Source organism: Macrosteles quadrilineatus, unplaced genomic scaffold (assembly GCF_028750875.1).
Source record: "Macrosteles quadrilineatus isolate MER2022 unplaced genomic scaffold, UCM_ALF_1.0 Scaffold_6__1_contigs__length_79288215, whole genome shotgun sequence".
NCBI classification, from domain to species: Eukaryota; Metazoa; Arthropoda; class Insecta; order Hemiptera; family Cicadellidae; genus Macrosteles; species Macrosteles quadrilineatus.
Genome location: NW_026542599.1, coordinates 77,175,503 through 77,319,681, shown reverse-complemented (window position 1 = coordinate 77,319,681; position 144,179 = coordinate 77,175,503). Strand labels below are relative to the sequence as shown.

Here is a 144,179-nt window from a genome sequence, read left to right as displayed (position 1 = left end):
GCTAGACGAGGTAGGGTTTTAGATCCTTTACGTGTGCTCGGCGAATTAATCCACCGTCAGTCGATAAAATGAAGATGTTGGCCCCTTCTGGGCGTAAAACAGTAAATGGTCCTTCAAACTTTGGAGCTAGTTTAGCCGCAAAACCTTTTGAAGCATCGGACAGTTCATGTTTGCGACACAACACTTGTTGTCCTACCTTAAATGAGTTAGGTCTATGCCTCAGATTATAATAGTGAGATTGTTTGTCGTAAGCTTTCTTTAAATTGCTCCTTACACGTAAATGAATAGATTTAATTACCTCAAATCGGTCGCTACCTGCAGGCGTGGGGTCCTCGTCTGACACTACTTCGGGATTGAATGAACCAGGCAGCCTTAACTCGCGGCCAAAGTTTAGGACGGCCGGGGAATACCCAGTAGACTCGTGAACTGCTGTGTTCATTGCCAACCTAAACTCGTTTAAATACTTGTCCCAGTGCCGATGATTATCTCTGATATACTGTCTTATCATCGTTTTCAATACTCGGTTACTCCTCTCGGTAGGATTTGACTGTGGAGAGTAAGGAGCAGTTAAAATATGCGAAATATTCCATTCTTTGGCCAGTTCGGAAAATAGTTTGGAAGTAAATTGCGTTCCATTATCAGTTAGTATGGAAGATGGTGAGCCATATCTCATAATAACGAGTTCCCGAATTTTATCTTTTACGTCTTTAGCTGTTGCCGCCCGCATTGGAGCGAGTTCGATCCATTTTGTAAACATGTCCTGTAACACTATTACGTATCGAAAACCTTTTGTGGATTTTGGAAAAGGTCCCATAATGTCAGCTACGACCGTGTACCACGGTCCCTTCGGTACTCTGAATTTCATTTGGCCCATCTGGCATTTTTGTTCGGGTTTTTGTATTTGGCAGTTAGAGCAGGATCGTACATATTTTATTACTTCATTTTTCCAACCTGGCCAGTAATATCGGATTCCTACTCTGTGTATGGTCTTTCGGATCCCCAGATGTCCCGCAGTTGGCTCATCGTGGTTCTCGTAGAGTACCTTCTTCCTATCCTCTTCTGGCACGCAAAGTGTCCATGTAGAGACTGGCAGTTCTTTGGTTCGGTTATTTAGTGGTCTTCTGTACAAATGTTCTTGGTATATGGCGTAATTTGGATATTTGTTGGGAGTCTTCTTAACGGCTTTGAACATCCGTTCATACCAAGTATCGGATGGGGGCGGCGTCTTAGAAGTTTCTTTCGTTAGAGAACTGTCGACCAATATGCAATCAAGTCTGTCGGCCGATTGACTAGGGATGCGTGAGAGTGCATCTGCCAAGCTGTTATCAATTCCTTTTCTATAACATACATCGAAGTCATATTGCTGGATTTCAAGGACCCATCTTCCCAGTCGTCCTGATGGTTCTTTTATCTTAAGAAGCCATTGGAGAGCTTGGTGGTCAGTGACAGCTTTAAAATGATACCCTTCGAGGTATGGTCGAAAGGTTTTGATTCCCCATACTAAAGCTAGACATTCTTTTTCTGTCGTGCTATACTTTTGTTCTTGTTTACTCAACAGCCGGCTAGCAAATGCGATAGCGACTTCTTTCCCATCTTGTCTTTGAGTAAGGGCTGCTCCAACCCCACACTGTGATGCGTCAACCTGTAAGATAAACTCCTGGGTAAAGTCAGGGCACGCCAGGACGGGTGCGGAACTTAGTTTGGATTTCAGTGTCTCGAACGCAGCTTGATGTTGTTCGGTCCATTCCCATCTTGCTTGTTTCTTTAATAGAGCAGTAAGAGGCACACAGATTTTAGCAAAGTTGGCAATAAATCTTCTGTACCAGGAGGCGAGGCCAAGAAAACTCCTAAGATGTCTGACATTTTGGGGAACAGGGAAGTTTTCCATTGTTTTCACCTTTTCTGGATCGGTGTGGATTCCTTCTTTATTGACGATGTGTCCTAAATATCGCAATTCTCTTCTTACGAATTGACACTTGTCGGGATTGAGCCTAAGACCAGCGGATCTCAAACGTTTAAAAACTTCCCTCAACAGTTCCAGATGCTCATCTAATGTTTTTCCCAGTACAATAATATCATCAAGATATGCGAAAGCTTTGGGTTCTAAGTCGGGTCCTATAATTGTGTCTAGAAGGCGCTGGAAAGTGGCAGGTGCCGAGTGTAGCCCGAAGGGCATGACTTTGAACTGGTAGAGCCCAAGGCCGGGGACGGTAAAAGCGGTTATCGGTCGACTGTCTGGGTCCAAAGGGATTTGCCAATAGCCATTCTTCAAGTCTAAAGTTGTAATGAAATGGGCTTCTCTTAGTTTGTCAAGAACTCCATTTATGTAGGGAAGTGGATAGGCGTCCTTGATGCTGACATCGTTCACACGGCGAAAGTCAATGCAGAAACGGTATTTTCCTGACGGCTTCTTAATTAAGACGACAGGAGAACTCCATGGGCTCGATGAGGGCTCGATAACGTCATCTTGGATCATTGCTGCTACTTCTGATCTCATGATTTCTTGCATCGCAGGGTTACGGGGATAGTATCGTTGTTTCAAGGGCTCAGTAGACTTAAGCCGAATTTTATGGCTTACCATGGTGGTTCTGGCAGCTACGTGGTCAAACAGAGGAAGCTCCTCAGCCAGGAACTGTTCTAATTTATTGTTCTGATATGAGTCTAGATCCTCAATGGCTGTCAATGTGGTTATCTCCTTTAGGTCCACTGCTCCTGCTTGAAGAACTAGGGGATTAACGTGTAGGAGTCCTAGCTTTTTGATAAAGTCAATTCCCAGAATGATTTGAGACGATAATCCTGGTAAGTGTATGGCCTCAATTTCAGCGAGCCGGTTTGCTATCCCACATTCAAATACAAACTTGCCGTTTGCCTTAATTCTTCTATTGTCAGCCAAATGTACGAATACTTGTGAAGCATATGGTTGGATTCCAATTTCTTTCAGATATGTAGCGACAGTATCGGAAATAAAGGTTAGCATGGCGCCGGTGTCAAGTAGCGCAGAAAACTGTTGGCCATAGATATTTACATCAACATAAATTCTTTGATCAGGGGTTTTCTTGGTCTGTACGAAGTTCAAGTGGAAGTTGGCGATAATGTCCAACCATTCTAACCAACCTTGAGAAGATTCTTTCTTCACTGGCTCTGACGACTTCTCTCCCCCAGAGCCATGGTGGCGTTTCCCGAACGGCAAGGGCAGGTGGTGGTTAACTGTCCCTCTCGTTTGCAATGGAAGCATCTGATTTTACGAGGCTTAGGGCATTCTCGAAACATGTGTCCACTACTGTCACAGTTCCAACACACGAATGCATTTTGTGGTCTATTAATAGCTCCAATCTGGTGTTGGTTCGGTGGTCTAACGTAGCTGCGTTCATTGGGAGCAAGCTGATTATCTTGGTGGACAGGTGTAGCTCTGTTGGTGAAGTTTCTTACTGGGTCTCTTGGATTCGGACGGATTTCTTTTCGATGAAAAGATGGCAGGTTCTCAGGCTTAGACCACTTAGGAGACAATTCTTCAAGATATACACGATCATTCCAATCAACTTTACGTCTTTCTCTGGATTGGTAAGCTGTTTCTGGATTCAGAGCCTGGGCTGGGGACGGGGGTGGGCGATAGGTCGTTTTGTCTCTTAGAACTGACTCGTATTCTTCTGCTTTTCTCAATAGGTCTGAGAGACCAGCAATTTCGTGTCTTCGAATGTATAGTTTGTAGTTGGGCTTCAGGTTGTTATAAATTCGGTCCAGTCGAGTTGCGTTGTTGAATCCTCCTCTTCGTCGGATTAGCGTAGAGATAGCAACTACAAATTCTCGACAGGTCTCTCGTTCGCCTTGGGTTCTTTCTTGGATTTCCTTGTCAAGGTTGCGGTAGTACCCAAGTGGTAGAAACTGCTGTTCAAAATCCTGGCAAAAATCTTCAAAAGTTCTCCACAAATCCCTATTGTTCCTCCACCATAACAAAGCTTGGCCTTTAAAAATTTCGGGCAATGAGCGTAGAATACGATTGGGGGGGATATCATAGGACTCGATGAGTTCATTCAATCTTTCCAAGAATGACACAGAATCATTTCTTCCATCGAACTTTAAATTCCATTTGCGGACTAGATTGCAGATTCCTGGTGTACTTAAATCAACTTCGTTGCTTTGACCCTGTTGACGTAGGTGATAATCGGGTGGAGAATTCCGTTCAGCGGGGACTTCTCTTCGTTGGTACAGGTCATGGTGACGTTCGAGATGTCGGCCTCCTGTAGGTTCGTGGTCTCGAAGTTTTGGTTGGGAGGAAATAATAGATTGGTAACTTTGGCCATAATCTTGCATCGGATGTTTGTCGATTCCCTTCGAGGGAGGAGGGATCAATTCAGTTTTACCCATATCGGCTCTCATGAGTTCAATTAGTTTGTGTCTGAGGGTATTATTACTACCCTGGGGAGATAATCCAACAATCTCTTTCAGGTTGTCTACTAGTATCCTATAGTCATCATCTCTGTTTGAGGATATGCGAGATTGGGATGAAACTTTAGGAATAGTTCCAAGGAGGTTCGTGCTATGGGAAGGCCCTGAAGCGGTTTCTTCGATGTCTTTATAGTTTTCCCAGTCTTCCTCAGGAGTATCAACGGGGTTTCTTAAGTTGTCAACAAGCCTTTTTCTCAGTTCTTTTACGTTTCCAGAGTTGTCTATACCTCTAAGCAGGCACTCATCTTGTAGTTGTATTTTGTTAAGTGTGTAGATCCAACCAACACGTTCATCCTGATGTGGTGCCTTCTGCTGGAAGGTCGTGGTGCTAGATGACATGATGGGTAGATTAAGAAGTGCCGAAGTGGTTGTGGTGGTTGTAGTAGTAGTCGTAACTGTCGTAACATGTGGTGCAGGCAATGGCGGAAAATCCTTTTGAGGCAGAAATTCACCTGTGGTCGCTTGGTTTTCTTCGATCATCTTCGTTCGATGTTACGAGGAAGTCGATGCTGATGCTGTATCAGTCCCTGTTCGGGCGCCAAAATTTGTGACGTTCTCTCTCTCAAGTGAGGTCCGGGATAGCTCAGTGCTTGCTGGGTATCTGTTCCAGGGGTCGAAACAACGGGAAGCAAAGGAATGGCTCAGATTCGTGGCACACCAATTTTCCAACAGCCGATGTCATCACAGCCACAAAGGAAAGGTTGTGGATAAGGAACTGGTAGGATGTCTGAATTAGTGCTAAACTTCCAACTAACAGGATCTATGATTATGCTAAGATTACTCTAGCAGGAGCGGGTTAAGTGCTAAGATTTCTCTAGCAGGAAAGGGTCGTGTGCTAAGATTGCTCTAGCAGGAATGGGTCGTGTGCTAAGATTGCTCTAGCAGGAACGGGTCGTGTGCTAAGATTGCTCTAGCAGGATCGGGTCGTGTGCTAAGATTGCTCTAGCAGGAAAGGGTCGTGTGCTAAGATTGCTCTAGCAGGAACGGGTCGTGTGCTAAGATTGCTCTAGCAAGAGTGGGGTCGTGTGCTAAGATTGCTCTAGCAGGATCGGGTCGTGTGCTAAGATTGCTCTAGCAGGAACGGGTCGTGTGCTAAGATTGCTCTAGCAGGATCGGGTCGTGTGCTAAGATTGCTCTAGCAGGAACGGGTCGTGTGCTAAGATTGCTCTAGCAGGACTGGGTCGTGTGCTAAGATTGCTCTAGCAGGAACGGGTCGTGTGCTAAGATTGCTCTAGCAGGAACGGGTCGTATGCTAAGATTGCTCTAGCAGGAATGGGTCGTGTGCTAAGATTGCTCTAGCAGGAATGGGTCGTGTGCTAAGATTGCTCTAGCAGGATCGGGTCGTGTGCTAAGATTGCTCTAGCAGGAACGGGGTCGTGTGCTAAGATTGCTCTAGCAGGATCGGGTCGTGTGCTAGGATTGCTCTAGCAGGAACGGGTCGTGTGCTAAGATTGCTCTAGCAGGAACGGGTCGTGTGCTGAGATTGCTCTAGCAGGATCGGGTCGTGTGCTAAGATTGCTCTAGCAGGAACGGGTCGTGTGCTAAGATTGCTCTAGCAGGAACGGGTCGTGTGCTAAGATTGCTCTAGCAGGACTGGGTCGTGTGCTAAGATTGCTCTAGCAGGAACGGGTCGTATGCTAAGATTGCTCTAGCAGGAATGGGTCGTGTGCTAAGATTGCTCTAGCAGGAATGGGTCGTGTGCTAAGATTGCTCTAGCAGGATCGGGTCGTGTGCTAAGATTGCTCTAGCAGGAACGGGGTCGTGTGCTAAGATTGCTCTAGCAGGATCGGGTCGTGTGCTAAGATTTCTCTAGCAGGAACGGGTCGTGTGCTAAGATTGCTCTAGCAGGAACGGGTCGTGTGCTAAGATTGCTCTAGCAGGATCGGGTCGTGTGCTAAGATTGCTCTAGCAGGAACGGGGTCGTGTGCTAAGATTGCTCTAGCAGGATCGGGTCGTGTGCTAAGATTTCTCTAGCAGGAACGGGTCGTGTGCTAAGATTGCTCTAGCAGGAACGGGTCGTGTGCTAAGATTGCTCTAGCAGGATCGGGTCGTGTGCTAAGATTGCTCTAGCAGGATCGGGTCGTGTGCTAAGATTTCTCTAGCAGGAACGGGTCGTGTGCTAAGATTGCTCTAGCAGGAACGGGTCGTGTGCTAAGATTGCTCTAGCAGGAATGGGTCGTGTGCTAAGATTGCTCTAGCAGGATCGGGTCGTGTGCTAAGATTTCTCTAGTAGGATCGGGTCGTGTGCTAAGATTGCTCTAGCAGGAACGGGGTCGTGTGCTAAGATTGCTCTAGCAGGATCGGGTCGTGTGCTAAGATTTCTCTAGCAGGAACGGGTCGTGTGCTAAGATTGCTCTAGCAGGAACGGGTCGTGTGCTAAGATTGCTCTAGCAGGATTGGGTCGTGTGCTAGGATTGCTCTAGCAGGAAAGGGTCGTATGCTTACCTTACTATCGAAGTGTACTGGTCAGCTGCCCGGGAGCGAATGAGAATGATGTACCGAGCAGCCCTCCTTTTATGCGAAAACTTGGTCAGCCTGGTGGGGGTAGTCCGCGCATGCGCAGTAGTCCTGAAATGGTTAGTCACGTCTTGGGCTTTTAGGGGTGAGGATCGGACAATCTATTTGCATTGGAAATTGATTTTTGGGAACATTTTGAGGTTATGTTTGGCTGAACAGGTTTGGACAGGAATGGAAACTGCTGAATAGTATCGGTGGTATCAGGGGGCGACGCAGGGCGATAGAAGGTGACGTAGGATTGGAGAAGGAGACGTGTGGGTCGGGGGAGGTCGAGGGATGTAGCGGAAGGAGACGCTGGGTCGGGGAAGGCGACGTGAGGATGCGGAAGGAGACGTGGCGTGTTGGAAGGAGACGTGTGGTAAGGGGAAGGTCGGAGTATGTAGCGGAAGGAGACGTTGGGTCGGGGAAGGCGACGTGAGGCTGCGGAAGGAGACGTGGCGTGTTGGAAGGAGACGTGGGGTAAGGGGAAGGTCGGAGGATGTAGCGGAAGGAGACGCTGGGTCGGGGAAGGCGACGTGAGGCTGCGGAAGGAGACGTGGCGTGTTGGAAGGAGACGTGTGGTAAGGGGAAGGTCGGAGGATGTAGCGGAAGGAGACGCTGGGTCGGGGAAGGCGACGTGAGGCTGCGGAAGGAGACGTGGCGTGTTGGAAGGAGACGTGTGGTAAGGGGAAGGTCGGAGGATGTAGCGGAAGGAGACGCTGGGTCGGGGAAGGCGACGTGAGGCTGCGGAAGGAGACGTGGCGTGTTGGAAGGAGACGTGGGGTAAGGGGAAGGTCGGAGGATGTAGCGGAAGGAGACGCTGGGTCGGGGAAGGCGACGTGAGGCTGCGGAAGGAGACGTGGCGTGTTGGAAGGAGACGTGTGGTAAGGGGAAGGTCGGAGGATGTAGCGGAAGGAGACGCTGGGTCGGGGAAGGCGACGTGAGGCTGCGGAAGGAGACGTAGCGTGTTGGAAGGAGACGTATGGTAAGGGGAAGGTCGGAGGATGTAGCGGAAGGAGACGCTGGGTCGGGGAAGGCGACGTGAGGCTGCGGAAGGAGACGTGGCGTGTTGGAAGGAGACGTGTGGTCAGGGGAAGGTCGGAGGAGGTAGCGGAAGGAGACGCTGGGTCGGGGAAGGCGACGTGAGGCTGCGGAAGGAGACGTGGCGTGTTGGAAGGAGACGTGTGGTAAGGGGAAGGTCGGAGGATGTAGCGGAAGGAGACGCTGGGTCTGGGAAGGTGACGTGAGGCTGCGGAAGGAGACGTAAGGTAAGGGGAAGGTCGGGTAAGGGTCTGGAAGACGACGTGGGTTAGCGGAAGGTGACGTAAGGAAGCGGAAGGCGACAAGGGGACTAAGGGAGTCAAGGGGACTGAGGGACAATTTAATATAACAAAATGGGGAAAACAGACATGTGTAATTCGGGCACGTTACAGAACATGGACCATAGAACATGGAACATGGAACATGGAACATGGAACATGGAACATAGAGCATGAAACATAGAACATGGAACATAGAACATAGAGCATTGACCATAGGACATGGAACATGGAACATGGAACATGGAACGTGGAACATGGAACATGGAACAAGAAACACAGAACTTGGAACAAGGAACATAGAGCATTGACCATGGAACATGGAACAAGAAACATGGAACATGGAACATGGAACATGGAACATGGATCAAGGAACATGGAACATAAAACATGAAACATGGAACAAAGAACATGGAACATGGAACATGGAACATGGAACATTGAACATGGAAAATGGAACATGGAACATAGAGCATGGAACATAGAACATAGAGCATTGACCATAGGACATGAAACATGGAACATGGAACATGGAACATGGAACATGGAACATAAAACATGAAACTTGGAACAAAGAACAGGGAACATAGAACATAGAGCATGGAACATAGGACATGGAACATGGAACATGGAACATGGAACATGGAACATTGACCATGGAACATGGAACATGGACCATGGAACATGGAACATGGACCATGGAACATAGAACATGGACCATGGAACATGGAACATGGAACATGGACCATGGAACATGAAACATGGCCCATGGAACATGGAACATGGAACATGGAACATGGAACTTGGAACATGGAACATGCAACATGGAACATGGAACATGGACCATAGATCATGGAACATGGAACATGGAACATGGAACATGGAACATGGAACATGGAACATGAAACATTGAACATAGAACATGGAACATAGAGCATGGAACATAGAACATGGAACATAGAACATAGAGCATTGACCATAGGACATGGAACATGGAACATGGAACATGGAACATGGAACATGGAACATGGAACATGGAACATGGAACATGGAACATCGAACAAGAAACACGGAACATAGAACAAGGACAAAGAGCATTGACCATGGAACATGGAACAAGGAACATGGAACATGGAACAAGGAACATGGAACAAAGAACAGGGAACATAGAGCATGGAACATAGAACATGGAACATGGAACATGGAACATGGAACATGGAACATGGAACATTGACCATGGAGCATGGAACATGGACCATGGAACATGGAACATGGAACATGGAACATAGAACATAGAACATGGAACATGGAACATGAAACATGGAACATAAAACATGGAACATAGAACATAGAGCATTGACCATAGGATATGGAACATGGAACATGGAACATGGAACATGGAACATGGAACAAGAAACACGGAACATAGAACAAGGAGAAAGAGCATTGACCAATATGGAACATGGAACAAGGAACATGGAACATGGAACAAGGAACATGGAACATGGAACAAGGAACATGGAACATGGAGCATGGAACATGGAACATAGAACATGGAACATGGAACATGGAACATGGAACATGGAACATGGAACATGGAACATGGAACATGGAAAATGGAACATGGAACATGGAACAAGGAACAGGGAACATAGGACATGGAACATGGAACGTAGAGCATGGAACATGGAACATGGAACAAGGAACACAGAACATGGAACAAGGAACATGGAACATGGAACAAGGAACATGGAACAAGGAACATGGAACTTGGAAAATAACATGGAACATGGAACATGGAACATGGAACATGGAACATTCAACATGTAACATGGAACATGGACCATTGAACATGGAACATGGAACATGGAACATGGAACATGGAACATGGAACAAGAAACACGGAACATAGAACAAGGAGAAAGAGCATTGACCGTGGAACATTGAACAAGGAACATGGAATATGGAACAAGGAACATGGAACATAGAGCATGGAACATGGAACATAGAACATGGAACATGGAACATGAAACATGGAACATGGAACATGGAACATGGAACAAGGAACATGGAACATAGAACATGGAACATAGAGCATGGAACATGGAACACGGAACAAGGTACACAGAAAATGGAACAAGGAACATGGAACATGGAACAAGGAACATGGAACATAGAACATGGAACATGGAACATAGAGATTGGAACATGGAACGCGGAACAAGGAACACAGAACATGGAACAAGGAACATGGAACAAGGAACAAGGTACACAGAAAATGGAACAAGGAACATAGAACATGGAGCATGGAACATGGAACATAGAACATGGAACATGGAACATGGAACATAGAGATTGGAACATGGAACGTGGAACAAGGAACACAGAACATGGAACAAGGAACATGGAACATGGAACAAGGAACATGGAACTTGGAACATAGAACATGGAGCATGGAACATGGAACATAGAACATGGAACATGGAACATAGAGAATGGAACATAGAACATGGAACCTGGAACATGGAACATGGAACATAGAGCATGGAACATAGAACATGGAACAAGGAACATGGAACTTGGAACATAGAACATGGAACATGGAACATGGAACATGGAACATCGAACATGGAACATGGAACATGGAACAAGGAACAAGGAACATGGAACATGGAACATGGAACATGGAACATGGAACATGGAACATGGGACATGGAACATGGAACATGGAACATGGACCATGGAACATGGAACATGGGACATGGAACTTGGAACATGGAACATGGAACATGGAACATGGGACATGGACCATTGAACATGGAACATGGAACATGGAACATTGACCATGGAACATGGAACATGGAACATGGAACATTGACCATGAAACATGGAACATGGAACATGGACCATGGAACATGGAACATGGACCATGGAACATGGAGCATGGACCATGGAACATGGAACATGGAACATGGAACATTAAACATGGACCATGGAACATGGAACATGGAACATGGAACATGGAACATGGAACATGGAACATGGAACATGGAACATGGAACATGGAACATGGAACATGGAACATGGAACATGGAACATGGAACATGGAACATGCAACATGGAACATGCAACATGGAACATGGACCATTGAAAATGGAACATGGAACATGGAACATGGAACATGGAACATGGAACATGGAACATGGAACATGGAACATGGAACATGGAACATGGAACAAGGAACATGGAACATAGAGCATGGAACATGGAACATAGAACATGGAACATGGAACATTAAACATGGAACATGGACCATGGAACATGGAACAAGGAACATAGAACATGGAACATGGAACATAGAGCATGGAACATGGAACATGGAACAAGGAACACAGAACATGGAACAAGGAACATGGAACATGGAACAAGGAACATGGAACTTGGAACATAGAACATGGAGCATGGAACATGGAACATAGAACATGGAACATGGAACATGGAACATAGAACATGGAACATGGAACATGAAACATGGAACATGGAACATGGAACATGGAACAAGGAACATGGAACATAGAACATGGAACATGGAACATAGAGCATGAAACATGGAACATCGAACATTGAACATAGAACGTGCAACAAGGAACATAGAACATGGAACAAGGAACATGGAACATGGAACATGGAACATGGAACATGGACCATGGAACATGGAACATGGATTATAAAACATGGAACATGGAACATGGAACATTTAACATGGAACATGGAACATGGAACATGCAACATGGAACATGGAACAAGGACCATTGAACATGGAACATGGAACATGGAACATTGACCATGGAACATGGAACTTGGAACATGGAACATGGAACATGGAACATGGAACATGGAACATGGAACATGGGACATGGAACATGGAACATGGAGCATGGAACATGCAACATGGAATATGGAACATGGACCATTGAACATGAAACATGGAACATTGAACATGGAACATGGAACATGGAACATGGAACATAGAGCATGGAACATAGAACATGGAACATAGAACATAGAGCATTGACCATAGGACATGGAACATGGAACATGGAACATGGAACATGGAACATGGAACATGGAACATGGAACATGGAACATGGAACATGGAACAAGAAAGACGGAACATAGAACAAGGAGAAAGAGGATTGACCAATATGGAACATGGAACAAGGAACATGGAACATGGAACAAGGAACATGGAACATAGAACATGGAACATAGAACATAGAACATGGAACATGGAACATGGAACATGGAACATGGAACATGAAACAAGGAACATGGAACATAGAAATTGGAACATGGAACATAGAGCATGGAACATGTAACATGGAACAAGGAACACAGAACATGGAACAAGGAACATGGAACATGGAACAAGGAACATGAAACTTGGAACATAGAACATGGAGCATGGAACATGGAACATAGAACATGGAACATGGAACATAGATATTGGAACATAGAACATGGAACCTGGAACATGAAACATAGAACATAAGAACATGGAACATAGAGCATGGAACATGGAACATGGAACAAGGAACACAGAACATGGAACAATGAACATGGAACATGGAACAAGGAACATGGAACTTGGAACATGGAACAAAGAACAGGGAACATAGAGCATGGAACATAGGACATGGAACATGGAAAATGGAACATGGAACATGGAACATTGACCATGGAGCATGGAACATAAACCATGGAACATGGAACATAGAGCATGGAACATGGAACAAGGAACATGGAACATGGAACATGGAACATTAACCATGGAACATGGAACATGGATTATAAAACATGGAACATGGAACATGGAACATGGAACATTTAACATGGAACATGGAACATGGAACATGCAACATGGAACATGGAACAAGGACCATTGAACATGGAACATGGAACATGGAACATTGACCATGGAACATGGAACATGGAACATGGAACATGGAACATGGAACATGGAACATGGAACATGGAACTTGGAACATGGAACATGGAACATGGAACATGGAACATGGAACATGGAACATGGGACATGGAACATGGAACATGGAACATGGAACATGGAACATGCAACATGGAATATGGAACATGGACCATTGAACATGAAACATGGAACATTGAACATGGAACATGGAACATGGAACATGGAACATTGAACATAAAACATGGAACATGGAACATAGAGCATGGAACATAGAACATGGAACATAGAACATAGAGCATTGACCATAGGACATGGAACATGGAACATGGAACATGGAACATGGAACAAGAAACACGGAACATAGAACAAGGAGAAAGAGGATTGACCAATATGGAACATGGAACAAGGAACATGGAACATGGAACAAGGAACATGGAACATAGAACATGGAACATAGAACATTGAACATGGAACATGGAACATGGAACATGGAACATGGAACATGGAACATGGAACATGAAACAAGGAACATGGAACATAGAAATTGGAACATGGAACATAGAGCATGGAACATGGAACATGGAACAAGGAACATGAAACTTGGAACATAGAACATGGAGCATGGAACATGGAACATAGAACATGGAACATGGAACATAGATATTGGAACATAGAACATGGAACCTGGAACATGGAACATAGAACATAAGAACATGGAACATAGAGCATGGAACATGGAACATGGAACAAGGAACACAGAACATGGAACATAGAGCATGGAACATGGAACATAGAACATGGAACATGGAGCATTAAACATGGAACATGGACCATGGAACATGGAACAAGGAACATAGAACATGGAACATGGAACATAGAGCATGGAACATGGAACATGGAACAAGGAACACAGAACATGGAACAAGGAACATGGTACATGGAACAAGGAACATGGAACTTGGAACATAGAACATGGAGCATGGAACATGGAACATAGAACATGGAATATGGAACATGGAACATAGAACATGGAACATGGAACATGAAACATGGAACATGGAACATGGAACAAGGAACATGGAACATAGAACATGGAACATGGAACATAGAGCATGGAACATGGAACATCGAACATTGAACATAGAACGTGCAACAAGGAACATAGAACATGGAACAAGGAACATGGAACATGGAACATGGAACATGGACCATGGAACATGGAACATGGATTATAAAACATGGAACATGGAACATGGAACATGGAACATGGAACATTTAACATGGAACATGGAACATGGAACATGCAACATGGAACATGGAACAAGGACCATTGAACATGGAACATGGAACATGGACCATGGAACATGGAACATGGAACATGGAACATGGAACATAGAACATGGAACATGGAACATGGAACATGGAACATGGAACATGGAACATGGAACATGGAACATGGAACATGGGACATGGAACATGGAACATGGAACATGGAACATGCAACATGGAATATGGAACATGGACCATTGAACATGAAACATGGAACATTGAACATGGAACATGGAACATGGAACATTGAACATAAAACATGGAACATGGAACATAGAGCATGGAACATAGAACATGGAACATAGAACATAGAGCATTGACCATAGGACATGGAACATGGAACATGGAACATGGAACATGGAACATGGAACAAGAAACACGGAACAAGAAACACGGAACATAGAACAAGGAGAAAGAGGATTGACCAATATGGAACATGGAACAAGGAACATGGAACATGGAACAAGGAACATGGAACATAGAACATGGAACATAGAACATAGAACATGGAACATGGAACATGGAACATGGAACATGGAACATGGAACATGGAACATGAAACAAGGAACATGGAACATAGAAATTGGAACATGGAACATAGAGCATGGGACATGGAACATGGAACAAGGAACACAGAACATGGAACAAGGAACATGGAACATGGAACAAGGAACATGAAACTTGGAACATAGAACATGGAGCATGGAACATGGAACATAGAACATGGAACATGGAACATAGATATTGGAACATAGAACATGGAACCTGGAACATGGAACATAGAACATAAGAACATGGAACATAGAGCATGGAACATGGAACATGGAACAAGGAACACAGAACATGGAACAATGAACATGGAACATGGAACAAGGAACATGGAACTTGGAACATGGAACAAAGAACAGGGAACATAGAGCATGGAACATAGGACATGGAACATGGAAAATGGAACATGGAACATGGAACATTGACCATGGAGCATGGAACATAAACCATGGAACATGGAACATGGAACATAGAACATGGAACATAGAACATAGAACATGGAACATGGAACATGGAACATGGAACATGGAACATGGAACATGGAACATGAAACAAGGAACATGGAACATAGAAATTGGAACATGGAACATAGAGCATGGAACATGGAACATGGAACAAGGAACACAGAACATGGAACAAGGAAAATGGAACATGTTACAAGGAACATGGAACTTGGAACATAGAACATGGAGCATGGAACATGGAACATAGAACATGGAACATGGAACATAGATATTGGAACATAGAACATGGAACCTGGAACATGGAACATAGAACATAAGAACATGGAAAATAGAGCATGGAACATGGAACATGGAACAAGGAACACAGAACATGGAACAAGGAACATGGAACATGGAACAAGGAACATGGAACTTGGAACATGGAACAAAGAACAGGGAACATAGAGCATGGAACATAGGACATGGAACATGGAACATGGAACATGGAACATGGAACATTGACCATGGAGCATGGAACATGGACCATGGAACATGGAACATTGAACATGGAACATGGAACATGGAAAATGGAACATGGAACATGGAAAATGGACCATAGAACATGGAACATGTAACATGGAACATGGAACATAGAACATGGAACATGGAACATAAAACATGAAACTTGGAACAAAGAACAGGGAACATAGAACATAGAGCATGGAACATAGGACATGGAACATGGAACATGGAACATGGAACATGGAACATTGACCATGGAACATGGAACATGGAACATGGACCATAGAACATGGAACATGGACCATGGAACATGAAACATGGACCATGGAACATGGAACATGGAACATGGAACATGGAACATGGAACTTGGAACATGGAACATGCAACATGGAACATGGAACATGGACCATAGATCATGGAACATGGAACATGGGACATGGAACATGAAACATTGAACATGGAACATGGAACATAGAGCATGGAACATAGAACATGGAACATAGAACATGGAACATGGAACATGGAACATGGAACATGGAACATGGAACATGGAACATGGAACATGGAACATGGAACATGGAACATGGAACATGGAACATCGAACAAGAAACACGGAACATGGAACAAGGACAAAGAGCATTGACCATGGAACATGGAACAAGGAACATGGAACATGGAACAAGGAACATGGAACAAAGAACAGGGAACATAGAGCATGGAACATAGGACATGGAACATGGAACATGGAACATGGAACATGGAACATATAACATGGAACATTAACCATGGAGCATGGAACATTGACCATGGAACATGGAACATGGAACATGGAACATGGAACATGGAACATTGAACATGGAACATGGAACATGGAACATGGAACATGGAACATGGAACATGGAACATGGAACATGGAACATGGAACATGGAACATGGAACATGGAACATGGAACATGGAACATGGAACATGGAACATGGAACATGGAACATGGAACATGGAACATGGAACATGGAACATGGAACATGGGACATGGAACATGGAACATGGAACATGGAACATGCAACATGGAATATGGAACATGGACCATTGAACATGAAACATGGAACATTGAACATGGAACATGGAACATGGAACATTGACCATGGAGCATGGAACATAAACCATGGAACATGGAACATGGAACATGGAACAAGGAACATGGAACATGGAACATGGAACATGGACCATGGACATCCCTCTAAATAACAAGACATCCCTTAAATAACAAGACAACCCTCTAAAAAACAAAAAATCCCTCTAAATAACAAGACATCTCTCTAAAAAACAAGACATCCCTCTTAATATCAAGACATCCCTCTAAATAACAAGACATCCCTCCAAATACCAAGACATCCCTCTAAATAACAAGACATCTCTCCAAGTAACAAAATAACCCTCTAAAAAACAAGACATCCCTCTAAATAACAAGACATCCATCTAAATAACAAGACATTCCTCTAAATATTAAGACATCCCTCTAAATAACAAGACATACCTGTAAATAACAGTACATCCCTCTAAAAAACAAGACATCCCATCTAAATTACAAGACAACCCTCTAAAAAACAAGACATCCTTCCAAATAACAAGACAACCCTCTAATAAACTAGACATTCCGCTAAATATTAGGACATCCCTCAAAATAACAAGACATCCCTCCAAATACCAAGACATCCCTCTAAATATTAAGACATCCCTCCAAATAACAAGACAACCCTTTAAAAACAAGACATCCCTCTAAATAACAAGACATCCCTCTAAATAACAAGACATCCCTCTAAATATTAAGACATCCCTCCAAATAACAAGAAATCCCTTTAAATAACAAGACATCCCTCTAAATAACAAGACATCCCTCTAAATAACAAGACAATTCTCTAAAAAACTAGTCATTCCTCCAAATATTAAGACATCCCTCTAAATACCAAGACATCCCTCTAAATAACAATACAATTCTCTAAATAACAAGACATCCCTCTAAATAACAAGACATTCCTCTAAATAAAAAGACATCCCTCTAAATAACTAGACATCCCTCCAAATACCAAGATATCCCTCTAAATAAAAAAACATCCCTCTCAATAACAAGACATTCCTCCAAATAACAAGACATCCCTCTAAATAACAAGACATCCCTCTTAATAACAAGACATCCCTCTAAATATTAAGACATCCCTCTAAATATTAAGACATCCCTCTAAATAACAAGACATCCCTCCAAATAACAAGACAACCCTCTAAAAAACAAAAAATCCCTCTAAATAACAAGACATCCCTCCAAATAACAAGACAACCATCTAAAAAACAAAAAATCCCTCTAAATAACAAGACATCTCTCTAAAAAACAAGACATCCCTTTAAATATCAAGACATCCCTCTAAATAACAAGACATCCCTCCAAATACCAAGACATCCCTCTAAATAACAAGACATCCCTCCAAGTAACAAAATAACCCTCTAAAAAACAAGACATCCCTCTAAATAACAAGACATCCATCTAAATAACAAGACATTCCTCTAAATATTAAAACATCCCTCTAAATAACAAGACAACCCTTTAAAAACAAGATATCCCTCTAAATAACAAGACATCCCTCTAAATAACAAGACATCCCTCTAAATATTAAAACATCCCTCTTAATAACAAGACATCCCTCCAAATAACAAGACATCCCTCTAAATAACAAGACATCCCTCCAAATATGAAGACATATCTCTAAATAACAAGACATCCCTCTAAATAACAAGACATCCCTCTAAATAAAAAGACATCTCTCCAAATAACAAGACATCCCTCTAAATAACAAGACATCCCTCTAAAAAACAAGACATCCCTCTAAATATTAAGACATCCCTCTAAATAACAAGACATCCCTCCAAATAACAAGACAACCCTCTAAAAAACAAAAAATCCCTCTAAATAACAAGACATCCCTCCAAATAACAAGACAACCCTCTAAAAAACAAAAAATCCCTCTAAATAACAAGACATCTCTCTAAAAAACAAGACATCCCTTTAAATATCAAGACATCCCTCTAAATAACAAGACATCCCTCCAAATACCAAGACATCCCTCTAAATAACAAGACATCCCTCCAAGTAACAAAATAACCCTCTAAAAAACAAGACATCCCTCTAAATAACAAGACATCCATCTAAAAAACAAGACATTCCTCTAAATATTAAGACATCCCTCCAAATAACAAGACAACCCTTTAAAAACAAGACATCCCTCTAAATAACAAGACATCCCTCTAAATAACAAGACATCCCTCTAAATATTAAGACATCCCTCCAAATAACAAGACATCCCTCTAAATAACAAAACGTCCCTCTAAATAACAAGACATCCCTCTAAATATTAAGACATCCCTTTAAATAACAAGACAACCCTCTAAATAACAAGACATCTCTCCAAATAACAAGACATCTCTCTAAATAACAAGACATCCCTCTAAAAAACAAGACATCCCTCTAAATATTAAGACATCCCTCTAAATAACAAGACATCCCTTTAAATAACAAGACATCCCCCGAAATAACAAGACATCCCTCTTAATAACAATACATCCCTCTAAATAACAAGACATCCCTCTAAATAACAAGACAATTCTCTAAAAAACTAGTCATTCCTCCAAATATTAAGACATCCCTCTAAATAACAAGACATCCCTCCCAATACCAAGACATCCCTCTAAATAACAAGACATCCCTCCAAATAACAAGACAACCCTCTAAAAAACAAGAAATCCCTCTAAATGACAAGACATCCCTCTAAATAACAAGACATCCCTCTAAATAAAAAGACATCCCTCTAAATAACAAGACATCCCTCTAAATAAAAAGACATCCCTCTAAATAACTAGACATCCCTCCAAATACCTAGACATCCCTCTAAATAACAAGACATCCCTCTAAATAACAAGACATACCTCCAAATAAAAAGACATCCCTCTAAATTATAAGACATCCCTCTTAATAACAAGACATCCCTCCAAATAACAAGACATCCCTCTAAATAACAAGACATCCCTCCAAATATGAAGACATCCCTCTTAATAACAAGACATCCCTCTAAATAACAAGACATCCCTCTAAATAACAAGACATCCCTCCAAATAACAAGACATCCCTCTAAATAACAAGACATCCCTCTAAAAAACAAGACATCCCTCTAAATATTAAGACATCCCTCTAAATATTAAGACATCCCTCTAAATAACAAGACATCCCTCCAAATAACAAGACAACCCTCTAAAAAACAAAAAATCCCTCTAAATAACAAGACATCCCTCCAAATAACAAGACAACACTCTAAAAAACAAAAAATCCCTCTAAATAACAAGACATCTCTCTAAAAAACAAGACATCCCTTTAAATATCAAGACATCCCTCTAAATAACAAGACATCCCTCCAAATACCAAGACATCCCTCTAAATAACAAGACATCCCTCCAAGTAACAAAATAACCCTCTAAAAAACAAGACATCCCTCTAAATAACAAGACATCCATCTAAATAACAAGACATTCCTCTAAATATTAAGACATCCCTCTAAATAACAAGACAACCCTTTAAAAACAAGATATCCCTCTAAATAACAAGACATCCCTCTAAATAACAAGACATCCCTCTAAATATTAAAACATCCCTCTTAATAACAAGACATCCCTCCAAATAACAAGACATCCCTCTAAATAACAAGACATCCCTCCAAATATGAAGACATATCTCTAAATAACAAGACATCCCTCTAAATAACAAGACATCCCTCTAAATAAAAAGACATCTCTCCAAATAACAAGACATCCCTCTAAATAACAAGACATCCCTCTAAAAAACAAGACATCCCTCTAAATATTAAGACATCCCTCTAAATAACAAGACATCCCTCCAAATAACAAGACAACCCTCTAAAAAACAAAAAATCCCTCTAAATAACAAGACATCCCTCCAAATAACAAGACAACCCTCTAAAAAACAAAAAATCCCTCTAAATAACAAGACATCTCTCTAAAAAACAAGACATCCCTTTAAATATCAAGACATCCCTCTAAATAACAAGACATCCCTCCAAATACCAAGACATCCCTCTAAATAACAAGACATCCATCTAAAAAACAAGACATTCCTCTAAATATTAAGACATCCCTCCAAATAACAAGACAACCCTTTAAAAACAAGACATCCCTCTAAATAACAAGACATCCCTCTAAATAACAAGACATCCCTCTAAATATTAAGACATCCCTCCAAATAACAAGACATCCCTCTAAATAACAAAACGTCCCTCTAAATAACAAGACATCCCTCTAAATATTAAGACATCCCTTTAAATAACAAGACAACCCTCTAAATAACAAGACATCTCTCCAAATAACAAGACATCTCTCTAAATAACAAGACATCCCTCTAAAAAACAAGACATCCCTCTAAATATTAAGACATCCCTCTAAATAACAAGACATCCCTTTAAATAACAAGACATCCCCCGAAATAACAAGACATCCCTCTTAATAACAATACATCCCTCTAAATAACAAGACATCCCTCTAAATAACAAGACAATTCTCTAAAAAACTAGTCATTCCTCCAAATATTAAGACATCCCTCTAAATAACAAGACATCCCTCCCAATACCAAGACATCCCTCTAAATAACAAGACATCCCTCCAAATAACAAGACAACCCTCTAAAAAACAAGAAATCCCTCTAAATGACAAGACATCCCTCTAAATAACAAGACATCCCTCTAAATAAAAAGACATCCCTCTAAATAACAAGACATCCCTCTAAATAAAAAGACATCCCTCTAAATAACTAGACATCCCTCCAAATACCTAGACATCCCTCTAAATAACAAGACATCCCTCTAAATAACAAGACATACCTCCAAATAAAAAGACATCCCTCTAAATTATAAGACATCCCTCTTAATAACAAGACATCCCTCCAAATAACAAGACATCCCTCTAAATAACAAGACATCCCTCCAAATATGAAGACATCCCTCTAAATAACAAGACATCCCTCTAAATAACAAGACATCCCTCTAAATAACAAGACATCCCTCCAAATAACAAGACATCCCTCTAAATAAAAAGACATCCCTCTAAAAAACAAGACATCCCTCTAAATATTAAGACATCCCTCTAAATATTAAGACATCCCTCTAAATAACAAGACATCCCTCCAAATAACAAGACAACCCTCTAAAAAACAAAAAATCCCTCTAAATAACAAGACATCCCTCCAAATAACAAGACAACACTCTAAAAAACAAAAAATCCCTCTAAATAACAAGACATCTCTCTAAAAAACAAGACATCCCTTTAAATATCAAGACATCCCTCTAAATAACAAGACATCCCTCCAAATACCAAGACATCCCTCTAAATAACAAGACATCCCTCCAAGTAACAAAATAACCCTCTAAAAAACAAGACATCCCTCTAAATAACAAGACATCCATCTAAATAACAAGACATTCCTCTAAATATTAAGACATCCCTCCAAATAACAAGACATCCCTCTAAATAAAAAGACATCCCTCTAAAAAACAAGACATCCCTCTAAATATTAAGACATCCCTCTAAATATTAAGACATCCCTCTAAATAACAAGACATCCCTCCAAATAACAAGACAACCCTCTAAAAAACAAAAAATCCCTCTAAATAACAAGACATCCCTCCAAATAACAAGACAACCCTTTAAAAACAAGATATCCCTCTAAATAACAAGACATCCCTCTAAATAACAAGACATCCCTCTAAATATTAAAACATCCCTCTTAATAACAAGACATCCCTCCAAATAACAAGACATCCCTCTAAATAACAAGACATCCCTCCAAATATGAAGACATCCCTCTAAATAACAAGACATCCCTCCCAATACCAAGACATCCCTCTAAATAACAAGACATCCCTCCAAATAACAAGACAACCCTCTAAAAAACAAGAAATCCCTCTAAATGACAAGACATCCCTCTAAATAACAAGACATCCCTTTAAATAAAAAGACATCCCTCTAAATAACAAGACATCCCTCTAAATAAAAAGACATCCCTCTAAATAACTAGACATCCCTCCAAATACCAAGACATCCCTCTAAATAACAAGACATCCCTCTAAATAACAAGACATCCCTCCAAATATGAAGACATCCCTCTAAATAACAAGACATCCCTCTAAATAACAAGACATCCCTCTAAATAACAAGACATCTCTCCAAATAACAAGACATCCCTCTAAATAACAAGACATCCCTCTAAAAAACAAGACATCCCTCTAAATATTAAGACATCCCTCTAAATATTAAGACATCCCTCTAAATAACAAGACATCCCTCCAAATAACAAGACAACCCTCTAAAAAACAAAAAATCCCTCTAAATAACAAGACATCCCTCCAAATACCAAGACATCCCTCTAAATAACAAGACATCCCTCCAAGTAACAAAATAACCCTCTAAAAAACAAGACATCCCTCTAAATAACAAGACATCCATCTAAATAACAAGACAACCCTTTAAAAACAAGATATCCCTCTAAATAACAAGACATCCCTCTAAATATTAAAACATCCCTCTTAATAACAAGACATCCCTCCAAATAACAAGACATCCCTCTAAATAACAAGACATCCTCCAAATATGAAGACATCCCTCTAAATAACAAGACATCCCTCTAAATAACAAGACATCCCTCTAAATAAAAAGACATCTCTCCAAATAACAAGACATCCCTCTAAATAACAAGACATCCCTCTAAAAAACAAGACAGTCCTCTAAATATTAAGACATCCCTCTAAATAACAAGACATCCCTCCAAATAACAAGACAACCCTCTAAAAAACAAAAAATCCCTCTAAATAACAAGACATCCCTCCAAATAACAAGACAACCATCTAAAAAACAAAAAATCCCTCTAAATAACAAGACATCTCTCTAAAAAACAAGACATCCCTTTAAATATCAAGACATCCCTCTAAATAACAAGACATCCCTCCAAATACCAAGACATCCCTCTAAATAAAAAGACATCCCTATAAATATTAAGACATCCCTCCAAATAACAAGACATCCCTCAAAATAGCCAGACATCCCTCTAAATATTGACATCACTATGTATCTAATGATATCAATACAATATGTAGTGATATCATTTAAATGTCTAATGATTTTCTATTGTTTTTTTCACTAGGGTGGGGTTGCGCCATTGACTTTCTCATCTCCAAAATAGGGTAAAAACATATATCACAACCCCTCATACCCCCAACAACACCTATTTTGTACCCACTCCCCAAATCCATATGCCCCCACCCTAAATCGAAAACTAAGACAGACAGAGGGACAGGGTTTGCACCATTGAGTTTCTCGACCCCAAAATAAGGTAAATACATATATCACAACCACTCATACCCCCAACAACACCTATTTTGTACCCACTCCCCAGATCCATATACCCCCACCCTAACACGAAAACTAACAAAGTTAGAGGGATGGTGTTTGCGCCATTTAACTTCTCACCCCGAAAATAGGGGGTATCCATGGTTTTGTACTGCTTTATAGACAAAATCTCGAAAGCTATATACATTTAGCAAATGGGGGGGTGTCGCCCCCTTACAGGTCAAGGAGGGCAATATAACTGTTATAAAGGGTGTATTTGTATTTAGGAAAACATAACAAATCAATCTAATGGGGAAAAAAATATTTTGGCTGGGGGGGGGAATTCCCCCCCTTGTAAGTAGGAAGGGGGGTGTTAGGTCGTCGGCGATGGTTCCATTGGATTCCTCACCCAAAAAATAGGGGATATTCATTATTTTTGTACTGCTTTACCGACATATTCTCCAAAATTATATATATTTTGTCAAAGGGAGGGGGAGGGTCTTCCCCTTACAGAACAAGGGGGCAGTATAAGTGTAAAAATGAGTTTATTTGTATGGAGGATAATATAATAAATAAATACACATGGAAAAAAATATATTTTATTCAAAGAATATCCATCTACCCCTTGTAATTTGAAAGGGGGGGGCTCGTAGGGGGACGGCGATGGTCCCATCGAGTTCCTCGCCCCAAAAATAGAAGGGCTACATGGTTTATACTGCTGTAGATACAAACTGGAGAAAATCCCTTAAAGGGATCAAAAGTTTGAAAAGATTTCCCCGAATAGGGATAAATCTCGCTTAAAAAATCCCACTCCCCAGAGCCATACACCTTGTCCTTAACACCTACACCATAGATAAAACATACTCCCTTAGCCTACACCGACACCTACCAATATGGAATCTGAAAACACAGATAGGGAGGTTAGTATCCTTTTCGGTTTACGTTTTTATTGATCATTTTTAAATAGCTAAGCTAACATTTATTAATTAATGCCCTTATAAAATTATTATTATGGGTACAGTTCCTTAACTAGGCTACACTACTGTAATATCGATCATTAATCAATATTTTTTAACTAATAAAATGAAAGGTATACAACCTAACCTAACTACTGTAACCAAACTTGCTGATATGAGATAACCGTAATCGAATGAAGGTTTTGATATTTTCAATCGAGGGTAGGACTACAGTTTCTTAAAAAAAGTTAGTTTTCAAAAGTGCTAAGAGCTTTATAACACTGTTAGGCTACTTGTATATAGCAGATCCTGCTAGTGAAACTTATAACTTACCATAGCAAAATTTGTGCTATCCATAAGGAGTCAGTAAAGATCAAAAGGATTAACTTACGTGCTATATCTAACATTGCTACCCTATATGTAGCAATGTTATACAAATATTTTTTGTCTAGCATAGGCTACATGCTATGTAGCATTTAGTGTCATCAGTTCATAGTTGTAGCCTCCTAGGTGCGGATGTTTTTGCTCAGCGATCTTTGTTTACAGTGGAAGGACTGGAAAATGACAGTGTGTGGGATCTGGATGCTATTATAAACTTAAATGAACTGTTCCGTGGACAACCGGCTTTTTGGTCAGCTAACATCGCCTTATTTCACGTTCCAATTATGGATCGACAGCGTGATTGTCATCATTAAGGTCCTGTGATAAATGTGCTACACTGTAGCCTACTTATTTCTCGAAGCAAGAATCGGTCAAACATAAAACCTTCGCTTCCGCCTCTGTCTTCCTAAGATGACCGTGATAACTTAGCTGCCGCGAACAATAACTTAGGTCTCTTCGGCTGACATTTCATTTTCGATTCGGAATGCAAATGAGGTTGTGCTACATATATAGCACGAGCACCGGAATCACTAAAATTGTCTGTAGGCCTACAGTATCTTTTTTGTACCGTAACGTGGTATAGCAAAAGTTATATAAGTAGCAATGTTATATACCGGTAGCCAAAGTTATATAAGTTTTAAGTCTTTGGCTCTCAGATTGTTTACCGTTAGTCAAAGATTTGCCTTCGTCTTATTGTGTCTTGTGTTGGTGAGGTGTTGCTGCAAAGGGCTGTTTTAAAACACTCTTATTGAAAGTTGTTTGAGAAGGGGAAACTGTGGGTTTGGGAAATGAAAGGTTTTGACACATAACTTACAGTGTGACAAAGACATTCGATTCAGAAATTATGGAGTCTTGATGTCCAACAGTGAGGAATTTGGCGACTCGAGATTACTCAAAAGTTAACAACTTTCAATTACCAAACAATTCCAAACTAAAAAGGGTAAAATTATAGGTCTATAAAAAGTAAACTAAAAAACGGGTTTACACTATAGGCCTAATGTAGCAAAACCTGCTAGCCTATACTGTAAAGCAGATTTGTGTAACATCTAGCAATGATATCACATTTGCTAGAAGTAGAAAAAGTAACTTTTCAAAAGTGCTACTTATACCTAGGTAGGCCTACTTATAACACTGCTAGGCCTAGATATACAGGGTGTTCAAAAAAGTTGAGGACATAATTTACGGAGGGATTCCTTGAGTCAAAATAAAGAAAAAATTAAGAATAGGTAGGCTTACCGTACCGGTAACATTTTTTCCAAAATCGCTTCTTTAACCAGATATCCGCCATTTTGTATTTCTTACATTGTAACATTTTTTTATTTTAGCACCGAAATCACTAAAATTGTCTGTACGGTATCTTTTTTGTACTGTACCGTGTCATAGCACTATTTAAAATTTAACTTAAATGTCTTTTCAAATGTGTCTATTTTATCTTGAATTTTTTTACTCAGTGAAGGCTTGGACATTGTTATTTTGTCTTCATTATGTTGTAGAGAATTTTTGGTCATATTAGATGTAGGCAAAATACTTTTATTTTATTTTTGTTACTTGTGTTGATGACTATTCTGTCAACTATCTCTTTCCTTCCATTCTCTGGATGAGATTTGCTACTTAAATTAAGAACAGTTACTTAAATCCAAGAACAAATAACATGTTTAGAAAAAAGTATTTATTTGTTTTAGGAACAAGTTAGTGAAATTGCAGTTGATCTGAATACCCTAACAATAAGCGAGGAAGAAAAGGAACCGGTTCTCACAGAGGACAGTTTAGTGGAGGAGCCACAAGAAGATGACTACACCAACAGTTCAGAGTGGAAAGAAAAGAAGAAGCACATTTTTATACTGAGTAGTGCCGGAAAGCCAGTATATTCAAGGTATAAATTGATAAAATTCTTAAAATTGGTTATTGTTGTAACAGGCCAATATAATATAATTATTAGGACCGGAGGAAGTGATTCATACATAGTACATAGTAAGAATCTCCACAGAGTACATACTAAGAAAAGGTTTAAATTACCTGTATCCGTCAAGTGATCCTTGTTTGTAGTTGGTTGACTACAGCTGTTTCATGTTAATATTAACACATCTTCAGGTCAAATTATTGTTGCATTGATTTATTCCATAGAATGGTTGTCTATGGAATAAATCAATCCAATGTAACAATTTGACCTGAAGATGTGTTAATATTAACATGAAACAGCTGTAGTCAACCAACTACAAACCAGGATCACTTGACGGATACAGGTAATTTAAACCTTTTATTGTAAAAATCAGTGATCCAGAGGTTATACCATAAAAATGAAAGAGTACTAAGGTACAGAGGAAGGATTCAATGGTACACTTAGTGGTATCTGGAATTAGTGCTGATGTCTAGGGGAAAGTCCAACACTGCCCTCTCACCATCATGTACTACAATGCTCTCGGTGGAGGAAGACCATGTGCCCTGTGTGATAGGAATTTCCATAAATGTGTTTCCTTACTTGTCTTTTATGTGGAATCTCTAAACCGATCGACGCAGAACAATGTTCATTATTTCTTTAAAAATATGTTTTTAGGTTATTTTGTTTTATGATTTTATAGAATATATAATGCAACATAATATGCTATAGCCTATTTAACCAAAATAACAGCAAAATAGACTTAAGAAAATGTCATTATGCTCAGGATCACCTATTGAATTAAATGGTTTATATTACCTGTCCGTCAGTGACGACAATAGGATCACTGATGAACAGGTAATGTAAACCATTTAATTTAAGACAATTATAACGATGGGCTAAAATCATGAGGTTTATTGATCAATAATATTTTATTTACTCATGTTTTTATGTTGTAATATGTATAATATTTTTTATAAAAAATTGTATTTGTAAATAAGGTTATTTGATTATATCAATGCTCACTCCGCTCAATTGGCAGACATAAGGCTGCATACCTAGTAGTTTTTGACCTATTGGTACAAGTATAAATTATTTGACCAAACGAACATTTGACTTTCAGCAATTAACAATCCCTTATTGAGGGTCAATTGTAGCGTTACTGGGGTCATGAGGATTGTTGAGGGCCAATTGTAGCGTTACTGGGCTCATGAGGATTGTTGAGGCTCAATTGTAGCGTCACTGGGCTCATGAGGATTGTTGAGGCTCAATTGTAGCGTTACTGGGCTCATGAGGATTGTTGAGGGTCAATTGTAGCGTTACTGGGCTCATGAGGATTGTTGAGGCTCAATTGTAGTGTTACTGGGCTCATGAGGATTTTTGAGGGTCAATTGTAGCGTTACTGAGCTCATGAGGATTTTTGAGGGTCAATTGTAGCGTTACTAGGCTCATGAGGATTGTTGAGGCTCAATTTTGTAGCGTTACTGGGCTCATGAGGATTTTTGAGGGTCAATTGTAGCGTCACTGGGCTCATGAGGATTGTTGAGGGTCAATTAGCGTTACTGGGCTCATTAGGATTGTTGAGGATCAATTGTAGCGTTACTCGGCTCATGAGGATTGTTGAGGGTCAATTGTAGCGTTACTGGGCTCATGAGGATTGTTGAGGGTCAATTATATTATAAATTCACTGGAGCATGCTACCAGTCTGATGTTGAATATTTGTAAACTTAAATTAAATACTGAGCCAAACCATATCCGTGTCACAGCCATATATTACTCATGACCTAATTATTATAACACATTTAAATAACTTGTATAACCATACAATCAAAGAATTATCAATTAATAATAATTAAGAATTACTAATCATAGGAACATATGTGATTCTTCGTCAGATACGGCAACGAGGATCGGCTGGTGACATTGTTCGGAGTGATGCAGGCGTTGGTGTCATTTATACAAGACAGCAATGATAGCATCCAATCCATACACGCAGGAAACTGTGTCATAGTTTTTCTGATCAAAGGACCGATCATGCTTGTGTCGGTCTCGCAACTCTTCGAGTCCGTCGATCACTTGTCCTTACAGCTTAGGTGAGTTGCACTGGATTAATCTTTTTGTTGTGGTTGCAGTAAAAATATTTAAACTTGGTCACTCTGGAACATAACAACTTAAAAACCCTTTTGTTTTTTATTTATCACTATTTGGTGAAATAAATCAAGCACTCTGATTTTCTAAAGCTCCTCATTTTTAATTTATGAGCATGCTTTAAAAATCCTTAGAATTTCTCATCCTATGGTGCTGTAGAAATTCAGTTTGATTAAGTCCATTTTAGCAAATTTCCCTATTACCGTAGGTGGCACGGTAAGACCTAGGCCCAACACTGATTTACTTTTTCATTTTGATGTCCCCAGAGGCCAAAAACACCGTTCGTTCAGATTTATATATATACACATATATGTATAAATAGTTGTTATATAAGTGTCCGTGAACATGATAAAACTCGAGTAATATTTGTCCGATTTTGATGAAATTTGGTTTAACGTTGGGCTGGGGCAAACGTTCACCTCCCCCCCCTGCTGCTGCTATTATTTGCGTTATCTGAATTCTGAAATGTCTTGTGTCGCTACACTAACACTAGTCGCTTGTTTAATGTCTACCCAGGCTCTGGTCATGGACTAGGGGGGGGGGGGGTCTGCAATTCATCTTCAACTTAATTAATTGTAACATAAAATAATGATTCAAAGAATGGCCAATTACCACCTTACTGGTAGTATGAACATCCAAATATATACACACCCCAGTGACATGCACACTGATTTTTTAAACCTGTTAAAATATCAGTATGATGTATTTTATGTAATGTAGGCTAATTTAACATTTCATTTATAGAGTCAAAATATTTACTATGTACGATTTTATAATTTGGTATAACTGTAGCATAGACTAACCAACACAAGTAGACTTCTCATCCCATTGTAAATTTTGAAGCACGTTTTTCGTGTCTAGTTCATGTACGTGGCACAAAGGCGCCAGTGTCGATGAAACTTTGTTTCCATTATTTTAGGGTTAGTTTCTTGATTTGTGCTTTACTGTTTGGTTATATAACTAGGGGACAAGTTATTGTTTATGATTAGACCGTATTATTTGTTTAAACGAGGTTTTAAATGGCTGTAATAACGGGAAACAAATTGTGAACAAAACACGACCTCTACATAAACCGTACATGAACTAACAATAATATTGTCTTCAGCTGTTCCATAAGGATGAGAAATCTACTAAGGGAGTATGTTTTATCTATGACTGTAGTTATAATAAAAATCAACCTCATACCTCAATAGCAGGTACAGTAGAACTCCAATTATCCAAACTCCAATTAACCGAATCTCCAATTATCCGAATCGCTTATTTCAACAATTTTAAAAACGTAAAGCTACAGTAATAAGTTTTGCAAAATATCAAAGAATTGTTATTAAACACATTTAGCCAATTTTGGACTTTGGTGGAACACTATTGACTTAATAACATGTATAGAACACTTGTACTATGAGCATTGTAAACTGTAAAAATGTTCTGATTGAAATTATTATTAATTAAAAGTTCACTTAGTACTGAAAATGAGGATTTTTCTTTAAAATTCCCGGAATTCCGGTAAAACTCCGATTATCCGAATTTTTGATTATCCGAATGGTGCCTGGTCCCTATTGATTCGGATAATCGGAGTTCTACTGTACCTTGCAAATTATTTTTCCATACTACATTAAACTGTTAGATCTCCTTTGCAACTAATAATACCCCACTTTTTTTCTTATTTATATTAATGATCTTCCAAAAGCTATAAAGAACTAATTCTTTTTGCCAACGACACTACTGCTTTGATAAAAAATAATAATACAACTGATATGTTTTCTTCTCTGCAAGGTGTGTTAAAGGATATGGAGCAATTTTTTTTAGAAAATGGGTTAAAACCTAATGTTGAAAAAACAAATATTATTAAATTTTCTACTAGACACAAAAATATGGAAAACTGTTCTTTTAATTTAGGCTAGTTGAAGCTCATAAATTCTTAGGGGTTTATGTAGATGACGCAGTTAAATGGGATTCACATTTAAATTATCTACTTACCAAAATTAGGTCGATATAATCTTTATTCATACATTTAAGGGACTGTGTTTCTATTACTTACTTTACTTACTTACTGCCGTGGCTCCACAAATCTCAGTTGATTCTTCGCCTCTATTGTGTTTCTATTGAGACACTTAAAGTCGTTTATCATGCCTATCATGAGTCGTTATTAAGATATGGCATAATTTTATGGGGTCAAGCTACTGGTATTAAAACTATATTCAGGTTACAAAAACGTATTATTCGCATTATCACCAACTCTCATCCACGCAGTTCTTGTAAGAAACATTTTCAAAATTAAAAAATTCAGACATTAACGGGGTTGTATATTCTAGAATTATTAAATTACATACATTCAGTTAAAAATGAGCTACCAGAAACAATACATTTTAATCACAGGTATGAAACCCGAAATGAAAATATATTTAGACTCCCCAAACACCGTTTGACCCTATATGAAAAATCTCCATTGTATGCAGGGCTGAGATTGCGTACAATGTGCTTCCGCCGTGCTATAAGTCACTAAGCAAAACCAAATTTAAAGAGACAATAGATAATTTACTTATTGACAAGGCTTTTTACTTAATTGAAGATTTTACAGAACTTCAATTTAGAGCATTTTTTTTTCATTTTAAGTGTTTAATTTTAAGTTTAAATGTTAAATATTTTATGTATGGATATAACTTTGACAATGCACCTATTCTAAATGTAATGACATGTATGGAATGTTTTGTGCAAATAAAGTATGTCTATGTCTATGTCTATGTCTACCCCTGTCGCAGCAAACCTGCAGACAAAGCAAATTTCCATTTACCTGGCTGGAATTCTACTAAAATATTCCCTGAAAATTGTCAGATTTATTTCCTATTTAAATAACATTATCTTTAATGAGTACCTAGGTTTGTTGCTACAGGGAAGGTATTGAGGTGTGTTTTTGATTGAAATGTTGATAGCTTATTATGAAATAAACAAAATTACCAAATTTGATTTAAATATGTCCATAAACAAGCAAACTACAACAGTTTATTAATTCTCCATAAGAATAACATGGGAATTTTAAATTCAAAGTATTTTTAACTATCTCTGTAACCGTTAGGCAAACAACAACGCTTTAATATACAAAATTATTTATTTTTTAAGCTCTAAAAATTAGTCTGGAAAGAAATTTTAGGTAAAATTATACGATTTTAGAGTCAAAAATGGGTAAAACCAATTTTTACCCCATAACCCCCCCCCCCCCCCCCCATAAACCCCCGTTCCCATAGTCCGATCATGCTGGTTCGCGAATAAATGTATAAATGTATGTTTACACTTTTTAACTAAATTTCATCAAAATCTAAACATTTTTGAACGGATGGTGTTTGTGGCCTCTGGGGACCTTAAAATGAAAAAGTCAATCGGTCCCGGGTCTAGGTCTTTCCATGAGTCCTGCGGTAATAGCTTATTCCCTATATGGGAAATTCGCTAAAATGTAATTGTTATTATATAATACATGTGCTCTATTTGGGGCTTGGTTAAAAACACACTAAAAATAAGTAGCATTCAAATTTAATAAAGTTAGGTACTGTAAATAATGAATGAATGAATGAAATGTGCTTTATTGATCAATTTTTTACATGACACAATGATACATACTTATGTGCACACAAAAACAATGGTTACTAAACCGTCTGTTTGGTTGACACATTAATTTATGTTTGTAAATAAATAACAGAAAGTAACTCCTTGACAAAAGCCTGAAAATAAAATAGGTAATAAACTTAATTTAAAATACATTTTTTTTTACATTAAAAGATCTATAAACAGAATTGATAACAAAAGTCACAAACAAGGAAAAAATACTTTTTGAGATTTAATTGCTTTTTTTCAGTTGTCTAAAAGTTAAACTCCTGTATTAGATCCCATCTAACACTCCAAGATTCTCTTAAAAAAAACTGTAAATACTGTACTGTAAATCAGTGAGAATGCATAAACTGTGAATGCTTTAATTTGTCTATTACTGTAAAATTGTTTAAACTAACCATCTTGTATTGTTTTTAATGTTATTTATTTAGCTATGGTGAACCAAGAGTTGGAACTATGTTAGGTTTCAGACGCTGGGATCTCTCAATGTTGTGGTCTGCTTCGTGGACTATTTTTTACCCTCTTTTGGGTCGGTTTTTCAATTGTTGCTGGGCCTCAATGATGGAGGGAGGATTCATTATCCTCATATTTCTAATGATGCGACTGTCAACTATTTCTGGTAAAATAATTCCTGGTAGATTTTTACTAATTTTGGTCGTACTTTTGGCCAGAATTCCTCATCAATAAGAATCCTCTCAACGAACAACTCTCTTTTTCTGGTGAAAATGATGAAGTCACACCACTTTATAACCTTTCTGTGTTGGAGCAATTACCAGAACTTTCTAAGCTGGAAATTGTCCGTTCAACTATTTTTCCTGTTATATACTATGCTCTTCCTGCTTTTGCCTGTTGCCTTACTCGGGAAAATTTGATGATCCTTACCTGGCTGCAGAACAGAGTGCTTAGATTTTTCTGCCATCTGAAAAAAATTTATCACACTAGCGAGTACAGATTGAGTGCCAAGGTGTTATCAATCATGGGGTATTCCGACATACAAACTGTAAATCTGGTCCGCAAAGTTCTTTAGACGGGAAAACCTGATTACCTAATGAAAAATTTGGTGTTTAGGCATGAAATCAATGAGCAAGGTACTCAACAGGACAGCCTGTTGCACTTGTCAAAGACAAAACTGGAAACGGGGAAGAAGGTGTTTAGTTACTTTGGCCCAAAAAAGTACAATGCTTTGCCACCCACTTTAAGAGTACAGTTATACTAGGTTTAAGAAATGTGTAAAAGAAATGTTTACCTAATCTGTATAGATATTTTTACTTTTGATTTTATGTATGGATTTTTTTATTTTATTTACTTAATTTGACAAAAGTTGTCATGAAAAACAGAGTTTGTACAGGGTCCGGCAAAAAAACCTCCCCGGTTTGAGCAAGACATCACGTGAGTTGTAGTGGGGATAGAGATGTGGAGGGGGTATTGTTACGTAGCGGTGCACGTGCCATTTTCATTGTTGCCATGGCTTGGCTCGGTGTGCATCGGGCGTTTGTTGTGGAGGAGTTTATTAAAAATGGCGATTCTGTGATTTCTACTCAACGAGCGTTTCGGATTCGATTCGAACTAGGCCGACGTGATAGTGTTCCTGATGCGAAAACAATTAGACTGTGGGTGTCAAACTTTAGACAAACAGGGTCATCACTAAAAAGAAAACCAACTGGACGACCTCGTACTGCAATAACACCGGAGAATGTGGCGCGAGTGAGAACATCCATCCAACAGTCTCCAAAGCGTTCAGCGGTTAAACATGCAGCTGCCCTGGGATTGTCAGAAAGGAGTGTAAGGAGAATTCTGCACAAAGAACTTCATCTGCATCCCTACAAAATAATGGTTGGCCAAAAGTTGTCTGAAGAAGATTATGAAACTAGCAGGGCTGCATGTGATTACATTTTGCAAAACATTCCCCCAGATGCTGTCTTCATTTCTTCTGATGAAGCCCACTTCCACTTGTGTGGAACTGTTAACAAACAGAATTTCCGCTACTGGGCTGAAGAAAATCCTAGGGAACTCCACCAACAACCACTACACAGCCCAAAAGTCACGGTTTGGTGCGCTGTTGCGGAATTTGGTGTGTGGGGACCGTACTTTTTTGAAGAAGATGGACAAACAGTAACGGTCAAAGCCAATCGCTACTGTCACATGATAGAGACATTTCTCCGACCCAAGATAAACCAGTTTGTTTTAGACCATGAGGAAGAAGAAGTTTGGTTCCAACAGGACGGAGCCACAGCTCACACTGCTCGGCGGTCCATGGAAATGTTAAGAGAGTTGTTCCCTGGACGTCTTGTTTCTTTAAGAGGAGACATTTCCTGGTCCCCAAGGTCACCCGACTTATCACCTTGTGATTTCTTTCTGTGGGGCTACCTAAAGGCTGAAGTATACAAACATCGTCCCAGAACTCTGCAAGAACTAAAAGATGCCATTAGGCGGGAAGTGGCAGCCATTCCAAGGGAAGTTACACGAAGAACTATGAACAACTTCAGGGAAAGACTTCGTGAATGCCTTAACAATGAGGGACATCATTTATCGGACATAATTTTCAAAACCAAGTAAAGTGTACTAAGTGATGTAAAATGGCATCATATAGGCTATTTAAAAATATAAGTAATTGTTCTGTATGTTTCTTATTCTTTTTGCAAATGCCTATTGAAATCAGGGAGGTTTTTTTGCCGGACCCTGTACTTTGATGAACACTTGCAAATAAAGACCTTATTTATTTATTTATTTTGGAAATGTTTAATTGACCTTGCTTTGATTTAAAAATAGTAGTAATGACTTTTTTTCTAAGCATTCCGCTGGCAAGTTCAAGAAACGTGGTTTTGTTACTTTTCAAGTGGTCTTTAGAATCTTTAGATAGATAGTGTCCTTTATTGAGTATAGACATTTGACTTTATCAGACCGCCGCTTTCCACTAATCCATCTGGGCTAGCCCCCAAAAATGGAAAAGTTTTGTCTATGAATAGGCCACACCGGTTGACCCTCAGTCCAGTTCTTTCTTTATACATTTTCACAACTAATCTCTTCGTTGTCTTGGCCTGTAACAATGGGTAAATCTTAGTTTAAATTTGACTAATAGTATTATCGGTTATCTACAATGTCAACATTATACCATTTTTTTGTTTTTTATCATTAATATGAGTAATATTAGTATGTATTAGTGATTGAATCTATATATTTAATACGCGACATGAAACTTTGTGAACAATAAGGCTTTTTTGTTTTAAAATTTAACCCCACATATTATATACCAAAATATTCGTCTGGTAGTGTAGATGTGCAAACCAGCTTTAGATTTTCAAAATATATCTTTTTAAGGGCGTGGGCTGCCCTCAAAGTTCCTTCCATAAGGATAACATTGTGATTGATTTGAATGTTATTATATTCTAAAACAGATGTCAATACATTAGTAAAAAGCTGTTTTGTTTAGTTTTGAAATGTAAACAGTTTGCAGGTTTTTCAAAATAATTATAAACCTGGCAAAGAAATGTTACCTATAGGACACGAAGGGAGAAAAGTTTTACATCATATTTTTGTTTAAACATGCCAAGGAGCCGACGACAAAGAAATATTGCCGGTCGGACACGGCAAGCAATGCAAAACGTCCCCCAGCCCAGACGAGGACCTGGAACAGTTAGTGGCAACGTATTCTTACAAAATTACACTGACAAATACATGAATTCAGCAGTATAGTCCAGTAAATAGAGACAAAAATAGGGGGGTTAATTTACAAACGGTCCGGTAAGTCTAAATTTGTTATATGTTGTCTAGGATGGTAAGTAGGTGTTTAAAATGAAAATGCACAATTCCCCCCCCTCCGCGCCCGCCGCCATATTGAAAATTTCAAAAAAATAGGTACTTTCTAGAGATTTTCGCCTATATGTCCGATTTGGTGCGTTTTGGCGAAAGATATGTAGAGTCAATGTTGTAGACAATTAAATTTCCTATAATATATGTATAACAAATTGGTTCTAAGACTTATGGATACGAAAATATTAATTTTTTTTTCAATAAAACGTCAAATTGTTTTAGTATTTTGCCAAATCCCTATTAGTCCAAGCAAACTAAAATTGACACAGGGAACGTTAAAAAACATTGCAAGAAAGCGTTTTATGGTTTTATTTTGTAGTGTTGGGTCTGCAGAGTGACATACTAAAAGTTTCCAAAAATCGGTCTACAGGAAACCTCCTAAAATCACGATTAAAAATGGCGGCTTTTCCCAACATTGGAAAAACTTGAAACAAATATACCACATGCATGTTTAATTAAACACTTTTTGAGATATTGACTTGGGACGACCACCAAAGTTTATTGGGTGCTTAGTACTTCATTTACATAGGGAACTCATTTTTGGCCACCATCTTGGATCCGCCATATTGGACATAAATAAAAAAAGATAACGTTGTGACACATCATTATAAACTAGATCTTCACGCTGATTCCAATGCCAAAATCCGTTTTTAAATATATGTTTACGTTTTGAAGATATATTCAAAGGAAAACTCTCCCCCTTACATTTCTTATGGCCGTTTCGTACTTTAAAGGTTTTTAAAGCCATTTTCCTTATATCTCCAGTTCTCGTCAACGCTTAGCCTTTAAATATTCTGTGATGTAAGCGCTTTCAATTGACCTATTGATCATTCAAATCGAACGAGCTAGCGACGACCTACAATCCCCAAAACAATACTAAATTTATCTTATTAGAAACCTTTTTTTTATTAAAAGATTTATATCTCGAGTTTTTATTACGTCACCAAGTTCTTTCTGATTTTGAATTATTTAGTAAATGATTGGCTTTAATTTTATTAATCCCTATATAAAATCTGACTAATCTAAAGCTGGGTTTTCCTAGGCGCGGAATCGGCAAGCGGAGAGAGGAACGCGGAGAGCGGAATTGAAATTAACATGGCATTCTGCTCCGCTTCTAGAAAAACAGTAACATTAAATTGCCTAAGACAAGTGGAGTCCGCTCTAGTGTTCCTCTCTCCGCTGGCCGATTCCGCGCCTAGGAAAACCCGGCTTAAAGGGAGTCGTGAACCTTTATTTAACATTAAATTATTTTTACTAAGACATTGTCTTTGGTTTAAGACATATATACCCAATTATAAATAACAATCAATAGGTAATCTTTAGCTAAAATAACAGTCAATACTTTGACGAATTATTTAAGACTATAAAGAGTTTTTGGAGTAATTTATAATTGGGGATATAAGTATTTAACTAAAGACAAATTTCAAAATAAAAATTATTTTATGTTTAATGAAGGCACTCTGCTCATTTTAAATTTGTTAGATTTTATTAAATGATTAATAAAAGATTAATGATTAATAAAGCAAAACAATAAATGAGTAATTTGAGACCACAAAGAACTTGGTGACGTATCAACAATGCGAGATATTAATCTTTTAATAAAAAAAGAAAAAAAGTTAAATTTAATATTGTTTGGGGATCGTATCCCGTTGCTAACTCGTTCAATTTGAATTATCAATAGGTCAAATGAAAGCACTTACATCACAGAATATTTAAAGGCTAGATTGAACTGCAAGCGTTAGCGTTGATAACATTGGCAACCACATTACAGAGCTCGTAACAGGAGATATAAGAAAAATTATCTTTTAAAAGCTTCAAAGTACGAAACGTCCATAAGAAATGTATGGGGGAGAGTTTTCGCTGGAATACATCTTCAAAACGTAAACAGATATTTAAAAACGGATTTCGGCATAGAAATCAGCGTGAAAATCTAGTTTATAATGATGTGTCACAATGTTATCATTATTTTTTTTTTATTTATATCCAATATGGCAAATCCAAGATAGTGGCCAAAAATGAGCTCCCTATGGAAATGAAGTACTAACCACCCAATAAACTTCGGTGGTCGTCCCAGGTCAATATCTAAAAAAAATTTGAATAAAATATGCATTTGGTATATTTTTTTTCAAATTTGTCCAATGTTGGGAAAAGCCGCCATTTTTATCGTGATATTAGGAGGTTTCCTGTAGACCGATTTTTGGAAACTTTTAGTATTTCCCTCTGCAGACCCAACACTACAAAATAAAACCATAAAACTTTTTTTTTTTTTTGTAATTTTTCTAACGTTCCCTGTGTCAGGTTTTTTAATTTGCTTGGACTAATAGAGATTTAAATAACTTTTTGATCAGCATTGTACGTGTTATTAAATTTACGGAAAGTAAATAAAACAAACGTCTTATAACACTTAAAACATATATTTACGCCTATACTGTTACTCACAAGACGGTAAATATACAAAAAAGGTGGTAAGTGGTGATCGATTTCGATTGGACACTCCAATCATCATCAGACCCAATAGGCGAATGACAAGAATCTTGAATGGCGCCCCTACTTATACCCTATTGGCTACCGGAAGCACCAGCCAATACATTTTTATAAGTACAACTGGAATCAAAATGTATTTGTTCATTAATCAACTTATTTCTATCTTTACATTTTTCCTTATAAATATACAATTCTTTCCAAGCATTCATTACATATCCTTTCTTACAATTCTTTAAAATATCTAGGCTATCCTCCATTTTTCCTAGTGAGTGCCCATTTTGTAACAGGTGTTGTGCGACATTTGATCTTTCCGGTTTGTTGTTCCTCCATGCTGATATGCGGTTTTTGAAGCGGTTAACAAAGTTCACAGTCTGTCCAATGTAGAAGCTATCACAATCGTTACAATTGATTTTATATATGCCTGAAGTGTCGAATTTGTTACAATCTTATATTTTTGGATGCAGTATTTTACTCATGGTGTTCTGAGTCCTGTAGGCTATTGAAACTCCGTATTTCTTGAATTTGTTAGCAGTCCTTTGTGTTGTAGTCCCCGTGTAGCTAAATGTGATATATCTAGTGTTTTCCTCCTTTATCTCTTCTAATGTTGTTCTGCTGTGTAGTGTATTCTGTCTATCGATTTTCCTCCTCGTCTTCCTTGCGATGTCCTCTATCGTCTTGGTCCGAAATCCATTCACTTGAGCGATCTTCTTAATGGTGTCCAGTTCTTTTTTCCTATTGGCTTGGCTAAGTGGGATCCTATAGGCTCGGTACAGCATAGATCTAAAGGCTGCGGTCTTGTGGATTGTCGGATGGATAGACTTGTTGTTGATTGTAGTGTCCGTTTGCGTAGGTTTCCTGTAGATGTCAAACTCTATCTTGCTGTCTTTTCTCTCTAATGTGAGGTCCAGGAAGTTGATCTTTTTGTTTTCTTCAAACTCGTTGGTAAAGGTGAGGTTCGGGTGGTGGCTGTTTAGTGTCTGCATCATCGTTTCGTGCTCCTGCTCCTGGGCTTGTCTGAAGATAACAAGAATGTCGTCTACAAATCTAACATACAGTTTTACATTATGATTTTTTCTTAAATTCGTTAACATTTCTTTTTCCTGATGCTGTAAAAATATTTCCGACAAAATTGCCGAAAGTGGACTTTCCATAGCTAAACCATCTGTTTGTTCGTAAAATCTATTGTTAAATCTAAAATAATTTTGCTTCAAAACAGTCACAAGTAATTTTACAATCTGATTGACATATTCATCGTCTAAACTATTCTGTAAAAGCCTACATTTAACAAGATCTACAGTTTCGGATACAGGTATGTTTGTGTACAGATTTGCGATATAAAATGAGACTAGCCTACTATTCGAATCTATATCTATGTTCTTGACACGTTCAACAAATTCATAACTATTCTTTACATTGTATACATATTCTAATTCTAAATCATTGCTGAGCTTACTTGCTAACAATTTTGAAACATTGTAGGTAGGAGCACATTTAAAGTTAACTAATGGTCTGATGGGTACATTCTTCTTGTGTATTTTTGGGATCCCTTTCATCACGGGCGCTTTAGAATTTAGGATGTTCATCTTCTGTCGACATTCTTCGGGAATCACTCTGGTGCATCTCTTCACGACGTCGGACAGCTCTCTTTGGTACTTCTGCGTTGGATACTTTTTCAGCTCTTTGAAGTTATTTTCTTTGATGAAATCTTCCGTCTTCTTTATATATTCTTCTTTTCCGAGCACTACAATGGCGTTGCTTTTGTCTGCTTTCACAACGATTGAGCTATTCTCTTCTAGTTTCTTCTTTATTTTGCTGCACGTCTTCAGTTCTTCATTTCTGCTGGGATCTATGGGTCCTTGGCTGGTGAAATCGTTGGCTGTTACTTCCTTCCGAACGGCATAATGGTCTACGTCTCTGAGTGATTTTACATTTGCTTCAACTTCAGTAGCTAGTAGTTCGTTTTCGTCCTTCTTCTTCATTGGGAAATTGTACTTCATTCCGTAGTTCAGTATTTTCGTTTCTTCTTCACTGAATTGAATGTCTGTAAGGTTGATGACGTCGAGAGCTCATGACAAAGAGAGCTGTCCGACGTTGTGAAGAGATGCACCAGAGTGATTCCCGAAGAATGTCGACAGAAGATGAACATCCTAAATTCTAAAGCGCCCGTGATGAAAGGGATCCCAAAAATACACAAGAAGAATGTACCCATCAGACCATTAGTTAACTTTAAATGTGCTCCTACCTACAATGTTTCAAAATTGTTAGCAAGTAAGCTCAGCAATGATTTAGAATTAGAATATGTATACAATGTAAAGAATAGTTATGAATTTGTTGAACGTGTCAAGAACATAGATATAGATTCGAATAGTAGGCTAGTCTCATTTGATATCGCAAATCTGTACACAAACATACCTGTATCCGAAACTGTAGATCTTGTTAAATGTAGGCTTTTACAGAATAGTTTAGACGATGAATATGTCAATCAGATTGTAAAATTACTTGTGAATGTTTTGAAGCAAAATTATTTTAGATTTAACAATAGATTTTACGAACAAACAGATGGTTTAGCTATGGGAAGTCCACTTTCGGCAATTTTGTCAGAAATATTTTTACAGCATCAGGAAAAAGAAATGTTAACGAATTTAAGAAAAAATCATGATGTAAAACTGTATGTTAGATATGTAGACGACATTCTTGTTATCTTACCATTACCATTACCAACTGGCGATCGTTGACCAGATGTCTGGATTGATCTTGTCAAATAAAATTTACTTTTAAGAATTAATAAACTAATATTTACAGTATTTACACTACATGGCGGCCGGATTCATACTCAAAAGTCCATTGCAGTAGTAAAGTATTCCTCAATGGAATAAAAACACTTCCTACTCAGCCATTGTTTTAGTTTCACTTTAAAAGGTTCAAGAAGAAGTTATTTAATGTGAAGGGGCAGTCTATTGTAGAGCTTGTGTGCTAACACTGGAAAGCAGTCCTTGGTCTTTGATAGCCTACACCTCGGGACATCCACATTTCTTGCAGAGCGCAGGTTGTAATTGTGGAGTTGGTCTCGTGTAATATGAGGGAGCCTAGGGTCAGTTTTCAAGAGAAGGAGGCAGTCTAGAATGTATTGGCTATGTATCGTGAGAATGCCGAGCTGTTCAAAAAGTGGTCTGGCATGATCTCGTCTACCACTCGAAGATAAAATTCTAACAGCAGTCTTCTGCATAATCAGAGCTCTAGTAGTGTTCGGAGCATGGCCCCATAAGACCAAGCCATAGCTTAAATGGCAATGAAACAAACCAAAATAGGCTAGTTTAAGATAGTCAGACGTCACCTGGGATTTTAGTTTCCTTAAAAGACAATTAACTCGAGATAACTTTTTGCAAATTACATCAATATGCTGGTTCCAGGTAAGTTTCTCATCAATGGTAACACCTAACAGTTTGACTGCACTCACACTAGGCCCATCCAACCTGGCTTCAGGGCGGTTGAAGGTTGGCTTCAGACAAGCCCAGGAGCAGGAGCACGAAACGATGATGCAGACACTAAACAGCCACCACCTTTACCAACGAGTTTGAAGAAAACAAAAAGATCAACTTCCTGGACCTCACATTAGAGAGAAAAGACAGCAAGATAGAGTTTGACATCTACAGGAAACCTACGCAAACGGACACTACAATCAACAACAAGTCTATCCATCCGACAATCCACAAGACCGCAGCCTTTAGATCTATGCTGTACCGAGCCTATAAGATCCCACTTAGCCAAGCCAATAGGAAAAAAGAACTGGACACCATTAAGAAGATCGCTCAAGTGAATGGATTTCGGACCAAGACGATAGAGGACATCGCAAGGAAGACGAGGAGGAAAATCGATAGACAGAATACACTACACAGCAGAACAACATTAGAAGAGATAAAAGAGGAAAACACTAGATATATCACATTTAGCTACACGGGGACTACAACACAAAGGACTGCTAACAAATTCAAGAAATACGGAGTTTCAATAGCCTACAGGACTCAGAACACCATGAGTAAAATACTGCATCCAAAAATATAAGATTGTAACAAATTCGACACTTCAGGCATATATAAAATCAATTGTAACGATTGTGATAGCTTCTACATTGGACAGACTGTGAACTTCGTTAACCGCTTCAAAAACCACATATCTGCATGGAGGAACAACAAACCGGAAAGATCAAATGTCGCACAACACCTGTTACAAAATGGGCACTCACTAGGAAAAATGGAGGATAGCCTAGATATTTTAAAGAATTGTAAGAAAGGATATGTAATGAATGCTTGGGAAGAATTGTATATTTATAAGGAAAAATGTAAAGATAGAAATAAGTTGATTAATGAACAAATACATTTTGATTCCAGTTGTACTTATAAAAATGTATTGGCCGGTGCTTCCGGTAGCCAATAGGGTATAAGTAGGGACGCCATTCAAGATTCTTGTCATTCGCCTATTGGGTCTGATGATGATTGGAGTGTCCAATCGAAATCGATCACCACTTACCACCTTTTTTGTATATTTACCGTCTTGTGAGTAACAGTATAAGCGTAAATATATGTTTTAAGTGTTATAAGACGTTTCTTTTATTTACTTTCCGTAATAGAGATTTAAAAAATTACCAAAAAATCAACGTTTTACTGAAAAAAAAAAAAATATATTTGTATCCATAAGTCTTAGAACCCAATTGTTATACTTATATCATAGGAAATTTAATTGTCTACAACATTGACATTACGTATCTTTCGCCAAAACGCACCAAAACGGAGATATAGGCAAAAATCTCTAGAAAGTACAGATTTTTTCATTTTTTCAATATGGTGGCGGGCCCGGAGGGGAGAGAATTGTGCATTTTTCATTTTAAACACCTACTTACCATCCTAGACAACATATAAAAAAATTAGACTTACCGGACCGTTTGTAAGTTAACATACCTCTATTCACTGGACTAGTATGCACTTGGCAAGATGGCATTAAAATGTCAGAAATGTGTTGCGCTACATTTTAAAGAAGAGCAAAGAGGACGAGGCGAAGGATTTTCATCCTGCTGCCATAAAGGAAAAGTGAATCTACCTACCACCATACCGAGAAATCTATTATATCCAGAGCCTACTTAATGGAGCAAATCATTTGAAGAGCAAAAACTACAAAGAGAACATTAGATCGTACAACACTCTGCGCTCGCAATGGTCAGCACTCGAGCTAAAATTGAAGTACATAACTGTGGAGGGCCTTTCATGTATAAGGTGCACGACACAATTTATCACTCAATTGGCACCTTTCAACCATCAGAAGGGGAGTATCCCACATCTTCCCAAATTTATATCTATGACGTCAAAACCGCTGTTCAAGAAAGAATGCTAAATAAAAGCTAATGGCTCTTGCAGCACTGTACTCATGCACATTTTGACTCAACATTTGGTTTATATTAATCCATACGCGCAAGTTTTCAGCTCCGTCCTGCAAACAACTCCTACTGAACAGCAAAAAGACCTTAGAATGCATATAGCTAACGTTTGAGCTCAAGATCAACGTCGATACAACGACGCAACTTCTAACGACGTTGCTATAATATCCTAATTTATTATTCGTGCAAATTCGCACGGGTTCACCTAGTATACTTTAAAATTTGATATATAAGGTACTGAGGAACATAAAATTTTTTTTATATCATGCCATAATTGATTACTTTGTTGTCTTAATGGTATGTCTGTGTATATACGAATAGGCTACTCAATTTTTGAAAAAAAGCTAATAGTTCTATAGAATTGCATGAATTTATAAAAATTATAAATTGATTGTTGATTGATGCTTAATGTCTGAAAGTTTCATTACAATCTGTCGAGCAGTTTCTGAGTCCATAAGGTACATACATACATACATATTTCCTCTTTTATAGATATAGATTGTTATCTTCAAATTCAAATATGGAATATGTGATTATTTGTAAGATTAAGATAATATTTCTGTTTGTGTAAAAGTAGAGAATGGATAATGGAATGCATGTGCAATGGACATGGAATGGTTTATTGATTTTTATGGTTTATGGTTTATTGTTTGTTATTTGCTGAAAATTGTGTTGTGGCTATACAGGAGATTAAACAGAATTAATGTATTCATACCGTATACGACAGCGTCAGTATTTAGTTGTCTTTGTATGAGGATCGATTTAACCATGTTGTGGCAATACTGGCAATCAGTATGGGGTTTCCTTTTTGCCACAGATCCAAACCGGGAAGCTGTGAGTGGGTTTATCCTCTTCTCTCTCCAAAGCGGATTTGTGTGTTGGCCTATATAGGATCAATTGCCCGCCCTCTGGGGTTAACCATGTTGGGACCATAAAAGGAAGATGGTCAGATGAAGTGTCAGTCGAGTGGGGAGTGCCACAGGGTTCAGTCCTTGGTCCCCTTCTTTTCTTAATCTATATAAATGATCTACCCTCTTCTGTTGATTGTAAAACCATTCTGTACGCAGATGACTCTACCTTTTTATCTACTAGTAAAAACTATAAAGAACTTGAAAAATTGGCTGATGAAACATTAAATAATGCACAAAATTGGTTTCATAGTAATGGACTTTTGCTTAACAAAGAAAAATCACAAAAATTGGTATTTTCCTTAAATCATAATTCAAGAGAGTTTTTTGAGAACAGTGATAAGGGTAGTAAAGTTTTTTCAGCAAAGTTTTTGGGAATATATGTAGATAGTCAGCTAACTTGGGATTCTCATATAGACTATTTAAATACCAGACTTTCTCGTGTAATATTTTTACTAGGTCGTCTGAAAAAATGCATTCCATTAAATTATGTCCGAACAGCATATTTTTCATATTTTCAATCCATTTTCAGGTATGGGCTAATTTTTTGGGGCAATTGTGCTAGGGTAGAGGAAATTCTTGTTTGGCAAAAGAAAGCGGTTAGAGTTATCTCTAATAAAGGCTCAAGAGACCACAGCAAACCACTTTTTAGAAATCTTCAAATCCCTACTATTATTAACGTTTATATTTATGACTTAATAGTTTATATCTTGGAAAATCAACATCTTTTAAAATTTAGAAACCATACTCATGATCATAATACCAGAAATAAGAACCATACCACAATAGAATTCCATCGTTTAAGTAAAACTCTAAATAGTCACATAGTTTTATCACTTAAAGTGTACAACTTTCTTGAATCCATAATTAAATTACACAATATAAAGGATTTCAAAAGTAAATTTTATTGTTGGCTGACCAATAACCCATTTTATAGTTTGGAAGATTTTTTTAAGAATAAGATTCTTCAGTTGTAATTATTCATTTAGATTATGTATTATAATATGTCTCCCTTTGTTAAGTTAGCTATAAGTATTTTATTAATTAATTACCTGACTATGCTATAATTTTAGCTGTATCTTGACATTGTCAATGATTTGTACAAATTCAAAAGACAATAAAGCATATTTCATATTTCATTCTGGCTGTAGTCTTTAACTTGTGTTTGGAACAGAGACATTTTCCCAAGGACTAAAAATATCACAAACTGAACCTGTGTAAAGAAGGGGGATGCTGAATCATAAAACAGCTATAGGCCTATTAGTGTCATTCCTATATTAGCTAAGGTGCTCGAGACTATCATCAATAGGCAGGGGAGCGAGCTGGCGTAGTGGTTAGAGCGCGGGACTTCAGTCCCTGAGGTCCCGGGTTCGATCCCCGCCAAGTCACCAATGGATTTTATCTAAGTGATAATGCCGCAACCCCTAGGTCTAGCCTGAAGTAATGTGAAAAACAATCCCAGGCTCGTGCCTAGCGTCCTTAGGACAAAAAAAAAAAAAAAAAAAAAAAAAAAAAAAAAATCATCAATAGGCAGCTTCTTGATCATTTTGAAAACATCAATCTGCTGAATAACTGGCAACATGACTTTTGTAGGAAACTTTCAACCATCTCTGCCGTGATGCCTGCTATTGAGACTATTCACAATGCCTTTGAAACCAAAGAATCCGTACTGTTAACACTATTGGACTTATCTAAAGCATTCGACTGCGTATCCCATGAATTGCTTTTTAGGAAACTCTCATTGTACGGGTCTGGGGGGGGGGCTGTTCAGCAGATGTTTACGTCCTACTTCAGTGGCCACCAGCAGGTGGTATCAATTCAAGTTTCATGATTGCAAAAAACAATAACATATCAAAAACAATATCACAGTTGCTTACAAAACCACAAACAAACTGTCCAGTAATTTAAAAGAAAGACAAACTGACAATAGTGACAAATTAAACAACACTGGAGTGTATAAAATAACATGCAATGATTGCCCCAGTTTTTATATTGGGCAAACATCACGCTCTTTTGCAACTAGATTTAAGGAACATTTACCAAGAAAGAACTCCAAATCAGCTTTTGCCAACCATATCATTGATTCAAACCATAGTTATACAGATATACAAACAAATTTAGAAGTAATGCATACTTGTCATAAAAGTAAATACATGGACACCATCGAAGAATTTGAGATTTACCGAGCAGCTAAAGTACATCCAAACCATATTTTAAACGAACAACTCTCATTCCAGTCAAACATTATTTATAATACCGCCATTCACATTCTGGAACAAGACCAAAGAAAAGGTTCTGATAAAAAAAGGTTCTGATAAGAGAAGTGAGGACGGGGGGGGCTACCGACTACAACACACGTCAGTCATGACTTGCCTTCTACCGGCGCCGGACCCCGTGTGTAACGTCTTTAATGTATTGGCCAAGTTAAATGTTTTTTCGTACCGTTCGTGTGTATGTGTTTTTTCGGTGTGTTAAATTGACGACCTTCACGTAAGGAAAATGTTTTAACTTTTTGTGACCTTCACCTGATGATGTGCTCCACGAGCACGAAACTGCAGTAGTGACAAACTACGCAAGGACCATATTGACAGAGGTAAACTAAACCATTATTATTGGTATCAATTCAAGATGCAAAATCTGGGGTGGCTGCGATTACGAGCGGAGGCAAGTTGAGCAAGGCTCAACCCTCGGACCTAGCCTCTTCTTAATCATCTTAATCAATTACTTTAACTTAGAGAGCTATGATGCCCTATTATATGCAGACGACACTACCATTGTTAATTGTGGCATAAACATGGCCAATTTAACAAGGTTGTCAAATCTCTGCCTAGGGAAGGAGTGTTTTAGCCTAAACGGGCTGCTGTTGAATGAGGGGAAAACTCAGCAGCTGCTCTGCAGCTTGTGGACCCGCCCTGATGCCAGGTTGGATAGGCCTAGTGTGAGTGCAGTCTAACTGTTAGGTATTACCATTGATGAGAAACTTAACCTGAAACCAGCATATTGATGAAATTTGCAAAAAAAAATTTCTCGCGTTAATTGTCTTTTAAGAAAACTAAAATCCTAGGTGACGTCTGACTATCTTAAACTAGCCTACTTTGGTTTGTTTCATTGCCATAACTTACTTAAATCCATGTTTGAACAATTAATTGCATATATTAATTGATTGTATATATTAGAAACTAGCAGAGTACCTGTCCTTTGTACGGGGTTGGCATATAAGTATAAAATGCTTATTACAGGTATGGGAGAGGACACGGTTTAAGAAAATTTGGTCTTTTAATTTATAAGGTACCCTATAGTGTAGCACACATCCACCATAGCCCTAATGTTCTACCACTGCACCTAAACCATAGAAAAAAGTAAAGTTCTCATTGTCTACCACAACTTTTTGGCCCGATAGACGTTGTCCTGTCCTAATGTGGTTTTAAGTCAAATGCTCTTTCATTTTCGAGATGAGCTCGGAGCTCGTTCGCATCGCTCAATCACGTCCTGGTTGAAGTTCGTTTGCTACGCTTACTCACCTTTAGGTTGGAGCTCGTTTGCTGCGCTCACTTGCCTTCAGGTTAAATAAATTAATAAATAAATAAAAAGGCCTTTATTTACAAGCGAGTTTCATATAAATGATTTTCAAACTTACTCAAGTCAAACTAAAACTAAACTAACCTAATATATACAGAAATATAATATACAAAATAACTACAAAGAAAAAACATTTACAATTTACATTTGTTTTTCTGCATTGCGGCCCTGAATGAGCCATACGATTTGGAGCTCTTTATGTCCTGAGGGAGGCCATTATACAACTGCGGGCCAAAATAAGAAAATGACCTTCTTCCAACCTCAAGCCTCACTTTAGGAAAGTGAAGCCTGTGGTCGGAACGAGTACCACGCAGGCAGATCTCCCCCCTGTACTTAAGCCTCTCGCTGAGGTACTGAGGCTCTCCCAGCGTGAGCACTTTGTGGACCAGGCAGCAGGTCAGCCTCCTGCACATTTCATCCATTGGGATGAGCTTTGCAGCATCTCGGAAGGAGGACACGTGGTCAAAGCGGTTAAGGCCAAAAATGAACCTTATAGCAGAGTTTTGAATTCTTTGAACTCTTGCCATATCCTCCTTAGAGATGCTGTTTCCATATGCAGGAAAGCAATATGTAAAGGCTGGGAGGACCAAGGACCGCATGAGTTGCATTTTGGCATATTCTGGCAGTAGAGTTTTAAATCTGCTAAGACCTCTCAGTCTACCCACTGCACGTTGAACTGCAGATGTGACATGGTCAGAAAAAGAGAGGTCTTTGTCAAGTACAACACCAAGTGTGTTGACAGTGTCGCAAACAGACAATCTCATGCCATCAAGGGTGACTTCTATAGCAGACTTACTCAATTCCTGCATCATAATGTTTGGTCCAGTATGCATGACTACACACTTGTCAACATTCAATCCAAGGCCATTCATGACAGACCATTGAAAAATGCTGTGCAAATCAGCAAAGTTAAGCAAGGTTAAGCTCGTTCGCTACGCTAACTCGCCGCCAGGTTGAAGTTTGTTCGCTACTCACTCACCTTTTGGTTGCAAATTAGCTGTTGTCATTAATAATAAAAAAATAATAGTACTGCACCCGGTTGGTAAACCTATTAATCTTTTAATGCTATTGAACATCACAGAATCAAATTGTTTAGTTGAACCAGCTGTTACGATTCTTTAATCCATTTAAATATAAGTACTCATAAGGTTAACATGGGGTACTACAGAGCCACTGTGGCGTAGCCCGAAAGGATTTTTGAGATAAGAATATGCTTAAATATTAATCGGGAATGTGAGCTATCATCATGCCAAATTTCAGCCCAATCTGTCCAGTAGTTTATGCGTGATTGAGCAACACACAAACAAACACACAAACGCACAAACTCACAAACTTTCAGATTCATAATATTAATTATTAAGATAAGATATTATTATTATTTTATATTTTTTTACTATTAATCACAGTTATTTTAATATAAATCATTTATGCAAATTCATTTTATTTTTTAATTTATGTTACTTGTTTAAAAATTAATAACGTCAACTGTAAATAATGTATTTTTTGTTGTTTCAGATATGTGTACAATCAAATTGTCAGTATTTTGACTTTAAAACAGCTGACCAAGATATTTGAAGAGCGGCGCAACTTTGACTTGCGCCGGTTGTTGACCGGATCCGAGCGTCTGATTGATCATCTGCTGCACTTCACTGAGACAGAGCCTGTTTATCTGTTGGGGGCGGTAAGATGTCTTCCCCTCCCGCCCAACTGTCGAGAGGCTATCGGCCAAACAATCGTCTCGGTCTGCGCCAAGATCAAGGTTAGGCCTACCCTTTCTGTTTCTCAAGAGTATTTTAGTTTTATTTATCACTACACTGAATCATCAAATATTGACTGAAGAATTAGTTATTTCAATCTGTCTTGTAAATTTCTTAGTTTTTAGCGATGAAGTTACTACTGGTCTTTATCATGTTACTGGTACAGTCCAACCTTGGTATAACGAATCTGAAGGGACCGAACTAAATATACGTTATATCAAGGATTTCGTTAAAACGAGGTTTGTTATATTGAGGTTAGGTTTGCATGAATTTCGCTAAGTCGAGGTTCAGAACCAGCATCAGTCAATATAGGTCGGGATTGGACCTTATTAAAAGAAAATTTAAGTAGCATAGGCTACAATACTTTACAGTGTACAATGTTTACATTGTAAAGTAGAACGTCAATTATCCGGGGTAATAAGGGAAAGGGATCTTTAATATTGCGCAATCATGACATTTCTAGTCATTGACCTTGGTACAGGTTACAAACTGTAAGTTTAAAATCACAGCTTACTCCAACCACAGAAAAAATACTATGTTTTCTGTGCTAAAACCTAGCCAAACACTGTATTGTATAGCAATAAACCACGTAAATAACAAAACAAAACAGTAAGTTTTGTAAGCTACTGCTCGTGATAGGCCGGTAGGCTACTTACAGTACAGTACTGATTTAAATCAGAACAGAGGAATGTCAATACTGTAATAATCATAAACTGTAGCATTGATGTTGTCTTCAAAAAATTGTATTGAAAATAATAAAAATATTAGATAAGTCGTTATAAAAGTGTATAATTATAGCCAACTTAAAGATAAAAAAAAACACTTGTAGGCTAAAAGGAATGTTAAGATAACAATGTTGCTATTCTTTCTCTTTGCTTTGTTCTTCTATTCTTTTTCTTTCTTAGGTTTCTCTTCATCCAAAAATTGTACAATAATTCAAACAATTCACCATTGTACTTATCACCCAATCACAGCTTACTAAACATTACGTCGTATCAGTCCTCAGTGAATGAAATCAGTTCTCAGCTGTAACAAAGCGCGCAGCGACGACAGCAGACAGGGATGTGTAAAACTGAGCAGACGAATGTTAGCGCAATCGTTGACGTCACCTTTCCATTAAATTTGATGAAGAAACTGATTTTTCAAAAACAATAATGGGGTGGGGGGTTTGTTGTATCGAGGGAGAAACGTAGACAATTCGTTAAGTAGAGGTTAAATTCACTATGTAGAGGTTCTGACAATGATAAATTTGTTATATTGAGGTGTCTTATTTTAGCCGGGATCATGAAAAATTCGTTAAATCAAGGTCGTTGATATGGTTTGTTCGTTATGTAGAGGTAAAATATACATTGTGTCTTATGGAGAGTTCTAGGGGATTTAAAAAAATTCGTTATATCAAGGAATTTGTTATATTGAGGTTCGTTATATCAAGGTTAGACTGTACTATACCAATATTACTATACAACTATACTCTTCCCTCAAATACAGAAGAGTGAGACAGGAAATGTGTTAAAACATTAGCTCTAAGATTGTAACGTGAATTTTTGGGTTAGGATTAACTAACCTAAATTTACCTTCTATTTGCTCGGATAAATCGAGACGTCTAAAGTTCCTCTATCTTACGTACACACAATGTTGGCTTTTGACCACAGATCCAACGCACAGTCTCAGGAGATTCAAGATTCAAATATCTTCATTCATTTTTTACAAAGCGCATACAGAATGGCGTCAATAGAATGGAGATCTGGGATCATTCTTCAAATGAAAAATGTTTGCTAACTTACAATATACACAAAAACATTAGAAGTAATAATTTGCACTGTTATATATATGAAACAAGCTGCTATACCCGTGCTTTGCAACGGGAAGAAAATGTGACCTAGAGAGCTATTAAAGTGGTGCTGATATGTGTTTTAAAATGCATTAAACTCTATGTGTCAAATATATATACTGTTTTGTTCTAAGTATTCTTATATTAATTTTTAATTTTAATGCACTCTAATAATATGCAACTGATTTCACCACAATCTCCATTTAAATACCATTTCAAATAGTTAAATGTTTTCCTCAAAGAGTGCATCAGTATCTTCAAATCCCAATGGTTTCAAGACTAGCTCTCTGATTGGTCACTGATATGTATCACATGACCAACTCCTTCCTTCAGTAGAGTAGTGGCACACTCTTGGGCAAGTCCTGTTGCTATGAGGACTTAACATGCCTTTTCTCCTACATTTTCAAATACCATAAACCTCTATACCAACATAAATATTTACCGCTGGCTTATAACTTATTATAAAGACAATTGAAGTGTTTTTTAACATCATATAGTGTGAAAAAGTGAACTTATCAACATTATAGCATTTCAGGATTCATCAAAGGGGGCCCCCAGTCTACGCATCAGTTTAATAACAAAAGGTTAGTGTATCCAATTCAAAATTACTATAATACAGTCCACATTGCTTTCTAATTAACATAAATTCCCCACATTTTTGGTACTTCGAGCCGGACGGATAAACTCAGTGCGTTGGAAATATTTAAAGAATTGTTAAGATTTAATTTCATTGTGAAATACATTTTTTATTTTATCACAAACACATTTTTATAATTTGTGAACATTTATTAAATAAGCCAGTGTTGTTTTATTGATTTTTTTAAATCATAGGACATTGTAATATATTTTCAAAATCAAACATATTTAAGTTTGATGATTTTTCATATTTCATTTCCAAACATGCACAAAAGTGAAAGTCTAGTTTCATGTCCAATTTTAAATATTCATGATTATATCTCAGCCATTTCATGAGCCTTATCTCTAGCAGACATACCCCCCTTCCCCTCTCAGTATTCTGTTTGCATTCCAGGATATTCATTGTGTAGCCAGAAATAATTATCCTTCCTTTCCTTGTTCTGATTATCTACAAATGTTATTGATTCTCATCTATCACGAAAACAGCTGATTGCTTTGTACAGTAATATTGTCGATTGATCATTATTGTATTAAATGATACTTCTGGAACTTCTGGAAAGAAAATTAAAATGTAAATAATTTAGTGTGATTTTATATTGCAAATACTTTGCAAAATAAGTTATTGAAATTTCTAGTGAAGAAATAACTTTAATTTATAAATTCCAAGGTGGAGTTTATACAGACCTTTTGAGTTTTATTGTGTGTTTGACTATTCTATTCCAAAATGAGATTTTTATCTTTTGTCAAGCAAAGTCAACTTATTGAACAAAGACTTAGTAGTATTGACAAGCAAGTTACAACATTAAGTACTGTTCAAGCCCTTGAATCTTTAAATGATCAACAAATAAATAGAATAAAGTTACTTTCAACTGCAGCTTCTCAAAAACATGCAGAATTTGAAAAAATTGTTAATAAGTTGTTCTCTACAACTCCCCTACCTGAAGACATCGTAGATGAAAAGGTAACCGAACTTCAAGATAAAATATCTGACCTGTACATAAATATTAGTAGCTTATGTAGCACATTAATACCTACACCTGCAGTATCTGAGCAATTGAATCAGTCCACCGCTAGTTCAACAGCACAAGCTGTGGCTGTACCTCCGACAATAAAATTGCCTTCATTGGATTTAGGTAAATTCTCTGGTCAACCAGACCAGTGGATGTCATTTCATAGCATATTTGAAAATGCAGTTCATACTAATGACTAATGAGTCACTCAGTAACATAGAAAAATTTACATATTTGCTATCCTGTCTCTCAGATGAGCCATTGAGTTTGGTGAAATCTTTGCCTCTTAACGCTGCGAACTATGCTATAGCATGGCAATCTCTGATAGATAGATACCACAATACAAGGCTGCTAATCACTCTTCATACTAACAATATCTTAGATTTACCTCAACTTACTAGGCCTACTGTCAAACAATTGCGGAAATTTCTCTCAGTTTACAATGAAAACTACCAGGCCTTAAAAACTCTTGGTCATGATATTGCTAATGAAAGTTTGCTTTTGACAACGCATATTTTGCGTAAATTTGATTCTGCTCTCCGCACTAAGTTTGAGCACTCACGTAATGACTCAAAAAAGGTCCCTACTATCAATGAATTAATTCTTTTCTTGGAAAATAAATGTACACAAGAGGAGGCTGCGGAGTTAGCTTCTGTTTCGAACAAAACATTTTCACCAAATGAAAATAAGAGCAACCACCCAATCAAATCTAATTTTGCGAATAAGGCTAAAACTAATAGGGCTAATGTTGTATTGTTGTCGTCTAACGACAAAGATCGAATGCTTAAATGTATTTATTGCTCCGCTACTACTCACATAGTATTCAAATGTCCTAAATTTGGGGGCATTAATACTAAAGACAGGTTTGACTTCATTAAGAGTAAAGACTTATGTGTAAACTGTTTTGGTATGCACAAACCTAAAATGTGTAAATCTAAACAGACTTGTCTTACTTGCTCAAAACGACATCATACTCTCCTGCATTTTGACCAGGCTCAAACAAGATTGAATGAAGCAAACACTGATCCCTGTATAAGTAATGTTAAGTCCCCTGATCATGTCAATCAATCGAATACTCTTATGGGTTTGGCTCGTACTCAGAATAATACTGTATTGCTTGCAACCGCTTTAGTGAAAGTTTCTACTCACAAAGGAAACGGTCTCGTTTTGCGTGCTGTTTTGGATAGCGCCTCACAAACCACACTTATTTCAGAAAGTTGTGCAAATATATTAAATGTAAAACGCTCTGCTGTTGGCGTCCCTGATATCAAAGGAATTTCTATGGCTAAAATAAAGCCTAAAGGTTTCACACATCTGAATATCTCTTCCCTCAGTGGGTCGAATTTGGCCTCTTCTCATCCTGTTCTTATTCTTGATCAGATTACAAGTAACCTGCCTCGAGTTCAACTCTCACCCTTCATCAAAGCTCAACTGAAAAAATACATGCTAGCCGATCCAACCTTTGACTTGCCAGGTCCCATTGATTTATTGATAGGAGCGGATCTATTCCCTCAAACTTTACTTGAGCCGCCTGTAAGTATGGGAGAAAATTTACCCTTCATTATGAGAACAATTTTTGGCTTTGTTGTGCTTGGAAAGAAAGAAAGAAAGAAAGAAAAAAGTGCTTTATTCTTCACAACTTATTTACATCTTTTACAATAAAAAACAAAAACACACAAAACAATGGTTTATTTAAACCGTCTGTTTGGTTGGCACCTTGCTGTAAAATAACATATTTTAAAACTTTAACATGTAAGTAACTATTTAACTAGGTATACTTATATAAAAAAGTACATTTATAATTATTTTTAAATTTATGTAATACAGCTCGTAAAAAACATAAAATAAAAGCAACATTAATTCGTTTAAAAATATGGTTCCAAGCGAGTCTCATGATTTTTAATTATAATTGAAGAGAAATAAATAAAGAAAGAAATTTTAGCTATAAATTGAACTCATTAATTATGTCCCACCTATATTTCCATGCCTTACTTAAATACTGGGCTAAAGCTCGCCAATTCCACCCATTTAAAAAACACTCATATTCTGTTTCGTTTAAAGTATTTTTTCCAAGCCAAAGACGTCTGATATGTTTTAAAATAGGGCAAATTGCAATAAAATGATATGCAGTTTCATTTTGTTGAAGATTACAGAGAGTGCAAAGATAATTTTGTTCAGACCACGGCTTGTAGTTTAGATTTATCAGTTCTGCTCTAGCTTTAATAGCCCAAGAAGCGATATGCGTATTGTTGAGCATTATTGGGCTCCTATCGCCAAGTTCAAGGTCGAGCGTCAGTAATTGCCTGTGGTGGACAGAGGTCCGCGCTCGGCCTACACACTCCTCCCTCCACCTGCCACGCAACACTTCCGCCACCGTCCTCAGCTGGAGGCCCAACCCCTCTGGATCGAGATCTTGGAAACTAAACTCAATATTGCATTTTTGTCCCAAATACTCCCATTCTCTACACCAAGATGTTTTTTTCTCGATTATTTGTTTTGCTAAAAAGTTTGGCAATCTTTTTGGTGGCAAAGTTAAACATCTCAAAATATAGTTAATATTTAAATTTATAGTGTAAAAATAAAGTTTATCGAAGTATGTTTCAAGGTACAATACATATTTTGGCGTATTATAAGGCAGTGCAAATATTCTTTTTAGAAAAAAAGTTTGTACTGATTCTATTATTTCACTTTCTATGAAACCCCAGGTCTGTGCTCCATAACAGATTGTCGATCGCACAACAGCCTCGAAACACGATATTTTGGAAATCATTGGCACTTTATTGTTTTTAAATAAAGAATTCCATACAGAATTAATAACAAATTTTCCTACTCTGGCTTTTTCCTTAAAATGGCTGTTCCATGACAGGTTGCTTGTAAATGTAACCCCTAAATACTTATACTGATTTACCACCTCGATAACGTTTCCTTTATACCTCCACTTATCACCTGCCTTTAGTCTTCCACCCTTTCTGAACACCATTATCTTAGATTTATTTAGATTGACAGTTAGATTCCAAGTGTCACAATAGTTTTCTAATTTTTTAATCATATGCTGCAGCCCAGTGCTCGTTGGGGAAAGGAGAATAATATCGTCTGCATAAAGTAGCACATTTATTTTAACCCCATTGATGTTACACCCCCCTTCCACCACTTCTGGCAGATCATTTATAAATAGGCTGAATAAAGTCGGTGACAGATTACATCCTTGTCTTAAACCTGTATTAGTTTGAAAATAACTAGTTATTCCGCCTCCACACCACACACTAGAACTTGTTTCACTGTAATAACTCTTTAAAACATTCCGCATTCGCGTGGAGACACCTAAATTTGCCAATTTGAAAAGCAATGCTCTCCGATCAATTGTGTCGAAAGCCGAGCTAAAATCTACAAAGAATGCATAAAGCTTTTGTCCCTTTTGTAATAGACGTAAATTAATTATACATGTCAGATTAAATATGTTATCGATGGTGGCGTATCCTCTTCTGAAACCTGCCTGAAATTCTGTTAGTACTTCATTCTCGCACATCCACGTTTGTAATCTAATATTTATAAGGCTCGTGAATATTTTCGTAATGCTATTAATAAAAGACAAACCTCGGTAGTTATCAGCTAAATTAACATCGCCTTTTTTGTGTAAAGGAAAAATAATCGATTCTTTAAATGTTTTTGGTACTGTTTCACTAATAAAAATGTTATTGTATACCGTTAGTAACATATTTAAAAATTCATCTGAGGCATTTTTGAAAAATTCATAAGGTATTCTGTCTGGTCCAGGTGCTTTATCGGATTTCACTGATTTCAAAACATTCCTCAATTCACCGAAAGTGAAAGGATTATCCAGCTGGTCGTTATCTATTAGCGGTTCTGCATAACTTATCGACCCTGTCAGAAGTGGTGGATTCAATAAATTCTTAAAATGATTTAACCAATTAGTTGCAGATATATCTCCCACAATATTGTCATTTTTCCTTTTGAAGGTGTTAATGGCCCGCCAGAATGACTTGCTATCACTTTTGCTATCATTTAGATCTGATATAATTTTATCGTAGTAAGATTTCTTTTTACAAGTACACAGTTTTTTATAGTTATTGAATTGTGTGAGATAGCTTTTCTTTACTTCCTCTGAATTGGTTTTTCTGTATAAATTTAAAAGCCTAAACATTTTTTTCCTTTCAGCTAAACATTGAAAGTCAAACCAAGGATTTCTGTTTATTATTTTATTACCTTTAGCAACACTGTTTGGTTTCTGTTCAGCAGATTCGTAAACACACTTAATTACCTGATTAATATTTTCTTGGTTATCATCAGAAATTGTAACTAACTCTAAATTTAAATTAGTACGTTTATGATAGTTTAAAGTGTCACTGGCGGTCCATTTTAGCTTAGGAAGTAAAGGTAAGATTTTACCACACTCCCCTCCAGCGACCCTAGGACTTGCAACATTTAACCTAATTTCACATGGAAGATGATCTGAGCCTGGGTACGGCACTACTTTGAAATCATTGATTAGATGTAAAGAATTTACTGACACCGCCGCGTAATCAATGACTGATGAACCCAATGACCCTATAAAAGTAAATTCCCCTTCCTTATCGCTCTCAGATCTCCCATTCAAAATAATAAGACCTGTGTTGTCAAAACACTCTAAAATTTTGCGCCCTCTACTGTTAATGATTTTGTCTTTTGATTTCCGAAAATCGCTGAGTTTTTTTGTTATATTGCTAACTTCTCCGTCTAAAAATCCCTGTTCATCCCCTGTCCTACAATTTAAATCCCCTAATAAAACCCAATTTTCTTTCTCACTGCTATTAAGTAATGTAACTAGATTTTCGAAGTCTTGTTCCCAGTTGTTACAATTTAAATAAAGAGGCAAAAAATAAAGAAAGCTTTGTGTATTCATGAAACTCACTTTTACAATGTTAAAATTATGTTCTTCGACACAAGTCAAGCTGTCAATAAAAGGAGATGATTTATTAATTGCTATAATCTCTCCACCACTATACCTCCCTACATTTCCGGTCCTGACGGCTAACTTAAAAAACAAATTGAAATTCTTCAGCTGAGCTGAAATAAAAACTACATCACTCTCTGATATAAAGGTTTCCAAAAAAAATATACAATCATAACTTTTTAAAACATTTAAAAAATTGGTATCACTAACCTTGCTTTTGAGCCCACAAACATTATAAACCAAAGCCCTAAAAAGTCCCTGATAAAGATCAATTTCTTGCCTTTGGTCTTGTGGAGGATTGGCGTAGCCCTCTCACACCTCGGCCTGAGGTGGGGGTTTGATGATGTCGTCTGCTTGGGATGGACCCGAGGAAGCTGAGGAAGATTTCTTGTTCTCTGCCATCCGCGAAGGCTCCTTGGAAGCTGCCCCTGCGTAGGTCTGAGATGGCGTCGGTGTCTGTCTCACAGTTGAAGTTTCATTGCGCCTGTTTGCCTTCTCGCTCGGTAGTTTGGCAATAAAGTCGGAAAAATCGTGTCGAAAAAGCTCTTTAAGGATGTTTGCGCCATTGGTTGGACCAGATCTTAGACAGCCCTCTTCCCACGTAAACTTGTGTCCCTTCACATACAGATGATCATGAACTAGCTGCATCTTCACCTTGTCGTCACCCACCACTCGTTGTATTTCAGCCCGCACTGATACAAGGTAAGACCGTTTGTCCCTAATCTCACGAGGAAAGTCCCTATGTATAATGTACCCAGTTCCACTCAGTCTCCTAGTCTGGCTAAGGATGTATGTAATGTCGGAATCTTCAGGAATATGTGCTATGAGTGCCTTGCTATCTTTTCCCAGAGGGTGGGCCCTGTTGACCCACACCCTATCTATCCCCAAAACATCTTTACAAAAATCTCTGATTATCTCCCGAAAGTCCGGATTTTTCCCTCTCCACTGCAATCCCTTGAATATAAGGTTATTTCGCCTTGATCGTGCTTCAAGGTCTGTAAGCTTGTCATTTGCAATTTTTCCCTGGCGCTTTAGGTTAGCTACTTCTTCCCTCAAATTTTCATTTTCATAAACTAATTCCTGAACTTTATTGTTAATACCGGCAATGTCCTCTTTAGTTGCTAACCATTTAAGCTTCTCGTCCAACTTACATTCTAGAAGATTACTCATACCTTCCATAAGCTGTGTAAGGCTCATGTTTCCCACTTTTTCCTCGTCCATGGCTAGGTTACCTTCGTTTCCCGGGCTCTCTGGAGAGATGTGTAAACGATTCCGTTTACTACTCCTTGACTGCACCGGCGTGAAATAGTCTCCTATCCTTGTATTTGGCATCAAACAGCGATGACACAGTCACTTTAATTACACTGTTCTTCACAAACCACGGCACTAGTACGACGACTGGGACACATACACGTGTCTATACTCGACCGTACGGACCACGTTGAGCGGACGAGGTAACTCACGATACTGACGTAAACCGGTATGGTTACTGATAAAATGGAGTTAATATTTACCGTCCTTAAACTTAGTCCTGAGTCCTTATCACCACTAAGATAACCACCATTCGCTAGAAAACTCGCGAAATTTAATTAAATCTCGGAGCTGATGCAAACCCCTACTGTCTGCAACCGTACCAGTGGTGCCAACCTCCAGTGCCGCACCTATTGCTCCCTCCAATCAACCGCTTCAATTTAGTGGAATATCCACTCTTCTCTCAACTAACGACTTAGATCTTCATGCTACTCTTCAACGATTCTGGTCAATTGAAGAACCGCCTCAAACTTTGAAAATTTCGCCAACTGATGCAGAGTGTGAAAAACATTTCCTAAACTCACACTCACGTGACAATACCGGTAGATATATCTGTCGTTTACCGTTCAAGGAATCCCCTCAGAAATTGGGTCTTTCAGCACCTGTAGCTAAACGTATGTTTAACTCACTTGAAAATAAATTTGCTGCTCAACCAGACTTCAAGATGAAATATGTTGAATTCATGCAAGATTATGAGACTTCTGGTCATATGGAAATTTGTGAATCAATTCCGCCCTCAGACGAACCTCACTTCTTCCTGCCTCATCATGGTGTTTTTAAAGGAGACAAGCTAAGAGTGGTTTTTAACAGTTCGGTCCCAACTTCTACTGGAATCTCGCTTAACAGCTTACAACACCAAGGCCCAAAACTGCATAACGATCCCACTGATATAATTTTTCGCTTTCGACAACATAAATATGTCTTCACATGTGACATAAAACAAATGTTTAGGCAGATATTAATTCATGAAGATGATAGAAAATTTCAATTGATTTACTGGAGAAAAGAGCCCTCTCATCCGATCAAAGTGTATCAGTTAACCACGGTTACATACGGCATGAGTTCAAGTCCATATTTAGCCAATCGTGTTATCCAACAGCTAATGGCCGATGAAGGTGATAACCATCCGCTAGCAGCCAAAGCTCTGCAAGATCAAATCTATGTTGATGACGCTTTGTTAGGTTGTGACACTTTAAATGAAGCCCTTGACTTACAGCAAGATGTTATCGATTTACTACTCAAAGGAGGATTTCAGCTACGAAAATGGTCTTCTAATAATGAAAAACTTCTTGAAAATGTTCCGCTGGATCATCGTGAAACTCCCCTCATGCTTCGAAGCACTGATCAACCTTGTCACAGTGTCCTTGGCTTAAAATGGATACCACAAACAGACAAATTTTCTTATGCTATACCCAAACCCTTAGGAGTATATACAAAGAGAGCACTTCTTTCTTTTATTGCTCAGATTTATGACCCCATGGGGCTAATTTGTCCACTGGTTTTTTGGGCAAAGGCATTAATGCAGCACATTTGGTGTTTAGGGTTAGAATGGGATACTCAGCTTCCTGAGACACTTTCTGAGAAATGGTCTCAATTTATCAGTGAGCTCTCAGAAATTGACAATCTAAAAATACCTCGCTACCTTCCCATGGTAAACGCCAGTAACATACAATTACACGGCTTTTCAGACGCTAGTGAATCAGGCTATGCTTCATGTGTCTTTTTAAGGCTAGAAGATTCTGATCACAATGTTTCAACTCATTTGTTGATTGCAAAATCAAAGGTAGCTCCGCTTAAACGCACTACAATACCTAGGCTTGAACTATGCGGCGCTCATTTACTTGCCAAGTTGCTTCACTATTGCATCAATAAGTTTGATAAACAGTACCATATTACAGCTATCAATGCGTGGTCAGATTCTATGATTGCTCTGTCATGGATCCACACCCCATCTTACAAGCTAAAACTATTTGTAGCAAATAGAGTAGCTCAGATACAAGAGCTTACTCCTTCATGCATATGGAGACACGTTTCCTCAGCAGAGAACCCTGCTGATTGCGCCTCTCGTGGCCTAACACCATCCGCTTTAATGAATCATGAGCTCTGGTGGTCAGGACCTAAGTGGCTTAAATGGGACTCAATTACATGGCCACAAACTAAACTTTCCCCAGATCCTGAAGAATCTCTTAATGAACTGAAATCAGAGACATTCAACCTCATAACATCAACCGATGACTCTAAACTACATTTTTTAAGTAAATATTCCTCATGGTCTAAACTTGTAAACGTTATGGCTTATGTTCTTCGTTTTATTAAATGTCTAAAGCTAAAGGCAAAAATAACCACTCATTTAACCAAACAGGAATTTGAAAGTGCAACAAATCGCATATGTTGGTGTGTGCAAAAGGAATGCTTTGCAAATGAGATCAAATCGCTTCAAGCTAAGAAAACATGTTCTACCCAAATACAACGGCTTGCACCTTTCTTAGATGAAGAAGGAATCATACGAGTTGGTGGAAGACTGAAAAATTCACCACTTAAGTACAGTGCAAAACATCCCATTTTGCTTCCCAAGAACCATTTTGTAGTCCACCTGCTGATTGATTTCTTTCATAAAATATACCTACATGCAGGACCGCAACTACTTCAAGCAATGTTAATGCAAAACTACTGGATATTGTCTCAGAGAAGTGTTATACGCTCCAGAATATTTAAATGTATTCGATGTTTCAAAGCTAAGCCTAAAATGACAGCACCTTTAATGGGCGACTTACCTGCTGGACGTGTTACGGCTACTCGTTGTTTCAATGTTTCCGCTATGGATTATGCTGGACCTTTTACAGTAAAGGTTCACATCTTACGTCGACTGCAGCCAATTAAAGTCTATCTCTGTTTATTTATATGCTTTGCCACAAAGGCTGTACATTTGGAGATGGTCACAGATCTTTCAGCAGATGCATTCATTGCTTCCTTAACTAGGTTTACTGCCAGACGAGGCACTATATCAGATTTATATTCAGATTGTGCCACCAATTTCATTGGAACAGCCTCAACGCTTAAAAAATGCTTCCAAGACCTAATGATAAAACCTGAAACACAACGGTTTGCCCAGAACAACAAAATAACTTTCCATTTCATACCACCTCGAGCTCCACACCAAGGAGGCTTGTGGGAACGGGCAATAAAAAGTGCCAAATACCACTTGAAGAGAGTCATAGGTACACAAATTCTAACCTATGAAGAGTTTCTAACACTGATTGCTCGTGTTGAGTCAATGTTAAATTCAAGGCCTATTACACCCCTCTCTGCAGACCCATCTGACCTTAAAGCATTAACTCCAGGACACTTCCTGACAGGAGGACCTCTGACGTCTCTAATAGAACCTCATCTCACGGATATCTCTGTAAATCGCCTGAAACGGTGGAAACTTGTGCACGCATTTGCTCAACACATATGGAACAGATGGCATAGAGAGTATCTGCAGACCCTCCAAGAACGATCTAAGTGGATTACTCCAGAAGAAAACCTCAAGATCGGAGACTTAGTAATCATTCATGAAGACAATACTCCACCTCTTGCTTGGATGCTTGGTCGAATCATCTCAGCCTCTCCTGGTCAAGATGGCACTGTAAGAGTCGTTCAAATCAAGACATCTACAAAAACCTTAACACGACCTGTAGTTAAGGTTTCCCGCCTTCCTATAAACTAACCTAACATAACTCTGGCTACCAACCCCCTTCCTTATTTTTATTCCTCATATTTCAATCATGCATGGTTCTTGTTTTTCTGTTGAACCGGATCGGTTCAAGGGGGCCGGTATGTCAAATATATATACTGTTTTGTTCTAAGTATTCTTATATTAATTTTTAATTTTAATGCACTCTAATAATATGCAACTGATTTCACCACAATCTCCATTTAAATACCATTTCAAATAGTTAAATGTTTTCCTCAAAGAGTGCATCAGTATCTTCAAATCCCAATGGTTTCAAGACTAGCTCTCTGATTGGTCACTGATATGTATCACATGACCAACTCCTTCCTTCAGTAGAGTAGTGGCACACTCTTGGGCAAGTCCTGTTGCTATGAGGACTTAACATGCCTTTTCTCCTACATTTTCAAATACCATAAACCTCTATACCAACATAAATATTTACCGCTGGCTTATAACTTATTATAAAGACAATTGAAGTGTTTTTTAACATCATATAGTGTGAAAAAGTGAACTTATCAACATTATAGCATTTCAGGATTCATCAAAGGGGGCCCCCAGTCTACGCATCAGTTTAATAACAAAAGGTTAGTGTATCCAATTCAAAATTACTATAATACAGTCCACATTGCTTTCTAATTAACATAAATTCCCTACACTATGATTTAGTTTGAAAATACAAACTTATTTAAAAGCGTAAACCTACTTACTTTCAAAACCCTTTTTATGTTAATAGATACATATGAATATGACAACATACCTTAGTGTAGCAATAGCATCTATTGCTTCATATTGATGCCTTATGAATGACATGCTTTACCATAATTCTTCAATTTGAATCAAGCCTCTTCACAGGTAGCATAAATAAAAAAAATTAAACTTTGAGCAATACTAAAAAAAAAACGTATACAACCTCACTTCAAAACCAAACATAACCCTCCTTAATCTGCATAAAGCGTCACAAACATCTTTTTCGAGTAAATAAACAAACACCAGATCATTGTACTGACCAGCTGTTTCATTAACTAAATTACATTAAATCATTTAAACATTGAAAGCATGCCAGGCGTAGCCCTTTGGAAATCAGCCTGTGAGGCAGAGCCCTTAGGAAATTCGTCCATATCAATACTTTTCGGCAAATCTACACACTCTAAGCTTCATTTTGATGTGCCATATGCCTATATTTCTATTTAGTAAATGACCTTAACCGTTTACATAAAATTTGATTGTATCACTTTAATAATATAATAGATAAGACATACAGATAAGTTATAACATTTAAATTAATTAAATTTAAATTTAAACTCGTGTAGTGAATACAAAGGTTTGGATGGTAATAAGCTGTTAAGTTTTTTCTTAAACAAGCCAAAATCATCTGTGGATTTTAAATCAATTAAAAGAACATTATAGAATCTAATAACCGCATAGGAAGGTTTCTTTTAATGATTGTGGCTTGTATAATATGCAATGTTAATTTCAAATAGCTGCTGAAGAGTTATTTACCATCCCAAAATATTTTTTCCTATCACCGAAATAATTGCAATTAAATATCTAAAGCGCTATGAGATATAAGTTTTCACGGCTAGCCTCCAAGAACTCAACTTACAGTAAGACAAATCGGTGTAATGCTTTGCTGCATCAATGGTTCTTAATATTGAGAATTATTATATGGAGTCAGGACTGTGACATAACAGGTCTTATGTATTAATTATTATTGTTTGTTATTGTTTTTGCTGGTTGCTTTGAACCTCGATTCAACTATGGATATTCCTTGTGGAGTTACTTTATGTCTAAGGTAAATTACACTTTCAGCACATATTTCACTTTTATCTCTAGACAACTTGAGTCCAAAGCATCTAGCTATTGTTAGAAACTCTTTCAATCGTTTGTCATGTTCCTCTTTAGTATTCCCGAACATGAGAATGTCATCTATATTAGAAATTGCTCCATCTAAACTAGACATTACAAAATCCATTGCTTTTTGATACACTTATGGAGCTTTATTCAATCCATACGGTAGTCTGCTGTAACAAAGTTGGCCGAAATATTTCAAAGCAATTCAACCAACATAAACAATAATAATCAAATCAAATCATCTTTATTCCATAGACACAAATTGTATATTAAATAGGGATGGACGGGATTAAATTTTTGGTTCGGGACGGGACGGGATTTTTATTTCCTTCCCGATTTTCAGGACGGGACGGGACGGGATTTTTTTCTATGCATAAAAAGAAAGTCTTGAGTATTGCAGTTACCAAAAAAGACATACGAAATCAATTTTTACCGTTTGTGGCACTAATCTATAAAAACCAAAATATGGGTAACAATTTACAGGTACCTATAGAAACTTGTGACTCGTGGTCAAAATGACCGCGATCACGTGGTGATCGTCGGTATGACTCGTGGTCACGGCATGAGCGTCGGTAGGACTCACGGTCACGGCGCGATCGTCGGTATGACTCACGGTCACGGCGCGATCGTCGGTATGACTCACGGTCACGGCGTGATCGTCGGTATGACTCCGCGGTCATGGCGTGATCGTCGGTATGACTCCGCGGTCACGGGGTGATCGTCGGTATGACTCGCGGTCACGGCATGATTGACGGAATAACTCCGCGGTCACGGCGTGATCGTCGGTATTACTCCGCGGTCACGGGGTGATCGTCGTTATGACACGCGGTCACGGCATGATCATCGGTATGACTCGCGATCACGGCACGATCGTCGGCATGACTCCGTGGTCACGGTGCGATCGTCGGCATGACTCCGCGGTCACGGCGCGATCGTCGGTAGGACTCCACGGCCACGTCGTAATCGTCGGTAGACTCGCCATCACGGCATGATCGTCAGTATGACTCAGCGGTCACGGCGCGATCGTCGGTATGACTCGTTGTCACGGCACGATCGTCGGTAGGACTCCTCGGTCACGTCGTGATCGTCAGTATGACTCAGCGGTCACGGCGCGATCGTCAGTATGACTCCGCGGTCACGGTGCGATCGTCGGTAGGACTCCACGGCCACGGCGCGATCGTCGGTATGACTCTGATCGTCGGTAGGACTCCGATGTCGGTATGACTCCGCGGTCACGGCGCGATCGTCGGCATGACTCCGCGGTCACGGTGCGATCGTCGGTAGGACTCCACGGCCACGGCGCGATCGTCGGTATGACTCTGATCGTCGGTAGGACTCCGATGTCGGTATGACTCCGCGGTCACGGCGCGATCGTCGGTAGGACTCCTCGGTCACGTCGTGATCCTCGGTATGACTCGCCATCACGGCATGATCGTCAGTATGACTCCGCGGTCACGGCGCGATCGTCGGTAGGACTCCGCGGTCACGGCGCGATCGTCGGTATGACTCGCGGTCACGGCGCGATCGTCGGTATGACTCGTTGTCACGGCGCGATCGTCGGTAGGACTCCGCGGTCACGGCGCGATCGTCGTTATGATTCCGCGGTCACGGCGCGATCGTCGGTATGACTCGCGGTCACGGCGCGATCGTCGGTATGACTCGTTGTCACGGCGCGATCGTCGGTAGGACTCCGCGGTCACGGCGCGATCGTCGTTATGACTCCGCGGTCACGGCGCGATCGTCGTTATGACTTCGTCTCCTGCGTTCGCGGACCTATCGCTCGCAATAGCGGCGTCATCGGCACTCGCGAAGCGGCAAAATCGCCGACGATCGGACCAATCCCGTCCTGAAAAATTCCCGAATAAAATGTTATCCCGTCCCGATAATCGGGAATATAAAATTCCCGAAATTTCGGGACCCGTCCATCCCTAATATTAAAAAATTACAATAGTGTATTGAATATGTGCTGAAAGTGTAATTTACCTTAGACATAAAGTTACTCCACAAGGAATATCCACACACACAATAAATACATAACAGCTGTTATGTCATAAGGACCAAGTTCATCACTTGGTTTAACTACTATCTACCAAAAGCTTGAAATTAATATACAAACAAAGTAGGAATCAGACTGTTAAAAAATACCAATAGTGCTGGAAAACACAAAAGGGTATATAGCCTGGAGTCCAAAAGTCTTACACGGAGTGCATTTACATCACTACACCAAATTTTTTGAGTACGGTTCACCCATGTAGGCAGTGGCGCTGCTTGGTTAAATTCTAGGGGGGGGGGGAGAAGCCTCAAATTTTCCAACTGCTTAACATAGATTTCCCAACTATTTTTTATTTTAAGAAATCAATTTCTGTACTATTTTTAAAAATCTACAAATTATTATACTATACTGCAGTCATACTCAATTCAGTATTTATTAACATGCATTAAAAAACATAGCTAGTTTTACATATATACAAAACTACTCAACTCAATTATGACTAAAAAAAACTTTAATAAGTATTGTTTCGAATCCAAAAAACTTTACAAACCATTGTGGTAGCAGACGTAGCAGTGTAAAATTTTAGGGTTATAAAATAAGCCTTGCACAAATTAGTATAGAAAAAATATTTTATTACAAAATAATGAAATTGAAATACTTCAAATCAAATCAAATCAAATCAAAAATTCTTTATTCATGTTGTATATACATACATGAATAGTGTCAGACTATAACTAATTTGTATGCATTTTGATTTCGATTTACAGAAAAGTAGGAACCGCATGCAGTTTCATTTTATTATTTTTTTCCATCAGAGCACCTCAACCTTATTTATTTAGTCGTTTTTACATTGAAAAAACTCTTCAAATGAATAATAACTCGTTTGCAACAGATGATTCTTAACTAGTTTTTTGAAATTATTTTGGTTTATTTTACTTTTTAATTTTGTAGGAAGATGGTTTAAAAATTTTGATCCCATAAAGGTCCCCTTTTTTTCAAAGAAGCTGAGGTTATGTTTTGATAAATTTATATCATTCTTATTTCTAGTGTCATATGAATGGACATTTTTTCTAATTTCCAAATTGTGTAGTTGATTTTTGACACACATAATACATTCTACTATATACTGATCATAGACAGTCAAAATATGTAGTTTTGAAAATTTATCCTTCACAGTTATTCGTTTGTACTTTCATAAGTTGATATTAAGATCAACACTTTAACTTTCATAAAACTTACAACTAGGCCTAAACAAGTTTTGTAATGATGAAATATTAATATCAGTGTCGTGAATACTATTATTCTAGTCTAGAAAAGAATAAACCTAAAATAAGACTCATATAAAATAAAAACGTTCAACTTGGTTGATAATAAACTTGTACATACAATAAAAATGTTAACCTTCATCTTCATCAAACTAGAACTTAGACGTGAAAGTCAAACATCAAATTTTAGGTTATGTTTTGTCCACGTAGATCTTTTTCAGAGTGATTAGTTGATTCATTTTTGTAAATCCTCAATTAGGAATGATAAATAACTTTTGTAGAATTTTTAAATATATTCAGAGAATAAATATTTTATTTAGGTTATTAAATATAAGAGTTTTAAAAGTAATACCGATACACAAAACCTATGTTTAATGTTATTTTAATCTACTTATTAGCAAGTACTCCTGTCAGTTAGCCTTCTCCAAATACTACAAAAAAAGGTATAAAATATAGTTCATGTGACTGACGTGAAAAATATTTTTTAATTTCTAAACACTAACAAACAACATAACTGAACTGAAGAGCTACATCGCTTGCACTTTCTAAATTCAAACTCGCAGACGAATCATTCAGAATCATCAACACAGGACAGGATCAAGGTAGCCAACATACGTCCAATAAGGAACAAAATTTCTCGTAAACGAAATTCCAACAAACTATACCGCTAATTGATTATTTATTTCTTAAAATAATGCGTGTTTAGCCATGGTTTAGCCTACCTAGTTTAATCAAAGTTAAATTAGATCAAAGAAACATCAAGTTTATTTGTCCAAGTCAAAGAAATTTTTATCTTTGATGGATTTTTGCAAATATTTAAATTTTATTTAGTTTAAAAATATATTTTTTTGTATCTGACTTCCCAACTGTCCCAACTCGTGGCAAAGAAATTCCCAACTTTTCTCTTTCCCAGATTCTAGGGGGGGAGGCTCCCCCCACCCCCCCCCCCCAAGGCGACGCCCCTGCATGTAGGTACCGTACCAGCTTATCCTTTTGCCTTCCTTTATATGTTACACCCACAGGCCCGAGGCCAATTGCCGTGGACAGGGAAAATGCAAGGTTATAAGGCCGCCAACCTTAAAAAACTGTCTTAAGATTTTTTAAATAATTTACTATTTCTATTACAGGTCATGTAAACAGTCTTTTTCTTTAACACATTTTTTGCAATCAACTTTAGAGCAGTATATCTGAAGTGTAACTGGTTCTGTACTTGAAGCATACTTTCGTATAAATTATTTAAACTAAGTTTTATATTCACAGAATCTGGTGTTTGCCATCCTAATAGCTGACAATCAGCTGGTAACCATGGTGAGGATGAAGAAGTATAGCTTGCAAGCTTCTGATCTTCATCTTGTCCTCAATCTCGTCTCCGCATCGGAATCGTTCAAGACTGCCGAGAGTTGGACTCCCATCTGTTTACCTAATTTTGATTCCAGGTACTGTATGTCTAAAATTCTGCTATTTTAAAGCCGACTAGGAATTAATATTGTCATTGTAGATGTTAGCCTCTGGATTGCCAAATAATATTAAATAGGTTCAAATACCTGCTATTAGGCAATCCAATTTTGTTGTAAACACAACTAGTTTCGGTACCTGTATGGCACCATCATCAGCCTGTACAAGGACGGTTTTCTTTCTTCATACGAAGAGAGAGCGTCATATGGCTTAACACGAAAATAATAAATAAACAAACAATAAACATGATACAGAAACACAAATACTAGACATTTATGGTATTTTATATTATGGAGACATTTCTCCACACTTGTTCAAGTGATGGCGTTAGAGAGCATGTCAGATTCGGTGTCTTATCGTCATTAAGTTTAAACGTTCTGGTTAAACCATTCTCTAGCAGCTGCAAACAAATGCTAAGATTCTTCTATCGCTTCGCTTGGACTTCTTCCAATTGTTACAAGTGTCGTGTCATTGGCAAATCTTAGCGCCCTACCCTCCAACTCTAGGTCAATGATAGCCACCAGGAATAAGATAGGTCCTATTACTGAGCCCTGGGGTACGCCATGCACAACTTTGAGTGGACCAGACAGTGCATCACCAAGGGATACAATTTTTTTTTCGATTGTCCTGGTACGAGACAAGTGTTGAGCGAGCTTCCCCCCCCCAAACCAATAAACCATAACCTCTCAGCTTGTCAACAAGGATCCGGTGGGATACCACATCAAACGCTTTTGACAAATCGCACAGGGTCAAGGCCACAGACTCCTTGGCTTCAAAAGCATCTCTTAATTGTATTTTCTTGGTAAGATCAGAAGCTGCAGGAGCAGTTGACCTACCCTGCCTAAAACCATGTTGCAGGTCGGAAAGCAAGTTGTTATGCTCTAAGTCAAACTCGCATATAGCTTATGGTATTGCTATATATGGCGGGACTAGCAATAAAAACCATAAAAAAATTCTGAAACAGCAAAAGAAAGCATTACAAATTATCTTTAATATAACAAATGGAAAATCCACAAAACCATATTTTTCCAAATTAGGAATCATGACGGTTTATGACCTATATATATTTGAAACCATTTTACATGTAAAAAAATTAAACACACTAAAATACAGTAAAAAATCACATACATACAACTTGAGAAATAACAGATATGTAGAACCGCATAAATTACAGATTTTTGAAAATAAAACAACTTTTATTGGTACTAAATTTCTTTATAATCTAGCTAAGAATATTCTTTGTGAAGAAAAATATACCAGTTTCAAAACCCGCCTTAAAGAATACCTATTGACTCATCCTATCTTTTCAAGTAAAGATTTTTTTAATTCAAGGAATGTAAAATAAAAAAAAAGAATTATTAGTGTCATTGTCATACAACAACATAAAACAGTTTTATTTGTAACCATCATATTTTAATTAAGGTCATTAGTTATAAGAAATGTGACTCTATTCAATGTATTCATGTAAATACAAAAAAATGAATAAAGATTATTTGATTTGATAAGTACCGTACTCTACAACCTACACTTTATAACAGTTTCCATGACAATGGCTAACATAGGTATGTATGATCGAAATTGGGCGGTAACTGGTCATACTAGAAGGATCACCTTTCTTGAAGATGGCCACTGTTCGTGACACTTTTGTGCTCTTAGGAAAGAATCCTGCATTTAGGCACAGATTTATGACCCTGCAAAGTGGGAAGGCAATACTATCAATGATGGTTTTAAGGACAGTCACATTCATTCCGTATACATCTGGACTTTTGGAGGGTTTTAATTATCAGGCAGGACCATTAAATGGTTGGTTTCATTTCAATCCAGCAGAAAACAGTGTATACATTTGCACTCACTGGAGATTAAGTCTGATTATAGATCAATCACAGATGGTGTACCTCAAGGATCCATTCTTGGACCCTTACTCTTCTTGGTTTATGTCAATGACTTGCCCATGACATGTCAAGACAATGACTTGATTTTTAAGAGAAATAATCAAACATATAGTTGTGCTGTGTCAGCTCAGCAATTTTATTATTTCATAGTTATTCTTTAATCCTACCTTTACTTTACCTTAGGCCTACTGTTACTTTGCAAAAATAATTTTAACAAATTGACTTAAAATGCACGGCTTGTTATTCATAATCAATTAGTTGTTGATTTACAAACCATTTAGCCGACATTATTGTGCATATTAAAATGTAAAATTGTATTTTCCAGCGGGTTCTTGCACGCTCATGTCTCTTATTTGTCAGAAGACTGTCAGGCATGTCTTCTTCTTCTCACTGTAGACCATGACCTCTTCTTCATCTTGTCCGAGGCAAAACAAAGAATAGTAGAAGTGAGTTGTTAAGTTTCTCAAAAACATATGTGATTTATTTTACCCTTTATGTTATAGTCTTGCAGGATTGCTAATGTTTGCCTGATCAAATAGCTGATTGATTAAGACTTGAATACAAACTTATAATAAAAATATTTTGTCATCTGAGTGGAACGGTGTTCCGAGGGCCATCTTACATTTTAAGATACTACAACCTACTTCACATTAATTATTACTGTGGCTTTATGGATATTAATTGACTTAAAAAATCAAATTCCAATTAAGTTACAACAAAGATATCTTTTGGTTCTATAACCTACTTTACAATATTGTGGGCTAGGTCAGTTATATTTTAGACTAGGTTTTAGGAATTGGCTAAAATAACAATTTGGTAGAGCAAAAATTGTAAACTAGGGTCTGGTTTCGTGCCGGGTATTGAAATTCTGATAGTTAAATAGGCTACTTAACTTAATTTGCCGTATAGTACTTCTAAGGCTTCTAAGTTATGAGTAAAAAATGTACAAGTTCTTAGTCTATGGAACAGTCACTTTAATTTCTATCTTCTAACTCAATAAATGGGATTCTTAACCCTCCGAGTGTCCCTTGTTTTGGCCTTAATGTCTGCCTATTTTTTGCTCATTTGCAAGGTTTTATTAAAACGGATCTGAGAAGCTTGAAAACAATGTTAATTATACTGTTCTATATACCATTTTGTTTGGAAAATCATGGGCTTCAATATTATACAAAGAACATAAGAAACATTTGTTTCAAAAAAAATTATTTAGGTAAAAAAAAAAATTTATTTTGGAAAATTTTCAAAAAAAAAAGTTCGCGCTCAATGAAATTGTATAAATTATAGGCCTATAAATATTTGAAAATAGCCGCTTTGTTCTAAATTTTATGAGGATTACAAATATATAATAATATAAGGAAGTATATTTACAAATAAATAAGTTATGGGCAAAAAACAGATTTCAGTACATAGTGTTTAGCTAAGAATGCATAGCCTAACCATAGCTAGGAATCTGGCTGATAATTTACATCAATATCACTACCTACTTCTTCAGGATCATCAACCAGCCCTTCAAGATCACTTAAATCTTCTTATAATGCACCACGTATATCACTACTTTTGATTTTTAACACTAAAACAATGATAAACGTAATAAAACACATCAGTCATCGGTCCGAGGTTAACTAACCTGTTTACAAATACGCACGTCAGCTGTCTGCTACAATTACGATCGGCTCGGAGAACATACAGCGCTTAGAGACAGACCTCTGGAGAAAGCTTAGAATATAACGAAAAGAACGATACCTAACTCGATCCAGTTCAATCCGATTTTGTCAGTCATAGAGCCTTCGCCGTAAACAGTGTTCGTGAGTCGCTGCAGCGACGCATGACACTCGGAGGGTTAAATTTCTTGATGGTACATCTTGAATAACTAAAAGAATAATTTTGCTTCAAATTTTGTTCTAATAGGATGATGAAATGTTTTTGAATGAAATTTAGAGTTCACAAGGGAGTAAAGGTGGTGGTTTTAAATGTTTATACTAAGATATTACCAATGTTCTGCTTCAAAATCTTCTCGTTCAGGTTTCTTGTTATAAATATTAAATTCTTCTTAATTAATTTTCTAAACTTTTGAATAATCTATACTTATTTAATACGCAAGCAGGTTTTTTGTGACAATTACTCCTCCGAAACTACTGAACCGATTGACATGTTTTTGGTGTCATTTGAAAGAGCGTAACGTGAAGTTGTGCAGGAAACTTTCTTCTTAGGGAAATAATTAGAGAGTGAGGCCCTGAGGCCCTTTAAAGATTCGCATTTCTCCACAAGATTAACATGGGAAACAAACATTGTTATGAAACTCCAGCTGTTGTCAGAAATTAAATATTAAAAATTGGTCTCCATGGAAGCATGAGAAAATTCACAATGTTTACCTTTGCTTTGACATTTAAATGTAAACAACCAGAATTGTCAAATGCCTATTTCACAATTTCAGACAGCTGATAAAAAAAAAATAATATTTTACACAGGTTTATTTTAATCTTAAACTTTATGATGGCTTATTTATTCGAAATCTATTTAAATGATTATGAAACTGATTTTTTCCCGTTGCGAAGCACGGGTACAGCAGCTAGTATTAATTAATCACTGGAGACTTGGCTCCCACATCCTTATTTCATCAAGGTTTTTTTTTACCAAAACCACATTTCATTTCATTTGTTTCAACAATGCAACCTAACACATGTTGCACCTAGACAGTATATAGGAAATATTTATGACCCAGGCACTTGTATAATTATTTCATTTTAGCATATTATTTTGGATATAGTTTTTCTTGTTATTCACTAATTTTATTCCTAAATTACATTTAAATATTTTTTATACAATTATTTGCCATGATTATTATTGTTGAATATTAAATATTGGAGGTAATTTAGTTACAATTCACATTTATATACATTCATACACACAAAGTAGTAGTTGCTGCTTTCTGGGATTTGGTGCATAAAATTGTGATTCTTAATTTTAAGTAACTTTTTCTGATGTCAATAGTATGTTCTTACTTATTATGTGTTTTAAGGACTACAGTACAAACCAACTAATAATAGTTGTTTCGTACTGTTGTATGCAATCTGTAGTTTGTTGTGTTTGCTGCAGCGGCTGCGTCGTAACAACAGTCTGGAAGCCATCAACAGTTCTTTGGCAGAAAGGAACACATCCGTCTCGGAGCTGGGAGTACCTGGGCTCCGACACTGTCTGTATAAATGTAAAGCAAGGTATGCAGAACATACTTAAGCTAGCTTTCAATATATGTCACGACATGCTCATATTCAACCTCCAATTGAATTTTGACAATTTTGGAGGAAGGGCCGGACTGTCAACATTTCAGTGTAGAAAGGTAGCACGCTCCAAATAACCCACAAAGAGGTAGTTTTCTAATTAAGAGCTCAACGATGAAGTTTGAACATTTTTTTTAGATTCTTTGTTCCTTTATAACCTTTTGACTTACTACAATTCTGTACGTTTTTGTGCGAATAATAATGTGACCAAGACCAAACAAAATAATTTACCTACCTCACATAGTTAATTATAGGTAGCCTATATAAACTGTGTTTGTCATATTTATTTATACTTCGTCATAATATAAGTAGGCTTATGATTATTTAAATTCATGAGACCCTTAATATAGGCCCTAAATTAATTTAACGGTATAGCCTAGTATATACCATGATATTAGTATTTTTTTCTATAATGGAAATTTTTTAACACATTTACTTGGAGACCGCAACATTTACTTAAGAGTGTTGTTGAGATCACGAATGACGATTACAATATCAACGAGACCGCAACATTGACTTGGGTATTGCCTCGACCGTGAGTGACGACCAAGATATCCCCGAGTTACCGCGATCGTGAATAACGACACAATATCACCGAGACTAAAACATTTACCTACGGATGTTGCCAGATAAAATCAGTTTGGGTGCGGGACGTGTCCCGTGGGCCGTAGGTTAGAGACCCCTTCCCTAGGCTATAGCATGTTTTACAATTAAATTTAGCGTTGCAGCATTATCACATAGTCAAAGCTATTGGTTATTGGTGGGATTTGCACCCGGGATCTCGAGGACTGAAGTTACCCATGTTCTACCATTGCCTAGCTCGCTCCCTTTTGTTAAACCTGTGTAACTGGGCCATGTACGTTTATATTTCATAATATTAATTAATCAACTCTAGGCCTAATTCCTTACTTATTATCATATTCATTATCACAATACATGTAATATAGTAGACTAAAGTAGATCAAAATTTATCAATACCAACATGAATAATTTCAAATACAAGGTCAACTAAGCTCACTCCTTTTTTTCTGTGTGTAAAACATTCTTTGAAACATTTATAGGGTCTAACACCTACTTATTTTCTTCTGTGTGTAAAACATTCTTTGAAACATTTATATGGTCTAACACTCTACTTATTTTCTTCCCTGTGTGTAAAACATTTTTTGAAACATTTATAGGGTCTAACATGCACTTTTCATTATCTTGAAAAAAGTTAGGGCCTACCAAAAAATGTGTAGGCCTAAGTTTAGGTTTTGCACTAATTTCTCTGTCTCGAACTTGATTAATCAAGTACTGTCAAAGTTTGTTAACATGTCAGATTAGCAAGTGTCTATGGTGTATATATAATGCCTGATTGTGAATTAATGGGGTTGTAGCCAGCAGATGTGGTCCCCGACATTGGAGGCCCCGTACCATACGGAGGACCAGGCGGGGCGACTTTGGAGCTTGTACCAACAACTGCACAGTATCTTACACCGGCGGGGACAAACACTGAAACTGGTCTATCAGTTGTTGGACAACGAGACCATGCTCGGCTGGGTTAGTAGTTTCATACAACAATTTGGACTGATCCCCGATTGTTTTATAAACAAATAGCTGTTAATTGCATCGACCAGCTGTGTTGTTCATTTAATTATTTTTAATGTAAACTTCAATCGAAAGCATATGTAACTCTTTGGAAATTGGCCTTTTTTCAAACCAACAATTTTGGGCAATTCTACACACTCGGAACTTAATTTTTATGTCCCATACACCTATATATTTATTTGAAATGGTCTTAACCCTCCTGATGTCAGTCATTTTTACTTTCTCCCCCTATACATAATATGTGGTAATGGTGTGCAATGCATTAAAATTTTGATTCAGCATGCATAGATTTTTACCTCGATGCATCGATTGGTTCCCGATGCATCGGAAAAACCGATGCGTCGTTATCATTTAACCCTTCCCGGACGAACAAAATTGTGACATAGAACGGGAAAAAATAAAAATTAATTTTCCTTATTTGTATTTTGTTATAAAAGTATAGTACATAAAATAAACACAATGGAACACTTCACACTGTCAAAATAATTTTGTACTTGTTTTTAACTATGTGGATATATCCGCACCCGTCTGCCGATGAGTATAAAGCAGCGGATATATCCGCCACCCGTCTTTGAAGATATAGGCCATGACAACGTTAGGCAAGAAATAAAGAACAATATGTAAACAATGAATAAAGACAACGTAGTGCTGAGCGCGAAACGTCAAGAGGGGAGCGTAGGAGAGGTAGGGGGTGCGCGGGAGAGGGGATGGCGCGGGAGAGGGGAAGGCGCGGGAGAGAGCTTAGCCATGAAGAGAGCAGGAAAGTGGCGCCGTGGTACCGCGAGACATCTGGTTACTGCTCAAGCACCTGCCAGTCTGTCTGAAGAGAAGGCGGATATACCCGCTTCTCATCCGGAACATCAAAAACCATAAGCGGATATATCCGCCACCCGTCCTTTATCGCAAAAGGCGGATATATCCGTCACCCGTCCGGGAAGGGTTAAGTCCCGCTGAACATGTAAATCTAATTTATAATGAGTTTTAGACTATTTACAAATTGATTTATTCCACAATTAATTTATCTAGTAATGTTTTATTACAAAGAGTTAATTTGTAAGCTCTAATTAATAAAATATTATCTTTTTGGTAGGTAGGCCTACAGTGAGTAACTCACTGATCTCATTGAATTATTTAAGTTTAACACAAACCTTTATTAAGTACAATTTTGATTTATTATTTCACATCTATTTTTTACATATAATGTAATAATGTACCTATCTAATAGACAAGTACCCGAGGACCGAGCTTTGCTCGGGGAAAATCATTAGTTTACTCTGAAAGCAGTTTAGTATTGCAGATGGATTAATCCATTCCCAAACTCCACACTGCTCGCCTTTACTACTTACTTCACCACTCCCTACGTCGTGGATCTGTTTGCCCTCCTTCCCTATACCATTTTAGAATTACAGATACATAATTGCCACAGACAGTTCCCACACTCTGCACTGGTGGTCTTACTACTTCTTTCACCATAGCCTACGTCATGGACCTGTTTCCTTCCCTCCTCATAGCATTTTAGGATGGAAGATTAATCTAACTGCCACACACAGTTCCCACACTCTGCGATGCTAAACTTTACTACTTCCTACGCCACTTCCTAGGTCGTGGACCTGTTTTCATCTCTTTCCATAGCATTTTAGTATTTTAGATAAATTAATATAATTGCCACAAACATTCCCCGGACTCCGCACTGCTAGCCTTTACTACTTCTTTCACCATTTCCTATGTCGTGGACACGTTTCCTTCCCTCCTCATAGCATTTCAGTTTTGCAGATACCTTAATCTAACTGCTACAAACGGTTCCCAGTTCCAACTCTCCACACTGCTTTCCTTTACTACTTCCTTCACCACTTCCTACGTCGCGGACCTGTTTCCTTCCCTTCCCATAGCATTTTAGGATTGCAGATACCTTAATCTAACAGTTCCCACACTCCAGACTGCTCACCTTTACTACTTCCTTCACCACTTCCTACCCTAACTACTTCCATCATCACTTCCTACTTCGCTAACCTGTTTTCCTCCCTTCCCATGGCATTATTTAGGATTGTTGTAGATACCTTAATATAATCGTCATAAACAGTTCCCACACTCCGGACTGCTCGCCTTTACTACTTCCTTCATCACTTCCTACGTCGCGGACCTGTTTCCTTCACTTCCCATAGTATTTAAGGATTGCAGATACCTTTATCTAATCGTCATAAACAGATCCCACACTCCTCACTGCTACCCTTGACTACAATGCATCGATTAATCTTCAGTATAATCTTTGCTCAATAGTAACAACTGATGTTTTTCCTTTTGTACTGTATTTTTAATTTGCTAGTATACTGTGGATAGACAGTTAACTTACATGTCTTTTGTTTACTTTTTCCTTGTCATTTAATTCAGCCAAGATGGTTACTTAGCAACCCGTAAGACTAATGTTAAAAAAATGTGACTTTCAGTTTCTTTTTTCTACGTTATTAGATTTTAGTTGGCAAATCTATCTGCAGTAAACTCGTTTTTAGGCCAGGAATAAACTGTTTACAACATTTGAAGAAAATCGTCGGAGCCGTTTTCGAGATCTTGGTGCAAGCATACATACATACATACATACATACCTACATACAAGCAAACATTGCTCATATTAGAGTATAGGATTATTACTGATTATCAATATTTTGGTTTGTCCTGATCCTAAGAATAAACCTAAATTATTGAAAGCCAGCAATATAAAATATGGAGAAAGTATTGTTTTCATCAAAATTTTTGAGTTTAAGTTTTGAGTGGATGTACGTTATGGGTCCCCCTGAGCCCACAAAAGTGGTTTTCGAAGTGATGTCTGAGTGTATGTGTGGATGTGTAGAGCTATAGACCACACCTGTAGTTAGATTTTGATTAAATTTGGTATGTTATGTACTATCCAAGACCATCTTCATGCGTTTATTTTTATTTTTTGAAATTTTGATTTCTAATGGTGATTTTTCCATAAAAACCCATAAAATGATGGGAAAATCAGATTTTTTTTTAATGGCCTGAACGATTTTGACATTTTTAAGCATTTTAACATTTAGTATGTAATAACTTAGTCCTTAAAATTCTGATCAAAATAGTAGAAATCCCATTTCTGTAAAATTCACGCTCCAAAAGTGATTGTAACTTCTGTTATTTTCCCATAAATAAACTGAAAACAGGATTTTAGGAAAAAGCTGGTTTATATTATAATAAATGTGTTATGGCCCTTATAATAAAAAAAATGATGCAACCCCCACTGCTGAAACAATAACGGTTCAAACATTATTTCAACTTGTTTGATTTTTCCTATTAAATGTCATAGTTACTCCCACTGCTTAGCGCTTACCCGTGTTGTTGAAGGTTGTTGACAAGATAATGAGAGAAAGTATGTGTCACATTGCTGATACCACTTATTTACTTTCTTCCCCTACTATAGTATATGGAAAAAGTATTGTTTTTATCAAAGTTTTCAAGTTTGAGTGGATATAACCGTTTTGGTTCCCCTTTAACCCAAAAAAGTGGTTTTTGAAGTGGCGTCAGTCCATTTGTGTGTCTTTCTGTCTGTATGTGTGGATGTTTAAAACAGAGCTACAGACCACGCCTGTGGTCCAATTTTCATGAAATTTGGTATGTAGGTACTAATCCATGGTATTTCCAGGCGTATATTTGTTTAATTTTTTATTAGTGATTTTTCCATAAAAACCCATAAAATAACAGGACAATAAGATTTTCTCCAAAATAGCCCATTTCTGTCAATAATACGGTGCAAAAGTTTATGTAACTTGTGATGTTTTTCCATAAAAAAGCTGAAACCGGATTATAGGAAAAAGTATGTGTAGATGTGTACAGAGCTACAGACCACGCCTGTAGCCCAATTTTGATGAAATTTGGTATGTAGGTACTAAGGTATCTCCTGGTGTTTTTTTTTTAAATTTTTTTGAAATTTTTGATTTTTAATGGTTATTTTACCATAAAAACCCATAAATTAATAAAAAAAATGAATATTCTTGAAAATGGCCCGAACGATTTTGATAAAATTTTAGTATGTTATAGCTCTTTAAATTCTTAACAAAATTGTATAACTCTCATAGCTGTGAAAATTACGATTCAAAAGTAATTTAAACTTTTGCAAGTTTTTGTAACAGCATTTGTAACAGTTCATATTTAGCTTTAAAATAAATGTTTATTGTACACAGTAATTATTGTTGAGTTCGAAGTCTGGAATAGTGCTGTAAGATGTTTCATTTAGGTCTAGGTTTGATTGTTCAAAATATTGCTGTGGACTTATGTATAGTTTAATTTCAGATGACTGTTGGATTTGAGCTGTATGTCGTGTTGGAACCTCTCATGACCAAGAGGAATACAATAAATGCTGTAAACAAGATACTTCATTGGATCCATAAAAAAGAAAATAAATTATTCATTACTACAACACCAACTTTCTAAATATATTCATACAGCTTCTTGGCTTTTTGAGTACAGTAGAACCTCTTTAATCCGAACTAATTGGGACCGGGGGTAGTTCGGATTGTTGAATAGTTCGTATTACAGAACATATTGTTTTTTTACATAAGAATAGCCTAAATGGCTCTTAATTGTTACAGGAAGAGTGAAAAAATGCTTTATAAAGTTTAATACAGTGTTTATTTAATACAATAGTAAATTAACAGTACGTTGAATTACAATAGAAACAGTTGTAAACGGTGCGTACGTATACAATAAATAACTACTGTACTGTGTATAGAGTACAGTTCAATGAGGCGTTCGGATTAGTGGACGTTCGGATTACGGGGGTTCGGATTAAAGAGGTTCTACTGTATTTTCTTTACTTTTTGTTTTATGTGTTGTGTATTAAAAATCTGTTTTAATATCAGCTAAAACTTCCTAAAGCTGTGAAAACGTTAGTATTTAGAAACTATGAAGAGTTTTAATCAAAATCTTTGGCTAAGCTGATGATTTGTGCGGTCCTATATAAACAAACATATTTTTCATTTGTGAAGGTTTTAATAATTATATCAAAGTTATATCCTGTAGGCTATATTCTATTATTCTGTACATTCACTGTTTGTATATATATCGTGTAATTAATTATAAAATACATAAATTTATATCCTGTATATTCTATTATTCTGTACATTCACTGTTTCTATATATCGTGTAATTAATTATACAATACATTATTCATCTTTTATTTTGCTTTTTGACAGTGTTTTTTAAGTAACCCTTGGAATTAGAGATATAAAGAGACCCAAACGGTACTGAGTGTTTCTTATTGTATATTTCAAATTGGTGTACAAAACTAGTTATAGGTACTTGCTATTTTTGAAATTTAAATAAAATTTTTTAAACAATCAAGGGGTTTAAATAGGCCTAATTAATATGGTATTTTCTATGCTTAATTGTAAATTTTGGCGGATATTTGTAAAAAAATAGTGGTTTAAATATCTTATAGGCCTATAGGATTGCTAACATTAGTTGTAAATGTTGGCTGATATTCATCATTTATAAAACGTACATTCTTTAACTTGTGCTAGACACCACTTGAATGTTTCCTCTGTAGCCTACTTGACTTTTCTGTGGTGTTGCTATGTCATTACAAAAACACAGTTTCTAAATTAGCTAAGATCATTTATTCAACGCTTAGGATGAAGAAGCAATAAAATGCTAAGTTTGTTTCTGATACAATGATTGTTACAAGTTAGTTTCCTTGATCTGTCAGCCTTCGTAGTTTCATTGGACAGCCTTGATCCGAAGAACACTGTTCCAATCCCCATAAACTTGCAGTTTAATATAACATGTTTCCCTTAGCCTAACACCAATTGACAGAAGAGTACGGAACCCTAGGCCCTATAGTCTATCAGGGCCGTATTTCCGAATAGGCGGATTAGGCGTGTGCCTAGGTCGGCAAAATTATGTAAGATAAATAATAAATAAATAGGCTAATAAGAGTTTTTAATCTAAAAAAATACTGAATGTTGAGCAATTAATTTTGAGAACTGCAAAAATTGATATAATTTGCTATTAGAAAATTGCTATTGTATTTTAAATACTTTACTGAGTTTAAAATGATTTCAGAACACATTAAAAGTCAAACTCATGACATTGACATCTGTAATATGGACATAAGCTAAGAGAAGCTGATGATCGATCTCATCACTTATCAGGTTGAAGGAAGATATAGCTTCTTTGATGAGCTTGTACAAATTAAACCCTATATTAAAAGTGTTGAGGCAAGACTTGAAAAACCTAAAATAATCGCTCCGTTAAGGCTTCTAAAAGAAATTAGAGAAGAAGATCTTCAATCAGTTTGTCCAAATAGATGTAGCATTAAGAAATTTGGAAGCAAACTGCTCACCAGAAAGATTGATTTCATGTCAAGAATCAAGAATTTATTTGCCGTTAGATAACACAGTTACAATAGGCTTCGTCAACATTGTCTTGAAATATCAACATATTATTTAGCCGATCTTCTGAAGAAAGACATTGTTAACTAGCAGTCTTGAATATTGAAGGACAGCTAACTGCTGAACTCCTTAGACTTAACTTTTTCAGTTATTGATTCATTTTCTAGGTTTAAATCAAGGAGAAAAGTGTGAACTAGATGTTTTAGATTAGAAAATGAAATTAGATTTGTTGATACAGCATGTAATTGCTGATAACTTTTCTACAAAACAGCTGGGAGGGCATGGATTGGGCATGTAATCTTAGTGTGGTCAGTGAGTGCGCTGACGAGGGTGGGGGGAGGGGGCAGCTAACTTTGCTGCCTAGAGGCGGCAGAGAGCCCCTGAACACAGGTAATACGTTCCTGAAATCCACATTCTCTACACTTTGGGCCAGCCCCCTCCACAGTTGATCTATTGTAGAGCTACATCAGAGTGCTCACCTCTTGTAAAGAAAACAAGAGATAGAAAGTTGCCAGATAGACCATTTCTGGACTAATCTCTATTTGAAATCATTGGGCTTTATAGTTGATGACAAATCATAACTAGACTTAAGTTGGAACATTCACTCTCTACACACATTTTTATAAAATGCTACTGACCTAAAAATAATTGTTCATCACTTCGTAAAGAAAGTAAATATTTTTGATAACAGCTGACATCAATGAAAGTAGTCGTTTCCTAAGCTTTAATTTAGGGCGGGGGAAAATCGATCAGCTGATTTTCCCTCGCTCTAAATTTACTTTCCCTCGCTCTCAATTAGTTCTCCATTTACTCGCTAGTGTTTTGTTGCAGTTTAATTTAAAAATGGAGATGTCCGTTGGAAATAAATAAATACATGATTTGAATCAGCTGTATGTATTGTTAAAAGTTGTTTTATTGTTTTATTTTACTGTTTGAACGAAATTTATTGAGAAAAATACGTAGGTTTCCTTTAGAATATTTTATTTTATTTGTGTGTTTAAAAAATTAATAGAAAATTTACATAGGTTTCCTTTTAGAAGATTTCATTTTATTTTTATATATAATCAAATTAATTGAGAAATAAATTACCGTGGTTGTTTTACTGAGGTCTACTATTCTGTGTTTGTGTATTTTTGCATCGTGATGAAAAGTAGGACCGTTCATAACTCGTACCTAATTTATTATTCGGCACTTGCTCCGTTATTCCCGCCCTCCGGTTCTTAATCATATTTCCAAGATCGGAAATTAAATTATACTACATTCTGGTTGAAGTGTATATACCTGGTTTTCAATACCTGGCTAGAGTTTGTATTTACTAAAGTTGTCTCTTGATATTCAAACGTAGGCCTACTCAGTACAAGTACAGTAGTCCAATGCACCACGAGCAGCAGAAACATAACTTCTCTCTCCCTCCTTACCTTATAAAACTCCTAGTTTTAATAATTTACATACAAGTTAAGCCTATCGTGTTTTGTACACTACAAAGGGTTTGATAACTTAGTTATTAATACTGCATTAACAAATAATGGTGGATATTTTATTTTTGATACTTCTTTTATTTTATATTTAGGCCTAGATTGACTATAAGAACAAATCGATCTTGATAACCTAACACGCTCACAGCGCCTAACCTGTATGGTTACTTAGGGACGAAACTGGTAGTTAGCCTGAGTACTTGATAATCAAAGGTCCAGTAGTACGGTAGAATTTTATTAATTTGTCATCAACACACTACAGGTTAATGAGCCTAGTTTGAATGGAAAAATCAGATTTTGCATGATATTTTTCATAAAGAAAAAAAAATGCAGTGGTAAGTAAAAAATATATTTTTACGTTACAAAATATACAGCATAATCGACCAGATTTAAGAAAGCTACAATGCAATACACAAACAAATATTAGAAGGAAAAATTCACTTGGCCTAACTTATATTTTATACCTACCGGTACTACTTAACTGTAAGTTAGGCTATACTGAACTTGGAAGTGTTGCGATAGTGCTGAATTCATCTAACCTTCAACATTTTCAGTATAACTATCACGAATAAAAATTTGAGAGGCATTACCCTTTTGTCAGTCCCAAGCAAAGTGCTGGCCAGAATAATTCTAAACTGGATAAAAGGTTCCATTGAAATAAAACTGAGGAAAGAACAGGCAGGTTTTCGGGAAGCATGAAGTTGTGTGGATTTAATTAGTACTCTCCGAATCCTACTTGAACAGAGCAAAGAATTTCAAAGTACTCTTTACCTGGCATTTGTAGATTTCGAGAAGGCCTTCGACACAGTGAAACACCAGGTGCTGTGCCATGTTCTACAAGAGTATGGGATACCCCCTAAAATAATAAATATCATCAAAGCCATGTACAATGATTTGATTTCCAGTGTCAGGTTTTGCACCAAGGAAAGTTGACTGGAGCAATCCCAGTTAAAATAGGTGTTCGCCAGGGCTGCATTTTATCACCAATACTGTTCCGGTGCTAAATGTATCAAGCAATATTGATTTTATTTGCAAGCAATCTTATCCGCAGATATTGTATTTATGAAGGTTTTCATTTGGTGATTTACCGACCATTGTTGGTAGTAAAATCGCGATCCCACGGTCCCCATGACCTTGAACTTGAGCGAGTTTTCCGCCTTTTGGTGCTTGACTCAGTTATGACGAGAGTAACAAATAATAGAAGGCGGGGAGTGCAGTGGGGACTAAGGGAGCGGTTAGATTACCTTGACTTTGCTGACGACCTTTGCTTGATTGCCCAGAGGTACACTGATATTCAGGCGAAACTAAGTTCTCTACAAAGAGAGGCTGAAGAGGTGGGTCTTAAGATAAATGTAAATAAGACAAAGGAAATGACGTTGAATTCCAGAGGAGCCCAAGTCTTAGAACTAAATGGGAAGGTGATTGAAGAGGCTGGCTCTTTCCAATACCTCGGAAGCAAAGTCACAGCAGACGGAGGAGCAAAGGAAGATGTTAGGAGCCGCATTGGGAAAGCTAATGCAGCATTTATTCAGCTTTATCCAATATGGTGAAATAGAAACATTTCAATGAAAACCAAAATCCGCATCTTCAACACAAACGTCAAGTCTGCCCTTCTATATGTCAGTGAAACTTGGAAAATTGATCAGCGTAGTACTTCTCAGCTCCAGGTGTTTGTTAACAGGTGTCTCAGACGTTTAAAGAGAGTGTTCTGGCCAAACACTATATCAAATGAACAGCTTTGGGAGGCAACAAGGCAACAAAAGATCAGCCTAGAAATCAAAAGACAGAAGTGGAGGTGGCTGGGTCACACTCTTCGGAAGACAGATGGAGCAATTGAAAAGAAGGCCCTGGAATGGAATCCCCAAGGGACCAGAAAGAGAGGAAGACCCTGTGACACCTGGAGGAGAACAATAATGAAGGAAGCCTTGAGTGTCGGGAAGACCTGGGGTCAGCTGAGGGATCTATTATGCTACTGGGTTACAAAACCTACGAGTCTTCATCAAATAAGCCATGAAAAATGTAGTCGCCTTAAAGCTATAAGGGTTTGTGTTTGGATTAAGCAAGCCATCGGTTCTTCCTATGTTTGATTAGCTAGGTTGCCATAGGTTATTTCATAGCTAGAAGCTAGATTACTCTATTTTACATGATAATTTTAAAAAGCCAATTTCACCAACAACTTGCGACTTGTAATTACAGTTAGGCTATTTTCCACACAGGCTGTTATAAGAAAACTGCAAAACCCTACTGCTTGGTTAAATTTTTAGATTTTATACAATTATAAGTAAAAATATCTAAAGGTCGGCCGGTTAGAAAACGACCTGTGCGAAATTTTTAGCGCATGTATGTAGGGGAGGTAACGGCGAGGGAGGGTATGTTCCCCCTCTCCGCCAATGGCCGTTTTCACACTGCACAACACGATACCGGCACGACACCGACACGGCGCCACCCCGGTGTCGTGGGAGTTGGAAATCTGTGTTACCAAATGGAACTGCTTACACAATGATATAGGCCTAATTAACATTTCATTATGCACAAATATTGATGCGATTTAGGCTATAGCCTAATATTATAGATAGTAGGCCTATGGATAATATAATAGTATATATAGATACAATATTATTTGCAGGACCTATTTTTCTCAAGTTATGAAGAACGTAATTGTTTACATTTTGATCAGCTGTATAGTTTAATTTGATTACCTGTGTTTGGGAAGGTTTGGGGTGGGACGGCAGCGGAGTGGGGGAAGAGCCACAGTCTGTCTCACTCCCACAGCTCGGTATCTCTCGTTCGCACCAATGCTACGAGGAGGACGCTTACTAACTGGCCGACCTATAGTATTAGAGTTAGGCCTACAGAAATTATAATTTTGTTTTTCTTTATTTTACAAAATATTTAGTTTATTTCAATGAGTAAGCTGATTTTAGAACTAAGAGGAGCTCTGCCCATAAGAAGAGGTCAGAACACACTTGCACTTAGCTTTAAGTTATGTAAAGTTTAAAATGCAATGTCTTTTAATTTTATAAAGATTTCGGTAGGTTTTTCAACCTGCATTTGCCTTCAAGCTAAACAATCCTCAAACATCCTTGTGACTTAATCAATTTATCAAGTGAACTTGAGGGCGAGTCAATTAGACCTGTCGAATGAGTTAACAGTTATAGCCTAACTACTTATTACGGTATATTAAATTAATCTTAGGCCCTACTCTCGGAAAATGGAGATGTAAATTTCATGCATATTCTCAAATTGATAATCTGGAGAATTCCTAACTTAACAAATCAGAAAAAAACATTTTTTCATAAAAATTAAGTTTTTTTACTTAACCCTCCGAGTGTTATTTGTCGATGCTTCGACACATAACACACTTTGTGTAGTGTTTTGTGTCGATGCATCGACTCACAAACACTGTTTACGGCGAAGGCTCTATGACTGACAAAATCGGATTGAACTGGATCGAGTTAGGTACCTATCGTTTTATTTGGCAGATTCAGAGCTTTCTCCGGAGGTCTGTCTCTAAGCGCTTTTAATTTTAGTTCCGAAAATATTGTAGCAGACAGCTGACGTGCGTATTTGTAAACAGCTTGGTTAACCTCGCACCGATGACTGATGTGTTTTATTACGTTTATCATTGTTTTAGTGTTAAAAATCAAAAGTAGTGATATACGTGGTGCATTATAAGAAGATTTAAGTGATTTTGAAGGGCTGGTTGATGATCCTGAAGAAGTAGGTAGTGATATTGATGTAAATTATCAGCCAGATTCCTAGCTATGGTTAGGCTATGCATTCTTAGCTAAACGCTATGTACTGAAATCTGTTTTTTGCCCATAACTTATTTATTTGCAAATCTACTTCCTTATATTATTATATATTTGTAATCCTCATAAAATTTAGAACAAAGTGGCTATTTTCAAATATTTATAGGCCTATAATTTATACAATTTCATTGAGCGCGAACTTATTTTTTTTTTTTGAACATTTTCCAAAATATTTTTTTTACCTAAAAATTTTTTTTTAAACAAATGTTCCTTATGTTTTATGTATAATATTGAAGCCCATGATTTTCCAAACAAAATGGTATATAGAACAGTATAATTAACATTGTTTTTAAGCTTCTCGGATCCGTTTTAATAAAACCTTGCAAATGAGCAAAAAATAGGCAGACATTAAGGCCAAAACAAGGGACACTCGGAGGGTTAAGCTTATTGGTGCCTGTGTGGTTAAATTTGTTCAGCAAAACTTTGATATCAAGTGCCCTTAACTTATATTATGAAAACATAAGTTGGTTAAAGTAGGCCTATTGATTCGATCGATAACCAAACTTAGCCAAATCAAAAACCAAAACTTCCAGAATTACTGTAACAATTGATATCAAGCTATTTACAATGGATTTGGATATCAAAGTTCTGTAATTGTTTTTTTTTTTTTGTAAAAATATTTAAGTTCAAGTGATAAGTTAATGTCAGGCCTAATGTAGTACACCTATTACCTAACCTAGCCCATGCTTAGGTTAACAATGAGCCAAAATGACAGATTTTGGGTAAACCCTGGTTATGTTAAGGTTAGGTTAGGCCTAGTATTAAGTTACGGTATTGACACAAAGTAAAAAGAAGTTGGGTACAGTTTCTTAACTTAGCTATGCTAAATAGGCTACCGGTACCGATTATTAGTATACCTTCATTCGATGTTTTCACTATCAGCAGGTTTGGTTGGTTAGGTTCTAAGGCTATGACAGTAAACATAATTTTAAAACTGATAACTTACTTAGGTTACCTTATAAATAGGCCTATATCGATTATTAAACAATATTTTAAATTTGATAGTTTCAATCGATATTAGGATAAGCTAGTCCAGTTATGAAACTGTACCCAAAAAAATTTTCATGCGTATAAAATCGCCAATTTCTAGCATTTTTCTTCATTTTCAAACACCTTTTTCAGGGTGAAATAAGTTAAATTCATTTCCCCCAAAAGCGCAAATGGTAAAAAGTGCTTTTAAAATAGTCTGATTTAGGTAGATAAGGCAAAAAATGCAATAAAACATAAGTAGTATAAGTTCAGTATTACCGTACCTATGTCTAGCATCTTGATTTTAACATTTGACACCGCTAACAGCCTAGGTGGATTACTGTATTTTAAATAGGTAGGCCTAAGTTACATCTAGGTCAATATCCCCAGTTTTGGGGCTTAAATCTGATTCAATAATTTGAAATTCCTATCAGCTCCACTGATTCACCTATAGCACCCTACTTATTAAAACTTACATAAGGCTAAGTTACTATAGTCCTCGCCACCCTAGCTTGAGGCAGCCCAAGGCCGCACTAGGCCTACATATAGGGCTTGCGGCTTTGGGCTGTCTCAAGTTAGGGTGGCGAGGACTATAATTAGGTTACTGAGCTTAAGGTACCTAAATAAATAAATAATTATTAGCCTAAATTTACTTGCGGTTTAATGACATTTATAAAAGAATCCACATCAAACTATGTACACACACAAAATGAAAAACTTTAATATCTAAGCCTGTCTCGGTCACGGTCCCTCTCTTTGCGCTTTGAATCACGTTCATATTCCCGATCATAGCCTCTATCATATTCTCTTTCATGGCCTCGATCATGATCTCTTTCATGTCCTCTATCATGATCTCTATCATAACCTCTTTCGTAATCTCTGTCAAAGTTTCTCTCTGGATCTCGATCGTATACCCTCTCTTCTCTCTCTCTTCTTGACTTTTTGTCACGCTCTCTTTCCCTATCTCTTTCCTTGTCCCTATGGCTTGACCTGACAGGAGTCTTTGACCGATGACGTCTATCTTTTTCTCTGCTACGACTCCTTTCACGATCCCTATGTCTCTCCTTTTCAGGTTTACCCCTGTCACGGTCACGATCTCTGTCTTTTTCTCTGTGCCTCCTGTCACGTTCTTTAGCATTTTCTCTGTCTGCTGATCTCCCGCGTCTTACTGGCGATCTTTTCTCCTCTCTCTTCTTAGACCTATGAGTGTCTGCAGGAGTAAGGGCATACTTATCAGGTACGGGTTCTGGCTCCTCCTCTTCTTCATCTCCAGATGTTTCCATGCCATCTTCTAAATCATCATCAAGGGCAGACACTTTTGTTTCAATCTCATTGTTTTCTTCAAGGACATGTCGCTTTTGAATTCTAGGCAAAATTACGTCACAGACTCTTTCTTGTGTTAACAACTCGTCAATAAATTCATCCATGTGTACCAACTCAAACTGTCCTTGCCTATTCTGACGCCTCAACTTCCTGCTGTCGTTATACAGGGGTTCCAAATATTTATAACAGTCAATAGAAGTTCCTACTAACCTCATATAAAAAGCTCCGAGTGCACGTACATATTTGAAGTCTTCGTTTTTCAAGAATTCAACGATAATATCCTTTTCTGGTTGAATCTGTAGCATTTTCAAAGTTAGGCATAAGAACGGAGTAGGTTTGATGTTGCCACCAAAGACTCCTCCAATAAACCGTAGCTCCATAGCTTTGTCCACAACAAGTTCGGCTGATAAAGCAAAACATTCTTCTTTCCAGTATTTACTATCATAAATTCTCGATCTAATAATTTTTTCTATCAAATATTGAGGATTAGTACCGCGTACTGACTTCGCATCTTTTACCGTACGATTCGCCATTTTGATAGATTAGATTTTGGTTGGATGTTGGATAGAAGTATCGAATAGCAATAGAATAACAAAAAAGAAGTAAACACACTTTGAGGTTATATGTTTGGTTATTGGATATGAGAAGTAGAAGAACAAGAACTTCATTTTTTTCTTGTCTATCCCGTCGCGCAGGTAGATTAGGAATTGCATGAGGAAGTACTTGAGCTAAAGATTATACACAAAACAGTTTGTCTATGCCTAAATAGGGGAAGCCATCCGAACCCGTATGTGTTGTGACTGTGCCAAGAATTCGATTATTTAATACGTCTCTCCCGTGACGGGCACCGCAGTTCTAGACCACGGTGCTAGCAATATACACCCGTTGTACAACTTGGAATAAAGTATTTTGATCAAGTCACAAGTATCATTGATTATAAACCTCCCTTCCCTTATCGTGGAAGATATATATAGACCTATTAAATTCTAGTACATCATTATGAAGTTAATAATAGCTTTTAATCAAAGACGTTCAAACATTTTTATATTCTAGAATTTTCTCGTAATTATAATATTGGGTTTTATGAGAAAATTATACTAAAAATTTTACTCAAAAAAGTTGCCATAACTTTTTGAATTATAATTTTCAGAGCTACGGGAAATGTACCGTTTCTTTAGAGCTAAAAGGGCTATAACGTACAATAATTGCATACAATTGTTGTACCTTAGAATAGGAATCTGAAAGGTATATGTACTATATTTATTGATTTTGCTTGCTTGTGCACCTGCATGGTTTTGCTGATTTTATAGTTTTTAGTTTATTGCAGCTTTCTGTATTGTTATTTTGGCTGTTTTTTGACAATGCCTATTGTATATTTGTAAATACTGAATGGCTGAATAAATCATTTATCATTTATCATTTATCATTTATTTATGTTTAATACAATTATTATTTACAATTATTGTATGTTTAATACATCAATATTATTAATCTTACTAATATTATAAATGTTAAAGTTTGTGTGTTTGTTTATTTGTTTGTTTGTTTGAAGTTCAATCACGCATTAACTACTAGAGGGATTTGGCTGAAATTTGGCATGATGATAGCTCACATTCCTGATTAACATATAGGCATATTCTTATCTCAAAAATCCTTTCGGGCTCCGCCCCAGTGGCTCTGTAGTTCCCCATGTTAACCTTATGAGTATTCATATTTAAAGGGAATTAAAGAATTTAGTCAGCTGTTTCAACTTAAAAAGTTGGTTCTATGATATACTAGCTGTACCCGCGGGCTTTGCCCCGCTTAACTTCATAAGTATTCGCATGGCTCAATCACGTCCTTGGTTGAAGTTCGTTCGCTACGCTCACTCACCTTCAGGTTGGAAATCGTTCGCTGTGCTCACTTGTTTTCAGGTTAGCTCGTTCGCTACGCTTACTCGCCTCCAGGTTGATGTTCGTTCGCTACGCTCACTCACCTTTTGGTTGCAAATTAGCTGTTGTCATAAATTACCCAGACAGCACAAGGATATTTTATAAATATTTTTAAAATATATATCCATCTTAAAAATATTTTATATATTTTAATATTTTTTTTTTAAATATATTTTTTTAATTTTTGAATAATATTTTTACATAATAGTTTTAAAATATTTTAAAATGATTTTTTAATGGTCTTAAAAATATATTTTGTAAATATAGCCTATTCTATTTTTCGGTTGAATATAATTTACAAAATATTTTTAATAAAATAATTTAGCTTTTCATGTAAAAGATATTTTTAAAATATTTTATTTACCATAAAATATAGCGTTTAAAAATATTTTTATAGAATTGTAACTGTAAAAATATTTTTAAAAACACTTTTTAACACCCTTTAAAAAGAATATTATAGAAATATTTTATAAATAGTCTGTTTAAGTTTTAAAAATATATTTTGGTAATTTGTTTCAACCGAGCTGGGTAAAACATATTTCCCACAGATTTAAAAAATATATTTTGACAGCAAATTTCTTGTTCCTTAAAGAATTGTTTTAGGGCCACGACTAAAAGACTTTTTAAAATAAATCAAGTAGCCTATACTAAAACTGGCATGTATATTAAAGTTGTCTTAAAATCACTCCAAAAATAATTCCTTTTTCCAAACAGCTAAACAAAATGTTTAGAGCATCTTATAAAAGTGAACTTTTAACATACCGGATGTCCGCCCAAGTAGCACACATTGTTATTGTTGGCCCAACGTTGGGAAATGGTCGGTACGGTTATGGGATCTATACTAAATTGGATCTATAATAAATTGGATCTATAATAAATGTAGTCAGATGTTGTGATAGTTGTGATAATAGATACAGTTGGGAACACCTGCTTAATATATAACAATTATAATAATGCAATTTTTTTTTAAATTAATATTCTTTAACTTATTTTAGTTAATGTTTAATATTTGAACAATTTAAGGGAAAATATTAATTAATGTTATAATAATAAATTATAATAACATTACTAATCTAATTGTAATTAAATAATCTTTATTCAAAAAGCAGTATCATCTCCAACTCCCAGAAAAACAATTCATATACTTGATGCCTAAACAGACAGAATCATATTATATATACTGTGGTATCAAAAATATTTCAAGTATTGCGACCATTGCAACTGTCGGCTACTCTTTGACAACTTGAAAACTCTCAAAACCAACAAACACAGATAGCTCAGAGGTATGGTAGAAGGCTCACAAGACAAAGGTACCAGGTTCAAACCCCGTCCGGGCCAAAAAATTTTGTTCTAGTTTTTTATTCGAAATTTGTTTTTATGAACTATTTAATCAATTTACTCAACGAATAATTATGCTTTTCATACTAAATCATTATTATTTAAAATATTTAAATATATTTTTTAATAATTTTTTAATAACATTTATAAAATATTAAAACACAATATTTTATTAAAATATTTTTAGGATACATTGGGGGTGGAATAGGATGCATTTAAATATACTTTAAAGATTAAAATAAAATATTTTTAAAACATCCTGTGCTGTCTGGGTAAAAAAGTCATCCCTTTTATTGTTTAATACTTTGATAAAGGTTTTTATGTTTTAATATTTAAGATTGGAGAATTTAAACGTTGTTGAGTGCACAGGTGTGCTGCGATTGGGGTTTAATACATTTGGACTTATTAAAAAGTAAAATAGTTTTCTGTGCTGCACTCTGTAGAAACACTGTTGCACTATTTCAAATCATGACTAATGCTAATACAGAATGTTGTGATTATTCAAACCTACAAAACAGTTGGTGACAGTAAACATCTGCTTTTAAATTATATTTATTTGTAAACATTGTAGATCAAAAAGTCTGACATTGGCCCACTTAAAACCCTCTAGGGCAGAGCCCTTTTGACGGATCTGCACCAAACTTCACTCGAACCATCCTTGAAAGATGCTTAACAATGCCTGAAAGTTTCATTACAATCTGTCTAGCCGTTTCGGAGTCCATAACGTATATACACTTACACACACACACACACACATACATAGTTCCTCTTTTATAGATAGATAACGCATTAAAAGTTATAAGATTTACCAACAGGGTGCAGCACTATATATTTTTTGCATTTATAACAACAGTGAGCCGTGACTACTTTCCACCGGCGAATGTCACGACTCATGATCTATGGTCAAAGTGTTTTTGTATAGTAGGTTAGTTTGTTGTTTGCCTTGTTACTGTTCAAGCTTCACTCAATGCGTCATGTTTTCTCCCCGGTGCCGGGTTTGTCATAGGCTGCGCGACGTTCTACGAGTTAACCTCGCAGACTGATTTTCATCGTTTTGAATCGCATTTTCGTAATGTTAAAAATGCCAAGTTGTGTAAGTTTTTTAACTTGGTTTTAGTCTGCGAGGTAATGCTGTAATTTAGAGCGCCCTGCGCGCCTTTTGGGGCCCAGGAGGACTACCGTCAACCCAGGAGATGGACCATTCAACTATGGCAGAGAATCTTCCTACAACTTGGAGCCATTCGTTCGGACTCTGGGATGCTCCCTCTCTGCCCGGTTTCATCGCCCCTCCACCTAGCGACTGAAATGCCCTAGAACAGTTACCGCCTTACCGCAAGTTCCTATTGTTATTTCTTGTTAATTAATGTTTAGATTTTTATGTACTGTTAAAGATTTTTAAAGCCAATTTATCGTTATTTAAAACAAAAAAAAAATATTTATAGATTTATTCAGTTGTCACAATTTACACTAAAAGTTTTATTAAATTCATTTTTGGGGCCCCTAAAAATGTTATAGTTACCAGATCAAATGACAGTATTAAGAAGACATTTTTATATTAGTAGTATAGGTTGTCGCCGCCGTTTTTTGTGGTTCGAGGTTTTTGGGCTAACTCCCCGCCCATGCCTAATTGCTAGTACATCTACCATTCCCCTTTCTAGTTGATGTATTATATTTCTGTCTTATCTTATCTATATATTAGACGTATGAGTTGTTTAATATTGTTAGTATAGTTTGTCGCCGCCGTTTTTTGAGGCTCGACATTTTTGGGCCAACTCCCCCCCCCCCCCTCCCCCTCACCCCCTCACCACTCCCCTCTGCCCCATGCACAATTGCTAGTACATCTACCATTCCCCTTTCCAGTTGATATATTATATTTCTATTTCAAATCGATACCCATTCACATGTATGTGCGTGGTTTGCAGACGAACTCGGCTCATGGCGCGGGCAAACTTTCCCTTTCCAGTTGTTTGATAATATGTTGTTGTCTATATTTCTATCTTATCTATACATTAGTTGTACGAGTGGTTTAATATCGTCATTCTCTTTTTATGTTATTCCAACTATATTGTATAAATACCTCTTACCTTTAGAGTCATCCATATGAAATAATATTTAACATTTTCTTAATTTTTAGATGTATTATTGTTTTTTATAAAAAGTTGGAACTTATATAGTATACTTAAATGTTAATCGTTTTGCTGTATCTTTTGACATTTTTGAGATACAAGTGATTTTAAGTCTTGCTACAAGAAAATACTCTAAAATTAAAAATTAATTTAAAATAGCTTACAACCTTGTAAATTGAAGACACTAATACAAGACCCACTTAGTTGAAATATAGTTATATGTCAAATTTAAGAACAAAAGATGTCTATAGTTACAGAGGACCTTTACAAGGAAATAGAATGTGACTTGCACTTTTTTGATACCTCTGGATATAGTAAAGATATTGTCAAAGCTAAACATCTCCATTGACTTATATTATTTGATCTGTCTTGTAACTGTTCCGAGATTACTATGAGAATGTTGCAAGAATTAAATCTATAAATCATTACCTTCAAACCTTAACTAGGGATAAAATGTACTACATTTTCATGATGTCAAGAGGTTTATTGTACAATATATCATCAATACTATTACAAATTTGTTACTAGAATACATATGAGTTTTTACATAAAATACTCTGAAATTTGTCCCCTGTGAAACATAGTTTGAGTCGTAAACATCAAGTGCACATAATATACAATAACAAATACATTTATTATATTGAATTGTAACATGAACTATTTATAATATTACTTTTGTGTTATCATTATAATATACAAATCACTACGGCTATGCAATGTAAATCTGAGAGTCAATTATCATGATGAGCTACAACTTTTAATCTAAATGGAAAAGTTATTCAAACATACATATACAAAAGTACAATACTGTACGACAAGAAAATATAAATAATATTTGCTACTTGTTTTAGCCTATCCTTGTTAATTATTAAAATCAATCCGATATTAGTGCCAGAGATTTTTGGATTGATTAATTTAAACACGATGTTTTGTTTGAATATTAATATACGTGTTTGTGTACTTTTCTATGAGTAAAAGGAGTTATATTTTTTAGGTCAAAAATGTTTTAATATTTGTACTATTCATGTCATTAAACACAACAATTGACTGTGGCCTGTGACTTTGATGTGAATTAGTTACTCACATTTCACACATTTCACACAATTTGTACACAAATTTCACACATTTCATACAATATAACAACTAACTTTGACTGTGATGTGAATTTTTGTAAAAATATTTTACAAAATTTTCACACATTTCACACAATTTGTATAAAAATTTTACACATATCACACAATATAACAACTCACTGTAACTTTGAAGTGAATTTGTGTGAAAGATTTTACTCAAACTTCACACATTTCACACAATTTGTACAAAAGTTTAACACATATCACACAATATTACAACTTACTGTAACTTTGAAGTGAATTTGTGTGAAAAATTTTACTCAAATTTCACACATTTCACACAATCTTTACACAAATTTTATGTTATTTAACAACTAGCTGTGACTATGATGTAAATTTGTTACACAATTTTCACAACTATTAACAGATGAATGGTGGCTTGTTTGTAGTACATATAAAAATAAAAATAAAATGTTTGTATGGACTAATCTAAATTGGCTATTAGAATAGAAATGTATTATTTACAATGTACATAACCGAAATAAAATCTCAGTATATACAGTGCCTGTTTACACGTAATTCAACTTTTTTAACATTTGAAAATGTATGCCCACTTCCCTTTAACTGGTACTCTCGCATTTCATTCTTGATTTTGTCTAATTCACTATCAACTAACTCTTTCAAATTACTAGAATTATAAAATCCCTTGTTTTTTGTTTTTAGGTTTATAGTCACCACATCGTCTCCATTTAAATACTCCACTTCTACTAGTAAATTGGCTTTAAAAGAGCCAAGTGTTTCTAAGCATTGCTGGAAAGTATTTACTATTTCTGGTTGTATAGTGGAAAGAAACTCTTCTAAATTTGTGGATGATGCTGGGTATGCAGCAAACGTTTTTACCCTACACCTAAATGTGCAGGGTATTTCCTGGAACAATGATCTGGACATTTTATCTTCTTTTTCTATAACAAATAAAAACAAAAACATATTTTAACCCAACATTTTCCTATGGTTTGAGAATATCTGATATGTTACCAAAATCATACCCCAGGTTTGAGCTATAAAAATGCAACTTGAAAAAGTAATTTGCAAGAGTAAGTTGATAGTAAATTAGATGAAATTTACTAAGATTAGATAAGAAAATTTTGTGAAATTTATAAAAATTGTTTGAAATATGTGTGATAAAGTACACACGAATTCACATCACAATCACAGTGAAATTCACAATTCATGTGAAATTTTTGTCATAATTTCACAAATTGTGTAAAATTTGTGTGAAATTTATAAAAGTTGTGTGAAATGTGGGTAATAAAGTACACACGAATTCACATCACAGTCACAGTGAAATTCACTATTCATGTGAAATTTGTGTGATGAAGTACACAAGTTCACAAAAATTCACATCACAGTCACGGTCAGTTGTTGTATTTGATGACATGAATAGTCCAAATATTACACAATTTTTTTGTCAAAAGGTCGACATAAAAATATTGACTGTTTTTACTTGTGTAAATCTTGCAGCAAAGTACACAAACATTTATGTTATAATGTAAATTTCCTAATATTATCCAAACAAGACAATTTAAGTTTTAAAACATGTGTATAACAATCATGTTGGTAATGACGTTTCATTTAACCAATTTAACAATCTCTTCCTCTAAAGTTGGGACAAAACTTAATATGGCTTTTCTATAATAGACATGGAAAGGTTAAATAATAACGGCAATTATAGATTTACGTTTGATCAATTTTATAATTACTAAGAGCAAGATTATTAATGTCATCTTCCAGAATAAACCCCTTGTCATCATCAAAAGATAGTACTTTCTTATTCATTGTTTTTTTAATAGTTTTTTTTTTTTGGGAGCGAGCTGGAGTAGTGGTTAGAGCGCGGGACTTCAGTCCCTGAGGTCCCGGGTTCGATCCCCGCCAAGTCACCAATGGATTTTATCTAAGTGATAATGCCGCAACCCCTAGGTCTAACCTGAAGTAATGTGAAAAACAATCCCAGGCTCGTGCCTAGCGTCCTTAGAGAAAAAAAAAAAAAAATCATAGTTTTTTGACATTTTTACCCACCTAAAATTGTTTAAGTCCATAATATTGTTTTAAAATGGTTATATTATGAAAACTGTTTGAGATACGGCAAAACGGTTGAAATTCTGGCACACATAGTGGGTGTCAACTTTTGATTACATTTTCTAAAAAAGCTTATGCTGCTCCACTAAAGAATAAGACAGGGTTGGTGGTTACAGAATCCATTAAAACCATTCTACCAAAGGGGGTTAAAAACGTTCAATCGGACAATAGAAAAGAATTTTTTAATCAATATTTTAGCAAACTAAATATTAATCACTATCACACTTTTTCTACAACTAAGGCTGCAATTGTGGAGAGATTTCAGAGAACTTTAAAGAATTGGTTATATAGGGAATTTAGTGCTCAGGGGAGTTATAAATGGTTGGATTTACTTCCAAAGTTAATTCGAAAATATAATAATAAGGTACATAGATCTATAGGTATGAAGCCTAACCAAGTGAATATTAAGAATAGTAAATATGTGCATGAGAGGTTGACTTCTAAAGTAGTGCAAGTTAAAAAGCCAAGATATAAGGTAGGCGATAGCGTGAGAATTTCCAAGTATAAACATGTTTTTAGTAAAGGCTATACTCCAAATTAGACAGGGGAGTTATTTACAATAGCAGAAGTTAAGAATACAAAGCCTGTAACTTATATCTTGAAAGATGAAAATGGTAATATAATCAGAGGAGGCTTCTATACAGAGGAGTTGTTAAAGACCAAATATAAAGACATGTATTTAGTAGAAAAGGTAATTAGGAGAAAAGGTGATTTATTGTATGTCAAATGGCTTGGGTTCCCAAGTAGCCAGAATTCATGGATTTCCACTAAGGATGTCCAAGGGAGCATGCCCGCGACCAGGAGCGCGCCCACGCCATGAGCCGAGTTCGCACATACATGATTTTGAAATAGAAATATAATATATCAACTGGAAAGGGGAATGGTAGATGTACTAGCAATTTTGCATGGGGCAGAGGAGAGTGGTGAGGGGGTGAGGGGGAGGGGGGGGGGGGGAGTTGGCCCAAAAATGTCGATGCCCAAAAAACGGCGGCGACAAACTATACTAACAATATTAAACAACTCATACGTCTAATATATAGATAAGATAAGACAGAAATATAATACATCAACTAGAAAGGGGAATGGTAGATGTACTAGCAATTAGGCATGGGCGGGGAGTTAGCCCAAAAACCTCGAACCACAAAAAACGGCGGCGACAACCTATACTACTACTACCTAGGTAGTATAGGTTGTCGCCGCCGTTTTTTGGGCATCGAGGTTTTTGGGCCAACTCCCCCCCCTCCCCCTCACCCCCTCACCACTCTCCTCTGCCCCATGCAAAATTGCTAGTACATCTACCATTCCCCTTTCCAGTTGATATATTATATTTCTATTTCAAAATCATGTATGTGCGAACTCGGCTCATGGCGTGGGCGCGCTCCTGGTCGCGGGCATGCTCCCTTGGACATCCTTAGTGGAAATCCATGAATTCTGGCTACTTGGGAACCCAAGCCATTTGACATACAATAAATCACCTTTTCTCCTAATTACCTTTTCTACTAAATACATGTCTTTATATTTGGTCTTTAACAACTCCTCTGTATAGAAGCCTCCTCTGATTATATTACCATTTTCATCTTTCAAGATATAAGTTACAGGCTTTGTATTCTTAACTTCTGCTATTGTAAATAACTCCCCTGTCTAATTTGGAGTATAGCCTTTACTAAAAACATGTTTATACTTGGAAATTCTCACGCTATCACCTACCTTATATCTTGGCTTTTTAACTTGCACTACTTTAGAAGTCAACCTCTCATGCACATATTTACTATTCTTAATATTCACTTGGTTAGGCTTCATACCTATAGATCTATGTACCTTATTATTATATTTTCGAATTAACTTTAGAAGTAAATCCAACCATTTATAACTCCCCTGAGCACTAAATTCCCTATATAACCAATTCTTTAAAGTTCTCTGAAATCTCTCCACAATTGCAGCCTTAGTTGTAGAAAAAGTGTGATAGTGATTAATATTTAGTTTGCTAAAATATTGATTAAAAAATTCTTTTCTATTGTCCGATTGAACGTTTTTAACCCCCTTTGGTAGAATGGTTTTAATGGATTCTGTAACCACCAACCCTGTCTTATTCTTTAGTGGAGCAGCATAAGCTTTTTTAGAAAATGTAATCAAAAGTTGACACCCACTATGTGTGCCAGAATTTCAACCGTTTTGCCGTATCTCAAACAGTTTTCATAATATAACCATTTTAAAACAATATTATGGACTTAAACAATTTTAGGTGGGTAAAAATGTCAAAAAACTATGATTTTTTTTTTTTTCTCTAAGGACGCTAGGCACGAGCCTGGGATTGTTTTTCACATTACTTCAGGTTAGACCTAGGGGTTGCGGCATTATCACTTAGATAAAATCCATTGGTGACTTGGCGGGGATCGAACCCGGGACCTCAGGGACTGAAGTCCCGCGCTCTAACCACTACTCCAGCTCGCTCCCAAAAAAAAAAAACTATTAAAAAAACAATGAATAAGAAAGTACTATCTTTTGATGATGACAAGGGGTTTATTCTGGAAGATGACATTAATAATCTTGCTCTTAGTAATTATAAAATTGATCAAACGTAAATCTATAATTGCCGTTATTATTTAACCTTTCCATGTCTATTATAGAAAAGCCATATTAAGTTTTGTCCCAACTTTAGAGGAAGAGATTGTTAAATTGGTTAAATGAAACGTCATTACCAACATGATTGTTATACACATGTTTTAAAACTTAAATTGTCTTGTTTGGATAATATTAGGAAATTTACATTATAGCATAAATGTTTGTGTACTTTGCTGCAAGATTTACACAAGTAAAAACAGTCAATATTTTTATGTCGACCTTTTGACAAAAAAATTGTGTAATATTTGGACTATTCATGTCATCAAATACAACAACTGACCGTGACTGTGATGTGAATTTTTGTGAACTTGTGTACTTCATCACACAAATTTCACATGAATAGTGAATTTCACTGTGACTGTGATGTGAATTCGTGTGTACTTTATTACCCACATTTCACACAACTTTTATAAATTTCACACAAATTTTACACAATTTGTGAAATTATGACAAAAATTTCACATGAATTGTGAATTTCACTGTGATTGTGATGTGAATTCGTGTGTACTTTATCACACATATTTCAAACAATTTTTATAAATTTCACAAAATTTTCTTATCTAATCTTAGTAAATTTCATCTAATTTACTATCAACTTACTCTTGCAAATTACTTTTTCAAGTTGCATTTTTATAGCTCAAACCTGGGGTATGATTTTGGTAACATATCAGATATTCTCAAACCATAGGAAAATGTTGGGTTAAAATATGTTTTTGTTTTTATTTGTTATAGAAAAAGAAGATAAAATGTCCAGATCATTGTTCCAGGAAATACCCTGCACATTTAGGTGTAGGGTAAAAACGTTTGCTGCATACCCAGCATCATCCACAAATTTAGAAGAGTTTCTTTCCACTATACAACCAGAAATAGTAAATACTTTCCAGCAATGCTTAGAAACACTTGGCTCTTTTAAAGCCAATTTACTAGTAGAAGTGGAGTATTTAAATGGAGACGATGTGGTGACTATAAACCTAAAAACAAAAAACAAGGGATTTTATAATTCTAGTAATTTGAAAGAGTTAGTTGATAGTGAATTAGACAAAATCAAGAATGAAATGCGAGAGTACCAGTTAAAGGGAAGTGGGCATACATTTTCAAATGTTAAAAAAGTTGAATTACGTGTAAACAGGCACTGTATATACTGAGATTTTATTTCGGTTATGTACATTGTAAATAATACATTTCTATTCTAATAGCCAATTTAGATTAGTCCATACAAACATTTTATTTTTATTTTTATATGTACTACAAACAAGCCACCATTCATCTGTTAATAGTTGTGAAAATTGTGTAACAAATTTACATCATAGTCACAGCTAGTTGTTAAATAACATAAAATTTGTGTAAAGATTGTGTGAAATGTGTGAAATTTGAGTAAAATTTTTCACACAAATTCACTTCAAAGTTACAGTAAGTTGTAATATTGTGTGATATGTGTTAAACTTTTGTACAAATTGTGTGAAATGTGTGAAGTTTGAGTAAAATCTTTCACACAAATTCACTTCAAAGTTACAGTGAGTTGTTATATTGTGTGATATGTGTAAAATTTTTATACAAATTGTGTGAAATGTGTGAAAATTTTGTAAAATATTTTTACAAAAATTCACATCACAGTCAAAGTTAGTTGTTATATTGTATGAAATGTGTGAAATTTGTGTACAAATTGTGTGAAATGTGTGAAATGTGAGTAACTAATTCACATCAAAGTCACAGGCCACAGTCAATTGTTGTGTTTAATGACATGAATAGTACAAATATTAAAACATTTTTGACCTAAAAAATATAACTCCTTTTACTCATAGAAAAGTACACAAACACGTATATTAATATTCAAACAAAACATCGTGTTTAAATTAATCAATCCAAAAATCTCTGGCACTAATATCGGATTGATTTTAATAATTAACAAGGATAGGCTAAAACAAGTAGCAAATATTATTTATATTTTCTTGTCGTACAGTATTGTACTTTTGTATATGTATGTTTGAATAACTTTTCCATTTAGATTAAAAGTTGTAGCTCATCATGATAATTGACTCTCAGATTTACATTGCATAGCCGTAGTGATTTGTATATTATAATGATAACACAAAAGTAATATTATAAATAGTTCATGTTACAATTCAATATAATAAATGTATTTGTTATTGTATATTATGTGCACTTGATGTTTACGACTCAAACTATGTTTCACAGGGGACAAATTTCAGAGTATTTTATGTAAAAACTCATATGTATTCTAGTAACAAATTTGTAATAGTATTGATGATATATTGTACAATAAACCTCTTGACATCATGAAAATGTAGTACATTTTATCCCTAGTTAAGGTTTGAAGGTAATGATTTATAGATTTAATTCTTGCAACATTCTCATAGTAATCTCGGAACAGTTACAAGACAGATCAAATAATATAAGTCAATGGAGATGTTTAGCTTTGACAATATCTTTACTATATCCAGAGGTATCAAAAAAGTGCAAGTCACATTCTATTTCCTTGTAAAGGTCCTCTGTAACTATAGACATCTTTTGTTCTTAAATTTGACATATAACTATATTTCAACTAAGTGGGTCTTGTATTAGTGTCTTCAATTTACAAGGTTGTAAGCTATTTTAAATTAATTTTTAATTTTAGAGTATTTTCTTGTAGCAAGACTTAAAATCACTTGTATCTCAAAAATGTCAAAAGATACAGCAAAACGATTAACATTTAAGTATACTATATAAGTTCCAACTTTTTATAAAAAACAATAATACATCTAAAAATTAAGAAAATGTTAAATATTATTTCATATGGATGACTCTAAAGGTAAGAGGTATTTATACAATATAGTTGGAATAACATAAAAAGAGAATGACGATATTAAACCACTCGTACAACTAATGTATAGATAAGATAGAAATATAGACAACAACATATTATCAAACAACTGGAAAGGGAAAGTTTGCCCGCGCCATGAGCCGAGTTCGTCTGCAAACCACGCACATACATGTGAATGGGTATCGATTTGAAATAGAAATATAATATATCAACTGGAAAGGGGAATGGTAGATGTACTAGCAATTGTGCATGGGGCAGAGGGGAGTGGTGAGGGGGTGAGGGGGAGGGGGGGGGGGAGTTGGCCCAAAAATGTCGAGCCTCAAAAAACGGCGGCGACAAACTATACTAACAATATTAAACAACTCATACGTCTAATATATAGATAAGATAAGACAGAAATATAATACATCAACTAGAAAGGGGAATGGTAGATGTACTAGCAATTAGGCATGGGCGGGGAGTTAGCCCAAAAACCTCGAACCACAAAAAACGGCGGCGACAACCTATACTACTTATATTTATTGTTATATATTGTTAATTTAAAAAATTTTTAAGGTAAAAGTTAGTAACGTCTTTTTTAGCCTATATTTCGAATAATAAAAGAAATGACTGCAAGTCAGCAGCTTAGATGGGTATCTAAATTTTTTTTAAGTTTAATTGAGAGTAATTCATGTATTGTTGTTGATTTTGTTGTTGTGTTTTTTTAAATGGTAATTACAGCTCGTTTCTCTCAAATGGCGTGTTGTTCTTGAACCTCCATCCATGGTTCTAATTTTGTTAAGTAAAGTTTTGTGAGCCGCTCCTCGGGCCTGCGCATGGATCACGCTTCCATTTCGTTAGTCTGGGTGCAGGCGCGAGGGCATGGTTCATCTGGTAGCAGAGCGTGGTTTGTTGGTTGCGTGACTCGGATACTTAGAGATGCGATCACTGTCCACGTTCTGATTTTTTTTTAACACGTAGAGTGCGGCCGTTCCCGATCGGGTACGGCGCTTGGCCCCCGTACGGTGCGTCCGTACCCCATCGGGAACGCTCGGTAATGCTTTTTGTATATCTTCGTTTTTGCTCTAGCGTCGGCCGAAAGCGGACCTATACGACGTTAGCGTGTAGTATGTGACTTTCATTTTGTTGTGGTGTAGGTTGGTAGTAAATTTCCCCGTAAAATCCACGTCTGGCAATCTCAAAAGTCTTCTTTTTGTCCCGTCATTTTCCCTCCATTTGGCAATACGATTCCAATGGGCCCGGCTACGTTCCAAGCAGTGCTGCTATCTGTGAGTGTTTAGCGAACTACATCGACTCTCGTTGTAAAGCAGGACATCCCCTCACGTTATTTGCTATTCGTCAGACCAAAATTGAAAAGGCCAATCACACGCGGCAATCGGGTTTACTCGACGCTGAGGGCTGCGCCGCACTGGGGATACGCCCGCTATTTGACGTGCCGCAGCGAACGTGTTAAGGGCCATGGATGGATTGGTTTCTTGGAAAGTTCTGGCCTGGCAGTTTTGGGAAAAGGTCTTGTTGTTGTTGTGGTGGGGCGTAAACATATTTTATTCGGAGCTCGCCCTAGGGCCGAGGCACCGGTTGGAATCGGTCGTAATGACTTGCATCCTTCGGGAGCAAGAGTGTCAAAAGCATGGTCATTTCTAAAAAAAAAAAAAAAAATGGTTTGTGTGTACACCCCATCACACAAGTGTTAGGTGTTGTCTAGTGTATGTATCGGTGTATGTTTGTGTGTGTGTACGTTCGTGGGTCATTTGTTGTGGTTTTTTCTTGCGGTACTTGCGGTATGAATGGGCAGGTTCTTCTTTTGGGCCCCATCAGGTGCGTAGGCATAAACGTCCAGAAGCCTTAGGGATTAGATTTTGTGTTCAAGTGATGTTTTTTGTTGAATGTGTTGAATTTGATACTGGCTGTTAGCAAAATGGGTTTGGAAATGTTGTGTCGGGGCGAGATAGGGGCGCAGACTCAAAGTTTGTTTGCGCCACTGCCTCATCCCGTGGCGTCAGTTTTAAGTGGGTTTTGTCCAGTCAATGGGTTGGAAGTGTTACCTTTACTGGGATTTTTGGAGAAGGCATTGTACTTGAGAGAGTTCCCGGGTATGACGGACCCGGTAGTGATGGAATTGCTGGTTCCGTTCTGCCTGAGGCCTCTTAGTGACAGACTGTTAGATTGTTTGAGACGGGGTGTGGATTTTGACACCTTCCACAGTGAGGTGCTTGAACTCTTTGTCCCCCTCAGAGTCAAAGAGAAATTGAAAGTTGAGAGGTTGTTTCGACCGCAAAACTTTGATGAAGCTCTCAGTCAGTATTTTTGTGACATTCGCATGGTGGAACGTGTCTTGCGACTGGGGATCGGTGAGCTTGAGCTCATTGACATTGTGCTTCAGGGGTTGAAACCTGAGGAACGCTCCCGTTTGGTTTTTGCGCCACGACCATCATCTTTTGCGGATCTGGACAGGCTCTCCATCCTTTCTAGGTCTGTTCAGGACGCTGATTTCCAAAGAGACCAAGCAGCGGGGCATCATTCCCCAATTGGTCAACACGCCGTTGTAGCACCCGTGGGGTTGGGTCCCGAACCGCCGCAGTGGCAGAGGCAGCCAGTTGTTTGTTATGGTTGTGGTCAACCAGGGCACATAAGGCGGTTTTGTCGCCAGAAGTTGGGCCGTGTGTCTTGGCCCAAAAACTTGAGTTACTCGCAAAGGAAAATTTTACCTGAAACGCCCTGTGAGGTTGTTGTGAAGAAAGTGAGCAATAATGTAAAAATTTGTTCAAGTACTGTAAAGTCAAAGTCAAGGTTGAAGTCTGTAAATGTTTCTGTTGCCTCCCCTTCTGGGAGTGTTGTGCCTGTGACTGAGCCTGTGCTGCGGGGGATTGCGGGCCTTGCTTCCATGGGCGTGAAAGCGGCGCGCTCAACTTGCCCACGACTCAACATCTTCATAGGTTCTACGGTGCAGAAGGCCCTAGTGGATTCTGGGTCAGCCCGTTGCCTCATTTCCCTGTCCCTTTTTGAAAAACTTGAATCGTCTGGGCTTATCAAGCAAGTTGAGCGAAAAACCCCTATATGCTGGACTGCGTCAAATTCACCCCTTCCCATCATCTATGAAGCCCGTTTCAAGTTCAAAATTGAACATTTTTCTTGGGTTTGGAGTTTTTGGGTGGCTAAGGACCTTTGTTTCCCTGTCATTTTGGGAGCGGATTTTATCAAGCACACTGGCCTAATTTTGGATTTAGGCAGAGGTCAGTGTTTTTTCCGATTTGCGAGACGGGTATTGATTTCTTTTGCTGATGAAATTGGTGGTGGTGCTGCGGTAGTCGAGCCTGAGATACCCAGCAAGCCAACAATTGATCCGTTAGGGCATCTGACTACTTGCGAGGCTGAAGCCATCAGAACCTTGTGTTCCCGTTTCCCAGATGTGCTGACGCCAAAGCTTGGAGTCACTAACCTGTTAGAGTACGAGATTCGTCTGACAGATACCCGTCCCGTTCGTTCCCACCCTTACAAATTAGCTCCACCCAAAATGGAAACACTCAGAAAAATCATTGACGAACTTCTGGAAAATGGTGTCATTGAACCTTCTCGTTCTAGCTACGCAAGTCCAGCTTTTCTCGTTCCGAAGCCCAATGGCAAGTCCCGAATGGTTCTGGACTATCGCAAATTGAATGCGCAAATTGAAATCGACTCTGTGCCTCTCCCCGATTTGCATTCTGCGTTTGATTGGTTCGGTAAGGCCAAGTATTTTTCTGTTTTTGATCTGAATCAGGCATATCATCAGATTCCTTTGAAACCTGAGTCTCGACCTCTCACTGCTTTCTGCGTCCCGTGGAATTTGTATCAGTTCACAAGAGTTCCGATGGGTCTTGCTGTGGGGGCCCAGACTCTCACCAGACTCCTTGATTCCATCTTTCATGATGTCAAGTTCAAGTTTGTGTTCAATTACCTCGACGATCTCTTGGTGTACAGTGAGAGTTTCGAAGATCACCTGATTCATCTTGAAGAAGTCATGAGTAGATTGAATAGGGCTGGCCTTACCGTGAATCCTGACAAGGTTAGTTTTGCTAAGCCGGAAATTTCGTTCCTTGGTCATCTTATCTCTCATAGAGGCGTCTGCATCGACCCCGCTAGAACCCAGGCTATCAGGGAGTTTCCTCCTCCCAGAGATGTCAAGGGTATTGCTAGGTTCATCGGCATGGTAGGTTTTTACCGACGTTTCATCCCCAATGTTGCTGAATTGGCGGCTCCTCTCAATGAGCTTCGGAAGAAGGGCGCCAAGTTTGTCTGGGGTGAAGCGCAGCAGACGTCTTTTGACCTTCTCAAGGAGGCTATCATGCAGCCCCCTGTTTTGGCGATGCCGGATTTCAATCAAAACTTTGTCCTGCAAACTGATGCTTCCTCCGTCGCTATTGCGGCTGTGTTGTCACAAGAGGTGGATGGTGTTAGGCAGCCAATTGCGTACGCCTCACGCACTTTGAGTCCCTGCGAAAAGAAAAGTTCTTCTGTGTATGAACTCGAGTGTTTGGCTGTCGTGTTTGGAGTCAATAAATTCAGACGCTTTTTGGAGCACAAAGAGTTTTTATTGGAAACCGACAACCAGGCACTCTCGTGGCTTCTTGCACATCCACGCCAGCTTGGGAAAATTGGTCGTTGGGTTGTCCAAATATCGTCCCTTAAGTTCCAAGTGCAACACGTTCGAGGCACACAGAATGTGATTGCGGACACACTATCTAGGATGTACCATTCACCCGACGATCAACCTTCTGACCAAGAGCAACCGGGTTGTGCCGTGCTCTTGGAGTTTCCACTCGCTTTCTCTGATTTCATTCCCCATCAGTTGAAGGATCCTGAGCTGGCAAAGATCATTGATGAGCTTCAAAATGGGGGAGCCCACCCCCCATATTTTCTGTCCCAGGGTGCCCTTTGCTGTCGTGCTCGTCAGCGAGGTAAACCTAAAGTTGTGCTGCCTAGTCTTCTAATCCCTATGGTCTTTGAGTATTTTCATTCTTCTCCTGTGGGTGGGCATCTAGGTATCCACAAGACCATTGCGAAGGTTAGGGAAATGTTCATCTGGAAGGGTATGGATCGGGATCTTGCTGCTAGGGTGCGTTCTTGTCAAACGTGCTCACTGAGCAAGCCCGCTCAAAACTCTAAGTTTGGTTTGTTGTCATCTGAGGTGGCGGAAAGACCTTTGGAGAAGGTTTTCATTGACTATGTAGGGCCTCTCCCGCGTAGCAAGTCAGGAAATAAGTTCCTACTTGTTTGTGTGGATGCCTTCTCCAAGTTTTGTTGGCTTTTCCCCTTAAGGAATGCCACTGCACAGCTCACCGTGCAGGTACTTCGAACACACCTCTTCCAACATTTTGGAATACCCGCCACCATTGTTTCCGACAACGGAACACAGTTTGTTTCCCATCTGTTCAAAAGAATGTGCTTTGGGCACGGAATTCGCCATGTGACTACTTCCCCTTACTATCCACAGCCTTCTCATGCTGAAAGGTTCAATCGCAATCTTCGCTCCGCTCTCATAGCTTTCCATGCTGACAAGCAGACCACCTGGGATCAGGAACTCCCTTGGCTTCAGTTTGCTTTCAATACTGCTCACCATGAGAGTCACAAGGCGGTCCCTTTCGAGCTGTTTCTAGGCTATCCGCCTAACAACCCGTTAGCGAATGTGTGGGGAATTGGCGACCTTCTGCCGCCTCCTGGTGCGGCTGATGTCAAGGCAACTTGGCAAGCGGCCAGGAGAAATTTGATCAGAGCTAGGGAATTGGTCCGGAGGAAGCACAATCGTGGTAGAATAGACAACCCTTTCCAGGTGGGGGATTTGGTGTTTTGTAAAGCTCATCCGGCCAGTTCGGCTGTGGACAAGAGAGCTGCCAAGTTGTGTCATCGGTGGTCAGGTCCCCACCACATCCTGAGGTTTTTGACGCCTGTCACGGCGGAGCTAGGAGATCCACGGACTGGAAAAGTTTTCCGGAGGTCGCACATTTCTCATCTCAAGCCCTTCCGTGGAACTCTTCCGTAGGCAATTTTCTTTCCTCTTGTGTCTGGGTGGGAAGTGCACTGGGCCAGGGAACCTGATCACTTCTTCTGTTCCCCGTGTTCTGCGAAGGTATTTCCCTCATTAAATTTTCCAGATCTGGCCAGATCAAACCCTGGGGGTGAGTTTTCCCCTCAGTTTGGAAGTCCCTTGGCGTTCCCCACCACAGACACCTGAGTTGTCTTTCGTGTCAATTTCTCATCAGGAAGTGGGGGAGAGGCTTGTTTGTTTGTCCCTTTGGAGAGGAGTGTCCTCTTTTGGGGAGGGAGGTTGAGCCGTGACTACTTTCCACCGGCGAATGTCACGACTCATGATCTATGGTCAAAGTGTTTTTGTATAGTAGGTTAGTTTGTTGTTTGCCTTGTTACTGTTCAAGCTTCACTCAATGCGTCATGTTTTCTCCCCGGTGCCGGGTTTGTCATAGGCTGCGCGACGTTCTACGAGTTAACCTCGCAGACTGATTTTCATCGTTTTGAATCGCATTTTCGTAATGTTAAAAATGCCAAGTTGTGTAAGTTTTTTAACTTGGTTTTAGTCTGCGAGGTAATGCTGCAATTTAGAGTGCCCTGCGCGCCTTTTGGGGCCCAGGAGGACTACCGTCAACCCAGGAGATGGACCATTCAACTATGGCAGAGAATCTTCCTACAACTTGGAGCCATTCGTTCGGACTCTGGGATGCTCCCTCTCTGCCCGGTTTCATCGCCCCTCCACCTAGCGACTGAAATGCCCTAGAACAGTTACCGCCTTACCGCAAGTTCCTATTGTTATTTCTTGTTAATTAATGTTTAGATTTTTATGTACTGTTAAAGATTTTTAAAGCCAATTTATCGTTATTTAAAACAAAAAAAATATTTATAGATTTATTCAGTTGTCACAATTTACACTAAAAATTTTTATTAAATTCATTTTTGGGGCCCCTAAAAATGTTATAGTTACCAGATCAAATGACAGTATTAAGAAGACATTTTTATATTTATTGTTATATATTGTTAATTTAAAAGAATTTTTAAGGTAAAAGTTAGTAACGTCTTTTTTAGCCTATATTTCGAATAATAAAAGAAATGACTGTAAGTCAGCAGCTTAGATGGGTATCTAAATTTTTTTTAAGTTTAATTGAGAGTAATTCATGTATTGTTGTTGATTTTGTTGTTGTGTTTTTTTAAATGGTAATTACAGCTCGTTTCTCTCAAATGGCGTGTTGTTCTTGAACCTCCATCCATGGTTCTCATTTTGTTAAGTAAAGTTTTGTGAGCCGCTCCTCGGGCCTGCGCATGGATCACGCTTCCATTTCGTTAGTCTGGGTGCAGGCGCGAGGGCATGGTTCAACAGCTAATTTGAATTATGCAGCAACAAATAACTGTGATACGCAATGAGAACTAACTGTCAAAGTAGGATTGTTTACAGTTATAATTATGTTTTTAATTTCATTAATAACTTGTGATATTTTGTGAATTTTTGTTAATCTATTGAATACTGTAAATTTAAAAGAAGCAAATTTTATCAAACTGTGTCCTCCCTCATTGCAAACGCAAAGATTGAATATAACTGCAATAAGCATTTGATCCTTATGCCAACCCCGTACGAAGGATGGGTACTCTGCTAGTAATAACATACAATAAGTACATTTGAATAATCAACATTGTTAAGTTTAAGTTTTTTTTTCGTTATTATATGGCCGAAATCCTGAAAAATATGGTTCCTAATTGTCATTGCAGCTTCTGTAATTTTTTCCCATAAAGGCACATAGAATAACGGAAATATCGGATTTCGACCATAAATAACGGAAAAGGCTTTAAAAAAATCAGATTTTTCCGTTATTCTATGAGGTTTTATGAGAAAAATTACAGAAAATGTGATAACTTTTGAACCACAATTTCCATACTTAAGAGATGTTTTATGTAAAATTTGGAGATTTGGAGACTTTTTCTAACAAATTCAAACTTAAAAGAAATTGTAAAATCACGGAATCAAGGGAAATAATCTAACCTCTAAAAAAACATTTTAATGTCCTCCAAAGACGATTTGTACAATCCATGGAATATATGGGATGATTTGCAGGCAAATGTCTACGGTGGAGTTGTAAGATCTTAAGACAAACCCTGCCAATCGGTCTTGGACCACCACCAAAGCTCCGGTATTCTGCAACAAAATAAAAAATAAATGTTCTCTATTTATAGTAAGCTTGGCTATTATAAAATCAATTGAAGTATGGCATGCTTTGTTTTAGTGTTGCCGGATGTGGGAATATTATTCGAACTTTGGAAATTTATAGGTTTTTTTGGGACGTATTTGGGTATTCTGATTATGCGATTATTTTATTTACTTTTATTTACTTCGTATCAGTGAAATGTAATTACTTATTTTGCTTAACCCTACTTTCAATTAATTTATTACCAAACCAACGTGTAATTACTCATTCATAGATATAAGTAAATGTCACTTACGACTGTTCACGTCACTCGTAGAACACTTTGGATATTAACAGAAAATACGTATAAAATCTCTCTTTTTGAACACAAATCATGTTAACACAAACACGAACTGTGATATAGTTGGAAACATTATAAAAACATTAGTACCCTTTAACTCATTTGAATTATCAGCTTGATTGGTTGACAATTAAAATGGGTTAAAAGAGTACTTAAGTTTTTTTTATAATTTTCATACTAATTTAGAGCTACGGTAGTGAAATGCTTTCTCAGAAAAACTAATGATTTTTTTATTTTTTATTTTAAAAAGACTGCGATTAAAATTTGTATAACTGAAATAACCAAAGGATCATAGGCTACTTTGTTTAGCATTTTACATCAAACGATACCAAATTCAAAAAGGTAAAATAAACAGCTAAGAAATCATGATATTTGGTACTGTACAGCCAGGCAAAAAGCCGTTTTAAGCAGAGGGGTTTGCCTAATTTTGTTCATAAAAAATTGATTTCTCAGATATTTATGATTCAATATTTTTAAACTTGATGTCGTTTGATTGAAAAGTTCAAATGCTAAAGTAAAAGTCAGTGTTCTATGAACTTTTTCTTAAAATCGGAAATTTTGTAGAAATTTATAAGTTATATACAATGGTTATACAAATTAAAATGTCCGCAGTTTTAAGCAGAAAGAATGTTTTATGAGTATTTTTTATGAATAAGTTTTTGACTTGATGAATTAATTAGTGCACAAAATATTATAAATATATCTAAAATAGTTTTTAAGATAAAAATTAAAACCCCATCTCACCAATGAGGCGTTAATCAAACTCTTAGTTTTAATTTTATTTTGGCCCATTAAACCTATTGCTACATTTTTGTACGTAGGTCTGATTAAGGGACATTATGTATACATCTATCATACGAGTACTAACTTGGCAAAAGCTGGGATTTGTCCAAAGCCTATGTTTTCCAAATACGCACACATTTTCAGGATCAGTCGTAATCTCTTTGCAGAATGAAGGCTCTAAGATTGTGATAGGTCTTTGTGAAATTGTATTGTAAGGAACCTGCAACACAAAGTTTTTTTTAGTGAATTTCCCCTACAGGGAAGAAGGTTAATTTACACTTTTACCATAGGTGGCACGGAAAACCTACTATAGACTGAAAACTGAACCCTAAGATAATGTACCGATTTGTCGTATTTTACGACAAATTAATATGTGTAGACGGGAACAAATAGTCAGCTGATTAGACAAGACAATAGGCAAATCATACCCACAATGCACGTGATGCGAGTGGAAGGGGGAACTGCCGGCCCAGCCACGGAGACACTGTTCGTCTGCTCAGCTCAGAGTTGCCTTCCCTTCCTGTGCGATTAGGTGAGCTAAACTTCGTTCCGTGCAAATTAAATTCATTCGCGGTGTTAGTCGGTCATTTATTATTTTCATCAAATCGTTAAGCCTATATCCCGAAGGGATATAACTGCAGCGCGAGGTGGTAATAAAATCTGTTTGAGAACAAAGTGTTATAAAGTAACTTGCCGGCTAATAGATAGGCCAGGGACACACTTACCGGCGAAGCCGCCGGACGCCGGATCCGGCGGCGCCGGAGCAAGTTGAGATACACAGGAAGGCATGGGGCAGGCCACACTTCTCCGGTTCGGCCAATCTGCCGATCCGGCGGGAAAATGCTCCGGCGAAACCGCCGGATATTCTCTACCTTGCCGGACCGCCGGATCGGCGGTTTCGCCGGAGCAGTGGGTAGTGGGGCATGGCGGGGCTATAGAATACATTAGCCCCGGGGGCATGGTGCCTTATGGATATGAACACACTTACCAGCGAAACAGCCGGACTGCCACTGACCCCACTCCTCAGTAGTGGTTCAACCCTCGAGGTTTGGTTGTTTATGATTTTAATGCAGTGTCCAAGTGGTGTATTTAGTTTTGTTTTGCTATTTAGTTCATTTAGTTTTTATTTTTAGTCTGTTTAGTTTTCTATATCATCATGGTAGATGTTGATATGGATTTACATATTATAGTTCGGCCGCTTAGAAAGCGACCTCCTCCAGCATTGGTTTAGCATTAGCGCGCAGGTCGTTTTCTAAGCGGCCGAACTTTTTTTTTATAGTTTGGTTCATGAGAAACCATAACTTTGTGATAGGTCTTTGGAAATTTACAAAGACAAAATCAAAACGAGGGACAGCAGCAGCTGGCGACAAATTTGTGCCGCACTGATTTCAGCCTTTCCAGCGTCTCATGTATGTGTTTTGTCCTTGTATTTGCACTGTAATCTTCGATAGTAGCTCGTCGAATGAGGGGACAGACATTCGAAAATAATTAAAAAACTTATTTTATTCATTTCTCAACTGTAAAAATAGAGTGTAAAAAGCTCCATGTAGCTGTCTGATCTCCAGAATAGGATGCACTCAAACAGTTCGGTGGTGTTTTCTCTTCCTTCTGTGGTGGATCAAACACAGCAAGGCCAACTTTTGAGGTCTTGACAGCTCCATTTCTAATACTAAACTGTACTAGAACTGTACTAGTGTAATACAAAACTCATTCAGAGTTCATTGCACTCTATTTATTGTCGCCGGCTCCGGAAAAATAGTTTTTGCCGGAACAAGTGTGTTCTGACCCTCAACCTCCGGCGGATCCACCGGATCCGGCGCTCGGCGGTTTCGCCGGTAAGTGTTTCCCTGGACTAATACAGACCGCCATTGGAAATTTCACGTTCGAAACCAATCAATCGCGTTTTTTGGAATAGCTCACTTAATTTAGTTTTGCCATCCTACCCCCTGTGTGTTATTAAGTGTCGGACGTCCAAATTTGTAAGTAATCATTGTTTTATATTGTAATAGTTATAGTTTCAGTGAGTCGCACATGTGTAAAATTTTCCCGTTATAGTTTGTTATATCTTGTTATAAAAGCACATGTTTTCAAGATCAAGTTCAAATTGAAAATTTTAGTATCCATTTTTAGCAAGTCAATCAGTATTATATAGCAAACTGTGATTATCTTATTCTATCGAACTAATTAAATTGTACAGGGTTTTATATTTGTATTTAATGTAAATTGTAAATTATTTTATTGCTACATATTCGTAAACAGAGTTATTGTTTAATTTTGCTACAATATTCAATCGAATATTAATTAAGAGTGCAACAGCCATTATTTTGATTTTGGGGAAATAAAGTAGTATTGAAAGTTGAGATATGCAGCAGGTTCGACTAGACACGGAAGTGTTAATTGGGGTAGCGTGTGTTTGATGATAGATGAACCACCATAGTACTCTTTAGCAATAAAATCATTAGCAATCTTTCATCACATTTTACTGCGTTCAAACTGAAATACTGTTTAACCAGGTTGGACTACGAGACATGCTCTTCACTTTTTAAGTCGTTGGCCAACGAAAGGATTTGCAAGTACTGGTCATCTCAAATTAACGTAAAATTTCACACCTCAGTTGACATATTTGGAGTCGGTGTGTAACCGTGCCACACACTTCTCTCTCAAGGGGTACATTCACAATAAAAAAAAATATATTTATGATTCTTGCACTCAGAATCTGAGATCTGACGCACATTTATTGTTATTAGAGTCAAAAATAATACATCCTTTTTTGATAATCCATATATCGGCTGTCATTCTTGTCATTTTGGGTCAATAAATAGAATTGTTATACATTTTATAGTTCTTAATATCCTTGGTATTTCATTATTAGCATTAAAATTCATTCAATAAAGGTTTAGTGAAATACAGTAAACAAAAGGCCACTACAAAAGATTCACATTGAAAGTGCAACACTAGATTTAGTGTGGTAGTGAGCAAAGTAAATTCAGTGTACTTTTAAGATCTATTTCAGCTTGGAAGAACGTCAAGCAGTATCAGGAACGTCCCCTAAGGATCTCTGGGAATAATTTTATTCTGCAGGGCCCACAAAACTTCCATTTTAACATCAAGCTTCCATCACTGCCAAACGCTCTGTTGTTTATTTTATTAACTAGTTCTTCCAACCCAGGGGCAACCAAAATTTGTAAAGAATCAATTGTGGTAGAGTCAAGGAGAGTAGCCCAAGTAGCAAAAATCGTTGGCAAATCGTTGGCCCAACGTTTCTGTCGATCGTTGGCCAACGGTATGTTTTGGCACTCAGTCTTACGGTTGGCCAACCAACCAATTTTTGCAGAAGGGCCAACCATCCCATTGGGCATAAACATAAAAAACACAAAATAATAAAGATTTTGTATGAAAAGCATAATTATGAGTTGAGTAAATTGATTAAATAGTTCATAAAAACTTATTTTGAAAATAAAATGAGATAAAATTTTTTGGCCGGGACGGGTCTCGAACCCGGTACCTTCGACTTGTGAGCCTCATGCCTCACCTCTGAGCTAACTGTGCTTGTTGATTAAGAGTGTTTTCAAGTGGTGAAAGAGTAGCCGACAGGTGCAATGGTCACAATAATTAATACTTTATATTTTTGATGCTGCAGTATAATATGATTCTGTTAATCTGTTTAGGCCTCAAGTAGTTGAATTGTTTTTCTGGTAGTTGGAGAGGATACTAGTATTTGAATATAGATTATTTAATTACCATTAGATTAGTAGGCTACTGTTATAAAATTGATTGTTTTATAATTAATAATCTTTTCTCTATAACTATTAAAAACTTGCTTAAATAAGTTAAAGAATATTTAAAAAAATGAATTATAATAATTATTATATGTTAAGCAGGTGTTCCCCACTGTATCTAGTATCACAACATCATCTGACTACATTCATTATTGATCCAAATTTTTACAATATTTGTCTTATATTCTGCTGCCATAACATTTATGTACTTTTAAATAAATCAATTTGTTAAAATTCGTTTTAGAATGTTTTATACTTAAACCCAACGAATGCCCAACGAAGGCCCAACGATTCTTTCCTTTGTAGGGCCAACGAATACCAGTTTCCGTTGGGCCAACGTTGGCAAATCGTTAAAAATTCTGCCAACCATTTCCCAACCGTGCCGACCATTTCCCAACGTTGGGCCAACGATGTGTGCTACTTGGGAGTATATATATTTAAATATATAAGTTGTAAGTTGTAGGAGAGAGATGTGTATTTTTCTTTACAATAACCATATTTTTTGTCATGAAAACCTCATTTCCGTAAACATAAATAATTTTTGTGAAATGACATGCTTTTAGGTGAGGTATTATTCATTTGTAAATATTTTTGACGTACTTGATCTCCTGGACGATTGCGTGTGATGTGTGTACGTGTGTGTGTCTAACTGTATATGATGAGTCCTGGATATCACCAGAAAAATAAGGGTAGATAAAGCCCACAGCAATATATTTACAAACATAAATCTATATTTATAAAAGAGGAAGTTTGTACATATATATATATATATATATATTAACGTTATGGACTCCAAAACCGCTTGACAGATTGGAATGAAACTTTCAGGGATTATTAAGCATTATTCAAGGATGGTTTGTGTAAAGTTTGGTGCAGATCCGTCGAAAGGGTTCCGCCCCAGTGGCTCTGAAGTTTCCCATGTTAACCTTATGAGTACTTATATTTAAATGGAATTAAAGAATCTTAACAGCTGGCTAAACTAAACAATTTGATTCTGTGATGTTCAATAGCATTAAAAAGTTAATAGGTTTACCAACAGGGTACAACACTATTATTTTTTGACATATATGACAACAGCTAATTTGGAATTAAAAGGTGAGTGAGCGTAGCGAACGAACTTCAACCTGGAGGCGAGTTTGCGTAGTGAACGAGCTATACCTGAAGGCAAGTGAGCGCAGCGAACGAGCTTCTACCTAAAGGCGAGTAAGCGTGGCTAACGAACTTCAACCAGGACGTGATTGAGCGATTCGAAAGAGCTTATCTTGAAAATGAACGAACATTTGACATAAACCCCCATTAGGACAGGACGACGTCTATCGGGCCAGCTAGTAAAATTTATAAATGTAGCAAAATTTACTATTCAAATCGAATAAAATAGATTTTTTGACATAAATGTCTCATGCAAAAACTCTTAACATAAAAACAAAGCTTATAATGTAAAATAAAGTTTGAATCTGTAAAAATGAATGTTGCTAACCTTATAAATCATGTTATCAATTTTCCACAGTCATCGAATATAATTTTTGTACAATAAAACTATAAAAAAAATCATATTCGTGAGTGTGGCAGATTGCGTGAAAATATAATAATAATGTCTATGGTTCTTACCGTCAACGCAATCAGGGGTAATATTCCACTACGGCCGTTTCGGAGATGACTCCATCGTCAGTTGCGTAGTGGTACACTAAACTATAGTCTTGTCACATTTAACACGAGTTTTCTTCATTTGCATTGCGTCAAGGGTTGAATAAATAATACACATATATGTACAGGACGGACACACGAAAACACGAATACACGAAAACATTTAGAGCGCGTGCACGGCTTGAAAACTGACGACCGACATAACTCCATTACCAGGATATGAAGGTTTATTGCCAGATATTCTTTTATCATCACATAATATAATATGAGAGAACACACTATTCACAGATTTTGTTAGCACTACCCACGCTATGTAACTGGTTACCAATGCTGGTTTTAGGACCCTGTCAAGAGGGGGGGGGCTAACCGGGGTGTTCTTCACCAGGGGGGGGGCTTGAGGGTCCTCCCCCAGAATATCTACTATTTTAAAGCCGCTTTGTGGTTTTTAAAGCCAGTTTAACGTCTAGAACTGAGTCCGAGAACCTCCGTTAAGTTTTTATGACGGAATGTAAGTTTAAAAATTATTACGGAATGTAAGTTTAAAAATTATTACGGAAAGTAAATAAAAGAAACGTCTTATAACACTTAAAACATATATTTACGCTTATACTGTTACTCACAAGACGGTAAATATACAAAAAAGATGGTAAGTGGTGATCAATTTCGATTGGACACTCCAATCATCATCAGACCCAATAGGCGAATGACAAGAATCTTGAATGGCGTCCCTACTTATACCCTATTGGCTACCGGAAGCACCGGCCAATACATTTTTATAAGTACAACTGGAATCAAAATGTATTTGTTCATTAATCAACCTATTTCTATCTTTACATTTTTCCTTATAAATATACAATAATTCTTCCCAAGCATTCATTACATATCCTTTCTTACAATTCTTTAAAATATCTAGACTATCCTCCATTTTTCCTAGTGAGTGCCCATTTTGTAACAGGTTATAATAAAAATTATTATTTCCAGGGTCCAATGTGGGTGGGGGGGGGGAGGGGGCGATAGCTACCTATATCCCTTACTTGGAACCGTCATTGCTGGTCATTTAGTACTTCAAACATTATTGTGTTACGTAGAAAGGAAATGATATTATGATTTGTTATCCAATAGAAGCGTTCGATATATTTTTGCTCAGGCGACCGCGCCGGTCGCCGCGCCGGCGGCCCAGCCGTTTTCGTCACAGCCGCCAATGCTGCCAGTTCTCTGTTGTTTTCAATCTAAACACTTGCCTATCTTGAAAATATATTTAAAAATAAAAAACAAAGTTTTTTACTTAGTTTATTATTTGATTCTTTCTACAAACAATATTTTAGTCTGATATTGTATTGATATTTTTTATCAGTCTCAATTCCTAGTGAAACATAGTAACATTTAGTGTAACAGACATAAAAATCAGCAATTAATTTTACATGACAAAATATTATACACAACATTATAACATATATCTAACATATGACAACTTTATATTGTTATAAATAAATTGTTATATTGTTTCGTTAGTTCCACTACTTGGCCAGTATGGACCATCTGAAGACCAATAAGTTCCTCATGGCGCATATTACACAATCGACGGAGGCTACATAATACACCACATTAAAAGGATTCGCTTCGGCACATACATGCAGATGTGCAACCATTACTCCTCAAATTTGTTAGGAGAAAATATGGCCAATGCAATATTATTTTTGACGGGTATGAGGAATCAAGCACCAAATACTCTGAACATTAAAGAAGAACTGGATCGTTTGCTTCCGTTGATATGATTGTAGAGGATGATTTAGTAATACCGACATTTCAAAAAGTGATCCGTGCTAATCCCACCAACAAATCAAGATTCATTGCACTATTAAGTATATACCTCACAGCCACGGGATGCCAGGTCTCTCAAGCTACATCTGACGCAGACACTCTCATTGTTTCAACAGCTCTGCATATTGCCCCTACCAAGACTCTGGTACTAGTGGGACAAGGCACAGATCTTCTTGTATTGTAGATTACTTTCGCTGGATGCAACGTATTCATTCTCATTCCTGCCAAAGGAAACAAACCTGAACGCATTTTCAATATTGGGAAACTGCAAGAGGGTTTAGGCGAGTTACGACATTTTCTTTTCCTGCTACAAGCATTCAAAGGTTGTGGTACAACCTCTGAACAAGGGAAAGAAAGGAGCTTGGAAGAAGCTCCAAGACAATGCAGGACTTAAGGAATTCGTCAGTATTATATATTCCATGAAGATACTGAAGATACATGAAGATACTCCTCAAGACGATACTGCAGCAGCTGGGGAGTACTTCTTTATCAATACTTTTCATTGAAATGACGACCATAAAAAGTAGGTATTTTAAGCCAAGTATGAATGGAGATGAGTGTAGGATGAGTGTTACGATCTTGTAGTCTTGTGTGATCTTGTTGTCTTGTGTTGTGATCTTGTAGTCGATCTTGTTAGTGACTAAGGCCGACATGTTCCTTAGACACAGCTCTGTGTCTTAAGGCTATTAATTAACAAATTAACATCCCATACAGCTAATAGCAACTAAGGGAACTACAGTTTATAGGGGAATCCGAACCTCATTTTTACCTTGGTATTAACTAATTGGTGTAATTATCAGGATGATAGTTCTGTAGTGAGTACTACGACTATCCGCAGAAGTTCTGCGGATAGTCGTAGTACTCACTAGTGCGGACGTTAATCCACACCAGGGAGTATCGTATACACAGTTCATGCAGGCAATTGCGAGAAGTATTGTTTGTGCCGAAGAAGCGCCTTATCCTGGTCTCAAATGTGCGGACACTGTGCAGGAGTTGGGTGCAGTAATACACTACCAGTTATTGAAGATGAACTTGAACACCTGTAAATCTAGTTGTAATGTTAACTATTGATTGATCCAGACTACTATATCCACAACGTTAAAAAAACTTTGGAACTTTATGGAAAATGTGACAAACACGACCGAGTGCCGTTGAATTTGACTATTGAAATTGACTGAGTGAAAATGTGGCAAAAGTTTATACTGGTTCTTGAGTAGGATAGCCAAAATATTTAGGTAAACCTTTTTAGTGTATTTGAAAGAGGGTGTTATGCTCTACAATTTGTATTCACAGTTTTTTTATAACAGCAAACCAAAAGGATACTTGGTGAAAAATGCTAATTAGAAGTTACAATATGTCAAAATAAATGGGTTTTGAATTAGTAAAGAAAAGTAAAAAAAAAAAAATAAAGGAAGACATTTTTAGTGAATTTTTCCTATGGGGAAGTAGCTATTACCGTAGGTGGCACGGTAATCATTACAATACATCTTCTAGTACAAGAAATTATTCCCCCGAATAGACTATAGATCCATGATCGGGGGAAGAGTTAAAAATATCAGCAGTCTAAAAGTATTGTAAAGATTGTTCTAAGTTATTGCACTTTTTAATTCTAAGCACAGAAATTCAATCAATCTAAGCTCTAAACTAAATAATTGTATTACAACAAAAAAACACGTTAAAAAATATACGTCCGTGGACGCGATAACTTGAGTAATTTTTGCCCGATTTTGATGAAGTTTGTTTTAAAGGTGTAAGGCGGGATAAACTTGAATGAGTTCGCGAACCAGCATGATTGGAACATGGGAACGGGGGTTTAAGGGGGGGGGGGTTTATGGAATAAAAAATGGGTTTTCTGCTCATTTTTGACCCTCAAAACAAAAAATTCCCAATTTCTCTCTAGATCGTTTTACTAACTACTAAACTATAAACATAATAATAGGGTGTTCCATAAGAAATTTCAAAGTTGGCCGCCATATTGGAAAATGGTAACTGAATTTCGGAAAACAAAACTCCTATTTTTAACTGCCACAAAAAATTAAGGAATGTTTAAAGCTTTTAATTAAGCATTTAAGCTTTTCTATAATTCTTACCGTTTTCGATATGGGAAATCCACTAAAAATAGTTACAACGTTGAAAATACTTTTAAGAGAGATAACTAACGTTTTGAAAACAAACAATGTTAACAACCTGAATACAAGGCCACGTAGACTCCCAGCCGATGTCTCCTGAAGAGGGTGTACGCGGCAACATCGTCACTGGCCGGGTCTTTCCGTTGAATTTGAATTTGTTAAACACCTGGAAGTATGAGTACAGTTGTTAGTTACTTCGCAAGTTATTCTACAAATCTATAACCATCAATCCAACCATTATCAAGCCTGAAATGACACGGTCAAACAGGGTCACATAGGGTGCCATGGTTTCTGTTGTTTTGCCGATTATGGTTTGAACTATCAGAACAGAAATGTTTCTTATAAATCCCTAGGCATAGATGATTACATTTTTATTTTGGCGTTTTTGCCATCTTGAAGTTTGTTGTAAGGGGATGGTATAAAGCCACTCAATCTCACATTCTCGAATACCCATGAGGGAAGGTGGGTTCTCCCGACAAACGGTTAAAGGTTACTTATCCGTCGTCAATCAATTATTATATTGATTTTAGTAGATTACTAGTTTCGGGGTTATAACCCCATTTTCCAATTTATTTAAATTCCTTCTCTTCAAACTTGAATTACTCAGCACTTGAAGTTGTAGAATTAAAAAAAAACACTTTACACATAACGAATAAACACACACAAACACAAAGAGAGATTTACTTTTACAAAATGTACAATACACGAGGCCGGCCAAGGAAAAACCAGGGTCAAAAGGATTAGAAAATGGGGTTAAAACCCTGAAACTTGTAATCCACTAGAATCAATAGGATTGATTGATGACAGGTCAGTAACTTTATTTATGTTATTTAATCAATCCTGGAGGCTTGTTATAAATAAAGTTTAAATATAAGGGATGTTATATGGGAAACACCAAGTTATTAATGCGACGGAAACATAAGATATAAGGTTAAGGTTGCAAGACTAAGTAGATAAATAAAACACTTATAATTTAAGATGGTTAGAAAGGTCTTGCACACTTGAAGTACGATTTCTACTTTTCCCCATTTTTCATTAGTATGATATCGTAAAAACATCAATGTTTTATTAAATTTTAAAATAATATATCGTACTATTGAATTGGAATACATTTTTATTTGAAACAGTTTGAGTTTCCTGTTCATTTAAATAATTATAATCTCAAACTGACACAGCATTACCACGTCTTATAACGGGGTGAAAACAATAAGAAAAAATCGTACTTATATTCGTTACTTCAGAAAACTGTTTAGTACAGTGTTACCACCACTAATTAAAGAACACAGGAGTTTCTACAGTTAGTAGTATCTTTGACTTAGACATTTCATCCTCAAGTTAAATTTGTAGCCAGATTTTTTATCAAACTCATCGTAGTTGATGTTAGCCACCTACAGATTGTGCTGAACTAATAATTACTAAATTCTGTCAAATACACAAACAAACAACAAGTCAAACTTAGGGGATGACTTCTGGCAAACTATAGCAACTGTTATGATCCATCACCAAAACATGGCCAGCAACAACAAAAATTGTAAAATAGAATTTTAGACACTAGCGAATTCTGTGACTGTACGTCCTTTTCTCAAAAAAACTAAAATGGCGACAGCTAATGATGGAATGATAACTATAATGGGATGTCTACTTCAGTATCCAATAGTCAATGATAGCATCTACAGAGAACAAGAATGGTATACTTTCAAAATCTAACCTTTAACAAGATGAGATGACCTGAGCTACAAGGGGGGGACGTCACTAGCTGCTGAACTCTGTGTGCTGATCCCCGCCAGAGGGGAGCTCTCGTGGCGGCCCTTACAATCACCTTATTGGCAGAAGCACTGCGGATCAACCTTGCTTTGTTATAGGATGAACAATAACTACTCGAAATCCACGAAGGCTCAATTACTTCATTAAAATTTCAACCCATTGGCAAAGTCCTATCATAGATAAAACAAGGAGTATGTTTTGGTACAACGTTTCGTTGCATCACTGTCAGTGGCAGTGAGAGGTTATAAACAAAAACCTCTCATTACCAACATAACTCTCTTAGGAGTTATGAGTAGTGATTATTAGTAATTAAAAATGGTCAAAGGTGTACGTAACTCGCGTAAATAGTGTTAACGACACTCAGAAGTTTTTAAGGCATTAGCCAAGGCTCGTACCTTAAATTTCTACTCGTGTCGTTAATACTACGAAATCGTTGCGTAAACTACTATTACGTACGTTCAGCATGAAGCTATACTTTTTAGTTCATTGGTACGTTAGGAAACAAAAATAAGACCATATTTTTTTTAAAAGAAACTTATGATTCAAACTTAACACTCTCACTACCGGGTGTCACGAGTTTATAGTATTAGCGGATTGTGATAGTCGTTAAGGATCCTAATTAACTGAAGAAACATTTTTTTAATAAAAATTATCTTGTGTTAGGAAACATTTCCTCAATCTTGTACATAAAATTTAAATGTGTGCTAGAAATTCATCATAAGTATACAGTTTATTGGGAGGGGAAGTTTTAGGAACGCTGTACCCAACTGTTTACTTTTACTAATTATTAGTTATTAAATAAATCAATACTTTGAAAAGCACGTTAAATCCCTTACTTCTGAAGACAGGAAGAGACGGCTGCTACCCAGTACACATTGATGATTGCTCCTGTACATTTGAAGTCACTGTCCACCTCAACAGATACCTAAAACAGACAGTTCGTGGGACAACAGTTATAATAAACAGAATAAACAGTTTTGACACCCCTTTATACCCCTTTTTATACATCGCTAGACGTATTTGTAGTGGTTAATGTTAAGAAGAGAGTGATACAATTATGGATAAAAATGTCAATATATATAATAGATTATTGAATCGGGTATGTTCTATCCAAAAACGGTTTAGTCCACCCGTCCGCTGTTTACCACGTAAACATTGTCCTACAAAAAATAACTTCCTGGCATTATTAAAGTGTTTATCGAGTTAAAATAAACTGTAAAATATTTACAAAGATCCAAACTATGCACGGGTTCAACTGAAACTTCGTAACTGTTGTTTTAAGTATTTACAAAATCATTTTGAAAATCCGTAGATTAGTCTTTTTCACATACAATTTTATCTCCTAAATAATAGCTTTGACTATTACCACAACTAGAAATTCCATCCCCATGTTCAATTTGTAGAAATTTTTTTAACCATAATTGTCGTAGTTGATGTGAGCCACCGACAGATTGAGCTGATCTAAATTACTGATTTCTGTCGAATACACAATCTTTTTTAACAATTGGAACTAATGGAATGACTTATTGTGAGCTATAGCAACTGTTATGACCCATCAACCTGGACACCAACAAAAATAAAGTAGAAAATAGTGTTTTAGTCACTATCACATTCTGTGACTATCTCACACAACTACGTTCTTTTAAAAAGAAATTGGCTACAGCTGGTCCATATAGATGGGACGTCTAAATAGTTAAGAATTATTTTTGCTACCCCAACTGCAAGCTCTGGTATGTTAAGAGCACATCAAGCACATAATCATTGGAAACAAATTAGTTTTAGAATGTTGAGAGCTTGAACAGTGGAGGCGTGTTCAAAAACCCCTTAAGTCCAGAAAAAACAGACAAAAGGATTATACAAAGAAGTAACTGTAGATAGGTATAAGCTCATTTAAATTTCCGATCTATAATATTAAAACGTGACAGGGGTTTTTTATTTCACGATTCTGAATCAACCACTTGACAGATTTTCATGATTTTTGTGTTAAAAGAAAGATAATTTTAAGAACTAGGGAATGTCGAAGCCATAATTTTAGTTTAGGGTCCCAGTTTTTTAGAAATTAAGTTTTAATTTTTACAAAGTCTAGCAGCCGACGCTAACGTTCTAGACTATAATTAATTTGCTTAACGTAACAGTTGTAAACATTCAACGTTTGTGACACAAATTCAGCATTTGGATCAAAATGAAAAGACATACTAAGGGTTGACTTATTTATACTATGTGTAATACTGATCATTGATACGTTCAATTCTTCGGTAAGAGGATGACAGATTAAATTATTTTGTAAAGCAATCTTTGATTTGTTTTAGTGTCATATAATTTGTTTAACTAACAGCTGGTTGAATATAAAATATTCTATAAAACTATGAGGTTAGTTTGTTTACTCTGTGATTTTGTCATTGATTATAGAAATTAAGTAAGATTCTATAACCATTGCTGTATACGAACCAAAGCTCACAATTCTTGAAAAGAAACTTATGAAAATGATTTTACTATTTGACTTTTTGAGGAAAGGTTGGGAAAGTAACAACGATCACAAGTTTTAATTCATCTTGGTAGCTTTTTATTTACAATAAATTTGGAACTGCTTAAACTAAGCTTGAATTAGGAATAGACATATTGATATAAATGTATTTTTAATGGACTGCTCAACTCCCGTACGTAGGACGGGCCAACAGCTCGTTTATTTAATTTGTAGTACTGGAGAACCGAGCCATGGTTCGGTATAATACTTTATTTCGATTGTAAAAGCAATATAACGATAAAACTCACATGTTTTACAACTAATTTTGGTTTTTATTATTTAAGTTCCAGTGGAATTTCAATTTATTATAAATACAGCTGTCAAAGTTGTGTAAACTTAATACTTAATACTTCTCAATGAAATGGCGACCATACAAAATAGGTATTTTAAGCCAAGTATGAATGGAGATGAGTGTATGATGAGTGGCACGATCTTGTAGTCTTGTTAGGCAGAAAAAGAGTGCATACAAATTTGAAAACCAACCCTTAAATAAATAAGAGTGAAACATTGAGTTGATACCAGTGTACTCAAACGTCACCAACACGAAACACTCATCACTCATCAACACTGACTTGCTCTAGGCATATTTCACTTTTCAACTAATAAAAGCAACACTCTAAAAGTAAGAACAAGAACTGAATTTAATCATAACAGAAGAAATACAAAATGTAAACTACAAAGTTGAAACTGAAATCTATAAGAGTTTCATCAAAAGAGTCAAAACTGAACGATGTTACGTTCTGGTTTATTGAAGGTTTAAGGTTCTGTTCATGCAGTTGTGTGATTTAATTGAACTTGTTTAGAAGTATAGCTTGTTGATCGAAAATCTTTGGTTAATAGTAGATAGTTCTTTTGTCATGATAGTATGTAAAATTAAATGTTTATCCTGTAGAAACGTGTATGAATAATTTAAAATGTTGCATTCTTCGCCACTAAAGCATATTTCTGTTTTAAAATAATAAAAGCGATACTTAAAAATGTTTGAACAAAAACTGAATTTAATAATAACAGAAAAAATACAAATACCCCCCTGCAGCAAACCTGCCGACTGAGCAAATTTCCATTCGCCTGACTTGATTTTCAATTAATCTATTAAATTAACATTTATGTTTAACGAGTAGGTTTGTTCCTACAGGAAAACTAATAAAGTGTGTTTTTATTAAAATATTAATAGCTTAGTATAAAATAAATAAATCTGCCAAGTTTAAACAAAATATATCCTTAAACAAGCCAACTATAACATTTTACAATATTCTCCATAAGAATATTCTGAATAAGTATGGGAATTTTAAATAAACAATTTTTTGAATTTTCTCCGTAACCTATAACCGTACAAAAACACGTTGATATACTAAATTATTTGTTTTTTAAGCTCTTTAAAAAGGTCCGGAGAAAAATTGATAAATTTTATGTTTTAAGGGGAAAAAAATGAGAAAACCCCATTTTACCCCATAAAAACCTCCGTTAAACCCCGTTCCCATGGTCCGTTCATGCTGGTTCGCGACCTCATTCAAGTTTATCCCGCCTTTAAACCAAATTTTATCAAAATCGGACAAAAATACTCAAGTTATCGTCTTCACGGACATATATATGTATATATATATATATTATACACATATATAAAAATTTACCATGAGACCTATGGTAATAGCTACTTTACCTATAGAGAAATTCACTAAAAGTAAACATAAACATTTTACAGGTGGTTCAGATAATTCTTGTTCAAGTGAGTCAGGTAATGTGAATATATTACATCTGTTTCCTCTATATCAAGTTATCTTAAGTACTGTATTTTATAATACATGCCAGTATTCTGTGGATGGCTTGTTATAAACACATGTTGCAATTCTTTTGTTTACTTTTTACTTGTTATTTTGTTCAACCAACATAGTTACTTGGCAACCTATAAGGGCAATGAAGAATTTTTTTAAATTTTCAAATGAGTTGTGTAGCGAAATAAGAATTTTTCTGTTGCAGTGGCTGTTGTCAATCACGTTTCTTCCGCTGGATTTCGAGATAAATATTAAAGACATACATACAGACATTACTCGTATGAGAGTATAGGACTATTAGAGCTACTTAAACGTTAACAAAAATGATGTCCAGTTATTAATACAACAAAGTACTTACTTGGTAGGGAATTCTTCTTTTGGAGTAGGAGTTTACATTTTTACATTCAGAGGAAAGTATTTTCCCTATAACAAAATAAAACTATGTTAAAAAAAACAACATATCTAACGTATACTTTGCTCATTAGTTTATAATTATTTCTATAATTTACTTTTATGATCACTTTCTTATGTTATTTTAAATAATTTATTATTAGCTTTTTTAATTAAATGAGCCACTTCTGGAAATAAAACCAAAACAGGAAAACTGCACTGTTAAACATACGATTGTGTAAACTTGGCGAGGTAAAGCCAATGTTATCACACATTCAAAATATTTGAAAACATATCTCTGCTGCAGCTGCAATCCTTTTCCTGGCTGAAGAGGACATAGTCCTAAAACAGCCTCAGCCCAGCCCAGTAGGGTTTCAGCATTGACTATATAACCACACTGGACCGGAACGTCACGAGAACAACAACAACAAGTCCTACTAATTTGTTTTACAACTAATTAATTATAAACTTACCTAAAAGGACCAGAATTAGTAATCTTGAGAAATTCATTTGTATTTCAGTGCATTGGTTATCAAACTGTTTGGACAAATTTAATCGATTTTAAAATTGTTCTGCTAATAGTTTCTGTTTCACTTGACTCATCACCATGCAAGTTAATCCTTAACACTCTTGAACTTAAAAAAAACTGTTACAATTCCTTTGCATAAGCTATTAAGAGTTAGTTTAAGAAATAAATTTTATACCAATAACGGATTTTAATTTAATTTATAGTCTCACAATAAAGAACACATTGTTGGACTCCTCACTGTTACTGATCTATTTTGACCTCTTTTCACTATAAATGATATGTGAAAAAAACGATGTTACTCTTATATCATAGTAAACTGAAATTTTAAACTCACGTGAACATACCACTGCGATATCAGAGGAAGCACTGAAACAGCAAATCCTTTAGTAGTTTAGTGTTATCTTCTCCTGATAACATTCTATAAATATAAACAGCTGTACAGTAATGTGGCTGTTCTATTATGTGGCTATATATACAGTACGGAAAGTAAATACAAGAAACGACGTTTCTTTTATTTACTTTCCGTAAATTTAATACAATTTAATGATGCTGATCAAGAAGTTATTTATATATACAGTATAACGTAAAAACCATTATTCCAAAAATGTCAAAACTGGTTTTAGTAAAATAGTTATGATACAATGACAATGCTAATTCAAAATAAATAAATAATCTTCTATAATATTATATAAAAATCTAATGGTGTCTGTCTGTATGTGTATTACTAATAGGTGCAAAAACTACTGAACCAACTGGGCTTAAATTTTACTAAAATATAGCTACCATTTCAAGGACCATTTTAGGACTGTTCACACTTCGATACTGACCGTGGGCTTTGCCCCTTTGGCTTTAAGAGTTCCGAGGTGAGGATTTAAAAAGTAAATATTAATTGGTCTCCGTGGCTGCAATGGCAATACTCATAAAGTTTACATTTGCTTTGACATTTCAATGTAAATAAGAAGAACGGTCAAATTGCATATTTCACAATTTAAAACAGTTGATCCAATGAAATTAAATATAATATTTCACACATTTGTGTGGTTGGTTTATTTACTATAAAAATTGATCAAAGATTATTTATTCAAAAACTATGTCAATGATTATAGAAATAAAAATATATTCTAAAAGCGTTGCTGTATCAACCCAGGCTCTGCTTTCGATATTTTAAGTGTCTTAAGTTTTATGAAAATATTGTTATTGATATATTTTCATGGAAAAAGTAAGAAAATTACAATCTATAGATATTTCGTATGAATTTGGAGGCTACTTTAAATAAATTCGAACTGCTTAACATGTGTTAGATTAACTTAACATAGCTTGCACATCACATTGTTTTTTTTATATGTATATTTAGGTCAATTTAGTTATTGTGTTTTGCTAAACCTATGCTTAAATTAAACTAAAGCATATCATCAATAACAAAATTGTACGTCGTTGATTTTAGGGTTCTGAAATCTGTTGTATATGTGTAACTATTTTTAATTATCAAGTGGTAATACAAACTACTCTTATTTTATCTTAACATAGCTTTCAGTACACATTTACTTTATTTGAAAAATGAATTATTTGCTTTTTGCCCCTCTTCCCGTTGTAAAGCACGGGTACAACAGCTAGTATTGCATAGATTTTAAATGTTAAACGGGCACAGTCTGATTTGTTTTCTAACATGTGTCTAATTAAACCATATGTTATGTTTAATAAGTTCATTTAATTTTTGTTTACATTCATTGTTATTTAGGTTTCACTTCAGAATACACTTATTTTATTTTACACATTTTTTATTATTAATATGTAACAGTATTTGTTTCTACATTATATTTATTACAATTTATTTGTTCAAGTGAGACACTATTACAAGGGTCAAAGAAAATGGAGTTTCGGAAAAGTTACATCAAGAGATGGAAATCTACATTGCAACGTTTAACTGGAGAACGGAGTAACATGCAGACGACATGTAGATCAAATGCTGCGGTCAAGACTTTAAAGTGGGGAAATTAATGTGTTTTCTAAGATATGTCTAATTAATACCATATGTTATGTTTAATAAGTTCATTTAGTTTTTGTTTACATTCATTGTTATTTAAGTTTCATTTCAGAATACACCTATTTTATTTACACATCTTTAATTTAATATGTAACACAGTCTTTTTACAAAAGTAACGTATCTCTATGTAGTTTAAAACAAAGGTTCATTTAGATTTTAAACAAATAATATACGTTATTTTACTGAAACCTTAATGATTTCTGATTCATTAAATACACTATTATATCAATACACTATGTATAAATAACCTTCCTGATTAAACTCTCAACAAAAATGTTTTTCAAGATATAAGTATGATATCTCTAATATCGATATGTATGTAGACAAAAACCACCGTGCAAAAGTGATTTGAGTTTTAAATAACATAACTAGAGGTCGCCCAGTGGTCTAAAACTCAACCAAAAATATGTAATGTACCAGTTGGTTTTTTTTTAGCTAGAAGCTGTAAAGGTGTTGTGGAATATCTTTGAAGATGAACCTATTTGGCTGTAGTGCGATCATGTGTTCATACGCGTAAAGTTTTTGGGTTAAATCAAAACAAACATTCTGGCATGTTGTTAATTAGGCATTTAGGGGCCGTGTTGTATTACTTACAAAAGAATGCCCATTAAAAAAATCATTTAATTTTATAAAATGAATTGATTTAGTATATTGCATTGTCTAATTTATTAGCAAATATTCAGTATTTAGGGTTCTGAATTTTATGAACCAAACTCGTATATTGCTTCCTTGGCCTATCGTATAACACTATCCTGATTGCATAATGAACTATCAGCAATAAAATTGGCTGTCAATTATAATTTAAATGGGTAAAAATCTATAAAGGTTTATCTCGTCATTTAGAGAGTATTTAATTCTGGTCACTAACTTGAAACCCCAAAGGCGGGTATATATTTATATGATTTTTAAACGAAACGTAAATCAGCAATGCTGATTGGTTAATGCTGATTCAGCATTAATGTATGTCGCAATAGTTATTTTATTTGTATACAAGTAGCAGCAATCACATTATTCTATTAATATAATGATCGAAATTAATTTTGCAAGAAGATTCAATATTTTAATATTTGCTCATACTTATAATTAATTATTCCCAAAGCAACCAATTTGGAGACAATAAATAACAACTTATTCATTAATTAATTTGGAATTAGAAATCACGTCTCTACTTCACAGTAAATATTATCTAAAAAATTCAAGTACTTTAATAAAATTAGGCTAGAGTAAGTTAAAAGCATTTAACTATTGTCAGTGTAAATTTCAAGAATATATGCCAGTTTGTTTGTTTTGATTTGACCTTAAAATTTGACACGTATGAACACATGATCGCACTACAGACAAAAAGGTTCATCTTCAAAGATATACCACCACTCCTTAACCGCTTATAGATAAATAAAATTCAACTTTACAGACTTCTCCATTTTCACCACAAGCTGTTAAAAAAACATGTAATTGGAGTTTCATCCATTTGTTTTGATATTATGTATATATTTTGTTGTTATTTTTTAACCAGCATAGCAACTCATAAGGTCCATGTTAATTAGAAAAAAAAATGTTAATTCTTTTTTTGTGCTTATTTTTAAGCCTATTTCAATTTGTAAAGGCCTAAACTCTGGTCTGCACACATACAGGCATCTTTCTAACAGTTTGCGTAGATTTTCCCTGTGATTCACACGAGCTGAGTAAAAAGGTTTTAAAGAAACGTGCTTGCCTATTAATAGCCTATATATGGATAAGGAGCAGTGATACTTAGATTACTGGACCTATTTTATGTACATTACTCTATGGAAACATGCATGCCAATCTCCCACATGTCCTAATCAAACGAAAGTTTTTTGTAATGATAAGTTAGTTTGTAAGTTCACCAAAACCCCATAGTTAAAATAGAACTCCTAGACATTATAAAATAAAAAAATCTATTTATGTACATTTAAATATATTATTTTCATTTGTTACCGTCACCAGGCTAGAGGTTCCCTAACTTTTAAATGAATAAAATCATATAAAGTACCTGCAAAATTTTTTAGATTTAAGATAAGTGCGAGCTGCAAGTAATAAAAAATCGGCTGAACAGGTTTGGCAAACTGGCAAACTTGATAACTTTAATCTTAGCACATAGTAGTCACTCAACGCACCAATCACAAAGTAGTTTGAAGTTGGATGAGAATTTCTAAGCAAGCAACCCCATCTCATGGCCACTGGCTACCACTAATTAAGAATTAGATCTCTACGACCACAAAAAGTTAATTAAAGTTAAATAATTACTAGCGTGACATTAGAGTGAAAAGCTAGACATGAACTTGAGACAGAAAAAATTGGATTTTAAACCCTACTCTTTAGTTTAAATAATATAGTGGACTAAACAGTAAAGTAAAAGTTATAAAAGCTACTTTCTTATTTTAATTACAAAATCATATAAAATATGTTATAATTAAGCACCCCTCGACGTATCCTTGAAACCGAATACTTATAGTAAAAATACCTATCATAAAAGGATACTTGGTATAATTTTAAAGTAGTAAATTAGCTGTACTGATTAGATTCAGACTGACTATACACTTTTCGGAAACCGATAATTAAGCAACCTCATAAATAATGGTAAAAAATTATTTTGGAATTCTAATTTAATCGAAGGTGGACACTTAAAGAAATACAAAACTTTTTCTTTAGCATAAAGTTTGCAATTCCTGAATCAGGTCATTCAAAAGGCAATCAAACTCTCAACAACTCAATGACTGATAAGAGGTTGTTGTTGGTTTTGCTTGTTTCAACTTGTCTCACAGTTTTCCTAGTTGTCTTTGATTCAAAGAGTGACAAAAAAAAGTTGTTTCTGTATTTGTTTGAAATAGTAAACATTTTTTAATCTTAATTTATGAACATTTTCAATAGGTGAATAAATACCAATATTATCGACAAGCTGTTTTTTTTTTGTTATACAAAAGATAACATAAGATAAGTAAGACATTTTTGTTATTCTTAGCTTTAGTTATCCTGTGTATGACACTATAACCTGTCAAATAATGTAATGACATGAAAAATAATTTATAAATAAAAAAAACTTTTCAAAGCAAAACGTTTTAAAACACACTTAAAAGTAGAAAATAATTTATAAATATGTGGAGAGTATAAATACTTGTAAGATTTAAAACGAAAAACGTGGGGTGCATGCAATAGATAATTTACAATTACCTTCACCTATTGAACTAATGTATCAATTGCATGCACCCAAAGTTTTTTGTTTTAAATCTTACAAGTATTTATACTCTCCACATATTTATAAATTATTTTCTACTTTTTAGTTTTTAATTAGTCTGGATGTTAAATCTATTTCCAGCATCTGTATCAGATTAAGAAAGAAGCAGGAAATCTAAGGTTTATTTGAGTTTATTTTCATATAATTATGTACTAGATTGAATGTATGGCCTACCTAACTATAAATAAATCAATCCATTTAATTTATTGTTTACTTTATAGAATACTGTACTAAATAAATAACAATTGACATTATTAACAAACACCTTTATATCTGCAATCAGATTGTTTATCTTTATTTTGAAATGTTTGTTTGTATAAAGAATCTCTTGGGAGCGTAACCTGTACCTCTTAAACCTCAGCTCTTCGATCTGTCAAATTTATGTATTTACAGCTGACTTAAATTAATTGATATATTTACATTCTTTCAAAATGTAAACATGGAAAATTTGGAAGCCAATGGGGCGTAGCCCAAGGTAAATGTAAAAATTAAATGACATAATATTGCATTGTCATCCATTTGTGAGCTATGTTTCAAATTTCAAGTCTCTAGCTCATCGGGAACTTCGTTTAAAAATGATATCTAAATTTGTAGGAAAGCGAGCTAATAAAAACAAGCCCATGCGGCGTAGCCCAAGGGAAATATGAAAATTAAATTATATAATATTGCATTGTCTTCCATTTGTGAGCTATGTTTCAAGTTTCAAGTCTCTAGCTCATCGGGAAGTTAGTATAAAATTGATTGCAAAATTTGTACCGGACAAGAACGCGAGCTAATAAAAACGTTTTAAAATAAATAAAAAAATACAAAAAAAATTACATTGCTTGTATCTAATTGCCCGTTTATTATTGTAACCTAATGTTCATTAAATGTGTGGGCAGCATATTTTGTATATCATAATAAACAACCGTTCATAAAAATTTCATTACTGGTACATAATATTGGTTTACATAAAAATTAAAATCAGGAAAACTTTTGATTAATATATAGGTCGCTAAGTGCATGATTCATAATTGGTTGGATCTATGGTAAAGGAATTCCTTGGAGTCTGTCAAAATTCTACAGATATCGAATGTGTTTTTTTTTTACGAAATGAAAAAGTAATACACACACCATTTAAATTAATTTCTTTTCCATATATATCCAAACTTAATATATAAATTTATTCTATCCATGCAATCTACTTCAACTGTGAACTGTTAACAAAAATAATTTTCCCACTGCATGGAAATAACTACATTGCCACACCTGTAAACAGTACGCAAATTAGTTCATGTTCGCTTTATTCTTTCCCGCTCGCTAAATCACCTGATTTCACTGTTTAGTCCGGGCAACGAAAGGGTATAGAGAGGGAAATGTTTGGTACACAATTTCTGAATCCGTAGCTTTGTTTAGTATAGTTAGTAGGTAAACGTATCAAAAGTCCCCTTCTCTAGCCCTTGTGCTGTGGGGGTAGGTTGTGGGGTAGGAGTTTGAAGGTACCATTTTTTGTTTTTTTTCTCACTTACATATCGGACACCATACGTCCAAGCAAAATTATGGTAATTTACAAAATTAAAGCTAATAAATAGCCAGCAAGTTTGTAATTATTATTTTTAATCTTTTACGCTTTTCTTGTTGTTAACTATTGAAGGTTTGTAAATTTTACGATTTTCCTCGTGTTTTTTGTTGATTTTGGCATTTTGGCTCTTAAACTATGCACCCTAAAAAAATATATGCTGGGCATAGGGTTGTAGAAAATAAAAATCCCTTCAATAATATATACGACTTTACTAGTTTACCTTCTTTCGTTCATATTTTAAAGCAAATTAACAATCAGTATAAAAAACATTAACATGTAATTAAAATTCAAGAAAATTAAAATCTAGTGTTTAGCAAGGAATTTGAAGTCTTGATATTGACTACTGAATATTTCAATTTATCACCATATCCCTTTCAACTAATAGGTTGAAACATTCACCATTAAGTAGATAATGTGAGTACTGGGTGTCTAAAAATATCACAGATACCCATTATAGAAAATATATACTTGTGGGCTGCCTAGCTTCCTCACACTTGATGATCTAGCTATAGACTAATGTAATGGGAAAATATTTTGTTATAACCATGTTTATGCATATAAGAGTGTCTATATGACACTGGAAACAAATGACAACCATTAAATTGAAATAAAGATAATTACCTTTTTAAGTGAATTAAGTGAATTTCAGTGAGTAGCCTTCTATTGAGTCTATCAATCCCTTGCTTGGAAATAACCTGCCTTCTCTACAGTGAAAGTGGAAAAGAACGAGAAAACCCACTCTATATTTTTTTTTATTCTACACATGCACGAACACGAAGGGGCCGATGCGGTGTGGCGGCGGAGAAAAAGTAAAGAAGGATGGCAAAAGCCCAACCCAAATCCATTTTGTATTATTTGCGGATTTCGTCTCCTCAACTTTCCTCAATGTCTTCTTCTTTCTTCTTGAGTCTGAGTCTTGACCGGTTATGTGGGACTGTGTATGTCTACCTTACTAAGTGCTTATCTATATCTTTATCTTTTTGTTAGTTTCTACAGTTAGATTTATTTAATTGTAACCATCAGCAGTGTAAATCGTTGCTCGCCGAGGTAACGGCAAGTAATCAATCCTATGATGAAATCTGGGTTGTAATACCTATTGTAAACTAAAAACTAAAAATGAACAATTTGGAACCCCCGTTTGGGATCATTTGAAGCTGTAAAAGGTCAAAATGAGAACATTTCTTTAGAGAAGTCTTGTGGTAGAACGAGTAATAATTCATGTATGCTCAGGTTCTCAGAAGTGTATTCAAACTTAGAAGCAGATGGATGTTAATAAATCCTGTACTGAATCCTGATGAGTTTTAAGTCAAAGGTTAGAGCTCTTTTGGTGGTCAGTTTGGGAGCTGCTAAACAACCGCATGGTTTGAATACCAAAGGAATAGTTGTTTCACGTAATTAGGGTGCTACCTGATATGTGACCTTTGCAAGTCATTTAAAGTCGAGTTGATATTCGTTTTACAGGGGTTGGTAGGCCTGGTTTATCAGCCCATACTTTATTTACATGTTTTATTTACGGTTACAATCATCATGTATGAAGCAAAACATAGGAAGTCACCAATTATTGTTAAACGTAACGTCATTAATACCATTTAAATGAAGCTGAAGATGGATATTAATGGTCTATTGTCTGTGACATTAGCTACAATAAGGTCATAAAGTTGCAGAAACGTTTAACTCAGTATAAACAAAAAAATAATTATGCTGGGTAGGTGGTAATTTAAGTGGTCATTGATAATTTTGATTTGGTAAAAGTGGTTGTATTAAAACAACTATTATTAATTTAATTATCAAATGGTGTGGTATCTTTCCATACTGCTGCACTACGTCTGTTTCAGGGTTGAGACACGTACTAATCTGTACCTCTTTGTTTTGTTACTTGTCAAACTAAGCGATATTTTCCGGTTGGTATTACTGTAGATCTAAAGTCTTTATCAAATACTTCAAAAAGTTGGAACAAGGTTTAATCAGTATGTAATCACCTTCATTTGGACGAAAATTAAAATCCATTGAATAAAAATTATATCAATATCCCTTATGTACAAAAAAAATTATACCAGAAACTGTACATACCAGTTTTACCTTTTCACTTATTACATAACCAAAAGAATGATAAAAGTATGTAAATAAAAAAAACATCGAAAAATACCACATTGAAATGCTGTGAACAAACAGAGTTACTGATGAAAATATGAACAACTATATTGTCAAACATACATAGTATTTTCTTTAATTACTTAAAATTGTAGACAAATTTCAAGATGAAGATTTGAAGTAAACAACAGACTTCAAGTTGAAGAACTTGTTAATTGAGTTTGAAACTCATTGTACACGGTGAAATGCAACGCTAGTAGGATCGACTATGCAATTTCAAGTTACGATCAGTTTGATAGGTAAAGTTAAGTGGTTTAGAGCACTTCTAAGATGCAAAGCAAAATTTATTTATTTCATATCATAATTGTATGATAATTTTGACGTCATTTCTGAGGTGTTGTAAATAGGGTTTGACCGTCCCATATCCACATGTAATATATATATTCCTACATTTACATATCTACTTATAGGAAATAAATTAATCGAATAATTAGTTTTCCAAGTAAATAATTGAATTACACCAATTTTTTTAATAATTAAACATGGTTTGTATATCAAACTCAGAATATGTTAAAGACGCGTATTTCTTAGATACCTAAACGTCACCGATATTTCAAGTTGTTTTTTTTTAAGTTTAGTATTAGCTGAGAAGGAGGCTGGTACGTCTTTGTTTAAAAAAAAAGCCATTTGAAGTTTGGGGTTGTGCGGACTGCGGAAGCTCCCTCAAAAATTATGGCCAACTTCCGTTACACGCGGATGGTTTCACATCAGACCATTTCCGGCCGGGTGGCTTGACTTCAACCTCTGGAATTACTTAAACATTTTGCCATTCAAATCTTCAACGATGTCACACAGACTGCAGTTATTCATATGAGTGTTTGAACACCATATAATTTTTACGAAACAAATTTTTCCGCAAAATCATTACGTCCAAATTGTGTTAAGAATATTCTTATTTGAGGACATCACAAACATATTAAGAGCGACATTAAATATAAAATAATTCTCCTTTTGGAATTTGAGTAGTTTTATTTAAAATATATTAGTGACGTGAAATGTAAGTTGAACAATGTAATTGGTTTAATTAATTGGTTTGAGTCACTGTTATAAAGTATCAATTTCACTACTATGTTAAATTTAGCATTCATTAAAACACTTTTCAGACATATTCGGATTCAGTCATGCGAACACATATTTATCGGAAAGATATTTGTTTGTTACGAATCGCATACTACTGTATGATATCATGTTAAATATGGTCTTAATCTAGTACTATGATGAGGAAATGCCAACAATTTAGTTGAAAAGACTTCAATAAGCCTGAACGTACGGTAGTATCAAGTGTGGCGAAAATAACCTTCAGGATCCAACATTAATTAACAAAATAAAACTTACAGCAATATATATTTCGACATTTGTTTTTTAATTAGTAAGTCGAATGATTCTTTACAGCTGGATGTTATTCAATATACTGTGAAAAATAACCAAAAGTTGAGAGTTTAATGTCTTTAGGTTGAGGTTTAAGTTTAACAGGTTAATTACTGTTCTATCTCACCATCAGCGAAGCAATATGATTAAGATAATTTTCAAATATCCTAAAACTACTTATGAAAGTCTACGAAACTACATCCCAACAGAGTTTTGAGGGAGTTAAGGTAATTTTAGGTAATATATCAATTTGCCGACATAATTTACTAATTTCAAAACTGAGTTTTATATTTGAAATTAGATGACGTGGAAAGAAAACTGGGTTGGAACTTGGCCCGAAAAACACAATAATTAATTAAGTGCATGCTAGGGCTATTTTTATTTTAGTTTCGCAACGAAATTTGTTTAGTTAAAACATAAGAACACCCTGCAATTAATAATTTAACTCGATTACCTTCAATGGTGGGTTTGGAATACTATGAAAATTGGAGCAAATACGTATATATATTTGGTTGCAAAATTAAATATGGGAGAGCACATTTGAAACTGATACAAGTAGTACCTTTATTCACTGCTTTAAAATGTAAAATTCAATGCAGTCAAACACAGGTGCGGGTGTAGTACTAACTTAGGATTGCAAATTACAAAGTAAAACGAGTTTCAAACTCCGTAGCTCTAAGACGTTGAGAGTAGAAAGTTTAGCTCATACATTAACTTCTCTTCTTAAAATGTTTCCTGTAAGTAGTTTGGTTAAAAATAGTTTTGCCGTAAACGTACGTATAGTAAAGAGTGGTCCGGACAATCTGTGAGTAACGTTTTAATTATAATACTTACAGTGTATTGTAGTGGTTTGATTATACAGTAATATGTTTAGATATATCTACATAGATATGCCATTTCCATTTGCAGGATTAAACATCATGTTGTTGTCCCCCGACCTAATTCTACACACGTTTCTGTTTACTCCGATTTTGGAATTGCAACATCTTAATTTATTACAAAGGTCTTGAGGTTTTTACCTTGTGTGTGGTCTTCGTAATAAAAAACTGAGCATTTAAGGTAGCCCTAAAACGTAAAAGTTGCAATCAGTCTCCGATCTTCTAAAGCAGCATGTCACGTTACGGATCTGGGACTTTGCTTGTTCAGTGTGAACCATAGGCAAACAGGCACGGAATGAATTCAATATGGTTAATGTCATGTAAGTTTCCCCTAAAATCAGGAATTTTTAACTTTTTGCTTCCGTGGGTGATTTTGTGATTTTATTTTTCATCAGTTGAAGAACATTTTTTAAACATGAATAGTTAAAACCGGAAAAAATTATAGACTTAAACAAGGCTTGTTTTTATAGTGAAATCAACTAATTTCTAATCCAAAGAAATCAACTAATTTCTAATCAAAAAAATTAAACTTAGTCGTTATGAATGCAAAATAAGTGATTAAACGTACGAGCTGTCCCCCGTTCACCCCGTTTGACTTCATAAGTATTAATATAAGTATAAAGTCAATTTAGTTAAAATGTTTGTAAAATCAACCATGTGTACAACAATTTGTAACATTTTTCGAAGGAGGACCCCTGAACCCGCTTTTATTCCTTACCCCCCTAAGTCCCTCTTAAGGATCAGTTAGATGGACGCCCCTGATAGTGCCAGTTTACTGTACATAATGGCAAGTTAATAGTCATATTCTGGAGAAGGGTATTGAAATGGTACTCTCTGGACATCTGAACAGTCATTTTGGGACTATGGAAAGATGGTGAGAATTAGAATTGATGCTAAACCTATTATTGAGGGTAGAAAACTGTTTATTGCCTTAAATAATATTTCAAGAGCAACGAATTTTGTTGTTCTAATGGTTTTGTCTGAAATTTGTATTATGTAATTTTTTTTTCAATAAACTGTT

At 36.4% G+C, this 144,179-nt stretch overlaps 4 protein-coding genes across 6 annotated transcripts; 2 read left to right on the top strand and 2 right to left on the bottom strand.

Moving 5' to 3' along the window:
* The first annotated feature begins 25,339 nt into the window (after positions 1-25,339).
* LOC128996250 (protein SAND) lies at positions 25,340-83,569 on the top strand. The gene is made up of 9 exons (XM_054421429.1): positions 25,340-25,442; positions 27,542-27,732; positions 29,631-29,828; positions 51,208-51,451; positions 71,273-71,448; positions 73,685-73,805; positions 76,456-76,574; positions 78,014-78,176; positions 82,524-83,569. Exons 1-9 carry the CDS (start codon positions 25,416-25,418, stop codon positions 82,662-82,664), a joined length of 1,380 nt encoding a protein of 459 aa, XP_054277404.1. The 5' UTR covers positions 25,340-25,415; the 3' UTR covers positions 82,665-83,569.
* A 3,706-nt stretch (positions 83,570-87,275) lies between these two features.
* Positions 87,276-88,917, top strand: LOC128997656 (uncharacterized). The gene is made up of 3 exons (XM_054423294.1): positions 87,276-87,643; positions 87,779-88,044; positions 88,811-88,917. Exons 1-3 carry the CDS (start codon positions 87,276-87,278, stop codon positions 88,915-88,917), a joined length of 741 nt encoding a protein of 246 aa, XP_054279269.1.
* A 2,604-nt stretch (positions 88,918-91,521) lies between these two features.
* On the bottom strand, positions 91,522-92,783 carry LOC128996515 (pre-mRNA-splicing factor 38A). The gene has a single exon (XM_054421894.1). The coding sequence runs from the start codon at positions 92,732-92,734 to the stop codon at positions 91,598-91,600; it is 1,137 nt and encodes a 378-aa protein (XP_054277869.1). The 5' UTR covers positions 92,735-92,783; the 3' UTR covers positions 91,522-91,597.
* A 21,478-nt stretch (positions 92,784-114,261) lies between these two features.
* LOC128997213 (uncharacterized) lies at positions 114,262-132,253 on the bottom strand. 3 transcript variants are annotated; one of them, XM_054422817.1, is made up of 7 exons: positions 131,848-132,253; positions 131,343-131,407; positions 127,525-127,613; positions 126,633-126,759; positions 124,983-125,090; positions 115,637-115,771; positions 114,262-114,418 (listed from the first exon to the last, which is right to left on the bottom strand). In XM_054422817.1, the coding sequence occupies exons 1-7, from the start codon at positions 131,882-131,884 to the stop codon at positions 114,281-114,283; spliced, it is 699 nt and encodes a 232-aa protein (XP_054278792.1). In that variant the 5' UTR covers positions 131,885-132,253; the 3' UTR covers positions 114,262-114,280. The 3 variants fall into 3 exon arrangements, with proteins under 3 accessions (XP_054278792.1, XP_054278793.1, XP_054278794.1); XM_054422818.1 differs by having other exon boundaries at positions 115,686-115,771; XM_054422819.1 differs by lacking the exons at positions 131,343-131,407; positions 131,848-132,253 and having other exon boundaries at positions 126,633-126,743; positions 127,525-127,599.
* Between the last annotated feature and the right edge of the window lie 11,926 nt (positions 132,254-144,179).

Bases quoted from the DNA above. Each gene is read 5' to 3' on its own strand.
- LOC128996250 (XM_054421429.1), top strand. From the start codon at position 25,416: ATGGAATCTGAAAACACAGATAGGGAG. The intron at 51,452-71,272 runs GTTAGGCCTACC...TTATATTCACAG, and splicing joins CGGTCTGCGCCAAGATCAAG to AATCTGGTGTTTGCCATCCT. The intron at 76,575-78,013 runs GTATGCAGAACA...ATGGGGTTGTAG, and splicing joins CTGTATAAATGTAAAGCAAG to CCAGCAGATGTGGTCCCCGA.
- LOC128997656 (XM_054423294.1), top strand. From the start codon at position 87,276: ATGACGAGAGTAACAAATAATAGAAGGCGGGGAGTGCAGTGGGGACTA. The intron at 87,644-87,778 runs GTGAAATAGAAA...GTTTGTTAACAG, and splicing joins ATTCAGCTTTATCCAATATG to GTGTCTCAGACGTTTAAAGA. The intron at 88,045-88,810 runs GTCAGCTGAGGG...GTGTTTGGGAAG, and splicing joins GAGTGTCGGGAAGACCTGGG to GTTTGGGGTGGGACGGCAGC.
- LOC128996515 (XM_054421894.1), bottom strand. From the start codon at position 92,734: ATGGCGAATCGTACGGTAAAAGATGCGAAGTCAGTACGCGGTACTAAT.
- LOC128997213 (XM_054422817.1), bottom strand. From the start codon at position 131,884: ATGAATTTCTCAAGATTACTAATTCTGGTCCTTTTAG. The intron at 126,760-127,524 runs GTAAGGGATTTA...GTTGATCCGCAG, and splicing joins GTCTCTTCCTGTCTTCAGAA to TGCTTCTGCCAATAAGGTGA. The intron at 115,772-124,982 runs GTTGTTAACATT...TTTGTGTTGCAG, and splicing joins CTACGTGGCCTTGTATTCAG to GTTCCTTACAATACAATTTC.